Genomic DNA, 121896 nt, shown 5'->3' with positions numbered 1-121896 from the left:
TTCACCAGTTGTGTCACGTGTGTGCTGTGAAACTTGCATTGCCTAAACGGTTGCACACCAATTTAGCGCAAAGTAGTCCGTTTATATTATTAACAACATGCATGATCTGGACTACGTTTCAGAGACGGCATAAAACCCTGCTAAATATGAGCCCAGAACATATACAATTAAAGGTGGATATCATTCTACAGATGTACAACATCTCAGCTCCCAAAGCAGCCGGTTTATGTAAAGTGCTGTACATGCTATGACCATTCAAAGGAGTGAAAAAGAGGCATGCCCAGGAAAGGCGTCTTTGGGGGATTAGGTGGAAAAAAACGGCTTTTCTACTTTATTCAAATAAAGAAGCTTAATGTCTCCCACGTGAGCGCTTAGACTGTAGATAATGCCACCTGGAAGCGTTGACTTATTGTGTTCAAGGACATTCCTGGGATTTATGATTTTTCAGCTCGCGGCGACAATGGAGCCTTCATGGCGAGTAACGCAATTTCATCTTCAAGCGCATGGAAACCCCGCCGGCTTGTCCCGAATCATAGATTTTCTTTGTTTTAGTCATTCCTCGAAAACCCTCGCTATTCAGCACACCCCGATGGGCTGATTTTTTAATGCAGCACTGCACTGCATAATTTATCACCAGAACCGAAGGGTGGGGTTTTATAAAGTTGTTTATGACAGGAGACATTTTTTTCAAACCGTGATCGGTGCACAACGGATATGCTTATCTTCTGTCCAAGTGCAATTGGAGATATTGTAGATTCTTTGTGTTTCTACTATAAACCATATGATTCCCCTCATTCCAGAGCAGACCCCAGTTACACAGAAAGCATGTGACTTACAAACTACGACAGCCGTTATCCCTAGCTTTGTGTAATGTGTTTAATTAATTCCGGTGAGCCCAAATGCATGCCAGCCTGTGTTCCCTTTGCATGCTGGGTAGTGTAGAGGCTGTTGAAGAGACTCAATGCAGAACGGAACCACGGAATGCCGCAGAACACGTGATGATCATTCATTACACCCTACCCGACAGGCCACGCGGGTCAGATAAAAAACTGAATAACGCTAAGAAAATAAATGAGGCTTAATTCACAATGTGACTGAGGGGCTCAGGCAAGCTATGAGATCCTCCGTATAATTGGCCGCGATGGCGACGGCGCTCAGCACAGAGGGGCTTTAGCATAGCACGCACAACCTGCTGTTGAAAGAGCACGGGGATCACAATGCCTTGGAACGGGCTTACTTACGAAGCAACTAGCGGCAACCGCGGCGATTAGTGGCGAGCGCTCTCCGTGGTCTGGGGCTTTTGCTGGTCTCCACTGGGGTGCTGAACGGACAGCGGTTTCTGTAACTCGGAACACGGAAGAAGCCCTCTCCGCTCGCACAATGTACATTAAAAGTCGTTACACAAAGTTTAGTACAATGCGCACCACGCTGAACCGGCACCAAACACATATACAGTGAACAAAAATCGATGCTGGCTGTTGTAAAGTAAAACCATTGAACCGTTGTCCGACTCTACCTAGTATTTTTGTACCAATACGGTTAATGTCACACGTGCTCCCCACCGCATTCCTTGCGCAATTACGACACACAGTTGAGCACCATCGGATAGTCTGCAGTCAAAACAGGCAGAGTTTCAAAGTTTACTTCGAAGTTGTGCAGACTCGAAGATTTAATTTGTCATGTTATGGATGAGCTGTCTGCCATCAGACGAGGCCTACTATATAAACAAAAATAGCCGAAAACAGCTTCTCAGCGAGACATCAATAGCCGTTAATATTTAATTTGCCCCTGTGACAATGCCTTTACCATGTACTGTAACAAATCTTTAGCCATTGAGCTGAAGATAAATAGCATATAGAGAGGCCCAATAAAATGTTTCACGTATAGCCAACATTTTTTTTTTCCAATTACGGCTCCTTCCAGATCCCTAAAGATTTTTGCATTTGGGGTTTAGAGGCGACAGCAATTTGTCATAGCTTTTTCAGTTTGAGAGTGTTTCACAAAACTTCTAATTCCTTTATTCTAAGATTAATAAGGACTGCTGTGGAGTTTTGTTTGAGCAGTTTAGGATATTGTCTTCTCTTGGTGAAATGATGCAGTTTTCATTTATATAATGTACAAGGCGAGATGATATATTAACCTTTGAATAAAGGTATATTAGTTTAATTTGACGTAAGTAAAACTGTGATAGATGAAAAACACATAAACATATATTTTACTTTAACTGTCTTATGTCAGAAAGTGTGCATTCTGCACCCTCCTCTACGGATGCTGCTGTTCTTAGATTTCATTTTTTTTCACTTTTCCTCAAAAAACAGAAAATAAATAAAATCTTTCAATAAATTGTGACCAGTATACTCCTATAATGTTTTGGCACTCTTTATAAACATAATTATAATGCAATTTAAGGCATTTCAGATTTCAGAAATAAAAGGCAAGGGTCATACGGATCATTTTCAGACAAGCATTTCAAAGTTTTCAGCACAGATCATAGAGTCATAAAAAACAACAACTACAGAAATCATTTTCCTCTTTTATTCACTTACATTTTCCAGTGTTAAAGCAACAAGAAAACAATTAGAATGTCCTTTGGTGGAATCGTTTTACACTTGAGCTTATATTCATACTTATTCTCTTTGATGCCAGCTCTTTGCTAATAAGGAGGGGTCTACACAACCAAACAAGAAGCAAAATAAAACACTTCTTCATCATTCTCCATAGTTGGGTCAAATACATCAAGTGGTTGGCTTGGTTCACAAAAGGGCAATTGCCGGAAAATATGAAACGAAAAATAAACATTCATGACATATAATTAGGTATTGGAACTGATTTGTTCTTATTATAATTTGTTTTTCTTTGTCATGAAAATAATGTTTTTGTACAAAATTAAATAGAATTATCTTTAATATGTGGGCTCCTCTTATCTTTTGATGTTAGCACACGTGTCCTCAAGGACACCATGGTAACATATGCGAAAGTACTAGTGGCTTGGCTGGCTCTTCTGGGGCAATGGCTGTTACAAGTGCGTCACTGACAATGGACGAAAAAATCTTTCAACCAACGAGGGATACAGAGGAACGTTCACAAAAGCACAGGTCGGAGGGAGGGAGGAGAGGAGGGGAAGATGAGGGCAGAAAGGGAGAGGTGCGTAAAGAAGCAGTGGCAGGTCTAAGGAGGCCGGACATCCTTGTGTCGGCAGTTCGCCGACGGCACTCAGTTTTCCTGCTGTCATGCCGCGTCAGTCCAGCCGGGGCGGCAATCTAGCTCCAATGTGGCCACCGAACATGGACTCTGAAGGCCGAAGAAGTCTGTGACCTCCAGGTCCCCGACCAGGGGTTTAGTGTCCGACACCGCGAGGTTTCTGGCCCGTCAGATGGCTGACTTTGCGAAGTGTTCAGTTAATGATTTAAACCGATCAGATTGTTTATTTTTTTTCCCTTCAATGTCAACACAATGTCCACTTCCATTTCCTTGGCTCTTCCACGTACCCATCAGCCCTTGGCCCCATGTCCTGGGGTGGACCACCCATGAGTCCCGTGCTGGGGGGGGGAGAGGCTGAGGGGGCGTAATCTCCTCCCTCTCCTCAGAGCGCCCCCTGGAGGAGGGCGAGGAGAGAGGCAGTGAGCAGTGGCAGTGGGGTGGGCATGGGGACGGGGAATAGGGCATCGCCAGCTGACTTGGCGCCGGGGCAGCCGCCGGGGGCGCCCTCGCAGCGTGGCTTCTCACACAGCAGCCCGGTGAAGCCGGCGGGACACTGACAGCGCTGGTTGTTGTGGCACACGCCGCCATTCTGGCAACGCATCATCAGGCTGTCACACACTCGGGCTGCGGGAGGGTTCAGAGCAGAGAGTGAGAACCTGACCCCTTCTGGCACCGGCACATTACACCCATATTACAACCCACCATGGCACTATACAAATCCAACAATGGAACTACATTTCAATGATGCACTAATGATTCAGTATCTATGCGGCTAATGGCTTTACACTATTGAATGCACTGAGAAGTTGCTCTGGATAAATTTGCCTGCCAAAAGAAATACATTTAAAACATATTTAAATATACAATGTAGTAACCCCGTCTTCGGGCAGAATGGTAGCCATCATACGAGTATCCAGGACCCCAAAATCCATTGTTGTTGTTACAAAAACAAAAACACTTGATGACACTTGCTCGGACACTGATAAATTTTTAATACAGACTTAGCTAGCCAGATTGCTCACATGATAGTTAGACAACTGATTAAGTGGTTGAAATGGAAAAGGAATCGTGGCCAAAAAACGTGCCACTCCTATGGAAAAGAACAAGGACCCATGGCATGGCAGAGCACTGTTTGGTCACCATTACAACCAATTTGGGGTTCCAGGACATTCACATCACTGCTATGTATTACCCTCAGTAGTATGATTCATTCGGTGGCTGCTCTATAGGCCCAACAAAACACCCTGGAATTCATACTGAAATACATACACACAAACCTTTGCAAGGTTCAGTGAGACATACACATTCATTAATGACTACAGTAAAGTACTGATATTTTAATAGAACACCCCAAGGTGCCCTTAAAAAAGTGTACTAAAGGCACACACACAGCAGACTCAGTAAAAACTGAATGCTAACAGTGTTGGTGGAACAGAGGAGAGAAAAACAGCTGATGCGAAAGATGCAAATGATTACAGAGGCTGGCTGGATAAACAAGCAGATACTTTTCCCTTGTTCTGAAATCCCCAGGTGGATATGCCTATTTTATTTACTGTACCTTTACTTTGCAGAATTGCTGTGTGTGTGTGTGTGTGTGTGTGTGTGTGTGTGTGTGTGTGTGTGTGTGACCTGTCTTGAGTCAGAGCTACTGTGTTCACACCTTTAGTTCCTCCTTTGAAATCATTGCATCAGTATATGCCATTGTTTGTTTTGAGTCTGTTGTACATAGGCCATCGTCATCTTAAAACAACATTCAACAATGCAGCCATTCAGCCAGAGCTTTCTCCCACAAAATATCTTCACATCACAGGGACTGTTCACTCGATTCCAATAACTACTTTACAATAAAAAACTAGTTTGATATAGGAAATGACCCCAGACTAACCAGTCAGTGATACAAAATGGCATCATAGGTAGGCCATTGTAAATACATGAATAACAGGCAAGTGCTGACAAGCAAATGGAGCCCTATCTGCGCTGTGGATTTATTATTGCACCCTGTGGCTGATGTTCTTGGTCCTAGTGGGACGAAACTTAAAGGGAAGATGTAGAGGTATCAGAGCAAAATTAAATAAAGCCAATAAAAGAATCAATGCCATTTCTGCACTAAATGTGATGACAGCTGTCTTTGTCTCATTTTAGACTGGAGAGAGGAGAGAGGACAGGACTTGCAAGAGGAGATCTAACAGTAGATTCCTAGGCTGGGACTCAGTCTAACAAAACGGCAGCCTGACATTAGCTTAAAGTTAAATTTAAGCACATTTGACTTGTTTTTGTTAGTGCTAAAGTTGTGGAGTTGGTGGAGATTTGGGGAAATTCTCTAATCTGAAGATCAAGCTGCAATGTGGTTAAATTGAATTCTGGCCCAATGAGAGGGACAGGTAAGCGTAATACCGTGATTAAGCCCACTTTGCATCATGAGGTTGTGCAAGTCCTCTGCCAGGCGTAGCCAAAACGTACAACACGCTTGTGAATCGCTTGCCATGCGCCACAATCGTTAACGCATGGGCCGATTAATGGACAGCTCAGTCTCCCGGCAGCAGAAAGTAACAAATGGACTTATGACAACACTTCGCCAAAACAAAACTTTCCTGCAAAATGCTAAGCAATGGGCTACGTGCACTGCTGTAATTAATTTGTCTGTCTGGACCAAGCGATTGATTGCAGACTGATGCTTTCGCTGGAGGAAGTGAGATGCCTCAGCTTTCATCATTCTTTTTTTAACGTCCAAAACATTTTGGTACCATTAGTTATGCATGTCTTCCTCCGCTCGGTATAAATCATGTGGACACATTACAGCATGTGATAAATCAAGGGACCGTTCGGAAATTCCCCATACAATGGAATTTTTCTCCTGACAGATAGTTTTTTATTAGTTCACAACTGGGCCAATAAACAGTTTATTTAGTGGGACAAAGACCCCGGGCCATTGTTATTCCCCTTGGAAGCAAGCTGTTGAGCAAACTGTGGGCACACAGAATGAACTGCAAACAGGACTAATGAATCAAAGGGATATTATAAGTGTTAAAATACACACCCAAAAACAAAAACACAATCACACGATCCCACAAGCCTACATCCAGGAATAAACAGGTAGAACACATTTGTACCTAGTGGCTCAAGAAGCTTGCGTTTTGCATGTTACCCATCCATACAGCCAAACATTTAGTGAAGTGATTCACAACAGGGATACAGAAGCTGTAGCACCACCTGGGATTTGAACATGTGATCCTAACCCCTCATCCTGATCTGGTGCAGCCAATGTGCTGAGCCGTTGCCCTTGTGCAGTTTATTTGTGGAATGGGCTTGGAAATCTGGGTCTGAGCTGCCGTCAGAATCGTGCACACAACAAGTTATGAACATTTACTTATGATTGCAACCATGCAAAGACCTTGCAATGCTATTTTCAGTTTACATCGGGGTGGGGGGAGGGGAGGGGAGGGGAGGGGTGGAGGGGGGAGTTGTTGTCCGCACCCTTTCTGAGGACGTTGAACATAATTCCAGCCCCCATGGCAGCAGTTGTTTAGGAAAACAAAGCAGTGAAGCCGCACTTCCTCTGTTTGCTTCCCCTGACAAAGCACTCCCTATTGGTTGGCAGTTTCCAAATGCAAATCAGCACATGCATGCCGCTCCATTATTTGTCTAAACACACCAGGCACTCAGTCTGCCCTCAGCAGGAATATGTTAAAACCCTGGTTTGGGATGTGATTACAGGTCACCTGCCTTTTTGTTATCATGACAGTTGCTCCACAGAAAATCCAATGACTGGCATTAAAGAAACAGCCTGTGTTGAACGTGACAAAGAGGTATTCCTATTCAACAGTGGTCATTTCAATTTCATTTTAAAGATTGGACTTGTGGTGAAATCTAGCCACAGAGAAAATGGGAACATTTCAATACCCTCAGCAACCCATTTAAAACTGCTCAGTGATAGGCCAGTGAAATCAAAACTGCTCCCAGACCCATGCCGTTTATCAAATGCAAATCTCATTTGTCAGTTCTTACAACTCCACTGCTGTGCTTTTTGCAACAAAGGGATTTGCAGGAGTTTTTGTCAATGTTGCTGTGATACAAAAATTGCAAAATATGCCTCACTTGTGGCACATTCAACATTCAGAACACTGACTGACTCAACTGATAACACTGACGGGATACACAAATAGGTTGTCAGGTTATTTTTTTGCACCTTTTTGAATTTTCTTTACCCAAGGACGTTCAGGTTCCTTGGTATATTGCCCATGGTCAAATCACTTGTCAATTCAAAAAAGACCCCAATTGGGCTTAGACAAGCATTCCTGATGAGTTAAAAAGCAATTATGCACAGCACACTGCGGTGTAACATCTGAATGCAGGCATCTGAAAGCCCGCAGCCAGACAGCTCTTCCCTACGGTTCATTTTGGAACAAAACTACCAAAGGTGTTCTCCAGGACAGAACATGGTGTTTCAAAGTCCCATCTGCTGGGAATGGCTCATCTGTTTCAACTAACAAGGACAGCATCGAAAGTGAAATTAATGCAATTTTAGTACAAATGTAATAGCCACTTATCCTCTCCTGATACCAACTGAAAAGAGCTTTACTTTCAGATTATGAATACATCAGTTTCCACTCTGTCAGTTCTGAACTGTTTTTACATTTTATATCAACAAAACATCAGTATAGTATTGGTTATATCTCTTTGCCCTGTCATGGCCTTATTCTTGGGCAAAAAGGTTATGAAAGTGAAGCTGAAGTGTACACCATAACTTGAAGCCACCAAATATTGAAAGAATTGCTGAAACTGGGTTTATTGTATAGCTGGGCATTTGATTTTTATTGGGCTATCAAGGAACAATAATGGAATTTAATGTGGAATTTGATGGAATCCAATCTAACACATTCAAAACCATCAACAGCCCCTGCCACAAAAACCAATTGTGAAATCTATTAGGCTCATTTATTTATTTATTTTACAAGGAACAATATTTGTCAAGAAATGAGTAGAAATGTGGTATCTGATGAGAGATTTCACTTTTTAATTGCATTTTCCTATCTGCATACAGATTAATTTCTTTGAGCACATTGCAAAAACTAAGCACACTGCTGAACAGCAGTCAGCCCCTCTTTCTCAGTCTATAGCAAAGTGACAAGGGTGTCGCAGGAACACGTGTGACAATACTGCTAATTGTTCAACAAAACACATCTCATTTTAATCATGTAAAATAATCCGCGAGGAGAAATCCTACATTTTGCGTTTTGCAAAATGGGAATTGTCTTTCATTTCATTTGAAAATAATGTTAAAACAATTTTATGTTCGAGCAATCCATTTTGTCTTCATTTAAAAATTAAAAACAAAACAACCTTTTGAACGTTTTTTTTTTTGTTAAAAGATAGAAGGTTATTTGTGTCAACTCTTACCCCACATTTACATCCATAAAATTGGGCATGTATATCTATAACAAAAATACATAGAACATAAAACATATCCAAGGAAATGTGAGTAAAAAGTCAGGAAGTCCAACCAGGTAAGGTTGACATTTAATTATGACATCACATGTTTGGCCTTGTTTCTAATTATTATAATTTTGACCTTAAGAATTCTTGATATCAATAATTCAAGTATTACAGTGTCTTGAAATAAGACATTCCTTTCCATAATGGTAATGAGTGTGGTAACATGCATTTGTGAACAATCATATTTTTTGCTGCAGTTACGACTGCTGTCTAAATCTTCCTTTGAATCTACTCTTAGAAAGAGAACGATTGGAACAAGAAGAATGTCTCTTCCAGTCTGGACTTCCAGACACTCTCACACCATGTGCAACCCAAATGCATGGATGACTTGACTCATTACAGTGTTGTTATAGACTTGCCACCTCTTACTCCAAAGCAGGTCTCAGCCGAAACTGTTATGTCTTAAGAAAACTACACCTCATAACAAAAAAAGTATATTTTTATTAAAATTATCTTCTTGTTATGACTCCAACATATGTTGCCCATTTCCAGGGAGGAATGCATGACCTTTTCTTCACATCCATCTAAACAGTCTTTTATTTACTGAAACAATTCTTGCAAGTTTGTAGAACACATTTCCTTTCCATCTTCTACATTACACAAGGCGTTTCACAAGATCTGATATTAGATGGACATGACCAGTCTAGCCCTGCAGTTGCATCAGCTATTTTTTTTTCCTCTTTCTTCCCAAAACTCATTTTGTTTTAGTATTCCCTGCAAACCAAACCCGTCTTGTCCTGGCTCCAGTGGTGGTCGACAGAACTCCTCCTGGGCCTTTCAGCTGGATTCTGGCTACAGGGCAGTAACGCATTGTCATCGGGCAAAGCAGGAGAAAATTGAGGTTAACGGAGCTCATGAATATTTTGCCTGCGCCGTTCATTGTTAACCCCCCACCCCCCCAGCCGATGATGAGCTAGAGTAGTTTTGAAAGCAATAAATCGTCTACATGATTACAGTAGAGACGTGCGCGTTGGTTCGTCCGAGGCGTTCCTTTTACGAGAGATTGATTTGCTGTTTGAATTGACTGTGGACGGGATGCGAATGCTGAACATGGGGTGAGATCTTCAGAAAAAGTGTGAGCCAGACATCAGGTGGATTGCCTGTGTCAGCCGCCACACAAATGGTACATTATTAGGAACAGCGTTTCTTTTGTTACCATCCTGTTGTGTGCTCTTCAGATTTTTTAAATTAAATGTGTCTTCCTTGAGAATCCAGATGTTCTTCTAATCCAGCACACTAGAAATCTACACGTCAGACAGTCCAGTGGCATTAAACGAGCCTTGAACAGGCCTCAGAAGTTAACCCTCTAATTGTCATTTGTCATGCACAGCATGTCGATTTGATAAAGGGTTCTTCTTGGTGTTATATCTGCAAGTTACCATTTATTCTTTATATCTGACGGGAGTGGGGACTTTGATAGTTTTCTGGGAAAAGTAAAAAAGTTTTTGGAAAAACGAACCCCTCGGATCATATCAAGGCGGACATAATGCATGTGCAGCAAGTAAAAGGCCCTCACGAGGCAAGTTCTCACCACGCTTTGCATGGTGTTTCAGTTTCTCTGAGGGGCGCTCAGCACACCCTTTAATCCATCGGCAGCCTGCCTCAGACACACTCATGTGACCTCAGGGCTCAGAAGTGTGCTCACTACAGAGCTGCTGGCCTCCTACCTAACATCATCCCGAGCTTCTGAAACTCGGGTGTCCCTTCTGAAGCATCGGGACTTACAAAGTAAGGGGTTTTGAGGACTGTGTTTTTCAGGAGTGAATGCACTAGACCGGACTGTTACTTCCTCACCACACCCTTGATACTGCCAAGAGGCAATTCAGATCCATCCAAAAGGTCCGATGAGGAGATATGGGAGATTGGCATGGGCTTGTGGTAAGCACAGTAAGACATGGGTCTGTTCGCAGGGGAAAAAAGTCTCTGCATTCGATTCTGCTTCTGTACACGAAAAACAATGGTACAGCTTGCAGGAAACCAGCTTATAATTGGCGTGCTGTACGTCAAATTTCAGGCATCTTTATATAGATACTGAATGAAAGGGAAACACATAGGGAACATTAACAAAGGTCCATATTTAAATCCCACCACAGACACACAACAATCAACAATTAATTACAGGCAACAGGGAGTACACTGGTAAAAAAAAAACCTCCTGCAGTGATAACTGTCTGTCATAAAATTCACGCTAATGAAAACGTAAAAAAGCTTAAAAAATGCTTTTAAAAAAGCAATAAAAAAGTAAATTTCTCCAACCTTAAATATTAAAACAGCAGTTTGATGAAAAAAAATGAAAAGAGAAACAGTCAGCTAACAGATGTAGCATTTAAATGAAAAAGCTGTTTGTTTGGTGGTGGGGGTGGAGCGGAGTTAAGAATTGCTCATTCGGCAGAGGAGGAAAGGGAGAGGGAGCCACGGTAAGCTGCCAGGGAAGGGTCTACTTACATTTGCAGCCATTGTTCCACATATATCCCGGAAGACACTTATGGCACTTAGCCCCTGTCGCTCCCTCCTTACACTTACACCATCCTGTGCCGTTACAGCGATCGCTGTGTGATCCCATGGGATTACAATCACAGTCTGTAGAAACAAGACACGCGCACACACTCACACACAGCCCATACACACCGGGGACTCATTTGGAGGTTAGCCATTTAAACGGCGCTCATAAATAATGTCTGATCCTGTTTTTTTCTCTTTTAAAGAATCTTGTCTGTACAAACAAGATCTGATATTTTATTTATGCAGATGATCAAAATTAATCAAAGCACGGACATGTTTGTTTTACTGAAAACAGCTTATATTCCAAATGGACCGAGACATGCTTATCGATGTGATGTGAAAGCTGTTAATTTTTAATGAATACATTAGCGTATGGCATATTACCTAGCAATGCACAGAGAATGTTGTTTGTTTATGCTTATGACTCTCTTGTGAATAAATGCAGTCCCCTTTATTTAGTACAACAAATATTGCATGCAATGGTAACCAAATGTAATTTTCTTTTTTTTATTTTTCATTGATCCACATACATAATTTAGCTTAATTGGAGATCCGTTCTCCATTTCTGTCAGCTCTTTTTTATTGGTGACACAATAATAGACCCATCATACTAGGCTGGTAACAACTTTCTACATGCACTTTAAATGTATCATTTATCATAGTATGGACATAGAAATACAATATTTAAAAGCTGCCAGTGACTCCTATTTTATTCAACATTGCACAGCTAAAGTCATCCTTTAACCATAACTTTTGACAAAAAAATATATAAAAAAGTCAACATTAATTAATATTTATAAAACTTTTGTGCAGAATTTAGAATCAGAGATTTTCCTGCAGTATATTGTTAACAGTTAACTACCCCTCCAATGGCTATAATGCTAATTCTAATCTGTCCACAGTTACCCATCTTCTGATGTCTTTACAGAAACTTAGACTGGTTGGCAGTCAGATGGCAGCAGCATTAGTGAAGCTTTCAAGCCCCTCCTCTTCCCCTTCTCACACCCAGCTCACTAATTGGTGGATTATGTGCAATAAACCAATTGCAGATAACCATTCATATTCTGTCTTTGCATTTCTGCCATCTGCTATAGAATGTGGGAAAGCTCCTAGTATTGTAATTAGTGGTTATGTTTGGATTTAATCCCCACTGAAGCCATAAAGACCATGCATGTCAGCAGCCTTTAACATATAGTGTTTGTCATTATCAATGAAGATATATTAAAAAGACTTAACTTTTTTCCATTTGGAATGCCCAATCCTTTTTCCCTATTTTTCTTCCAGTTTTTGGAATGCCAAATTATGTCATAGAAGCCAACCAATATCTGCAACCCACACTGACAAAATGGGAGTGTTATTCTAAGTTTTAAGCACGTGCCTTCCTCCAAAACACGTAATAGCAACCTCTGCTTCTGTAGGAGTGTGCTTCATTTGTAGCTTTGTGCAGGCAGATTGCGGGCGCCCGACTATCAGGGAGCTGCTAATAAGCTACAGAACAGACATGCCCCTAGCCTGACCTACCCTCCCCTATATATAATATCAGGTGGAACAAGGATAATTTGTTCTGCCCCTATGGAGACCCGGTCTTTGTGGGCAATTGACATGACTGGGATCAAATCTGAGCCATAGGGCTCAGCCTTGTGCTTGAATATTGAGTGCCTTTACAGACTGAGCCACTCAGGAGCCTCATTTCTTGTCTTCTCTATGGCAAAAAATGTCGAGCAAAAATTACACTTGGTTACTAGATTTCATTTTTTGTTCTTCTTTTGTTACATACACACACGCACACACACACATCGGTGGCAAAAATAACACCCTAAAATTCCCAGATAGATTCTGCATTAGCTATGAGCAAAAGTGTGCATGGTTGTGTGCAATGTAATCAAGGATGACGAATGGCGATATGCTATCAGGTGCATGCACATATATTTGCATAATTAGTTAGGTCACTCTATGCCAGCCATCATGAAGTGTTCAGAATTTTTTATAAAGTAGCAATCCTATGCTTGTGAATATGTTATGCATGCTTTATAAAAGCTTCATGAAGACATGTTTAATATCAAGTATGATGTAATCAGGCAGCTGTCAAAAAATTCAGCTCACTCAAACTATCTTAATATGACCTGCAAAGTCAGAGTGTGCTCCTGTGACAGATATTCGGTAATTAATGCACTCGTGTTGCCAGGGCACCGAGACCTATGGAGGAACTTGGTGCAAGTTCTGCCTGCGGTCTGACACTTTCTTAGAGACATATGTGCAGAACAGCACCTTTGTCAGACGGTGTGATTTTAATCTCGGCACTCACGGGAACACTGTGATGGCAGATGTTTCCTCAGGCTAACAGTGGTGTCCCACAGTTCTATCTTTGTTCTCCCAAGAAAAATAGCTGGAGGATTATTTTTTTTAGCGAAAACTTTCTGAATTGTGATTAGGTTTTTTAAGATGCAGCCCAATTTGCATTAAATTTGAACTCCTGCTAAGATCTACCATTTTAATTGGTGTCTGGTGCATGTATCAGTGGTGCATATCAGTGGTGCATATCGACAGTTGCCTGCTTTATAATGAGCGTCGTCTATATATTTAGTTGAGTAAACATTTTGTTGGTTGAAAAAAATCAATGTTCATTTTTCAAGTAAAATTTATTAATCGTAGGCTAATCGTAGGATCTGTAGGCTATGAAGTGCCAACAACAATATGCAATAAAATGAGCATATTTCCATTCTCCTTTATTTATGTGTTCTGTTTCTGTTTGGCTTCCCCTGTGTTAATTCAGTTGTACTGTCCTTCAAATACAGCATTCAGTATTTGAATCTTTGGGAAAAAAAAAGTCCACTGTCACCACTACCTTACATGTCTACACTACAACTGTAATATTACTTTTCCTTGGATGAGGAATGATGACATACAACGAATGGCATGAGGTGCATGGAGATGAGGTCACAAGTGACAAAAGAAAATCAAACATGAAATGCAAAATGGGCCGGAGCGTGCCTGAGGCTGTGGAGGACTGGCTGGGTGGCATTCGGCCAGCTGGTGGGCGGGGGGTGGGCATGGGGTTTGCGGGAGTGTGACTGACCTAGGCAAACATTCTCATCATCCAGCTCTGCCGAGCTGATCCTGTAGAAGCCGAGTCTGCACAGGTGGCAGTGCTGCCCCCTGGTGTTGTGCCTGCGGCCAATGCAGACGTAGCTGCAGCGGGCCTAGTGGCCAAAGCACTCGCAGGCTTGCAAGGGAGAGCAGAGACCAGGTGTGTGTGGGGTACATGCCGGAGTGGCACAGGGTTGAGGACGAGCAAACCAGGTGAGGGGAACGAGGGAACATTGTGTGCATGGCCAAAAAGGAGGGGGTTAGAGGATCGAGTGCCAAGGGATAACTGCGGGTTGGCACATATCCAGGCAATGCTAGTAGGTGCCCAATCACTCTGGACATGTTATGTGATGTTATGCATGTTATGTAATGTTACGTAAATAAAAGGTAGCTTCAAGTGCCCACCAATGGAATGATGAGAGGAGTTCCAGAGCAAGACAAGCAGCGTTTTCTTGCAAAACAAAACAAGATCTAAACAATGAGACAATATCAATGACAACCTTGGCAGACATAAGATCAAACTGTGGTGGTTGTGGCTGGGCTGATTTGTTGATTTGAAATGGATTTAAGTAAATAAGAAGACACAGCTTATGTGGAACTGGAACTTTTACATTTAAAACACTGTGTTTGAGATATTCCATATTCCATAACCAGCCTTAACAATGACTCAGAACCCACTGACTAAGGACAGAAACTAATATGGGATACAGAAACTAATGATCATGCACGAACAAAAGTTTGTGTACCACATACGCTTGCATACAATGAAAAGTCATGATTTTTCACAAGAGACACAGGGTATACAAGTAATGTCTTTACTATTTAAATGAATCATCTCCTAGCCCCTGCAACACCTGTTGCCAGGTGTGTGAACGGCCTCCATTTTCAGATGTACCAGCTCGGAAATGAAATCCAAAAGAACCGCAGCCAGCGCCTAATGCAACATCACATGCGCTTCACATTGCCATATCATTTGTAGAGTTCTACATTCCTCAGCCCGGCACATCCCATTGTCTCTTGGAGAAGTGTTGACAGATGAGCGCACCCAACGTGCTTGGGCAGGGTCCCGCTCCATTGGATATCCGAGCAGGTGTCAGATTGAATCTCGGTTTAAGGCCTAACCAGTGTTTTCCGAAAGCGCGAGCTGCGCCTGGCAATCCCACACCACTTCGACAATTCCCACCAATACATCCTCTATAACACCAGTCACCATGTGTCACTGAGCGAGGCCCTTCATAAAGCCTACATCTCCCTCAGCTTTCAGCTCCACATGAGCCAGACCAGGAGGATTTGTGCTGCTATGTTTTGTGTGTAGATAAAGTCTATTTTTAAATACCTTCATCCCACTTCAACCTGGACTACCTACAGATGATTAATTAGGTCTGGATGGAGTCTTAAAGAGCGCTTGCTGAAAACAAGAAAGAGGCACTGGAGGTTTTTTAAGGGCAGTGTTTTGTAATTCATTGAATTTTTAGATGGTATTTCTTTTACAGATTCGCTGAATTAATCAAAACTACTTTTGACCTGAAAAAAACCAATGTTGTGAATTGACACCAACAGCCACATTCAGTAAATGCGCTTTGCATTTTTGGAAATGAATTTAAGTAATGGTTACTTAAATTCATTACAAAAAAAAGAGAGAGGGAAAAAAAAACACACAGCAACATTTGGTAGTTCGATAGTCCTGGGAATAGAGAAATTGTGCTTTGCAAGAGCAGAAAAATGCAAGACTTGCTTGAATTTGTTACTTAAAGTTTAAGGACAAAACACTCTGCTGTTAGACTCCACCTGGGCCCTGATATAATGCTGATACTGCTTAGCAGTCTTTTTCCCAGTGTGCGGACCACTTGAACATTGGCCTTGACATTTTCAAAATCAGAAAAAAGAAAGAGAGAAAAAATGATTATGAAAACCGTGAGTACAGCATAATTACAACAGGTTTAACCTTTACACTGTCCCAAAGTCCAACCTTCTCCCTGCTACTCCACACGCTGCCCCTAGGAGATAATCCCCAGCCCTTCCTCAAGTCACTCAGCAGCAGAAACTGGCAGGCTCCTGAGATTAACACAGGAAATCCAAGATGCAAGACTGTCACCAGAAGATCAACTCTGCTTTTTTCCATATAGATTTTCAGAATATCGAATAAGAGGATTGTAAAACCTCTGGTTTAAAACCTTTCCATAATAAATTCCATTGTAAAATGTTATTAATGACCTATTCATGTATGAATAAGCCCTTATTACATAAGCAGGGATATCGCAACCACAGGACGACCATGACTGTGAAGCACTTTGGGTTAAGGTGAAACTGCATGATGCAACAGAATATTATTACAAATTCATATGGATAAAGTACCAGTTTAAGGCACATGTATGTGCTCACTAACACATTCATAGATTTATAATAATAAATAATATAAATGTAAATATAACTGATTGTAGACATTTGGAAATTATCTGGTAATAATGTAGATATTTGGTAAACCATTGAGAAACTGAAAAGTCCAAGAGAATGTCTATGTTTTTGTTTTAATGTGAGTCTCAGTAGCAGCCCCCCACCTCATTTCCCCTCCTGACAATAACAGAGGCGTTATGCTGATGATACTCTACATAACATTAGTATACGTCCTTTGAAGTGGTAGTTCACTTGTGCTGAGAAGATGAAAATAGTTCACTCCATTCATTCCAAATAAAATAAAATTTATATAAATATAAAATCTATATTGCACAAAATATTCTGTGATATTTATGTGAGGGGAGTACAATTCAAAAGGAAAGATGCGTATAGTTAAGTAACATGTTACAGTATGGAACATTTCCCAGGGATTGGTTGCTGCCTCCCTCTGTTTCATTCTTAAGTATTGCTTCATTACGAAACATTCATTGATAAGCTATTTGATTAACTGTCCGACTGACAGCGAGGGCAACCTGTGGTCAAAGGTTGTACTTGTGGCAGCTTATGTCAGCTGGTGTGGTTCACCACCATTGCCCCCCCCCCCCCCGCCGTCTTTAGAGCTAGGCTGCATAAAGCCTAACAGGCTTGCTTCCTAAGTCTGTTCACAGACCCATGTGGCAGTGGTTCGGGCCCAGCGCTCGAACAATCCCGCTGTCACCCGCTGTCAACTCCCAGCGAAGTGCCCGCTTGACTGGAACTATGGAAACGCAGGGCAGCCGCACCAGGGATTATTTTAAGATTGTCTGCAATTGATCTGCATACCCTCCCCCCTCTCCCCCACTCCTTTTCCTCCGTAGCGAGAGAGTGGAATCGAAAACCCCCACGAGTGCCATGCTGCCACGGCTAATTAAAATGGAAGGGATGGCCGGGGCGGCATTGAAATTTCCGAAAGCGTTCTTGAAATCCATCTGGTTTCCCAGGGAGAGCTGTGTACCTGCAGCATTGTGCTGTTTGTTGCAAAGACACCTTTATCTGGTGCAACGAGTGGCAGTGACATGAACAAAGGTTTCTTTATTTGCTTTCGCAAGCATCAAAAGCCCCTTCTCTTCGAGGAAAACACACAGTTTTGTCTAGTTTAACATGGTTAAAAAAACTTTTTGCTTTTTTCAATATTTCATTTAACATACAAAATAAAAATCCATCTTTATATCTACCGCTGTTATGCTAAAATTCTTATTGGCATTAGCGTATTAGCAAGGTTCTTGTTCTCATTTCAAGCAGCCTACCTTGATTTCGGTTTGCGACCCCTAGAGATGAAATGTTCGGCCGGACTGCAAGCATTCAGGGGAGAGATGGCGGGTTATTAAAAAGCACTGGCTATCAGACCTTTTAATTTAATTCTGACACACAAATCCGCACGTCTCTGGCTTGAACTGGTCATCATGCTCTTGAACTTGCATGTATGACGACCAAGCCAGAGGTCAGCGACAGCTGGTGCATCCAAAGACCAGGAGAGAGCCCAAGCAGATCTCAGCTATTCGCATCCCAGTGATTGACCTTCATCCCTGCCTTAATACGTTAACCGTGGACACACTAAGTGCTCGAGTAAGGAACCAAAAATGCCCACAAATGCTTCCTTTCTGGTGAAGGAACGATATTGCCTGGCAGCTGAATCCAAAAGTGTTCCACTCTCAGTCCACTGTCACTAAATGGCAGCTCAGGATTCACTGTACTTGAGGTACTGCTAGCTGCGGTTACATCAGAGTTAAATCAATACCATTTCAACTCTCTTTTATTTTATTATTCTTTTGTATTTGATCTGAATGGCAGAAGGTCAGAGCTGAACACAACCTCATCCTCAGCTCTAACTATAACCAATAAGGGCTGAGCAACCATTACCTAAGCTGGGCAGCTAGTTTCTTCACCTTTGAAATTTACTGGCTATGCTCTTTGGTAAACTAAGAAGCCAATACTAAACGACATACACAGCTTTAAAGCTATGTTAAGCGACTCCACACACTCTATTGCACTATTGCACTATTGCAAGTGTGCCGAAAGCAGCTGTGAATCACAGTGGTTCCTTAATCAGAGCACATATCCTTGGCGTTTGTAAAGACACAGAAAAACACTCTTACAGTCACATGCATAGCTGAGATCTGTCATTGTATGTAATTTGACAATTTCATAATTTACCTCATAGTAATCTAAAATGAAATACTTGAGCCAATATGACTTCTGACATGCTTTGCAGCATGTCCAGTACTTTCAATATTAGTTACTGGCTGCCAAAGTGTTATTTGTGGATTTTTCAATATTGCACATATCTTTTTTTTCCAATATGTTAACTATTAGCTTCATCTGGTTTATATTACAGAGCTGAATGTTTCTGGATGAGGAAGAGTAATCACTTGCAACACGGTCTCATTCCCAACTCGCCAAATACTGCAGCTTGGTCAGTGGCCCTACGCTTCATATTATGACGCTCTAGGTATCCCTCTAGCATCAGTTGTGCACATGCAGGGCTGTTCAATAGATATCATCAATGGGATTCCCGAAACATCGGCAATGTAGGAAACTCATTCAAATCAGTTCGTCTGACGTGTTGATGTCATCTTCTGCGATGAGCTCGTTGCTGTGATTTGATCAGACTAATGTTACTAGGTAGGTGAAAGGTAACTTTTTGCTTAAAATTCAGCCACAAATCAAGCATATTGAAAATATAGGTCAAGTGTAACCCAATGAAACGCATTGATTAAAGGTAGTGTCCGCGATTCTGGTGAAATGTGGTTGATATTTGAACTCAACAGCCAATCAAATTCCATCCCTCCCTTCTGTGCTCCTGAAGCAATGTGTTGATTGGCTGGAATTATTTATGGCTTCTATGTTTGTTTCCCATTTACAGAGCCAGGACTTTGTAGGCCTACGAACACCGCAGAGTTTTTTTGAACGCACACACTGATTGGTCAGATAGAGGACCATGAGGAGATTAGCTGAATTTGACAAAAAGTGTATTGGATTACAACTGGATTACACTACCTTTAACTTTAGCCAACAGAATGTGTCTGTTGTCTGTGTGAGAATCTATACATAGCCTAGCTACATTACCGATGTTTCGGGAATCCCATTGATATTATCTATTGAACAGCCCTGCATGTGCAAAACTGACTAGAGGGATACCTAGAGCGTCATAATATGAAGCGTAAGGCCACTGACCAAGCTGCAGTATTTGACGAGTTGGGAATGAGACCGTGTTGTCACTTGAGCGTCCTGAATAGAGGCCATTACTGTATTGCATTATTTTATAATTACATACAATACTGTATTTCCTTTGTGGAAATAGCAGTCCCAAGAAATTGGAGGTGGAGCTTTTAAACATCAAGCCAAATGTAAGCAGCAGAAAAGTCTGCAAAATGGGGACAGCTCCGCCCCTAAGAACACCCTGCCCCAACCACCCCGGACCAACCCACCGATCCAGCCTCAAAAGCATCACTCAGTCTTTGCAGACTGCTTTGCCTTTGACTTGGTCACATGATTGGTGGACAATTTTAAGGAGCAGCAAGCAATCTCTACACTGAAAGTAAAAACATTGCCATGTATGTTTCAGCAATATCCCAAATCCATCTGCTTTATATTAGCATGCTTGCATAAATGCAGGACTACTTATCATTTGATTTTCAGCATATGTAGAAATTACTTTTGTGGAATGCATATTGACAGACATGAAATGTATTCATTCTTTGGGAAATGACTGGAATTATCAAAGTGCACACATACAGATACACACACCTACATTTAGATTCGAGTCCAAAAGCTAACAAAAGTAACATGCTGAGCACTGGTCTATGTTCACAATATATTTGCTTGACATTATTAAACATTGCATAGTAGATAGAAATAAGGGTCTTTGTGAAGGAAAACATATCCTGGATGTGTAAGTAAATATATTCTGTTTTCCCTCATGTTGCAGTATTAGTGTGTTAATTCAGTGCTTAAATTGTTCCATGACATGTACAATGACTGCAGTGCACCACCTGGTTTTTAGTTCAAGCTCCTGTAGTGACAATTTAAGGAAGTACAGCACTGAATCATGATTGAGAGGATGTTATCATAAGATACTGGCTAAGCCTGCAGTTGCCATCTTAACGGGAATCATTCCCAGTCCTTTTTAAGAAAATACAGGAAGGACACATGTCAATGTTTAAAAAGTGACAGCGAGAGGGTATTATTATAACTGAAAATCCACTGACAAAACAGCAGTGTTACTCATTTATTAAAAACAATATGCTATCCGACATCTGTGTCTCTTCCATAAATTTCCTGGAAAACCCAGCAGATGAGGTTTTTACCCAGAATCAAACGAAGCATGAAACCATAGAAGCCTGGCCATTTTCTTCAATCATTAAGTAAATCTCAGTAGCCAAGTTGAATGCGAATGTGTCCTTGGCTTTCTGATGCAATCTCATGCAGCTAGAATGGGTTGCATCAATTTGCTCTAACTGGCTACATGAGCTTCCAATAAAAACAAATAAATTCAATCAATATTTCAGTCAACACTGGATAACAGCATAGAAATCATAGTTTTTTTTCTTTTTCCACAGAATTGCACTTGTAACTGCAAGATCTCTGGACTCAAGAACATCGTTCTGCGTCCTTTTTCCATTCATTTCATCATCTTTCCATGCGTCACCCCCGAAAGTGTACGCTGCTGTGATGTTTCATGTTTTTCTGATTCCAAACTACCATACTATAACATGAGAATACAGAGGTTAAACATGCTGGATCACATGCTGGTTGCATATAGGGGATGTCCTTGACAGCTATCGGATTGCTTGCAAATTTTATAATCTGCTTAAACAGCTAGGCAGACAATGTGCAGGACAATGCATCCTTTCTGAACAAACCAAGATGGAAACAAATAAATAAAAATCTTTAAACCCCCCGATTAAGAGTTTAAAAAGCACACACCACTTAATGATAGGCACCACCTGACATGACTGTGGGATGTTTGATCGGCATTAAAAAAACAAAACAAAAACAAGAAAAAAATCCATGCGGTGTACAAACTCGGGGCAGTCTGCGCATGCAAAACAGCATCTGCAACAAACAGCACCAGGGTCTAAAGATCCAGCTTGTAGAACGCTCATTTCTGAAATCAGTGGGTGGAAGCTTTTCAGCACACAGCACAGCAAGGCTTCATATCGATTTCTGATTGGTTTCTTTCAGTCAGTGATGTCAATGTTTGTGTCTAATAATACAATTAATTAACATGACGTTACATTCTGTAATACTTATTATTTCTGTAATGCAATACTTCTCCTCTGCTACTAAGCCACCACATCTGGGTAAGATGTGTCAAAATGCTATAATTATAGCAGTTCTAAACAGCTAAACAGAAAATCTCCTTCAATGCATTTCCAATCTGACCAATTTGGCATGGATATAACATTGCAATTACAGGTTTCTGAAATGTGTTTTTTGATAATTCTTAGTAACTCATGTGGCAGCCAAATATATCCCAATTTCCATTTTATATACTTGATATGTTGTGTTATAATGTTATGCAATTATATTCTAATATATTATGGAGTTATATTGTATTTGTAAATAATAAACTTTTGTGAAATATATTGCCATGTACTTATGTAATATATTGTTCTTGCTATATTGTAATATATAGTAAGAATAAGTGCTTAACATTGGCCAGCATAATGCAGTGGTTAGTACTCTTGCCTCAATGCTCCCAGGTCATGTGCTTTTTAAAGTGTCAGCTTATTGACAGTTACAATAACCAGAGGCATCAATAATTTGATATTTGACAACTGGTTCCAAGGTAGCTGTGATTAAACTGAAAGGAGAAGATTGGGTATTTAAGACTCTTTTTTACTCTTTCAGTACCTATTTAATTAATCCTTGTCCGTAGCTGCTGTAAAAGCGCATTTCTCCATGCCCCAGGGCATGCTGGGAGGAAGTGAGTGTAGTGAGCTTTACTGTGATTTTTATATTACCGTGACCTTTCCACAACTATGAAATTACATTGCATTATTATGACCCCTTAGAATTAAATTAGATGTGATGTGTCAGTTTTACTGATTCTGGAAGAAGAATCAGAAATGAACATTCGATACAAGTGGACTTTAGAAACATTAGGGCAAAACAAAGCAGGATTTAATTTTGTTATTTTGTCTGGTCTACTTACTAACAGGACCAAGATTATTCGGGAGACCTGAAAGAGAGAGAGGAAATACTTTCAGCTGAAAGAATACACAAGAATACACATTTTACATTAATATAAAGTGATTATTACACCAAGTGAATATAAAGTCACACTGAAATTGAAACAGAATATTTGATTACTTTACTGACATGATTTGCAGAACTGGCAGTGAGTTTTATGGCTCACTATTGATGAAAATAAACTCCCAGATTGAAACAGCTTGAGTAAAAGGAGGGTTTTCTGCATTCAAAACCAGCAGCACTAAATCCAGCCACTAATTGGAAATACATAAAAACAAAGTTTGGCCTCAAAAAACATGGTGCTAGCATGTCAGAAGTCAGAATGTTACTGACAACAGCATTGACATTGTAAAGGGCATGGAAAGTGTTAGTACAATGCTCCCCTTTACTCAAGCAACATCCAGTAGCTTGAGTAAACTGCATAATGCAAACCAAACTACCTGCTGTTCATCTGCAAAGAGAAAAAACTCTGCTGATGGCTCTTTAATCAAAATCAGTATAACAAGTAAATGTTAATTAGAGGGGAACTCTTTCTTTCTAGGCTTCTCCTTACTAAGCTTCCAGCTCCAAGTTGAAGTTGAGGACCAAAGCAATTCACTGCTGCTGTGCTGTAGCTCCTATTGTTGATGACGGGGGCCGAAGTGACCTTTCACCCTCCCAAACTCCAAGTTCCACAATGAGCTCAATCTCCACCCTCCAGTCAATAATACCAGGCAAGAGCATTGTCTCCCGCCAGATGGTGTACATAGACAGTTACCCCTCTCTGTCTGTGAGTTCATGAAACTCACACATGAAATCATATCTTTTCCTACTTCCGCTGAGAAGTAGGAAAATTCTGTGTGTGTGAAATCCGGCATTCGTAATGCCATACGCAAATCATTGGGTTCAACTCACAGAATATCACCTTCTTAGAAGTTGAATGTACAATGACCATTTAGGCTGAACTACTACTTCTTCCTGTGAATACTGTGCAAACTCAGAGACAGATCATTGTAAGGTTGTGCACTATTTGTGGAAATGCCATGTGGAGAGTGTGGATAGAATGATAGTGCAGTCACCCCCCGCTGATCTCTGAAACCATGACCACTGAATGATTGAGCATCCATTGCAATATGCACTACAACATGTTGGAACAAAAAGAGTCAGGATGGAAAAAAGCTTCTTCACTGTGGTGTTGTATGTCTTTGTTAATAGTATAAGCACATTAACCTATGAGTGCAGTGGTGTTACGATGGCATTGTAAGAAATGACACATTTTCAAAACTTACAATTATACGGTGCATGTCAAATTCAAGAAAAAAATAGTACTATACAATGTATTTATTCTAGATGAACTAGCTTAAATACCACTGATAACAAAAGTGTCTTTAACACAGATCCCTTGAGCACAGTCAAATAATAGTCAGTAACAACTCAATTATATAGCAAACAACAAGGAGTGATTTTAATTTTCCAGAGCAATGAAGCTGGTAACAATGAGGTTGCAGAGCTTTCCTCTCTTCTGTATTTAATGCTGCTATCACTGTTTACAAAACTGGAAATAGTGAGTGCAAATCCACAGAAGACAGAGAATATTAATATCATAGATGAAATTCACAGAATCATAATGTATAGGTGCATTTTACACTCGAAAACATATTTCCCAAGTGATTCCCTTCAGCCGCAACTAAGCTGAGCCTGTTTTCTACTACAGATTGCCGGAAAAAAGGAAGAAAATGAATCACTTGGTGTTATTATCAGTGCACCTCTATCCAAATACAATACAGTCATCAGCTCTAAGCCCCTTGATCCATGACAGCGATCGGTTCCCGATTAACAATGATGTACTGTGTGTGTCTAGCTGTGAAGGGATTTTCTGCATGGCTCTGAAAAGAGCCGGAAAGGCGTGGTCTTTGGGCAGGGTCTCAGTGAAGCGCATCAGAGGCTTTCTGAGGGTGAAGGATTCTTGTCATACCCAACCGAGTCTTCTAAGCTCTAAGCGTCAAACAGTGTGATACAGTATTTAAAACTTGGTCACAGTTCAACGTTGACTGATACATGAAAGTGAGAGGGTATCAGCTGACTGAAAAAACAGTCCCACTACTGGATAGTTCGCTTAAGTGATTCACAGGTTTGGAAGTAAAAGCACGAAAGACAGGACGACACTGTGATCCACTCAGTTGGCTGGAAGCCACCCGCTTGACGTTAAAATGCTTTGGCTCGTATTTTTCAAAAATACCAAACTGAACACTTGAGCAGTGTCAAGATTGATCAGGGTACGATTCCCAGGCAGTGGGTTTTAATGCCATTATCCTCCTGGCATGTACTATGTGGCCGGGGCAGCTGCTGGAGATCGCATTTCACTTCATTAGATACAATTGGACTCACTGCCACTTTTGGTTCCCTTCACCTGCCAGTTATCTTCATTAAAGCCCATTAAGGAAATCTAATTATGTGGAATGATATGGGAACTCAGTCCTCTGTTCCTGTTTATCAGGTAATTTGTCGACTTTCTCATTACAATATTATTCATTTCTTTAGCATACCCATTTATCAGTGGTAATTTATATAGTACACTTATAGTAGGCCTATATAACCATAGTATATAGTATATAGTACATTTTTCATTTTTCACATTTTTCATATCATCCAAACATGCTTGAGGGTGCAAGACCAAAGCCCTTCATTGGATTTGAACCTGCAAATCTCTAGCTGTAATTTAGTTTCCAGTTTCCTAAACCGTTCCCTCAACTGCTGCCAGCATAGTTACCTTTGCATAATAATAGAAGGTTTAAGAAGAAATTTATGCAGTTTGGATTTGTTTTAGGTTTAAGTCCAATACTTATAAGTCGTAAGATTTAAACTGATGGAAAAGAGTGAAGCCTGGACTATCTAAACAGCTTGCTTCCATGTGGTTATACTACTGATCCTTTAAATCAAATTAATATTAGGAAACAGCAATTTCACATTACATTACAGTTGTTTATCCAAAGTAACATAACTCTGGATAAGTAGCATAGCTTACAGTATTTCCACATTATCCATTTATGGAGCTGAATATTTACTGAACCAATTATAATTAAGTTGCTCGCCCAAGGCTACATCAGCGGTGTCCCAGGAGGAAATCGAACTTGCAATTGTTGGGGTACAAGTGCTGCTCCCGACCACTACGGCACACTGCTGCCCGCTGTTACCTTCTGCTACCCAATGTTATCATTTCATGGTTTCAGACCACATTTTAACATGCCTTTATTATATTCTGCCAGACATGAAGGCACAGTTTCCTTTCAATTAATATAAAATGAGTATTTTGTGTTGAGGATGTGTGCACGAACCTGAAACTACCAGTTGTGAGTCCCTAAGTGGGACCTCCCAGTGGTTGACAAAAAATGCGATTAACCCCACCTCAGCTGGGGGAAGAAGGACCCTTGTGTGTGAGAGTGGGTGGAATGCGGTTTGTTGCTATTGGCGTCCTAGTTCTTGTCATGCCCTTGTCATCTGTCGTTGGCGTTGCAGGCTATGTGGCCCTTTTGTTTCGGTCACAATTACTGGGAACACCTGGCAGCCTCGTTCTTAGCCCTTATCCAAGTGCAGCGTGACCTTCACAAGGTCACTTAGCGGCTCTGCTCGCATCTAGCCCTGCTGTCCACAAAACTGCCTATAACACCGCGTCTGCACCTCGGGCAAAGTTGGCGATTACATCGCTGGCTTTTCCCCATCCTTAAGCTACCCATTATCCCATTTCACACAGAGACAGTGACAACTGCCAGCAACAAGATTTGGGAAGATTTGGAGGAGTCTGTGATCCCACGGTGGCGACGCGCATTATAAATAGCATTTGACGCAACGTGGGCCCCGCAACGCTCACCTTAACCTGAATACTAACTGGCTTCCATCAGCTGCCTGGAGCTGGGATGAGCGGATGGGGCTGGGAACAGATTAGCGCCGTTCAGTAGGTGTTCAAGTGGGAACGCTTGCATCAGATACACAGCAAAGCCTCCCAGATTGCAACTGACGCAGAGTGGAAACATCCAGAGATGTGGGAAAAAAACAAATATTTGAGAGAGAGATTACTGTAGAAAACAGACAGCTGTGAGAGCAGAAAAGAAAACTAGAAGATCGGTGTATGTGTGTGTGTGTGCATGCATATGTGCACGTGTGTGCGTGCGTGCGCGCATAGTTGTGTGTGTGCCAGGGGTGGGGATAAGGTGTGGCTACAGAATCAATGTGATAAGAGCAAAAATGTGTGGGTGTAAATAACAGGGGGTACAGGTGCGTCTATAAATAGTGCAGCAAATAATTAGAGCCTTTGAAAAACAGGCAGTAAAAGAGAATGAGAAAGTCAACACTTTTCTTCACGCTAGAGCAAGACGGCCCCTTGGCCCTCCTGTTAGCACTAATTATGCCATTCTGTGTCCACTCCAAAGACGGCAACTGAAGACGCTCTTAATTACAGTTCAACATTACCCTATGCTCAAAAGGATGTTGACTCTTAGTGTTTGCGGCAAAAATCATTAACTCCCCTGTCACAGAGTCAGGGATTTTGTAGAGAGGACTTATTGCAAGGACCCGATAATATGCTGTCAGCACTTAGCACCCCTTAGCATAACCACTGCATTTCTGCTAGGGCAGGGCTTTTCTTCTTGTGTGGATCATGAACCTCTGTTGAAAGGGGAGTGGCAGAGTTAATCAAGATTTGCTCAATGGATTTAATGTGTACTCTGATTTTTCAGTTTTCGATATTCACAGTCTAGCAAGCTAAGACCTGGATGAAGAGAACAGTGCACCTTATTTTGAAGCACAGGATGACACCATTTGATTGTGGAAAAAACACTGATGCCAGTAAAAGGTATGCTGACTGTGTGCTAAGCAAAAGTAAGTAATGAACAACAACTTTAACATGAAGGTGCTTTCATTGGTATGGGTGAAGAGTGGACCTCAAGCAGAGTCTTACGGGACTGACTGCATCCTGTTTCTGGACCTGGGTTTCCTGGGTTTGTGGTCCCTGGTTTGCCCCCCAACTACAACAATCTCTGGTTTTTGTAAACATTACATTCACACATCCTGCTTAGGTTGTCATAGGAAAGCTGCCATGGAGGGTACCAGAAAATGCATTAACATGAACATCAAGAAGTCAAACGAGCCTGTTTCATTTTCGTGTCTATCCCAAACAGAAGACTATAGTAGGCCATGGGATGACTGTCATGACTGTGGACCATTTAGGAATTCAGTCCCATTTGAGACATTGGGTTGCAGAACCTTCCATCCCTGCTCTTCTTGCCATTCAGTACCTGAAATGTTATTGAAGTTTCCAGAAGATTACAAGAGGCCATTGAGGGACAAATGGCTTCACTCATACGTGAGGAGAGTCAGAATATTGAAAAGGGAACAGGTTACAGAGTGAAAAGGGGAATGTGACTACCTCTATGTGACTAGCTCTACATGTTCCGCTATTATATTGTACTTGAACTCAGAGTTTCCAGCCTCCACAGCACCCCCAGAGGGCAGGGAGGGGTTTGGCTCTGCCGCTCTATTTGCCATCGCAGGCCATGATGCGGTCTTTCAAAGCGACTCCAGCACCGATCCCTCTCGCTCTCCCTCTTCAGTGTCCAGAGATATTTCCCAGAACACAGGAGGAAATCGTCACTCTGACAGAGAGCAATTTCCAATTCCCTGCTTACATGTCTGTCACTGTGGCCCACTTGGTGAGACAGAAATTTAATTTCCCTCTGAATTATTAGATATGATTTTTTCCATCTGAGATGCCATCTCTGTTCTGCTTCTCTCCCCCTTTCTCTCTGTCTTATCTGTATGATACACATATTCATATAAATACATATACAATGCCTGCAGTATTTCTTTTAACTGGATTAAATTGTTCAGTCTGAATTAAAAAAAAAATCCTTCAAAAATGTAAGAAATGTTATACTTTAATCTCACTTACATTGAGCAAAGTTGTAGTTCATAAATAATGATTCATTCTTCCAAATCTCCAAAGAAATGGTTTCTGGTATATCATGTTTTTTCATATGTAGTCGAGGTTATGAATAAATGTTGAGTGCACTGTATATATATATACATATATAGGTTTTTTGCCTTTATAAAAGCAGACTTGCTGACAGTTGACAGATTGACAATAATAAGCTATGAAAGCGTTTTAGCGTAATCAGTCTTTATTTGAGGGCCATATGTTTAATATCTTTTGGGGAATGTAACAAATGTTGCTAAAGAGGCTGTGATTTGTTCCGAAATGACAGATCGCATTTTTCTCAACAAACACTTGCATTAGCTTTATTCCCGGATGTGTGAATTACATCAAATATCTTCTTTGCGACATTACTGCATTATATGTTTCTTCAAAACAAGTAAGAATATTGCACTGCATAGGGTTCAACTGAGCTCCATCCACTGAGTGCAAAATAGGCCTATTGCTGGTTCTTTAATAACAGGCTGTCAATCAAAGCCCTAACCTCCATTCTGGGACCTCAAAGAGACATTCATAAATACCATTCTGCTGCTCGGAAGGAAAACAAGTCATTTTCCGTCAAAACAGAGCTGAATCACACAGAAAATATATATTCTTCGGAGCAGCTGATGTTGAGGTTCATAAAAAACACCAGTAATTTCAATCTAGTTTTATTACTTTTGATGACTGCATGCATCCATTGTGAAGGTCATGCTTGGCCACATTTCTATGACATTTTCTTAGGGCGCAAGGGTTACATCACTTTACATTTGTCTCTCGTCCCAGAACTGAAAGCGCCCCAGTAATATCTGCCTCAACGGCTTATGGCCTGTGCTCAATATCCAGGACTCACTTCTGGGCATACACTGCACTCGGTGGGCCAAAGTTCCAGTCTCCCACCATCTGGATATAACTAGGTTTTCTGAAAGAAGGCCCCGAGCTAGAATTACAGGCGGGGTTAGATTTCTAAAGACAATGAGCCCCCTGCATGAGTGGAAGGGATTAGGCAGATGTGCCCCTGCTCTTCACTGTGGATTAGGGCTAAAAGCAGAAGCCTCCCAATTTCCAAGTGGTGTGAAATACAACAAAATGCTGCCCCCTGGAATCCATATGCCTTGAGCATTCTCAGTCTCCTTCAGGTTTTGATGTGCACATCATTTATTCATTGCCTTATTTTTTATTAGTTTCTTGTGAAGAGTTTGTGATAAAATAAAAGGACAACTGGGTCCTGACTTAGTAAACCCGGCTTTGTTAAGTGCACTTCTGCACCTTTGCATTGTAATTGGCTAAGAGCGTAATCTAATGAAATGTGCACATAACCCCTCCCCACCGTGTCAGATTTAAGGGCGCACTGAGGTGGAGCTCTAAAGCGGTACTCACATATGTTCGCTGTTCCCTTCGGGATTGGCAGGTAGGAGCCGGCGCTCCATGCGCGGCCCTGGTAGTTCTTCTTGCACCTCCCGCAGTCTGGGCCGGTCGCATTGTGCTCGCACTCACAGCTGAGCCTGTCTTTGTCGAAGACGCAGCTGTTGGCGTGAAGGTTGCACTTGCACCTGTCCACGAGGAAAAACAAACACACAAACAGGAAAAAAAAAGAAAAAACAAAACAAAAATGTCAACGCTTGTGATTTTTCAATTGTGATACCCTGTTCGGTGTCAGGTGGGACGGCTGGTGGTGGAGAGGAGACACAAAGGTGTGAAATGCCCTTGGAGGCTTGAGCGACCTTGACTGTTTACTGTATTTGTATCTCAGGGCAACAAACAATCATTTTTTGCCAGCGATGCATCCATCTGCCCACATTTGACTTAAACTAAGACATGAGCTGAAGAAAAAAAGAAAAAAAAAATTGCCTGCTTATTTTTTCTCCTTAGAAAAAGAGCTCATCTGCAGTTTTCCCTGTGGAGAAAAGATAATTGCAAAAAAGGTCACATTTGTGTTGAAAGAAAGGGGCTTGGTAACATTGTTAGAAAGAGGAAACTGAGAAGTCCAAAGACAATCACAGTCTTTATACACGGTTTCCGCATTGCCAGTTAGGGAAACTGTTGGCAGAGAGCTTAGCCAGTTGTGATATGCATAACGATAAATTAAAACAGAATGTGATGCGTGAAAAAGAGCTTAGAGACCTTTAGTCTGTGTTTAGTCATTTTAAAAAGAACATTTTCTTGTTAACTACCAACATGCGTGTAAACAAAGCATGCATATTTATGTGTAAGACCTTCAGAGACATTGCATTGCAACTAATGCAGCTGGCATGGTTTCGGAAACCCTGGAAACCGCATGGGCACAGCTGCCATGCAAGATACACAATCACTTCGCTGAGCAAAAGACCCGGGTCCCTTGTGTGGGGGATGAATCAACATCTCATGTTGGTTATGTCATTGCCCATGGTGGGCTCATTAATGCTAAGAAAGCCATGCTTTCAAACACATTCCCTCTGACTCTCCTCTTCTTCCTGTTTCTATAATAGAGGAGAGAAAATGCAGCCTCTGGATTAAGTTATCTCTCCACAACGAGGCAAGACAGACACGTCTCAATTTCAGCGCTTTTACTCCCTTTATGTGAAGCACGGCCATCGATTTTGTGGCACGGAGACACGAGATTACCATTGTGCGGCATAAAACTGGATTCCGCTCTCACGAGGAGGGGATGTGGAGTTGTGTGACTGCTGACGCTAGGACTCCAGCGGGCAGTGCTCTCTCCTGTGGGGCTTTGCGAGCAGCTTAACATCGCGTGTGTGTTCCTGTTCCTGAAATGCTGCTGGCGGTTCTGTGAAGGTCTCCCACCGGACCTCTAGCTCATTGCGGACACGCTGGCAAATGATCGCTACAGACACGAGGCCCTGCAAAAACGGTCAGAAACAGAGATTGCTGGGATTGACTTCTTGCTTTATTCCCCACATGTTTGTTGCTGTATTTCTGCAAAGCTAGACATAACGGGGGTCCCAAGTTAGCTGGTCAATTGAAATGCTTGCTCTGAGTGCAGGCCAAGCCCCACAGTCCCAGCTCAAAACCCACCATGCCACCCACCAATGATGGCTGACCAGGGTCACTCCGTCGCACTGTGTGCTGTGAATGCATTTTATAGAACCACGCCCCACACCTCTGTTCAGGGCCACCAAAGTGAGACAAGCCCAAAGTACTGACTATTACTATTACTAATATTACTATAACTGGCTATAACTGGCTTTTTCATTGGATGACAAAAGGAGAAAAACATGAAGGAAAAATGTAAAAAAAACATAATACATAACGACACCATATGGTTTCATTGAGCTCCTTCTATAGAGTGCTGATATTGCTGGGTTTTTAACAGTTAAGTGCAATGAACAGGAGCAAGCACATGACACAAAAGTCTCTAAGACATTTGGATTGGATCAACGCCTCTGTGAGGAAATGAAACATATGTGTGACACAACTAACACCTACAGCAGGACTAAAATCACAGCTATGTTATTTCTGAACTACAGAACCAAATATTTATTCAAAGACAGTGTGCTGCCATATGAAAAAAGCTTCTTTAAATTTTCATGCATGTGCCAGGAAGGAATAATTTATTACTGCCACCAGCACAAAACAAAAGCAAAAAACATAAGGTACATAAGTAAGTAGACCTATTTTTCTGTTCTCAGGTGGAGGTCTCCTTGGTTAATAGGCCCACTATTTGTCACTTCATTCTGATGGGACAATTTCTATGGTTTTTAGAATAGAGGAACCACAGCTTCAGCCTACACCCCACCTCCTTCCAGCTCCCATTCAGTCTTTCACTCTCAAACTGTCAAATTACTCCAAAGGGGTATGCTTTAGGGGAATGAGCTATGAGAACCAGTAAGTGCTGTGTGGAGAATTGACATGGGAGAAGCAACCTAAGAAAATACCATCAGGGACAAAATTTTACTATTTAAGGCAAATAACATCCAGCCATCTACAGACCTCTGGTAGGGACCCATGTAGGAAATCTTAAAGTGCACCTACTTAAGTTCTACAGGAAAATAAAACCCAGGGAATGTGTTTGGTTGAACATAGTAAGCATTCCTTCATAAAGCTCACAGGGACCACAGGATGTGCCATGTGCTTGGTCTTTATGGGCCTGAAACTGAAACCCAAGCCTGACCTGAGCCACACACTTCAACACCCAAACTAAACCCTGCCCTGAAGATGGAAGCTTTATCTGTTACCTGACCTGGCCTGAACATTAGTAATTGCTAAACTGACTACTGGTAATAATAAAATGAAATCAAAATCCCATTCAACAGCTTACATATATCAACCTTATCTTGTAAAAATGTGAAACATAGTGCTCTCAGTAAAGAAAAGTGCATACAGACAAATGAATAAATCCCACAGTATGTAGTGTTAACAAATGCACACAACAATGTACTCAATTGTACACAATACAACCTGCCCATGTAGGGAAAACAGTTCACTATGCAGTGGATACAGTCTGTACAAGTCAACCAATGTAAATGTGAAAATTCTGTTCACCAGTTCAACAAAACAAACTGTCCTATTCAGGAAAACGGAGAGGACTTAGGGGAAAATAAGCTCTTCCTGTCAGTAAGTAAGTCCAGTAAGTAAATAAATTAATCCTCCATTCAGGCGTGATATGTTTGGTGGCTTTAAAAACATTCATTCCCTTTGTGTATATGCCATTCATTCAGAATGAGATTTTAGCCTAGATTTTAGACAGCAGTGCTTTCAAAACCTTATATCCTGAAACACTTAGCCTGACCTGACCTGAAACTGTATGTTATAATGAAATAATAAGCCTGAACCAGCCCAAACCCAACATGTTTCTTCAGGTTACATCAGGGCAGGTTGAAGGGCTTTACTTGGTACTACCCTCCTCTGTCTCTGCTTTCTCTGAGGGCTCTTTGAAAATACTCATTGAATTATGTCCAGGAGATGACTGACATCCAGATAAAAATCTGTATGACTACAGGTAAAGCTGGATGAACAGTGTGACATGCTTTTCATAGGCAGTCGGTTTGAAGGCCACAGGGGACCAGCGGGACACCTGACATTCTCGAACAGTGGCGGTTTTTGCATTTCGCTTCAGCCGAGAGGCACGACGTCCCTGGTTTTGCCAACACTGTCTCTCCCCACTGCCCACACCGAACCCTGGCGAAATTTCACCACTATCAGTCGAAAATTACGCGGCGGCCAGGGCTCTTAGCATACAGAGGGGACACCGTGGGGACGGCGGGTTCTTGCCGCCGGCGCTGTTAAATTGAAATAAGAAATCAGCGGCTCTCGTTCCGCTCCTATCACCCAGGGAGGCTCTGCTGGAGGAGAGCTTGAACTGGTAATGCTGTAAAATTCTTTTCAATAAAGCCTTAATGGCGATGTCCTCGAGGGTTTTCCCACAATGCACGTCTGTCCTTGTCCAGTGTGCGCCATCTCCAGCGCGAGCCGCATTCAAATTAACACCCTGGCTTTGGAATTAATATTTATTGTAGGTCTAAACGCTTTGTTTCTGTTTGATGCTTTCTAAAGACATAGCTCCAAGCACTGTACACAGTGTCAATAGAGGTCAGAGAACATGTGAGATTCCCCCCTTAGGGGCGTTGCTGTTCACATTCAGATGTTGCAATAATGAAAAAAAAAACAAAAAAAAAAACTGTTTTTCTTTACAGAAGTGTCCTGTATGACCCTGTGCGCCCTTTGGTCACAACTGCCAAAAGTTCACACTCTTTTCGGTAACAAAGAATAGAAAAAGAATACTTGTTTTTAGCAAAGGATTCATTTCCGTATTTTCAATATTTAGCTATGCAGGCTCCCGCACCTAGAATGGGGTCGTGACCTCTCAAGTAATGGGTTTCTGTTTGGCAGTGTGGAGCGCAGACAGGGTTCTGCCGCTCCTCCTCACTCCCCACAAAATAAAATCCAGACAAAACAAGAACAAACAAACAAAATATTTGAGTCCTGTTTTGGATACCATTTTCTTTATGTTGATGGGACAGCCCATTTAATTTGCCCATTTCCTTGTCCTGTGGATTTTTTTTCCCAGACATTTTTAACAATGCAGCTCTGTCTGTGGAAACTTTTCTCTCACTTGGCACGCCAAGCATGTCCGAACTCTCTCCCAGCCCCAGCTTTTAGTCTCACACAGGGAACACAAACTTGATCCTGTTTTACTGGGAACATCATTTTAGCAAAGCTGTCTTTCAAACAATTGAAAGCGTAAACTTTTCCTCCACAGGAGGAGGGCTTGTATGGGTGTTCTGTTGTAATCTCCCATGAAAATATCCGCCGGGTTTGGGCTTGTGTCCTTTGAAGTCTTTGCTAAGTTTGTTTTGCGGACAACTAAAATATTTTTTCCACAGGTCAGCCAGTGCCCACATAAGGTCAATTCTGAAAGGCTGAATTAATTTATCTCTAAAGCCAGCTACCATTGTTTTATGCAACCAGATACATGAGAGAATATAGGGAAATCTATTTTAGGCAGCATTTTAATGAGATTGCTGCTACTTCAATCCAGCCCTGATGGTGTGTTTACTTTAAGAGTTGAGGGTGTTAAGCATTCCTCTTGAATTTTTTTGCCTCCAAGGAGTACACCTGGTCTGGACTCCTTGAAAGTAGTTTTTCGAGTATGTGACTAAAGCAATATGATGGCCCATCTTCACACACACACAGTGCTTGGTACACTACATTATTTTTTCACTTAGCAGACATCCTTATCCACAATGACATTTTCATTTTAAAACTGCATTCATGCAGATGGGTGTTTGCCGAAGCAATTCATGTGCTCACGCTGCTCAGGGGTATAATGGCAAAGGTTCATCTAGTATTCAGACCCAAAATCTTGTGGTAACTATTTCACATCCATAACCACTATGACACATCTATGATTGACTTGTGGTGGGGAGAGATGGGAGCAATGATTTTTGATGCCAAAATGATCACATCTCTGTAAATAATCACAATTTATTTCCATTTCAGTGGGAAGGAAAGACTGTTGCATATTAGAATAAAGAAATGCCTCTGAGCATAACATTGTCACAGTGTACCTGTGATGTTGCAGCAGAACCCCAGTGTTATTGCAACGCTGTGTCAATGTGGTGCTAATGCTTTGCGTTCACTGGTTAGGCAAGTTGAGGCTTGAACTGAACTGAAAAAAAAAAAAAAACAAGTTACGGGATGTACTTAAGCTAAGAAGCTGGAAATTTATTCTAATCACAAGAATTGCAATTACATAAGCAGATGTCACAGTAATCAGGCCTGCTGCACTACATTACTGTTGGTCTACTTTTCGACAGCTAAATGGTCGATGCCACCATTTATATCACCATCCTGCTAATTGAAAAAAAAGGACTGAGTTCCAGTAGGCAACATTTAAATACTATTATGAAACCAAATGTCAATGAGCCTTAGCAGCAGTCCGTGACACGCCTGCCTGATAGGTTCCATGGCTGTTGGGGCATGTCCAGGGTGCCTCATAACAGCTGCGATGTCATAATAACATCCTGGTGCATAACAGCCATTTTCCTTGGCTGAGTGGGCTGTCGACGTGTGCTGTATCCAGGGTCAATGCAGTGGGACTCCACTTCAAACCATATTTACGATAAACAAATCTCCCCCATCTCCCCGGTGACCGTTAACTGCTTCCCAAGACCCTTCGACGGGCGCCTGGGCCTCAGAAGCCAGGATCTGACACACCGGTGTTAATCTTTCATCGTGACAATGGAACTCTGGCACGAGATTAATAGACACTACCCAAGTCATGGCACAGAACATTTGTTTTATTTTTCCTGTGACTGAATTTGAGCGGTAGCAAGGCACCCAGGGAGCATGCCATCAACTTCGCAAGGCGCGATGATAACAACATTAGATGTACTTGGTTAAGAATTTGACTAGATTAGGCAACTGAGAGCTCATGTGCAATAACGACCCTGCAGTTTAAACAGCTGACACTTTGGTCAAGTGGTTGCACTCCTTTAAATACAGCTAAGGGAACAGAGACGTATGACCACATGTGTATTGCTCCTATGCCTCAAGTTGTAGCAAAGCATTTCAAAAGCATTTACATGATGAATGATAATGAAGGATTATCTGCTTGTAATCTAAAATAAACTAATGTGCAGACCTTGATTAACTTCTAAAGGGTCGTCCAAAGCACTTTTTTTTACAGTATGAAAATTCTCATGCTCATGCATAGCATCTAATATGTAAGATGACATGTTTGCAAGAGACAGTCAATCAGACTGTATTTATACTCGGTCCTGCAAAGTCGTTGAGCCATAATCCCATCAGAACTGTCACATCTGGAGTGTATTCAACAGAGAAAGTGACATAAGAAGTAGATGCTACAACACAGAAAATACATCTGAATGTAGACCTGTGTTCTTTAGGTATTCTAGCGAGTATTTTAATGGAATGACACTAACAAGATGCAGGAGTTTCCACTCACAAAGAACTCCAAAATGGCTCTAAATGAAATGGTGAAATGGCAAAGATCCAGTTCTGCCACTCAGAGGAGAGGGGTGGCAGGTACATTTTACAACTTTTGCAGATCAACTGATGACTCTCACCCTAAGGTGACGATGACATGATGTTTTTAAAATGAACAGAGGTACAGAGTAGGGCATACATTTGAAGTTATAATACAGCATTCACCCTAGAAGATGTATGGAATGTTTGCATGCCGTTTCTTAACTTCATACTAGTTGGAGAGGTCATGTTCTCTGCTTTGACTTTTGCTCAGTTTTTCTCTCAAGCTGCTACATGTTGCAGGCACTGTACCCAGGATCCTGCATACTTCCTAAACAAGAGCCTTGGGGTGATGTAACATACTCCATTCTTACTGTACTCTGATCCTGGGTCAGCGTATATTCACTCCTTGCCTTCTTCAGGAGTGCAAATCAAATGTCAGAGCAAAACCTCTGTGTTCAAAACTGGCCTTTCATGCCCTCAGACAGAGCTTGACCAATCCGGTGGTGAGGGCGTTGGCTGAAGTGAAGATGAGGCCAATGGGATGATTTGTCACAAAGAGGCAACAAGGAAGAGCATTGTGGGGTCTGCAGCAGGCCCCCCTGGAGCACTGTGCATCAGAAAAGGGGACTGCCCATTAATCTAACGAGTCACCCCATGAATGTTGAATGGGGGGCTAAAAAAAGATTCCCAGGTTCTGAATATAGACCAATCCTCATTTGTACTAAACGGAGCACAGTGGAAATCTCACCCCTGCCTACAGGGTGTTGCATAAATTGCACCGTAAATGATGGATTTCTTGTGATGTCACTCCTCAAACTGCCTGCAGAAATCCAGGCAGTGAGTTTTAGACTAGTTTTTCAAAGCTGAAGTGCTTCAATGTCTCAGTTTCTTTGGCGGTCTGGAGAAATCATGCAATTGGCCTGATGGTTTGCTTTACCTTTGGTTTGCTTTAGAGTTTCAGAAAATCTCAGTGGCATGTAAGACATTGTGTCCTTTCTAATTCTGAGTTAACGTGTGTGCATGGAGGTTCCTTCTTGGGAGCAAACCACCCCACCCCCCATCCGTCCAAGCCCAGACTCAAAACAAGACATAAGAATTTAATTACGCTGGCTTTGCCGTATGTGCCGCTAATATCACAGCGCCACAAAATCAAAATTGATGTTGAACATCGTGGCTGCCTTACCCATTCTCATCTCCTCGGATGAGCTGGTTAGCCATACGTGAGAGTGGGCTAACTGTAACCCTCTTTTTTCTCAGATGGGGCCGCGCAAGCTTACCTGAGATATGCAGCATGCAAGATTTAACAGAGGGAGTGAGAAAGTCACACGAATAAGAGTGACGAACGCAGTCTAGATCCCCCCCCCCACCCGACACGCTTTTCACAGTGCTGCTATCCAATGTCACAGGGCTGTGATCCCACCCTAATCTGCCACCTGAGAAACTGATCTCTGGTGGCTCTAGAACGCCACGTATCCAAGGTAACGTTCAGCGGTAATAAAGGCAGCCTTGTACAAACCCGCACACACCCCACCACATCACACGTTTTCATTGGCTCTCCCATTTGAAGTGCGTTTATGAAGCCTTGCTTTCCCACCATGATTACATGGAGAGACACAGTGATATCTTCTAATGATGAAGACATATATCTCAACAGGGGTATGTGTAAACTAAATATAAACATACAAAAACAACTACACACAGATTAAATAATGTATTGCATTTAACACAAAGCAGTGCCACTTTCATAAACACATCTGAATCAGTGTTTCCATAATTTTAGCTGAGATTTCCAAAGGCAGTCTCTGGGCATGCATCTGGCTGTCCGTAGTGCCACTTACATGGGGTATGCTTCTGTAAGGCACAGGCCTGATTAAAGGAAATTGCTGTATTATGCCTCCATCTCAAAGGCAAATTGCACGAATTTCAAGGCAAACTTAAAATCAGAGCAACTTCTTCCTTTCCTGTCTTCTGTGATCAAGTGGGAGGAAATATCACTTTTAAAAAATTACACCCAAGTCAATGCTGCATTAAAAAATTACACGGAACTGAGGCGCCCTAGTGAGTTTTTCTTTATTCCGTTCCAGTGTTGTAGGCAATTTTCTGATCCATTTGAACGCGATGTAATGCTTCTTGGCAAAATATTTGTATCCCACTTTGAAATAAAGTCAACCCTGTAGGGCTCCCGAAATTACCCAGGAAATGCTAGAAATGCATCACAGCTTAATTCCCTCCGCTCCTATTTCCCACGGAGAGGAGATGGAAATTTGAATTTGCATTTGCTCGGGCAGGGATCACTGGAAGCAACGCCCGCGATAAGCCTCGGTGATAGGAATTATTATTGGAGGCTCGCATTGATCTCGGCGCACGATATGGTAATGAGCATCAACCCATGTTTAAAAACACAAGCGAGACGGCCACGGTACAGTAGCCCAGAAATAAAAAGCAGCCAACAGAAGACTACAAGAATGATAAATATGTTAATTCTCGGGGTGGTTGTTTTTCGACGGCCGGATTCGAGGGGTGGTAATGGAAACTTTAACCCAACCGTAAAACGCGTTTTATTTCCGTGACACCTTTTCATATGTAATGGTACGTTTATGTTAAATGAAACGGGGGTACTGATGTGCACTGAAATGATTTATGATCCATTTAACGAATACATATTTCTCCCGTTCTATCTGCCCTGTGCATTGGAGCAATAGTTTTATTCTGAGGGGGTAGTGGGAAAATTGGCAAGCGTAACACTGACCCGGGGACAAACAGTTAAGAAGCGATAGCACAGATTACCACATCGTCCTATACTTTCTTTAAAATGCGCTTTTTATCATTGAACAAAAACCCTGATGAACAATCCCTGTCAAAAATACCGTCGTCACAATAGGTCCCATTGACAGTCGCGCTGGCCGGCTTACCTGCGGGATGGTTTATGTTTATGTATCTCCCGTCACTCATTTGTTATTTACTGAAAGCAAAGCCTCTAATGAGCGCTAATTAAACATCTGAGACGAGGGATGATTGGCACGGAACATGCCGGCGTATGACACGCATCTGGTCGAACAAGCAGAAGCGAAACTGCCCCCTCCAGTCATAGATATGAAAGAATAATAACGGAGCAGCGCTGTCAGGACACCTTTGCACACCAGCTGGTAGTTTGCGCGCTCCAGAGCTGTCAATCAAATGGCCTGGGATTTTACCGTGCTTTTTTCCTCCTACCTTCCGGGTTCACATGAGCAGTGGCTGAGGAAGTTCTGGGTTTTTTTTTTCAGTACTGGGAGTACCCAATTAAGCTCCTCGCTGTTGTTCCAACGACCTAACCCCCTGCTTATGCTCCAAAGCGCGTCCGTTTTGGCCGAGCGCCCGCGAAGGCTGCGGTTGTCAGATTCGCGGGTGCCAGGGTATGTTGTTAAATGCGTTGCGCGTGAAATCTAATTGTTGTGGAAGGCGAAAGAGAGAGAGAGAGAGAGAGAGAGAGAGAGAGCAAGAGAGCACGGATGATGCGAAGTTTAACCTGTCGGCTGCCGCAAATGTAACAGGCTCGCCTCTCTGATAACGAGCCTCGCCCCACGGGATGCCGGTCAAGGGCGATTGGCAGCCACGGCTCCCGCACTTTCGTTCCTCAAGATCTGATCGCGCATGACGTCCGCAGCTACTCGTGAGAGCTACGATAAACTCGTCGTGCTTTCTTTGTGTGTGTGTGTGTGTGTGTGTGTGTGTGTGTGCGCGCGCCCACGCTCGTGTTTTGAAATTTTATGCAGAGCAACAAACCTACCCCCTACCCCCATAGGGCGGATACTGTATCAAATAATATGAGGTATTCATTTCCATCCTATCCGCTTAGCCAATATTCTAAACAGGTCCATTGATTATTTACTGTTTAAAATGCACCTGCAATCTGCGGGGCCCTCACCTTAGTCTAAGGGATATTGTCAGGCTTTGATTCGTTTTTAGTGGAGTCGAGCACAGAGGGCTTGGCGTGTGGAGATCAAAGCAGAACTCATGAAGGGGATTGTGTCGCGACGACTGCGATGGAGTCAAGGCCTGTGCTGTGGATACGTGCGAACAGACGGATACACGGAAAGATGCACAAAGCCTCCCGGAGATTGGCGGCGTCTGAGAGGGAACGCGTTGACCTGTTCAAGCCGTCAATCAAACCGGGGAGAACACAGGTGTAAATCCTAAAGGTGGCTCTCCCAGGGAATTATGGGTAACCCTGTCAGCGAGGCTCCATAAGACATTCAGAATCTTTTCACGTACCCTTTGAAGGGTTTGAAAGGGCTGCTTTAGATACGCCCCCTCCCGCAGAGCTGGGGGTTTAGGGATGAACCTAACCAGTTGACATGGGGCAGATTTTTTTTAGCCTTGAGGTATTGACTTTTACGGGACGAGTGGATTTTTTTTTGCATGTTTTAGTGCTTCTCCAGGCTGCCAAAAGAAAATAATGCTCGGCCATGAAAAGACGACAGGCTGATAAATTGGATGTCGGAATCAATTGTGCACGTAATTACCGGTACATATAATCTCGGCCGCATTCGAATGCTAAGGTCTTATTTCCCGGAAAACCACGCGATTGCCCAAGTCTCGGTCGGCAACGTGTAGTGGTGAACAGTAACCTTTAATTAGTCTGCATTTAGCGGAGGTCATTTCGGACATGATGAAAACGCAAATGTACGCCGCAAGTCCCCGGCGTCTTATTCAGAGGACCCGCGTTTGCATTTAAATCGGAGCCCTTTGCACAAACATAACAAGCAAATACAAATTGAGGGAGGCGTATTATCAGCGGCACTGCTTGTACTATTTTAATGAATATTGCATTATAGGGACGCCGGTGCACACAACACCATTAGCAGGTTCTCGTCTGGTTTATGATTTTTTGTTGTTGAGCTGGAGGGAAATGTGCAAACTGCAGCACAGCGCATGTCAGAGTTTTCTTTTTTTTTGCGGCGACGGGCTGCAGTTGAGACGAGAAGGCACGTGGAATTAAGAAAGGAAAACGTTTAGAAAGAGCGTTAATGGATTATCTGTCATCCCCCTCCCCGGCTTCAGTGCAACCCCAGCAAATAAAGCCATTTCACCGCGCCGTCAGGAGGGAATGGTAATTGAACAATTAATCATTCCATTGCCAATCAATAGGCAAAGCGGACGTCTTTAAGGCGAAGCGACAGGGGCGGGGAAAAGTCACGTCGTAAGCAATAGCAGTGGCATTCCACCGCAGAATACAAGGAGAGGCTGTGCAGGGAGCAACGTAGTAGATGCTGATATTTCCAATTCCATGGGCCTTCCTATAATTGAACTTGGAAGGGATCTGCTACAGATAGTCCATTTCCTTCACAGTCGGGACCAGGAAGGCTGTTGACTTACTGGCTGCCTTTCTTAATCTGTGTCTGAGTAACGTGGACCTAGAACACATTTTACAGACCATGGCAAACTTACATTTACATGTACTTTATTGTTATTTAGGAGACACCCTTATCCAGAGCGACTTGCATAGGCTACAATTTTATCCAATTATACAGCTGGATATTTACTGAGGCAATTATGGGTTAAGTACCAACAGCAGTGCCCCAGCAGGGAACTAAACCAGCAACCTTTCGGTGACAAGTTTTCTCCTTACCACAGTGCCACACAGTGTCCACACACTGCCCGCAACTTTGGTCATAAGAAATGTCTTCAGTATAGTCTGAGTTTACGTTGGTCACATGACCAGTGCAACTATTATTATAATACATGTGAATCCATCATCTATATGGATCTGTTGGTAGGAGGATGGAGATGTACTGAGTCGCTGTCTATTTTTACTGACATTTGCTAAACAGGATACTACCACATGCACTCGGAAAGTGAGGGAGAATTTGATTGCAACAAAATGGATGTTGTGTTTGCTAATAACCACATCTATGTAGCAAGCTCACTCTGTACATCTATAAACTCATACCTTGCACGATATTGCTCTGTCTTAGAGATTGGAAATCTGCCCATTTAGAAGAGATACCACTATATGGGCATGAACACCTAAGCACAAACTAGCATGATAGATCCTTAATTCTGTACAGCACTTTTGTTAACATGTAGAAGGGAACACAAGATGTCGGCAACTAGAATTGAATCCTTTTTCTAACTTGTATGCATTCTCCAATGTCGAATAAAACACTTCTTTCAGATAAAGTATTCAAATATGTGTGTGTGTGTGTGTGTGCGCATGCTAAATACACACTAAGTGCATCTCCCTGTAAAATATGGTTGATGTTGTGTAGTCTGGGCCAAACCGCAGCTGAAAGGACAGGGTTAGACAGACACATTCCCTCTCATGTATAGTCTCATGCCTTCCACAGCTTACTATAGGCTGCAAGCGCTGATCAGGTGGGCCTTCATGCATGCAAATCACTGGTCCACCTCCAGTAAGAAATCCAAAATGTTGACTTTGGTTTTTCTCCTCATAACAAACTTTTTGAGTTTAAAATTGAATTGGATTCCCAGGGGCGGGTGAGAAAATGGGGGAAAACAGCCTATTTTTTTCCAATTGGCCTTTTCTACACCCTTTGATGAATGGCAAACTGAGATATCAGCTGGGGAATATCTGAGCGGGGCATTGCACGCCCTATGAGTTTGAATCCATCAATCTTTGTCTCGTTGATTAATTGTGAGTTAAGATATTCCATCTGTTTTTTTTCATAAATAACAAAGTGGAGGCTTGTAAGTTTCACACTACTGTGTGGTTCCTGAGAAATATGCTGACAAGATGCTCTTCTGACTTTAATATTTATTCTGATCATAGTCTTGATAGTTGTGTGTTCAAGAAAAATACCATATTCATTCTTGAGGTGAAACACTGGTCAGCTAAGGGTCTGGGTTTTTAATAAGTTTTAAAAATAATTACACATCTATAAATTACATATAATACATACATTGTTTTTAATAAACATGGGGTTGTCACAGGTGATGCTTTCCTTCTGTTGAAATGAGGGAATAAAAAGACCGTGCTCTTCTGCTGCAGTTCTCTGCTTGTTTATCTGGGTTCTGGGAATTCCTGAGGGAGAAGCAGTGGGAATTTTCCATGTATAATTCAGGGTAGTGTCTGTGTCAGAGGAGTCCTGTTACTGCAAGCGAGATCCTCCAGGAGCCGGCATCATTCCCTCTTTAATTACTCGCTATCGATCGGATCGCGGGGAACGAAGGTGAAAAAGCAAGAGAGCAAACTCCAGAAGCGTGCAGATCCACACACAGAAAAAAAAAGTGCTCCGGTTTATTCTTTCTCTTTGTCACTCTGTTCAGACTCTGATGTGTGTGTGTGTTTGGGGGGGGGGGGGGGGGGGGTTGTTAAAATGGGACAAGTTAATGTGTATCAAACGGCCATATGTATTATTCATCCATTGTTGCGCAAACACCGCACGTTCTGTTAGCCCGTGTCTGAAATGCGGTGGATTGATCCAAGCCCTCCATTTTGCGCGGGGGCCGGTTGACTGGGCGAGGGAGAGTCGTAAACGCAGCGGAGTTGGTGTAAATTATGGATGCCAGTTTCGTGAGAAAGAGTTTTGGCCTGCTGTTGCAGAGAGAGGCCTTCTGCGCTTGTCTTTTTTTTTTCTGCCTACCTTTTCGTGCTGACCTACTTTTCTGTCTGAAATATTGCTGTAGCGTTTTACTTTGAGTTGTGCTTCCGTGAGCCCGGTTTTAGAATTCTCACTACCAGATAGGATATAGAAGTCCGCCGGATTATGCTAGATTTCCTCCCCAAGGGAAATCGCTCTTTTGGTGTCTTGCAGAATTGCGTTTTGGGGCCAAGAAGCTTATATGCCTTGTGTGCATTGCATGAGACATGGTGTCCACCCAGTGAATTGCCTCAGAAAGAAAACTGCAAGTATCGTTATGGTGCACATATAACAACATTAACCCTGCTGGCTTATGTCGTGCTTTACCTTGCCTATACAGCGCACTGCAGTGAACAGATTAACTTTGCTCCAAATTGAATTGTTTAGCTCTAGCGGTGTGGCAGACAGGTAAATGAGCCATACTCATAATGCTAAGGTTGGCAGCTCGATTCAGTGGGTAGGCTGTTCGCTGTTGTGCCCTTGGACTAGACACTTAACCCAAATTGCTTCAGTAAATATCCAGCTCTTTAAATCAATACTTAAACATTGTAAACTATGTAATTCTCTGGATAAGAGAATCTGTGAGGCAAACATAATGTGAAACTTAAAAGGCATATTAGTTTAGTGTAAACTGTCAACTGTCAAGTCACTCTGGATAAGAGCATCTGCTAAATGCCGATAATGTAATGTCAAGACAAAATAATGTATCCAAAAGTACCAGCATAGATTGGTGGTGTCATTTCAAGAACAAGGAGACAGATAAATTCAGCTAGTCAATAAACAAAAAAGGATTTTGACACATTGTCAGTGAAACCACATCTACTTGCAGAACCAGGTGAAGTTCTACATGATGAACCAACACTGTTCCCAGGCTACTGAACCCCACCTTCCAGGTCAGGGCATTGGCTCAGTCGTCGTTATTAACCCTCTGATTGCTAAACTGTACATGGAATTGCCAGTTAGCTGTGAATCAATAATGTGAATTAGAGTGAATGAAGTGAATTAGAGGTTTTGACATGCTATGGAAAACCCCCAGTCTCTCTGGTATGGGGGTTTGTCCCCACCTGCAAATCCTATGGCAAATATGTTTAACCATAAAATCAGTCTGATTAAGGTGAAGACTGTACTAATCCACCCCCTAACTCCCCTGAAGTCTAATCTGGAGTTGCATGTTAAGGTTCACAGAGGAACCATCAAAGGCTGCAAGTGTTCATCCCGGCATATACTGACAGTAGGCCTTTAGTTCAATTGTAGAAATTGCCGTGGCATCATTGTAATTATGGGACTACTGCGATGATATAAAAATTAAAATGGAATTTTTTATTTTCCTTGAAATTTAATTTTGGAGGCAAGGCTGGATGTAAATATACTTCCATTTTCTGATTTATAGGACTTGCTTTAAGACTCAGTGTGATGTCATTTTATGCAAGAGTATTCTGGGTCAGACTGGGAGAAGAGTTAAAGATTATGATCTGGCATTTCTTGGGGCTTTTTTTCATGTCATCATCTAACCTATTGTGAGTCTCAAAGATACGATGTATATGATACGATGTATATGATACGACTTTGACCAATATACGATGTATATTGGTCAAAGTCTATGTGGAAAAACAAGGCTGAAAGGACATATTGGGAGTTTATATTCTTAGTTGGCACAAAATGTTAGCTGGAACTGTATTAAGACTCCTGTCCTGTCATAGTTCTGACTTGGAACACCCTCTGCTTGGAATACAGATATTTTCCCCAACAGTGACATGCTCCATGAAAAATGATGACTTTCATTTGAAAGCGCTATTTTCCCTGTTTCTAATCCCACAGCCATGTGCATGCTCATTGAAGTGCTCTCAAGTGAACCTGGACAGAATTAATTCTCCAATATAATATCAGAGGCGAGGCTATTGCAGCAGCAGCTTCCCTTGAATGCACAATTCATAATGAGGTCTCAGACATGGGGGAAGAAGAAAATAGACACTCTAGCCTTCTGCCTTTGCCATTTTACCTCACACCTTTACGTCATGCTATTGTTGGATGTCTTTTATGCTATTCAAGAGCATTTTTTGTAGTTACCAGGAGAGATGACATTCAGACCTTGTTAGTCACATTACCATGTCAAAGAAGGGCCCGTTCTTGTGCAGGCAGCTGTTTGATTCTCTGAGACCCGAATAGAAGCTTGTTCCATTCGGGCCTCAGAGAATCAAACAGCTGCCTGCCTTGTTTACAGTTGCTAGGCCTGTGGCCGTCACAGCATTGCCCATTTTCGTGTGAGTGGCAATCTCACAAAGAAAATCATGAAAAGAGTGGAATATTCAGCACATATGTTACAGACCAGTTATTGCAATTTGATGAACACCACTTATTAGAGGCTCCAAGTGTCCTTAACACTGAGCAATAAAATTAACAGCTTTCCAACTATGCCTTCACGTCTACATTTTTTTTGTTAATGTCATGTAATGGAGTGTTAATCTCAGCACGTGACATTGATAATGGGCGGAAAAATCACTCTTGCTGCATTTAGGAAGGCAAAGCTAAGGACAAAGCACACCAACGACTGACTGTACATGCATCTTAATCTGAAATAAGCCACTATGATGGTCTCAGCCAGTTGTCCTTTGCACTGTTTTGGTTTTCAGTGTTATTTGTGGTGGGGAATATTAAAAGAATTTCTGGCAAAGATGCAATTGCTCACTTGTGGCAATTTGAGGTTTTGTGATGTGGAAATGACAGTGTCGAGGAGACGTGTGACGGTGGCTCACCTTCCCTGCACCTTGACATCGGATATGGCATAGAAGTAGCGTGACAGGTTGTACTCGTCCACCATGGTGGTGCCGGTGGCTGGCCGGAGGAGCCGTATTCTGAGGTCAGTGATGGTGAAGAAGTCCCTCAGGTTCTTGGTGGTGTCCAGCTGGCCGTAGAGGGATGCCATGTTGTGCAGCCGGGGCCCGGCGAACAGGGCGAAGCGGTCTTTGATCTCAAAGCGGACCGTCTTGTCGTACTTCCACACGTAGCCGCGCGAGTAGTCCTCAGTGCAGATGATATCGAGCAGGGTCTGCTGTGTGAGCTCGTGCACCGTCTTGGGCTCCATGGTGAAGGCATCCAGGCAGTCGGTGGCGTAGAACTGGTACGGCTGCCAGGTGCGCCCGTAGTCCAGTGACTTCTCCAGCACCATCTGCTCAGGGCGGCCCGACTCGAACGTGATCACAATGTCGTCCGTCAGCTCGATGGTCTTGTTCCAGGACAGGGTGATGTTCACCTGCAGCGGCCGTGGGTACTTCTTCCAGGAGGTTGACTGCCAGAACGTGGTGGGGTTGCGGCCCTCGAAGTCAAACATCAACTCGGGGGGGTGGGCCAGCTCCTCCGTGGTGGCGTCGCATTCGTTGTTGCACATGTACGGATTTTCCTAAACAGGCGAAAAGAGGGGGCGAGAGAGGGGAGCGGGAATGAGTCATCGATAACAAAGCCTTTCCCCTTTTCAAGAGCTTTGAGCTATTTCTTTACACGCAGGTTAAAGAGATTAACTTGACTTGAACTTCCTGTACCGTAATAGCAATGGATGTAAGTTCACAGCAGGGCTCAACTACATGATACTCATGTCAATGTTACTTATGTGGTGGGTGATCTTGTGCTCCCTTTCAGATAGATAAGAATCTAGATGAGAAGGTATTATAGAGTACCTACAATAGAGCATCATACATTTTTCATAAACTTGTTTGAGCTGAGAACTGCTTAGCTCCAGCAGCTCAAGACATTGGACATGGCCTGGCATATTCATGGACTGGTGCATAAATATACAGTAATACAGTGCACACAGTAGCATAAATGACACAGCATTGTCATTAAATTCACTACTTGATAAATCCATTCATATCTGATATATGAATGAGTCCCCTTTAAAAAGCATACATAAAATATGCTATTCAAAATTAAAAGAATAAATGTCAAGCAGCAGAAAGAGCATAAATACATAATTGTAACCTTTCTGTTTGTGCTTTAATGCGCATTGCAGAATATACTGAAAAATGACCCAGAAATACATCCTGCCAAGATTTGATATATTCAGTACTATATTGCATATATTTTGGCATCTGTCAAAACGTGTATCTCTTTTTATGTCTCAGACATATCCGCTAGTCTAGTGCATCTCAGTTTCGAGCAATGTTCACACTTCCCCTGCTTTATGGAAGCAGCTCAATTAGGGTCCAGTAACTGTCACTAGTAAAGGAGAGAGCTGGTTGGTGAGCACAATTAATAAATAATAGGTGTTAGAGTATGAAAGGCAATGACACCTAACAGGACATAGCCATGCAGTTTAGTCACTTAGAACGTGGTATTGATACTGTATGTAGCGCAGATATATAAAGGTGACGTTTATCTGCACTGACACTACTCCGCTATTGACCCATGAAAAAGGTGGGCCGAGAGCAGAAGTCAACGCTTGGTGTCAATTGCAGGGAGCAATCACAGGCGTCAGTGGCAATCTAAAAGATCACGTCCACTGTGATGGATGCTGGAATGATTTACCAGTCAACCGCCCAAAAATCACTCCCCTTCCACATCTGAACTAAAGAGCCTTTTATGGTTCAGTTTTTCTTTTTTGATAAAATCTTGGATAACAGTTTTTTTTGTGAGGGAGTATAATTTTTACTGTAGCCGCGGAGCCTGGATAACAAAAGCTCTGCTCTCTGGTGTCATTGTGAGGACATCTTCAAGTCAAGCAAACTTCCACAGGCTTTCAACCGTCATTCCTTATGCACAAAGACCGGCTGGGTTTGAGTTTCACCGAATGCGAACGCTCTGACACGCTTTTGTCAAAGCAGCCGCAGAGAGCGTAACTGACACAGCCGCAGCTCAAAGCCCCTCTGAAATGCAACGCGAACATGGAAAAAAAAAAAAAAAAAAAAAAGATCTCTTCCCCTTGCAAAGGAGAGAGGGGTTCAGGCGACAGCTGTGATGCGTGCCTGTCCTTGACATCCGCCAGACCGATCAAGCCCCAGCCTTGAATTGTCCTCTTTAAAAAAATTTGTACCGTTCATTATGTGAGTGTGTGCCGCGATCTCCAGGGTCTTGCTCTGACACCTGCTGTCCCTGTTAGCTCAGAGGCAGGCTTCCTCCAGTAAGGCCTCCTATAAAACACTACCTGCAAATTTCAGAGATGAGATGATCCTGGCCATACCAGCCACTCTGCATGGCTCTCTGTAGAGGTGACTGGAGCGAGATACACACAAATATTAGACATAGATACACATAGATATTCTATTTATTATAACAAATTATCCAGCTCCTGTACAACCTCCAACCTCTATCAAGGAGGTTTCCGTCTGGTAACAAGGTTCCAGTGCTGTGTGCGTTCTAATGCTGACTATTGATGTTCTGTTCTTTCCCCTTCAAGACTGTTGATGACCAGCCTGCAAATCACAACACTGTGGTTTTTGACAATGGCTGGGACAATATGGCGCGAACCAAGCAAAGTATGTGGTCAGTATGCAAAAGATATTTGTACGGATGTTCTGTTTTCAACCATGCCCCTTGAAGAATGCCCAAAACAGATCAGGAAACACACAGGTTCAGCAGTGGGGAGTGCAGAGTGAGGAGCGCAGAGCCAAACATCTGGCCATAATACATGGACTATCCGTGACTGAGCCGTGACTCACAGAGGTAGGAGGAAGGAGACAGAGAGAGAGAGAGAGAGAAAAAAAGTTTAGACTCAATAAGCCCCTCCAAGGCTCTGAGGACAAAATGCGGCAGTGTCAGCCGTTTAGCCTGAGAAGCGCTGAGTCACCCCCGTCTTTTTCCCCATTTCCCCCACGGCCCTTTCGCGTGACAGGGCTCTGGGTCCGCAAACGAGCTGCGTCGGCAGGCGCAATTTTTCACCCGCGCGCCGTGTTCCGTTTGATGTTGCACTCAGATGGGTGGGGTGGTGGGGGTGCTGCTTGGCTTAGCGGCGAGGGGGGAAATGATATAGGAGACACAAACAGGGGCAGTTTAGCAGTGTGCCATGATGCTTGTATCGGCATTCTGAGCTTCTGACCAGAATGCTATGGGATTGACCCCTGCAGTTGTACCTTGGAGCATAGCACTTACACTGAATGTCCTTAGCAAATCCCTGTATATAATGACAATGTACAATGTAAGGCATGTAAGTCTGGACAAGACTGTCTGCTTAACCTGTAAAGAAACCATGCAATCCATGTTGGGGTTACTGCAAAAACCACAAACCCACATTGACAAGCATGATGGAACCAAGGCAAAGTGATCTCACTAGTAAACACATGTCCATTCTTCTGTAGTCATAACCGAAGGAGAAATTATACTTTTAGAATTTCCGATGAACCCACTGATACCTATTCATTAAGATTCTCTTATACATTTAAGTAGTTACCAAATAGTGGCCAGCTAATCTGGCAGTAAACTTCTCACTTAAGGGTGTTGTGACTTTAAAATATACCTCTTGTGTGTTCAGATTTTTCACTTTGTATGAATATTACATTTTAACATTGACATTTGTGGTTAAATAACAGCTGAATAATGTGTGGTCAAACTAGTGCACCAACAACCAGACTGGAAACCCTATTACCGATCTGCTTCATGTTTATTATAGGTTTATTGACACATTCAAAAATATATTTCATACTTAGTTCATTAGCACTGATGTATTTATTAAATCATTTAGCATTTGCAGTCTGGCATAGTGCAAAAGTTACAAGGAATGCAACCAGACGAGTGCAAGTTTAATTCCTGGGACAGGGCACCACGGCTGCACCCTCCATAAACTGAACTACACCCAGGGTAAACTGAACTGCATCTGTAAATATCCAGCCGTATAAATGGATAAAAGGATAGGGGCTTTTGCCAAGCATGTAAACAATGTCTACCAAGTGACAGCCAACAGTGGATCATTCCCAGCCGTGCGCACAGCTTGCAGATAATTATCACCTAGACAAATGTCCTGTCCTATGAAGATCAATACTGTAGCCAGACCCTTCAATCTAATACCTATGGGAAGGGCTTTAATGTGGCTACTAAATGTCAGTGGGTTGACCCTTTTTTTTTTTTAATTCTTATTTCACAGCTCCAACTGGAACCTAACGGTCTGGTGTGCTTAAAAAAGAGGATATCTCTACTTCCACGGAGCAGACCTGTAATTACAATGACCATTTCGTTTAATCCCTTTCTGATCTGGGCAGACAGGGGAATCGCACAGAGCGCCGTGTGTTACAGATGAAAGAGTCACTTGAACGTAAAGGTCACGATAAATTGCCGCCACCGATGGCTTCCCCGCGAATAAAAAGTGACACGAGGTTAATACAGCAGTGTGTCACACTGGCGTAGAGAGGAGGACGCTCCGCAATGGGATGGCACCCCAGTTTAAAAAAAGAAATGGTCTGGGTAATTTCATGAGATGACCATAAATGTCACAAGATGAATCCTGCCTAAAAACTGATGTCATCAGGAATCAAACAACAGCGGTTGGTCTTCCCAGGCTTGATACAAGACATACAGCGTTTTTATGGTATTTTGGTGCATGATGACGCCAAAAATACTGCATTTTCATGGCATTTTGGTGAGCGTGACTAAAAGTGCTTTGCCTTTTGCTCATTCATTCAATGATAGACAGTTTTTAATGCTGTTTTTAATCATCTAATGTTCATGTTACTCATGTTGAAGACTTAAAATTCCCTGCTACTTTCAGTTACCCTCAGTGACAATGAGTGCTCTTCACTGTCATTTGCTGTGTCATTTTGCATTGCACATTAGTTTCAAGTGTAGTTAGTTTCAAGACAGTATACTTAAGACTATCTGAGGAAATACCATTCGTGGACATTCAAATCGCATGGGAGTAATGTCTGAATTCAAATATTCAAATACAAATATTTTGAAACGCAGCCTTTTCACAGGTAGGACACCTGTCCCCACCTGTGTGCCAGGCTTAAAGCTTATAATGCGGAACATATGGCTTTTAAGACTGACAGCCTGAAATTGCAGATTATGTGATCTCTGACAGAGGGGACCAGGAAGCACATAAATCTGCTGTCCTCTGACAAGAGTGGATGATGTATGGATCTGGCCGATCAAACCGAGCACGTGACAGATGCTTCCAACCCCCAACCTACATCGTCTAGTACTTCGCTGTAAAATCCTGTAAAAGCACAGGGAAGAAAAGACATGCTTGAACTCTCTCTTTTCCTTAAACTTTCTCTATTCCTTTTTCTGTGTACAGTTTTTCCCCCTGGAATATAACCATTTCACCATTCAATGCTTCATTGCTGAATACAATGATATACTAGCATTTTCAAGTGACCCCCAAATGAAATGGAGGGGAATTATTATGTATTCAGTATACAGGGTATGTATATATCCCAGTGGAAAAGGTTGAGATGAGTCCATAATTCATATTTGAGGACTGCTGATACAGAGGTGGCTTCTGGGAATGTGACAACGCGTGTCTTTGATTAATACGTTTCATCCATCTTCCCTTTTCTGGGGGAAGACAATGAGGTTACTCGCACCGGCACGGCGCCCGTCCACAGGGTCTTCTCCTGCACTTGCAAACAGTTGCAGGTGCCATCCCGCCAGAGGGGAATGTGCGTAAATCTTCCCTCTGCTCTGCAGGTGTCTCCGGATGCTGGAGATTGTGTGCATCTCCCGCCCCGGAGCTTGTGAGCCGTGGAGCTAATCCCAGCCCTCTCCAGCACCTCCCCGACTGTCTAGATCCTCCAGGTCTTCCCCGGTTGCCAGGTGTGATTGAGCCCGTGGTCAGGTTTTCCATCTCCTGCCTTGCGGACTTCGTCGGCGGAGAGGCAGAGGATTAACCTCTCTGTGAGGCGAGTGGTGGGAAGGGAGTTCCGCCTGCGGTCGACGCCCTGGCAAATCCCTTGGAGGATTAGGGCGAAATTCTCAATCTAGCCACAACATGGAAGAGATTGGCCAGTGGCGGCTGGTGGTGGCGGCTACCGTAATGCTGCCCGGGACCTTCATTAACGCTTGGATATTGGGCCTTGTTACCGGCTCGGCATGCTTGTGGCAGACAAAGCTCGGGGAGCAGGGGGTGAAAGGCCGGGGCTGTCGGGGAGTTTGGCTGAAACTCAGCAGAGCTCTAATGATCCGTTGTACATACAGAAGCTTCATGGCAGTGTGGGGCTGCCCCCTGGCAAACTCGGAATTTACGCCATGTGATGGTGCTCCATTCCACGATTCGCGGAGCTTGGAACCAGCTAGCGGGTAAGTTGGCGGAATCGCCTTAATGCGCCTGTAAAAGGAAATGTTATGATATTACACTGCCCTGTAAAAGCAGCAGCGGATCCCATCAAGCCAAACAGCAAGACGGAGCATATTTCCTCCCACAAACCCTTCAACCTGATGTCACTCCACACCCCCCAGCCTCCCGCGGTCTGGATCACATTACATTAACCTCAACTGTGTAAGTACAACAGAGGATGTGGTGTGTTCTTATATAGCTATATATACCCCCTGCTCCTCAGAAACACAAAGAACAGCAGCATTCATTTCAGAAGCAGTACCAGTCATGAGAGGGATATTTATTCAATTTATGGCTGCCTGTGATTACAGCCCCCCTCTAATTAACCCCACAATCTGCTCATTACCAAACACCACCCCCAAAGGCCCAGCACCCTCTGTTAAGAGATGCAGTGCTTTCCATTAGAATAAATGTACTCTGTGCTATGAAGAAGAAGTTAAGATGCATGCTTGTGTACCATCAGTGTGTCAGCAGCAAGTACTCATGGTTAGAATCACAGGGGAGCACGGAGGTGGAAGCACAGCATTTCAAGGGGTGACGCTTAGCTCTGACGACGCTTTTAAACTAGTCTGGATTTACCTGTGCCTCAGCGTCACCAGGTTTTGTCAGATTTTCAGCACTGCTTGCTTCACCTTTAGCTGAGCAAGGACTTGGCTTTCAGTCTCTAAAATTTCTGATATGCCATAAAGTGGCCAAATAGATGTAGGCGTGTTTACTGTAACACTTTGTGGAATGAGAAACGGGGATGTTTCCATGTGAAGACTGACACGTGCCTACGAGGCAGCGCAGCCTGGTCTGCAGCGATCAGACAAACAGCGCAGCGGGGAAAGGCCATTGTGTTTTAGGACACTGCAAATGGGGGGATAAGCATTAAAAAACACATTTTGTAACTGGTCCTTTTGTAAAAAAAAAAAAGACATTTCCTAGCCATGCAAGGATGCAATGAGCTTGACTTTCAAGATGCTGTTGTGCACCCATTTCACCTAATTACCAAACATTAAAACCCAAGACTTCCTGAAACTGGGGACACATTTCAAATAAACCTATTTTTGTTGAACGACGTTCGTTGAAATGCTAATTATGCGTAACTTCACTGCTGCCATCTCAAGCAGAATTAAGCAGAATTTGTGCACCGCAGCAGTAAGTAATGAGGGCAAAGGCCAGAACTGTCTTGAGTATAAAATAATAAGAACAACTAGTGGTATAATCACTTTCTTCTTAAGTTTCCATGTGGCTTTACCTTGCAAGCTAGCATCCATATATTACTGGGTTACTGCCTTTTTCTCTTTGTTCTTTTCTGAACAGATCATCCCAGAATTATAGTCTGTGTTCCAGGCATTGTTATCTTTTACGGTTCCATGGGTCAGAACAGTGATGAGAAAGCAGTTCTTTACTTGTACACCTTGTAACCTAATGCACTTTTCTGCTGACTTTCCTGCATTTGTTTTCTCTCAAAAAAGATAGTCTTCCTGCTTTAATAAAGGTTAAGTAAAATAAATTAAATAGCTGTTATAATACTAATAATATATAAATGCACAATCAACAAGCATTCTTTTTCTCATTGTATAGAAAGAAACAGGGATTATGAGGTGGAGGGGGGAGGTTGCACTGGAATGAAGCCAGAAGCAGCAGCAAATGTGTAAACCCAATGAAAATGCAAGTGGCCATTTTGAGTGGCTTGGGGCTGACCTGGTATGGGCCAGCAATGTTTGAATGCAGCCAGAGATAACACAACAGGAAGCCACAAGTTTGTGTTATCTCAACAGCAGGGAGTGGGAATGCCCCACCTGGAATTCAAAGCTGAAAATGTCTGATTATAAGCTAAGTTCCTTAATGTCTACGCTACAAAATTAGTAAGTGAGAACATGGATATTCAGTTGTGAGGTTTATTCCACCACATAATCTTGGAAATTTGAAATTCATTCACTCTACTCTAAGTGCAGTCATGGAAGAGGAAAATCATGAAAACACATTCGCAGGAAATATAACTGATAATAAAACGAGAGTCACTGCGTTCCCCAAAGATGGCTCCTCACAGCTGGTCATCGCAGCGGCCACCGCAAGGCCTCACGTGAGCGGCTCGGTTGAGGAGACGGCACGGCCTGTTCTGCAGCGATCTGACAAGTTACGAGATTCCCCCTCTTTCTCTCGCCTGGGACGAACATAATTGCACAGTTGCTAAGAGACTTGTGGTCAATCTGACAGGTAGTGAAACCTGGAGGTCCATGACAGCTGGCAGCTGCCTCCCAGCTCCAGCTCCTGAGCTTACTGCGGCACTAGTGTACCACCGCTGCTCCTTTCAGTTAGAGGGCTGGGGAATAGTGGCAGTTTAATGATGTGGAATTTAATTAGTGCTACATCGACCCTTGACCGGGGCAATCTGGTTCAACTGCTTGATCTAACAGCTCTTCAAAGACACCTAGGGCTGTCCTCTGAGAAATGATCACTTGTGTAACTTAGTGTCATTCAACACGTATACATGTACTATAATTGGGAATTGAAAGTAATATGAAGTGTTCTGGGAAAAGGATCTAATTATTTGGAGATCAAACACGCTGAAGTGTTACACTGAAGCAACCACATGGGTAAACTGTCAATCGAGAGTGGATTAATTAGTAATTGGCATGTCCAACTAAATACTTCCCCTGTGTTTATATTCTTGTGAAATCCAACCAGGTACCTGTGGACCAGTGGAAAATTAGACAGCCTCCACTACTGTCTCAAACATGTTTGATTTTGGCTACATACTGAAGCCAAGCAAAGCAGCAAAGACCTGAACAGCAAGTATACTTTTTATTGTTTACACTGTGAAAGGCAAATTAATGAAAACACCAGTGTTAAAAATACCCCAAGTTCAAAGCTGCGTTTTCAAAATTGTTTGTTTTTCCTCGATAATAGGTATTTCTATTCAGATCATATTTTTTTCCCATTTTCAACATCATCCAGGGTTCACATTCTCCCTGGTTTAACTATGTCTGCCTTGGCTTTAACAATAAATGAAAGTCACATTAAAATTGTGAATAAGAAATTAAATATGCATATATTTACATGTTTGTGACTGACATGTACATTTTCCTTTGGTGTGAAAACACTGACAAACCAGGTCCCTTATGCAACATGAGACCAATCAGAGCTTTGACAAATGTACAGTAGCAATGTGCTACATTGCTACAGCTTAATTAGGATTCGCTGGACAAATGCAGATGCAGAGAAAACTTTAATTAACAGCTGGCTTCATTATTTTTCCCACATGGTTGTGTGCGTGTGTGTGTGCGTGTCCAGTTTGGGTAGGTTTCAAATCATGTCAGTACCTCCAGGGTTGGAATGGGACCAGAGAAGGAAGAGGTGTCAGAAGAAGGCAATCAACAACCCACAGTAACAGCTCACAACAGTTTTTTTTCCCTCCCTGTCAGTTTTGCCAAGGTGTTGTCTTCAACAGCAGAATCAAGCTGTCTCTGGTGTTTAGCGGTAAACTGGTAAATTTTGAGTATGCCCAAATTAATTTCTGCTTTTTTTTACACCAGTGAAGTCATTACCGTGTTATATCTGGGCATCCCCAGTATTGCATTTGTTGGTGCACTTTGTATTCTGGTCAGGATTAAACGGTCTGGTGACAAAATGTCCCCTGAGGAACGTGTGCTGGGGGGACTGTGTTTGAAACTGAAATGTGATTGGCATATAAATCTGGGAAACAGACTGACCCCCCACCCCCCATGAACCCCCACCAACCTCACACCTTTGGCCTTTAATCATAGAGGGATGTGCAATATACTCTCCGTGCATGGTTCCCAGAAGAGTTAAGCCAGACCTTCTACATTCTCAATGCAGAACTCAATACACATACTGGCTGGGGCTTGAATTGAAATGGGTCTATTTTTCCTCTCTCTCTCTCAGGGACAGTTAAATCATTTGCAATTTAAGGCTCATTTTGTCTGTTTAAACAACCAGCAACCAGTGCTGCTCCCTGACAACACACAAGCAGCTTACTTTATAGTCATCATTTAACCTTGGTGATAATTTGAGTTTGAAATCATTCAAACCTTCTCAGGCTAGACCAGTTGTACTGAACTCATCTGATCTTTTCTGGAGCTAGTATTTTGAAAACATTCAGCAGGGTATATGGTATTAAACGCCCACTGAATTTGATTTATAAATGTTCTGCCCATCGAGCTAAACACTTTCTTTGGGTTCTACTGTTCACAGTACCACTCCAGGCACCTTCTAAAATATAGCGGATAGAATATAGGATAGAAAGGGTGTCATTATGTGTTTCGCAAGGCTAATCAAATGGGACTGAGTTTGCTGTTTACCCAAGTGCTACTGGTGTTTATAAAGTCAGGGGGACGGGAACGATCTCCAAACATCTGTTTCTCCGAAGGCATGGCTGGGTAGCCGTCGACAAGAATGTTGACCCTCCCACTTAGCAATCAGACTCCTAATGAAGTATCAAGAGCGCTGCGACACTGCCCTCATCTCTCCTGATGAAGTGACATCAAAAAAATCTTGCCAAGGCGACGGGTAACTGCTCCCCTAATCAGCTCCACTCCACTTCAAATACAACACAAATTAAGCGCTTTGATGCTGATGGAGTCAAGCATTTCGGAATAATGAGACTGAGGGAGATGCGGATCGCGCTGGAGTCGCTCGCAAAACACTCAGCTATTAGGACGTTGTCACCGTCTCTGAAAAGCACTTGTAGAAAAGTAGTGCCGTAATTGTATGTTGCAAGAGTGAGCCCCTTTAGAGATAAACCGGCTCTGGGAGTCTGCCACTGCAACGTTCACACAAAAGACGAGGGTTAATGCTGTAAGGGGATTCTGTCAAGGTCTCTTTTGAAACCGCACTAATTTGTCAGCCCCGTCTCACGTCGCTCTAATGCTCTGTGTTGTAGGATAAGGCATGGAAGCAACTCAGATTCGTTCCCCAGTGTTTGATATTTTGCCTTCTCAGTTAGAATACAGCTAGAATAAGAAGGTTCTCTGAATTCTATGCAATGTACAGTAGTGACTGGGTCACATTGCTCATGTTTTTACAGAAACAAGCTAAAAGGTACAGGACCTGATAAACATACCATTGGCATTGGCTCTGATGCAGGCCATTTTGCCCTATAGCGCCTCCAGTGGTGCCACCCACTCGGTCAGTGAGGGAGTGAGTGAGAGACACAGTCACTTCCAGGGCTCCCTCCTCCAATCACAGCCTAATGTTCTGACATGTTAATGATGAAGAATAAATTTCAACTGTTTATGCCTTCATGCCTTCTCCCAAACAACAAATTACCACCAGGCACTGTTATTATGTATTTGATTCCCATATACCCACACTATAAAATACTCTACATTTTCACATGTAATAATTCACCTTTGGGGAGAGTTTTCTCCTCTGCACTTTGCTATATTTGTCTATGCTCCATCTGTCCATGGGGATTGCCATGGAATCAGTCTCAATGTGAAAACATTGATCTAACTCAACAGCGAAAACACAAATTTTCCACCTCCACAAAGCAAATCCCCATGGCACCTCTCTGCAGTAGAAGGAGGGGTGGAGGACGATTCACAGCATGAAGGTTTCCTTGTCTTTCTTGAGTGACACACAACCCGAAATGGATAGAGGCACACAACTCAGAATTCATCACAAAGCAAGCAGACAACCAACCAAGACAATTAAGGCAGATGAGGAAAACATGGCTCTTCATGACAGACATTTTGACCGGCTACTGGTGTCATTTCACATGTTCCAAGGGTCAGTTTTTCATTCTGAAAAAAAAAAAAAACCTCTGGTTGATTGCTATGTACCCCACACCACCCGCTTGAGTCCTTATCTCCTCATCCCTCTGTATTTTTTTTAGCGTGTAACAACTACAGTACAAAACATTATCGTCATTTAGCAGGCACTCTTATCCAGAGCGACTTCCACAATGCATTCTAATAAAGAGGAATGAAAAGTTTCAAAAACAGGACACCGCTAACCACACATGAAATGAGTGCATCCTCCATATTCATTCATACCCCTGATTAAACAGGAACAAAACCCCTTTGGAATGAAATTCATTAGCGGCGAAAAATATGGAATTGCTTTCTGCAATGCCGCCAAGGTTAAAGCAGCACATCTGAGGCATTTTGAGCAGAAAATGCATCCGCCACAAAAATTTTATCCCTGTCATATCAGGTTTTTTTGTTCCTATTTAGCTGTGTTAACAAATGGAGAGGTCACTGGATGTCTTTAACCCCAGGAAACGCCCTCACGGCCTGATCAGTTAGCAGTGCTTTCCCGCAGAATGACAGCACGGTGCGCGGGAAAGCGGCTGAGACTCCAACTCACAGCACCAGAGCTGAATACCCCCTCAGGCTGGCCAGGCTACACTGAGTCACCCACAACTCACAGCTCATTACTCTGAATACACAAGAGGTGGTGCCGTCTTTCATCTCCCATCTACAAAATTTCACAGTTGGTTCCCTTACACAGTGAATAAAAAACAACAGAAAATGTAATGAGCTCCAGTGAATGACATAGACGTAATCTATTTACAAATATTGTCATTAGATAATATACCGTAGCTAATAATGCTTTGCATTAAGTTGCACTTCAATCAGTGTATTTACGCTATAATTAATTTGGTAATCTGGTAATGAGAGTGTTACTAGATACAGATTTTTGGTTACACTGTAACTACATTATATTGCCTTTCATTATATTGACATTCATTTAGCAGACACTCTTATCCAGAGTGACTTCCAGCACAAGAGAACAGAAGTTTATCTATCAGAGTTATAAAAACAAAAGTGTCAGACTGGGCTAACAACACTCCCAGAGCAGTGAGTGCATGCACTACACCATTCAAGTATTGCCACAAGTTAATTTAGCAATCTGAAACTAGACAGCCTAGAGAACTATGGGATGTCGTTGAGTACACAACCATATATCTCAATGTCACTAAAGGTGGCGGTCACTGAAGGTAAACTAAATGGCCACTAAAGGTAAACTACAACATTGTAACTGGTATACTAAAACTGAATGTGTAATCTAAATTCGCATGGATTGTGATGATGCAGCATCCCATAATGACTAACCTGGTTGCTTTTGCTTTCCTGGTGGTCGGTGATTAGGCCTCATTCCCATTTAGATAAAAGGAAAACAGTTAGGAAGCGATTCAAAAAAAGAAAGGAAAAGGCAGCATTCCAGGAAAACCCAAACTGATAACATGTGTGGATTGCTCCCATCACTACAGTGGTGGCTGCATTTTTCTGCACTGGTAAATTCACCATCAGGCATGTGCGAATGTCAAATTAGCAATGAATTAATCGGCTTTGTCTAGCCTCAGAAGTTGTTAAACCCCAGTCTAATCTAATCCCAGAATCTATACATATTTCCTTTACAGTTCAAGAGCTGCATACAGCATTTTTTTTTAACTGAGAGAAAAGCATTATAATAGACAATATGTGCAATATAAACTGACCTTGTTGCTCTGAGATGGGCCACAATGGACTAGACTTTCAAAGATATTTCTGCTGTCTCTTTCATCTGAGCTCTTACTAATATAATGCTTTCTACACTGAATCAATGTAGGTGATTCAGCTTCACTGGTGAAATGCAGAGTGCCTCGAGCACATGGTCACCTATATTCATTTGGTGTAACAATAGATCCAATTACGTGATTAAGAGCGTGGATGGAACAAAACCCAGGTACATCACTCCTGGGCCTACTTCTGCTGGGGACCCTCATCACTGCAAGGATGTGACATGAACAGTCCTGATATGATCGATTAATGTTTTGAGTAGCCTGGTGGAGAAGTGGGGGGTGGTGGATGGAGTCTTTAGCTGAGTCCTGCCAAAGACTTTAACAGTGGTACCCACGGTCCACGTGCATTAACATTGATGGATTATGGGTAACAGTTCTGCAACAGACCGCCATCCTACACACAGAGGTTGAGCTCATACATCACCGTGTTTGACAACGCGGAAGTTGGGATGATCTCCGAACCTAATGGAGGCCACCCAGGGCCCACACCTCTTCCATTGTACTAACATTGTATTATATCAATATCAAGCGGGGGCAGTCAGCTTTCCATTGCTGTTGGAAGCTCTTGTGTGCTTGCGGTTATGCTGTATGGAACTCGCCTCTCCCATTTCTTGTCTTCATTCCTTCTCCTAGGGCGATTCCTGCCTCGTCTGATAGAATTTGGGAGATGGGGGGGGGGGGGGGGGGGGGCTGACAGGGAGCAGGGAGCACGGGCGACCACCGGGCCCCTCTCTAGCCGGCTTCCCTCAGGACCCCCAGGTGGTGGTGGGGAGGCTTTTTGTCAAGAACAGGAAAAAGGCTCAATTTTTTTTAGTAAAATGAGGATGCAAACACAAGAACCAAACATCACTGAACTGCTTAACAGCTGATAATTAGAGCTGGAGCATACCGCTGCCAAAATATTTGGACGTATTTGCGTTTAACATCCATTTAGCCAGCTCAAATAGATTCGGGCACAGTGCCAAGTCTCCGCATGCATCTCGCGGAAGTCTGGAACGATTTTATTTATGGCATTGTTCAAATATCCATTTCATTTAAAAAGGGCTTGAACATTTTTCTTAACTATTACCCCAGTAATTGTCAAGAATTAATATAGGTTATAAAAGTAACTTATTTATGTAAGCCTTTATTAGTCCCATTACATGCACTGTTAAATAACGCGCACATCTTGTAATGTTTCACTGTTATTGCCACCAGTTTCGGGGGATTTGTTGTGTCTTATTGCCGGAGCCAGTCATTTCCTTGAGCTCAAATAGATTAGCATGGACATTGGATATGGACACTAATAAAACAGTATCCTAATGAAAACTGTCTTTACCTGATCAACATGTGTAATTAGGGGAGAGACTGAGAAATGCTGGCTTTCGGTGATTCAGCACTGCAATGCAGCATGCTTCAGGTGATTGACAGACAATGCAGACGAGCTCTTCCTCTAAGGAGAGCAGGCCTCAGGAAGCGGAGGAGTCGGAAAAGAGATGTCACCCCAGCTGTCATTCAGCTGAGCATGTCACTGTCCATCTCAGAGCTGTGAAAGGATGTGTGCTCTGCGGAGGATAAATATGTGTGGCTCGCCTTAAAACTATTCAGTGAACATTAACTGAAACTTGAAATTATGGTTTTCCAACAAAAATGGAACAGGCTCTTGCACTTAAATCCTCAGGGAGAGAGAGGGGGGCCTTGAAAACGGACACATGGTACACTGGAAGCGCTTGGAGTGTCCAACCAAACACTTCCCCTGGATTTTATTATCTCATAGAACCACCACAAGTGTAAAAACATACAATAATGTTCCATAACCTGCCTGTGGAGACCTCTGTGGTTTTTCAATATGTATTTCGATATGTCAGGCTGTTGGCAAGAAGCCATAACAACACTGAAGATGACACCTCCCACCACCCCCTCTCACGTACAGCATTTAAATGAAAAATCAGCCCTCAAAACACATTCACTTATGTTTGACGTTCACGGTAGCTCTAGTTTTTTAACCGCCTTCTCCACGTTCACCTCCACCTACCTATAGGAGCGCAAATTTCAGAGATCAAACCAGATGTATTCATTGAAGGGGAGGGGAGGGTTGGTGTAATGTGCAGCTTCTCCAAACATGAATGACAATGACTATATTTAAAGGCTCGGTTCACCTGAGTGCTAAGATAAACAGCCTCCCCCTTACGGAGCTGTGGACCCCAGCGGATTTTCACTGAACGAGAGGCAAGAGTGCTATTTCCACTGCAGCCCGCAGAGCGATCAGCATTCCACAAAGCGAACACAGCATGCAAATGTGTGAAGAGGCCTCTGTAGATATGCAACGCTTTGAGAACTCTGAGTCGTTTTTTTCCCTGACGTGTGCATCCCGACCAAAAGATAAACACACATATATAATTCTCTATGGAAAAAAAGCAGAGATTAAGTATTCTCTGCATTGTATGTATGTGCCAGCAGTCATATCACGCTGCGGCATTCTCCTGCCAAACAACAGAGGCTAAAACCAGCCTTTTTTTGGTTTATTTTCTCCCAGGAAAGCCAGGTTGCTGCTGGAAGTCGTGGTGCCCTACCAGCAGTAGGTGCGCTTCTCTCCGGATCAAGCTGGAACCAATGCCCCAGGGCAGTGATGGGGACACTGAAATATAGGATATGCTGTTCAGGTGATATGTTAAACTAAGGTCCTGACTCACTGTGGTCAATGGATATCCCCTGGCACTTACTGCAAAGAGCTACATTGTGCCCTGCTATCCTGGCCAAATTCTCTATCTGGCTCACTCAATACTGCCATCTAATTATCCCCAGATAAAACTCTGCAGCTTCCAATTCCAATGACACGTGCTGAGCATTCCGTTGTGAAATGGCTTCAGTTCAGGTCTTATCTCCTTCTCATTGTAAAGCACTTGAAGACTCTTGAAGTTCTCTGATAAATAAATGCCAGGTATTCCAGGATCACATATTTTTTTTGCAAATAAACCAGTACATCAGCTCAGGCTAGGAAAGTACAATGCTTAACCTTACTGATCAACAAGTAAGGTTGATCAGTAAGGTTAGTTGCACTACATGTCTTCTGTTATGGTCACACTGAATTGTGTAAATGGTTCTTCCTATTGATATATGTAGTGAAGGAACAGTAGAGGAAAAATATCACAGTATGGAAAACATAACCATGCCTGTGCAAAGTGAATAATCTATGTTCCTGTTATATGATTCTACCAGTCACAATAGTAAATTTGCTCCTGCAATGTGTCTATTAGATATCCCTCCTGTTATAGTAGTGTTCTGTGACTTTGCTTGTATTTTCAATGCGATGCAAGCAATTGTGCTATTAAAGATTAGGATCAGCCTTTGCCTTGTGCCTATGACATCAATATGTTATCCCTACCTGCCTCTACAAACTGATTTGAATGCCCCTACATGCTTCCAATAATTAGACTTGCTTGCTGTTTTCTGAGTTGATAATGAGCAATAAAGGGCAATCATCCACTATTGGATAACAATTTTAACCACTTAACTGTGAACTCTTTTTGAGATATGAAGCGATTAAGTGGCATAACAATTGCACAGTACCTTATATCTAGTTGACGTGTGGTTATTCGTAAAAAAAATTTTAAATCTCAGAATGGTTACACATCTCTGGCCCCCGAGGCCCAAGCTTACAATGAAGTAAAGAATGTTCATATTCACATATTCTCCACCGGCCTGTCACACGAAGCTGAATTATTCCTTTAAATGAGCTCACACTTCTGGGGAGACCCTTTCTGAGCAGCATTATGTGTTCTGCATTTGCAAGTAGCATAGAAGAAAAAAATCAACAAAAACTGAAAAAAAGGGAATAGGTTCATGCCTTAGTCAGTGGATGAACTCTGATGTAGACAGGCTTAATGGCCACCTGAGAGCCTGTATATCTAGCCATCCATCCATTAGTCTATTAGCAATCCATTGATGCATTCATTATCATTTGCAAAGTGTGTTTGTAACACATTGTGAAGCAGTGGACTCCTGGATTGTCCAACTAGCTCTATAAGGTTTCTCTTAAAAGACAGGGCCTCCTGTCAGCTGTCAGAGATTCATTGTTTTGTGCTCTTGGGGTTCCATGCAGACAACGCGCCGGTGTGATAGGGAGAGACAGAGACCAGAGATGTATGACCTTGGGGCAACGTGGGATCTTCTGCTGCCCTGAGCCTTCATCAGGGGAGGAGGCCCTAATCACACATGTCAGGGTCTACAGTGGACTCCGCTCTCCCAAGAAACCCGCCCTTTGCCAAGATTCCCCCGATAGGTACTGTGGCAGGTCTCCATTCAGCCAGACAGTAGCAGCCTTGTCATTCCCATCAGGCCGCCCACCCCCATAAGCCCTTTAGAGTGTGGCAGAGTATAAAAAAGGTTGGGCCCTCAGTCTGCTCTCCTTTTGAACCAGACTCATTCAACCAAGAGTCCTCCGGCCTCACACTGGAATCATTTCCGCACTCAAGCTGTACTAAGTCGTACACTGATTAATCAATGGGCACAATGGGCCGGCCTTGAGTCACTCTTAAGCTGTAGTGTCGAGCCCGTTTTTTTTTCAAGGTGATGGTGATGTCATGTTCACACCTCAAATAACAAGGCTACATCTGTTGCACCTAAATTTTGAGTGGCTTTGTGTGCGGAATTACACATGTAGGTACAGCTTGAGCACTATATAAGAACACATAATTACTGTCAGTGCTCACTGTCAGTTATTCAATATAGTTTCCTATATTGAATAGAGAGGGGTATTTAGCGCATGGGACATATATATTGTAATTATAAACATGTGACATCAGTGCAATTGATCACTATGCAACCTTCCCTGTTGATGGAGTTTATATTTTGATATCCTCAAACCTAAGATACAGGGTTCAATATAAACAGCTATGCAGGGCATTTAAAACTGGCCAGTGACTTGCCGAATTGGGCAGGTAACAATTCAGAGCAAATTTAGCATTTCAGTTCACCCAATCCACGATTTCTTTGTGCCCGCCATCAGACAAGCACACCAGCAATTTTATGAGTTTTTGTGTGAAAAAGGAATGAGGTGGGTCACACTGGGTCCCATGACCATTCATACCTTAGCTCTTGACCAATAACTAGACACCTGTGACAGTGGGAGCAGATTAAATTAACTGCCTAGTGTTACAGTGCTTTTTCTCTGCCTCGTGAGACTTTCACAGCTGCTTGCAGAGCTGGCTTCACAGTCCCTCCAAACCCAAAATCAAAATGGTGACCCAAAATCGACTGCAGTTGCTCTACTGGGTCATACGTGAAAACTCCCCCGATAATATTTGCAAAGTAGCAATAAGTGAAAGTTTCAGAAGTGTTACAATCATTTGAAGCAACCAATCAGCAGTTTGGTTGTACTGTTGCAGCATTGCAATTGGACTATTTTTGGCATTGAGGTTGATTGACGTACAGGGAGTTACGTTTTAGTTTACGTTTAGTTTTTTTTTAGCTAGCTCCTCAATTATAACTGTCTTGCTATAATTGTCTCGTTTGGCTACTAAAGCCAACTGGCTAGCTATGTATTATAGCAAGCTATTTTCTGTGTCAGAAGATAACTTTGTGTGAGAAAAGCTTAACCGACTTGGTAAGCTAACATTACTTTTTTCTTGCATTTGTACCATGTTTATATTTCTCTCACTTGCTGAAGCAGTGCAATGCAGGCAGATTGGACAGTGACTGAGCCTCAGCATGGCTCCTGATGTGAGATTTAAGGACACCATTTGGGAAACAGACATCCCCTCTCTCACATTTCATCAACTGGGTGGATGAGGTAAGCACAGAGACAGTTATTCAGGCACTTTCTAAAGAAAACAACCTAGAAAGCTACCAATACCCTGGCAGCGGTACAAAGAATTGCTACATGGGGAGAATAAATTATGAAGCAGACACACAGGTGATCAAAATTACGACTACTAAACTATGCAATGTTCAGACAAATAGATTTCTGACCAACTTGCCCAATCAGGCAAGTGAGGAAAAACCTTAATGTCAAACCCTGCTATACTTAACAAGTATAAGCAATACATTTTCAGTATAATAATGAACTCTGAATGATACAAACATTTTTAGTGTTGTTAATTCTGTGGATATAATCAAGTTCCCAACCAAAATAGTGCACATATACACATAAATCACTAATTATTATTCAGAAACTCATGTTTCATAAACACAGCTATACTTGGATTTTGTATGAATCTAATCATATTATATATGAAATATATATATATATATATATATATATATATATATATATATATATATATATATATATCTGAACATACTTAAACTTTAGATTTAGATATAATTATTCCTTACTACATCTGACAAAGGACATAGATGCCTGGTTGTGTATCAAAACCATTGGCTGATGCCAAAACTTCCAAGAAAGCTGTGATCTGCGTTTCCCAAAAGACAAAAAGAAAAAACCCTCAAAGCTGGATCAACATTCATCTTAATTAAAAAAGGGGCTGACTCAGTGACAGCTGTCACGACAGACAACATCACTGTCTGGTGGGTTTTTTAATCGCTGTGCCGGAGGCTTCCGGACATCCTCATGGAGTTTTACTGAAGACGTTTCTGGAGCTGCCAGTCACCATCAAGTGTCTTATGGGCATGGAGTGCGGCACATTAAATATTCATTAGCTGAGTTAACAGCAAAGAGGAAAGCATGCCGTGGGCTGTTGTAATAGCTGGGTCATGCACACACACACATTAGCGGCTGTTCGCAATTCCCTGCAATGAGATCTTTAAACCTTGTGTGTTCTCACGTGCGGGAAGCCGACTGTGTTTCTGGTTGGAAAACAAGCTACAAACAAATGACAGCTCAGCTTGGTGCTGATGGGAGCTTAGGGGGCTGGGGGGTGGGGGGGGGGGTGGGAGTGTTCCTCTGTGTGACATTTGTGTTAAATTTTGAAGGACTTTGAGACGAAAACAAAATTAGCAGAGTAAACACCTGCCTTGTGGCCTGCGTCTGGGTTGGATGCGCTCAACGGGTCTCAGGCGCGGCGAAATTCGGAGACGCAGGCACATGCGAGATGAACAAATCTAAGCAGGGAAAATGGCAACAGCACTGCCTTTCATGAATAATGAGCACCTTTTTTGTTGTGCATTTTGAGTGGCCTGTCACATTTGAATGCCATCTGCGTGGCGACGGCCATAATTATCATCCATTCCCTCACCTCCGCTGAGATTGGATTCGTTACCTGGGCTGGTTCAGTTTTTTTTTTTTTTTTTCAAAGTCTGATTCTGGAGTCAAACATAATCACCTCCATTCCTAAAAACAACATAACCCCTCTCCCCCCGTTTTCCTTTAGGAGGCTGTAAATGCCATTTCAAAACCAGTGCAACTTATTAAGTGTGACTTGTTTTATTTTATAGTCAGGAAATGCATTGTCAGTTTCTTTTTGACCATTTAATATTTATATGATTTACCCTTCAAGACCAACACTGACACTATATTATCTAGTTGTTTAATATCCATTTACAGAATGCCTACTATCAGTTTTATGATATTTTAAGTGATACCTGTATATACCTGTAAGTATTCATCTATTAATGGTTTTCTGTGATAGGAAAAAACTGTTTAATGATATACTAGAGTATTGAATATATTGAATATGCTCTGAATAACATCAATAATAACACACGATTGCCTTTAATCACATCATAAGGTACAATGTACAATGCAATACCGTACAATCATGAAACTGTTGCCTGTTCATGCTTATTGTGGCAATTCAAAAAGGTTAAAAAGGACAGGAATACATTCAAATGGTTTGCATTGCAAGTCTACTGTGGGGTTTGGTCTTCACACCTCAGTAATGTGCTACATTATTCAGAGTGACACATGGTATGCCTGTAGGTATGAACATCTCAAACTGTAGTACACATTAAAAACACACACGCACCTTTCTGCTGGGAAAATTCAGAGTCAGTGGACAAATGAAACACATAAAATATCAGGCTCCTTTCAGACATGCTGCAACAAGCCTGTGCCCATTCCTTACATGCACATGGAAAATGGACTATGAACCCCCCCATCCCAGATTCGAAACTTTTGACACTATTATTCATGTCTGAATCTATTCATTTCCCCTGAAAAATTGGCCTCTAACTTTTGCAGCTTCAGAAACAAGTGAATCCTTACATCTTCATCCGTCAAACCCTGTCACTCAAATTTATTCTGTGACTAAAAGTTAAAAAAAATGAATGGAAATTTGCATCGCCAGCCCATTCACACACACAAACCAAAATAAGGAGAAAGGGGGGGAAAAAAAGAAGAAAGCACGAAAAATAAAGCACCTGTCATCTCAAGTTACCCTCTCCCACTCCAGAGCACCAGTTGTTGACGGTTTCTGACTGCTGAGTCCCCAGGTGGGACAATGTGACGACAAAGTGTGGGGCGCTTAAAAGCACCAACAGCAGCATGGTGGTTGAGGACTCCTTCCTCGGGGGGCCTAAAAACAACTCTTTTCATTAGCTTTGCACCCTGGGGGATGAGTTAACCATAGAGGACACAACAGGGTTCCCTCGAACTAGAGGTGTTTATCCTGATGTCCAGAGGGTCGTGTGTACAAATCCTTGGTGGGGCATTGCAGTTGTACCCTTGACCAAGGTACTTTACCTAGATCGCTTCAGTCAACATCCAGGTGTGCGAACGGATGGCATGCATGTTATACATGTCGCTGTACGCACAGCTGTAAAACCAGCAAACATGTAACATAATGGATGTAGAGCAATGATGCTTCAGACTGAGATTTGAGGTGTCCAGGGAGTGCATGGTGTGACCTGTATGCCTATGATGCTCTGTGCAGCCCAGCTGACCAACAGTGGACACACCCTCTTTCTGGGTCTGCCACTCATTGGTCCCAGAGAGAATCCTGCCATCCAATCCAAATGTAAGTTTATAGCACACTGAAGCTGTGTTATTCTTGACAATGAATTCAGAAGTTGCTTGCGAAGGAGGAGCCTTAACTTTTCCCCAACACTGCCTGTTGATTGTTAGTCGTGTTTTGTTTCTGAGGATTCTCTATCTTCTACTTTCCATCTGACACAATAACGGATGTGCATTCAATTAATCACATTGCAAACAGCTTGCAATTGTTTAACTGCCATTGTCTTTGTCTAATTGTGTAATCAAATTATGCTAGCTATTAATTGTCACCACCTGCCTAACTAATAGTTAAAGACAGGTGTGTGCGGCTGGAGAGCAGATTGAATTTTGTTTGAATAGTTTGGCTGTCTGCTTAAGGCTGGTATGGTTTTTAAAATGTTATTTGTTTTGTAAGTTTTTGTACGTTTTATCCCTTCCTTTTTTCTTTTTGAGAGAAGCACCATCCAGTTTACTCACCTTGCGTAAATATAAAGGGAGGTATGGATCAGGGAGGACCTTTGATTGGGGTGGTATCACCAAACTACATGTAATCACAACAGCTTCCCGTTGCCAATGGAACGTCTAAGCACCCTTTTCTAATTCAAATAAAGATGTGCAAAAAACAACAACTGTCACCGCTGAGAGGCTGTAGCAAAATGGCACAGACTTGGGTTTTTTACTGCATCCAATTAATCAGCAGCACTAAATATTCTCAGCTACCAAATGTTGCTGCACACCATTAACTTGTAATTGCAGTGTCTACAGAAAACCCTCCAATAATAATGTGCCCATTTTGTCTGCGCTGTAGCTACAGTTCATTTAATTTGGCTGCTAAATCATCTGATTTATGCAGCATTTGGCAAATATTCTGTGCTTACTTTGACAGTTGCGTATTTGAGAGCAGGGCGTGTGCTCTCTGCAGTTCAATGGAGGACAACCAAAGAGCCTTTATTTAAAAAAGATTGTTTTCTCCCTCTTGTTTGTTATCTAAAAATGATTATGTTGTGATATTAGTTATTCCCCTGAAGTCTCGCTGATTTGCAGTGATAAAGAATATCTAAAAATACACCTTCTCAGAATGACGTTGCTGTAAGGTCAGCAATGTATACTTTTTCACCCTCTCCAACAAAGACACATCGGAGCTCAAACATCTGTCAATATTACGGTGATTTCTATGCAGCCTAGAAGGAGTACTTATTTCCGTCTTTACTGAGCTGTGCTGATGCCACAAGGTGCTCTGGTGCTCTGGTGCTCCAGTTAGCTTTCATCCATTCTCCGAAAGCAGAACAAAGTTAAAAGGAATTACAACAACAACTCGGCGCATTACAGCTTCCAAAGTGGCGGCAGAAAGAGACAGTTTTTACTGTAGCTCAGAGGCTGTTCCTCTGTGGTGCTCTGTGATTCTGGGAAAGTAAAGCTGGCCTACCGAAATACGGAGACTCTAAATCAAACACTTAAATCGTAGCGTGTCTCCTCCTTACCTTGATGGCATCGAGTGGTCAGTATCATTTCTCTCCCCTCTCGTGCATCATCATTCCGGAGGTGTATCCAAAAAACAGCAGTTAGTGACAATAAAAAAATAATAGGCCTGCTTGAGTTATTGTACTCAACACCACTGACAAAGCAGCACTTGTAACAAAGCACGAGATGAATGATATTCATTCTGTGATTAAATAAATAGTAATAATAATAATAATAAAAAACACTAAAAATGTTCCCATTTCAGTACCAACCTCCCAGTGTTCCTGGGCAATGCCATGTCCTTGGTTATTCTTATCACAAAAAACAACACAGCACTAATGAGGACTCTTCAGCTTGGATATCATTCGTAATATCCAGGGCACATTCCACAACCAGTAATTTATCCAAATATTTATCTCAGGAGCGATTAAGTCTGACAGCCGCTCATTAAATGTCTCTGGAGTACTGACAAACAAATGATTTTCTTTTTATTTCTTTGCCGGGCGATGGCTGTTTCCACTGTGACACAGAAAACCCATGTTTTTATGTGTTACATAATCTAATGTCTATGCTGTTTAAACCAATGACTGTTTGCGGTAGCAGTTCAGGTTAAGTGCCTTGACCTTAAAATGGCAGTAACCCATCTGGGATACATACCCGCAACCCTCTGCTTTCAGGCCCGGGACCACAACACCGCAGATGATATCTACATTAAAATGAGAGGCAAGGGCTTCCTTTCATCTTGGTGATGGACATCATTAAAAGCTAGATTCCGGAACGAAAGCTTTTGTCGTCCCGGATGGCGGGCACTTTAGTTCGAGTGCAGAACTTTAGAGGAAGAGAGCTTGCCCTGGCCGACGCAGTGTGTTTCTTCTGAGGATGAAAGGAAAATCCCCCCCCCCCCCCCCATTCTCTTGTATCTTTAACGAAGGAACCTCATTTACATTTGAAATATCTCCTCTGTCTGGGTGTTATTTGCCTAATTAGATGAAAGCAATAGCACTTCACTGCAAGGGCCCCTAAATCAGGCTTTTGAAAATCTGGCCTCTTTGAAAAGACAACCTCACAAGTATCGTTATGATGCATTTGGGTACTGGACACCCTTCAGCCTCAGTGACTTACATATCTTACATATCATCCATTTATACAGCTGGTCACTCAAGCAATACAAGCTAAGCACCTTACTAAAAGCTGTACTAGCAGTGGTCCACCTGAAATCAAACCACATACCCACAGCACATACCCACATAACTACTGATTCTGATCATCAGTGTGACACCAGCGGTCTGGTTAAAGTCAGTCTGAATGAAATCCAGTTGTCAGTTGTCATAATTGCAGAAGCATTCCAGTTGTTCTCATGGCAGGTTAGAATGTCATCAAAAAGAGGTGTTGTTAATTAAATATTTATTTAAGTACTTCATTAAAAAAATGATTTAAATTTTTGATTTCACTTTTACATAAAAACTTTGGTGGTTCATTTGGTAAGTAGTGCCTTCCCAGCTTCATATTCCCACTTCCAAGTGATAAGCTTTAGATTAGTTATAAATTTACTCTCTGATGGGAATCCTAAGAGCAACCCCATGCGGGTAAACCCTCTTAATGTATGAAATAAACGGAGTGATTATTTTACAGTTGATGTGAAAAAATGTGCACAAAAACACATTCCAGTTCATAGGGAGTATTTTGTTCAAAGCCTGTATGGGCAGGACCAATTGGGATTGTTATTAGTGTGTGATTTATTCAACTGAGAGTAAAACAAAGGGCTTCACAGCTTTCAAAAGCTGGAAAAAAAGATTATACACGCCACGGTCTGAAACTGGGTTCTCATTCTGAACAGGGGCTTTGTATGAGGAACATTTACTCTGCACTAAACTACAATTCTACCTGTCTGCTAATCAAATGTTGCAAGACCCCCCACGACCCCCCCACCTCTTTCCTAACATGATATGACAGGGTATTTTGTCTAACGAAGAAAGAGTAATCTGAGACATGCACATTTGCCATTGTGTTAATTAGACACAAGGCCTGGCATGTGTGAGGAGAGATTAATATTTAGTGAGAAAATGTGTGGCACCTCCATTAATAATAAATATAAATAAAACAAAATGAAAATGGCTTCACGTATGCATTCCTGAGCAGGAAGCAGAAACACATGTTACCATTGTTAATCATGGCATAAAATGAGGGCTCCATCCTTATATTTATGTGACATTTACACTAGTTCTAGGGCGTGATTTGATCTGGTGTCAGTTCTTCTTGACCTACAGGAAAGTAAGAAATCACAAAACTGTAAATTGATTTAGAATTCATATTCTCAGTGAACCCGCAAGGTCAGTACAGAGGTAATATTGAAAATGACAAATACGTGACTTCTGTATATGGTCATCTTCTGCTCCCTTTGTATTTATTAGACATTGAGTCTGTATGAAATCTGTTCATAGGGAAAAACACTAAAGAGACAAAGTCTCTTTCAAAGTCAACAGATTATGTGACTGAAAATTACTCGGCTTTTGTGCCATACAGCATTGACTTTTTGCTTTGTATTAACCCAGAATGCTCCACAAAAAGCACTCTAAAAGAAGGTTGAACATTTTAAATGGCTGTGAAGACTGCCCAATTTCTTACTTCATCAAGCACTTGTCGCAACCTTGGACATTCAAACAAGAAAGTGAAAAATGTTGTCTCTTGTCTGACTGAAGAAGAACTTGTTTTGTACAAGTTAAACCTGCCAGCAACACTGTTAGTGGCAATTATTCCATGAAGGCTCCTCCACAGGAGGTATCCACGTTGTTTGGGGGGGGGGAGTGGGGGTTTGTAAAAACAACCTCAGGGATGGCCAATATAGATCATTTGAGTTTAATTGAGACAGAGAGAGAGAGAGAGAGAGAGAGAGAGAGAGACAGAGAGAGAGAGAGCCGGAGGACAGGAGGGATAGAGAGAGAGAAGCTACATTTTGTGAGAAGAGAGACCATTTCATGTTTTAGGAAGAATACTCCATGCTCAATGGGGGGGGGGGGGGGTCAGCCATTTGGAGGTCCAACACTGCACAGACCAGGACCCCCACAGGTGTGATTAGCCCTTTCACGCATATGATCAAACCGGTGTGATTGGAACACTAAATTCTAGCTAATGTTAGTTTTGAGAAAACAGTGATTTAATGTTACAAAGAATAGCAAATGTGGTGGTGAAAAGAAAGAAGTAGAAGAATAACGCTAATGAATGCATAACTTACCATGTAATGTAACACGCGCGCTACTTTGCATAGAGTAAGTCACATGCAAAAGGGTTAAGGACTCTGCACACTTTCCCCAGCCACCCCAGTTTTTCAGAGGGTTTCCTGACTAAGATGGTGTGACTGAAATGAATGGGAGTGACATAACAGCACACAGAGGCGCATGTGCTTTTCTGATTACTTTAATGTGCTGTTTCCCAGCTGCTTCACTGTTTAAAGGTGCTGTGTTCAGACAGGATTCGAGCTGCAATGCCTCCGTTCCTTCATATGGTGTAACCCTCTGCATGTCTGTTCTGTGCCAACAGCGACTAATTAAGAAACACAGCCTGTTTTTCCAAATGAAACACGAAGGCTTATGTAGTCTTTCTGGGGGCTTAAAAAGCCATTTATGCTGTACTAGTTGGAAGATTCATAGTGTTTGTTGGGAATCAAAAGGCAAATTATTATCAATACCAATTTATACTTTTTATTTTTGTTTGCCTCCACCTGCACACTTCAGCAGTTGGCTGAAATGAATCTGCTGAATTGGTAGGCTGTCTGTAGAGCAAGGGCCAGCTTTCGGTGTCTCGCTTGCAGTGTATCGCTTTCAGTGCACTGCTTTGGGTGGGCTGACGTACTCTGCCCTTGCTTATTGACGTTCCTCAGTGCAAGGCACTGCATCTCTGTGCTGAGGAGGCGAGAGTTAACTCCGTGGCAAGGCCCACTCGGAGTTTCCGTCAATAAAACCTCATTAGCGATTCGTCCAGGGAGCAAATGTCACCGTGCACAGGAAGTCTGGGAAATTATTTTGCATTTGATTTCCAGTTCCGACAGGCATGCGTTATTGATTCAACTTTCCCCCACAATGTGTGGGCCAGACGTGTTGCACTTTGAGCTGTCCATCACTGTAGGCTGGGTCTCACTGTAGTCTGTAGACAGTCAACAGCAGGCAGACTCATCCGTTCCCGCAGTAGAAGGTGCTTAAAACAGGCCCTTTGGCAAGGAAAGGGGAAGAATTCCTCTTGCCATTTTTTTGAAGCATGGCTCCCACATAGAGGTATGCTACATTTTGTTTTTCTCATAAAGCAATCGACTTACACACTCTGCCGTCTGCAAAAGGAGAAATATATCCCTCGATTGCAGCAGCTTCCACCTGCAGAGTTGTAGGGTCTTCACAACTTAATTGGAGCCTCTGATTAGATGGGAACTCAACAGCCTGTTTTTCTGGGTGTTAGCAGCTTAGGAGTATTGTCCATCTGGGCTGTAGATAGGACTAGGAGTTAAAACCATTGGTGGTGTCATGTTCGTTAGATCTACTTTTTTCAGTCAAGCATGGGAGAAAACTGGTATTAATTGCCCAATTTTTTAGACTTATTCACCTTTTCTTCTACCTGCTCCTCCCTTCACCTGCATCCCTGTCAGCGTATACCTGCATTAGTTTAGTAAATGCGTCTGTCTTGAGGTCTAATGACCACATGCTATCGTATACTTCCCCTCCTGTATAGTAGCTCTGATGGATAGCTCATTTGACAGGGATGGAATGGTTGGTTTGCGGAATGTGAAGAAGGTACCTGTCCATCTTGTTACCAGCAGTTCCTCCTAATATTGCCATAGGGACATGTGGATCCAAATATAAGATGTGATCAATGACTTTTTAAAGGCAACCGCTGTCCTGATAAAATGAAATTCATGGAAAGTGTTTGTATTGAGGCTAATACGATATACTGCATAATTGCTTCAAGACAACTGTAATGCACAGCTCTTAAGTTTTTTTTTTCCAGAAAACAGTCCCCAGTGCACTTAAAGTCCATTAAAAATGATTATGGGGTGAAAGTAAGATAGCACTGAACACTCAGTGGCCAATGGTCGTGACCAAACAGAGCACAATAATAAAATCTTTACGAGAGCCCATTTTTACACTGTCTGCAGACAAACTCTTTCATGCGTGATACTCTCAGTATTCCAACACTGCATCATTCCAAATAGAAAGCATTGCAGGATTCTGGAATGGAACATCCATTGTGAATGGATGGCACTGTATGGTACTGTATTCCCAAAGGAAAGTAAAACAGAAAAGGTGTGAGAAGATAATGAAAGGTTGCGATGCTTGCTTCCACTATCCCCCATCTCTTTTTCAGCAAAAAACGATAACCCCAACAAAAACACCCTGCAAGACAACATGGTACACATAGTGGAGGGACCATGTTCTTATCTTACTGGAGCAGAGGGTACAGTGACCATCCATCTGTATCAGAGCAGGGGATCTGTCAGAGAATTCACACTTCCTGAACCTTGAAGTTCTCAGGCTGTCATTTCAACACTGAGTTCCACGGGGAACTTGGGAGGGGGAAAAAAATAATAGAAAACGATGCGGCATTCCTTACCTTGAAAACAGCCAACATTCTTATTTCATGTCTCGACCCTCATTATTCTTTACTCCCATTATTCTGGAACTGAGTGACATCTATGACATGTCTGCATCTCCCGGAGACAACTCCTTGGAGGGACATTTATGCAATCTGGATGGCCAGTCCAATGCTCTGTGCCTGCCTTTAGCCCATCCGGATACAACGAGGACCGGTGGAACCGCGCGGTGCCCCTGCATGTGCTTTGTCTCCGGGTGGCACAGACACTTTGAGCATGCACCTTGCTTACAGTTTGACAGGGCCAGCAGCCTGGGGTCATGGCAGGCAAGGACACGCAAAAGATGTCCCATCACCTATTTAATGGGCTTCACTGCCACTGCCAGAGATGACAGGCCGAGTGGCAGCAGGCCAGTGGGTGAGTAGATATAGTTTCCAGCCATCATGCATGTTGTTTGTCTAAATGGACAGAGTGCCTTTATTCCAAGAAAACGGGCTCCTTTCCACCAGCAACAAAAAGGAAAGCATTTCTGTTCACTCTTCACCTTCCGCTCTTAGAGGAAACGACCATAAAGGAGGGAAGAAAATGTTCATTTTCAATTAAATGCATTTATTTTGGTCTGACATTAAACAGCTCCATTTAATGAAAAATGAGCCACTGAATGCTGTCCATAGATGGTGGCAGTTTTGAAACACTTTGCTGCTTGCATTTATGTTTAGTCTTTTGTAGATCTTAGAAGTGACTATTTAACCTGAATGAAATGTCACCGTAAGACAAAAATAATCTCTTTCAGCAAAAAAAAATGTCCTTTATGGCTTTCTTCACAAGCTCAAGATAATTGTTGCAGACGGTACACTAATTTCACTCAAACGCCAGGAATTGCTTGAATATCATAACTGGCCTAAAAAGGCAATTTTATAACACATTGACACAAAATATGTCAAATATATCTTCACAGAAGAAATGGAGGTGAGCTGTCAAAAGAATGCATCAAATGTCAAAAGTACATATTTATAATGTAAAAATGTATTTTGACTTCATTCCTTTTTGCCTTCAGAAAAGGGTTCTAGAGGCTTAAAGAGCTCTAAAGCTGGACCTAAACCAGATTTTACAGCTGTCACTGTTGTTCAAATTCTTATGTAGAAAACCCTTAACTTTAGATTATCTACCAAATTGTACATCGCATCATTTTAGAGAAGGCATAAAAACAAACATCTCCTTCGACCAAAAAAATCCAAACACATTCTGTCCAATAAATTTTCCCTCTAACAAAATGCCCATATGATTCTCCAGTCAATATCATATTTCCCTTCTTTGGACATTTTTCTGTTAAACGGTATTCCTTATAGAGGAAATATATTCCTAGTGTCCACACTGCAAGATACATGATATGCCTCAACATTATAAGATGAACCTCAGCTGTTGGGTAGGTATAATAGCTCCAAGCAGCATATTCCAGCTGAAAACGTGGGGCAACACACTAGGAACCACCAGAGCCCCCATGGTGAGAATTAATTGCTGTTTTCACACACCCAGTGCCTCACAAGGGCTTAGAGAGAAAGGCAGCTAATGAATTGAGAAGAATGTACGATCTGTAGGAGAGCCTCCGTGTCAAAGCGAATGAGGACTGCCAGCAGTGCGGGGTCAAAGTTCACCCTGCACACAGCAGACCCGAGGGAAGTCTGACAGCTTATTTTCCTATAAACTCACTGAAGACAAAGTGTCCAAGGAGCCAAAATGGATTTCATCCTTGGCCTAACATGATCTAACACAACGGTGCCCAAAGACGTGCCCGCAGGTGCTTTCTCGCCTGCAAGATGTGTCCGTCGTACCCGCGAAGTGCATTCTAAAAAAGGCTTCTCGGCTAAAATCGCCCATAAGGTGTAAGTGCTAACAAACATCACTTTTCCCCGATGTTAATGCATTAACATTTTGTAAATGAACTCATTCCTGGTAAATGGCCTAATGAATAATTGTTTCCCCACTACCTATAAATTGGTATCATAATGTTTAATGTCCTTTGCATTGTGTGAAAACGTGCCATTTGCCATGGCTGCCATCTAGATCATTCAGTCATTGGCAGCTGATAGCCCATTACCTCCAGAGTTTGTGCCTGTGGATAAATGCTGATCCTGTCTCTCAGTATGCTGTGTTACTAACTTGGGTAGTTCTGTTATGATGTAAAACCCAGGCAAAGTATTTAGGTAGACACATCGCACACACATAAACTAGTGGGCCATTGATTTGGGGATGTTCTTGGTGCATCCAGTAAAGCACCAGTGCTCTGGGTGTACTTTCAATCACTTCTTTCTGAGAGTTCAACGTTGACTTAAAGCACCCGTTAGAGATACACAAAGAATTTTGTTTTATTTTCCGACATTTTCTTGGTTCCCTTAAATCTCTTTTCATGCAGAGACTACAAAAACAGCTTATTGCATAAAGAACAAGGATGAATAAAATCCTCTTAAAAATACAGGCAAGTTGGACCAGTCTGATATGACGTGCTACACTGCTAGGATCAGACAGCACAGTGTGCCTGGACGTTCCGGCTCTCTCCCTTTGCATTTTCTCCTTAGGCCGTGGTTTGTATCAAAGAAAGTGAGCATGCTCAAAAGTACTTTCGAGATGTAGGTTTTGAACAATGCTCCTTTATGCATAAAACATGGGAGCTGCACACATGCTGAAAAATTCACTGATCAAAGATCATGCACACAGAACGCGGGGTCTTCTCCCTTGCGATATTTTTCATCCCTTCCGAATCTCCACCAATAACAGCCATTTGTACCTGTTATTCGAGTAGCTGCTCTCAAGGAATCCCGTCACTTTATGTAAAGGGGTTGAAAGCCCTCAGGCATGTTTCTTACTGATCTCTCATGTGATAGGGCACATGCAGGAATCATGCATACACTCAGAGTTTGCGTTTAGGTATTGCTGAATGTTATCTGCCAGCTTTGGTTAACAACCTTCTCTGGAAGGTTGAGGCTCTTGATCCAGTGGAGGTTCTTTTTGAATTGAAAGGCACCTAGACTGATTCTATGATTCTACGAGGTGGATTTTGTGAGATGCTCCAAGTGTTTGTTTGCTTTTTTTACACCCTGGTGTGTGCTGACTGCCCGTCCAGCTAAGTGCTTTCCCAGGGGGTTTATATTCGATATTCAAGTAGGCATTTTAGCAGAAAACATAAACCCAATTTCAGATTGATAATCAGAAATACATATTTAAAGAGGACTGCCTTGGTGGAATGCTTATATTTTCTGTTCCTTCATGATACAGCCTGAGGTACCCTTTAAAAAATGTACCTTGCACACAACTTGTGAAAAAGCGAGCATAACCTCAAGTGTTTTCTTTGTTTCTGAATATTGTAATTATACAAATGATTATACTAATAATTATGTTTATGCCGGTTGCCAGTTCCATGAGATTTAAACACATCCCTGATGAGTTCCTTGATATCAGAGAGTACAAACAAATATTCTCACAGGTTTCATCCAAAATGACATCCTCTGGTCTCCAGCGAGAGAAGTTAGGGTTTTGCATAAGCACGTACAGGAATACCCTACAGCATATAAAATGTGACTTCAAGAACATGCAAAAAAAAAACCTTGGGCACTTCTCTTTGTGCATACTGAATAAGCTTGAAGCAGTATGTATATCATAGCAACCTGCCAACCTAGAGCATATGAATTTATCACAAGCTTTTTTCTCGGGAAGTAATAAATAAAAACAAATCCCTTGCACATAAAATCCATTAATTGGGGTGTAAACATTACTCATTAAATTAAAAGTTCAATGTTCATTGACCATGAAGATAAATCGTGTACTGTATGTACTTGTTTGTGTGTATGTGTGTGTGGGTCTGTGTGTGTGTGTGTGTGTGTGTGTGCATATGTGTATGGGTGTGTTGAAGTAGCAAGGAGGTGGGATGGGGAATCCAATTACAATAAGAACTTGCAATTATAGAGCATTTTATATACAAGTGTCTGGCAGAGAGGAAAACCCCAGACTGATTGGGAGCAAAGCCGCCTGGCTCGAACTCACCAAAGCGCAGTAAGTCTCAGGCGGGTCACCGCAGGTGATGTTGGGGGGGTCAAGGGTCACCCTCAAATACTTTGTCATGTCGGTGGCCTCCGGCTGGCAGGCCATGTAATCCCAGATCAGGCCTTCATCGGTGTAGACCTGTGACTTGCAGACGTCGTAGTGGCCCCAGACGGAGGGGTAGTGCTGCATGGCCTGGCTGAGGGAAGCCAGCGCGGCCTGCAGCGTCAGCAGCACCGGCCAGCGCATGTCTGATGCTGCCCCCCTTTCCCTTTCCTCTGCTCTGAAACGGCTGCTCTTCTGATGCTGTCCGAAATGAGAAGTGGGGCCCCACGCACGCACGCCTCACAGCATGATCCACCTCCTGCTGAGTGGGGGGCCTTGGAAGGGAGCCGGCATGCCGCCGTTGACCCCGGGCTACTTCGGGGCGTCTATTCTCCTGCCTGACTCGTGGCTTGCCTCTCTCCCTTGTCTCTCCTTAAGCCCAGTCCGGCTGTATGTGGGCGGGTCTCGTCAGGGGTGGGGTCCTGGACCTCGCGGGCGGGGCGGGGGCAGGGACCGGGGCCGGTGGGGGCAGGGCTTGAGAGACCGCCTCTGACACAGTGATGAATGGCTCCCCTCTGAATGAGCGATGAGCTCCTGCCACCTCAGGTTTGCCTCGCGTCGATCATCGTCTCCGCCCCCCGGCCAGGTGCTGTAGGAAACAATGCAGAGGGGACGTTAACAACCGGCAGGGGGATAAGCTCTGACAGTGAGCAAGAATTAGTGGAGGAGCTAGCACGGGACAATTTCTAGGTTGGCGCCAGGTAAGCCTCCAGCATAAAAAGCTTTGATCAGTGGCATAGTGGCTATGGAGCTGGACCTGCATTACGAAGGGTGCTGGTTCAATTCCCAGATGAGGCACTGCTGTTGTACCCTTGAGCAAGACACTTAACCTAAGCAAATATCGAGCTGTATAAAGGGATAACACCACTCATACTGCAATGCAAGCTATGTAAGCCATCCCAGAACCTGCCATCAGCTAAGGAAACTCATAGAAAAAGAACAGTCTTCCCTCTCCCCACAGCAGCATCAGCAAGCGCAGAGGAATCCCAATAAGAACACCAATTCACACTCCCGGTGCAAGAATTACTCATTTCCAGCACACACGTGCAAGAGAGAGGGAGCCTGCCCACATAAACCCAGCTATTGTGTGCTATTGTGTGTCATTTCAAGAAAGAAATCCACGGGAGAGAAATATGCAAATCCTAAACAGCTGGCTGTGAGTTTGACACGACAGATTCTTGAACTGACAGTGGCTTTGGGAAAATTATGCATTGATGTGTTCACTTCTTTTCATTTGTATAAGTTGTCTCTGTGTCTCTGCAAGACCAAAGTTAAGTAAAAACTGGTCCTTTAATGTGGCCTGGCTGTAAGCTACACAGCAGTTGTAATTTAGCCCCAGCATCCAGTATCTGAACTCTGAAAATGCACCACATCGTAATTCACTAAACTGCCTCATCATTTGTGTACTCTATTAATAATTAGCCCAAACGAAATGCAGCACTGTAGCTATTCACTAGAGATAGCTGGCATTTATGATAAAAAGTTCGAACATCTGAGAGTCTCGGTTCCGGCTACTTGTATGCAAGAATTATGAAACATCCAGTCCCTAACTCTACAATTTCAGCTACAGCATAAAACCATTTCCTTTATAAGGTTCCTTCACATCAGCTGGGCAACTAATATACTTGACATTTTCACATTATCTACTTATAGAGGTGGTTATTAACAGCAGCAAATCATGCCAAATACCTTGCTGAAGGCTGCATTTTGGGATTTTAACCTTTGACCTTCTGAGTCCAGTCTTTTAAATGTTTTATCAGCTTCCTTACAAAGTTATCCTATCAGACATTCTAAGATTAGGATTCAGCCATGAATTTAATGGTCGTAGGAGACAGGGGCAGGCAATCCTGTTCCTAAACAGCCAGGTACGGTTTGGGTTTTGTTTCATACAAACCCTTAAATGACACAGATTCATCAGTTGCAAGGCTAAACAAAAGCAGGTGACTGGAATCCTCGAAATGCTCTGCATGTCACCATTCACAGACACCATAAATGACACGGAGTGGATAAGGCACTCTAGGAACAAGGCTGCCCTACCTCAGATCTAGGACATGCTGAAAAGATGCGTGTCTAATGCTTCACGTTCCGGATCCTTCAAATGGCGCACACATGCTGTTAAGCTTTTAACTGAGCAACAAATAGAGCAGAAATACAATAGACGCATTGGCCGTTTGGGGGACCACGCATTTGTTCTGCAGGGGTCGTCAGACGGCACCGCCCATTCCCTTGTGTTCGAGCCTTGGCGGTGAAGAGGAGCGTTTTTGTTTCTTTCTTCCAAATCTGTCATCGGACTCTCTTTTTAGCACTGCTCCCAGATCATTAGAGAAATAAGTCTGTTCTCGGAGTAGTGTCTGAGTGCACATTACCCATATGCCCGAGGGGAAAACCAAGACTGGTGAATAGAAACAAGGAATGTAAAATATTCTGTTTGGTTCCGTTTGGAGGATTGCATGCCTCTATTAGCTGGCCTCTGTAAAAGAAATCAGCCGACCGCTTCTCCACACAAGGGACCTTTTTTGCAAAGCAAGATGCTTGGCAGGCAGTGCTGATACTTAGCCCAGTTCTAGCCCAGATTTAACTCCTTTAATTGCCATTACAAGTTTGCTTTGAGTTTGCCTTGATCTGTGCTAAAATCTAGCGAAAGCATGGCCAAATACTTCCTTACTTTAGATTGTTTAGTGTGTACTAAAAAGAGACTCTACATTTTTGCTTAAAAGATGCTCTTATCCAGAGTGGCTTATATAGCTTACATTTTTTACAGTGTCCATTTGTACTGCTGGATATTTACCAGTGCAGTTTGGGTTAGGTATCTTGCTAATGAGTACAACAGCAGTGCCCCACTTGGGAATCGGACCAACCCAAACAAGTCCTCCAAAAGGCCTGATTTTTTTCTAATAAAATTACATATGCATTTTTGATCAACTGGGCACATTAGCTAACACTACAGTCTGAAAGCACTTGATTTGACTGTGAACCTTACTGTCCATTAACTGTCCAACTGTCCAATCGTGACACGACTTATTAGCTAGCTACTGAGGCAGCACACAACTGCAACAAACGAGGGGCGGACAGATTGCTCAGTTGCTTGTCGGAAATACCAGCCATAGACTGTAAGTGGGTTCATACGGTTTGGGATCTAGCTTCAGCTTCACAGTTCATTTTGATTCAACTATGTTCTTTTAAAAGCTGATTTGGCAATCAATACAGAGCTGACTGCAGATTGTGGAAATCAAGCAAACACCTGTTTCTATGACACTAGTCAGTTTCCCTGTGCCCCATCTGAAGAGCCTGTCACACAGGTCATTGTGATAGGAATGCTTGTTGGTATTTGATAATGTGCTGTTGAAATGATGATGTTTTGCTGTCACAAAGTACATATTTGGAAAGTGTGCACTGCACTGTGTGATTGGGGCAACCTCTGCCAACCCCCCCACCCTGCCCCTGTCTAGCCCAGCTCAGCCCAGCCCACCCCAGTTCTGCCCAGCTCAGCTCAGCCCAGCTGAGCCCTGCCCAGCTCAGCCCAGCCCAGCCCAGCCCAGCCCAGCCCTGCCCTGCCCTGCCCAGCCATGCTCACCCAGAATCCCATGGGAAATACAACACATGCTTGCGCTACAAATTTCAACTGTCTTCAGCACTCCTGCAAAGCATTGTTCAGCGTTTGCCAGCAGAACTCTCTCCTGGCAAAATGAATGTCACCACATGCTACAAAGAGCAAAGGGTTTAATACATTTCAAGGGGAAAGATTTGTTTCAGGATTAATTTGCTTGAGTCTTCTGGATGACACGTTTGCACTTTAGAAAGGCACAAAAGAGAAAATATCGTCTGCGTTTGGCTGTTACTCATATTGGGGGGGGGGGGGGGGGGGGGGGACAAAACAAAAAACACTCCTCTCCTGAAGGTGAAAGCCCTGTGGAAATAAAGCTGTGCTTCGCTGGTGCTCTGATGATGATGAACTGTCTGTAAAGCACTCTCACACATTGCAGCTATTTATAGCCAACAATATATGTGCTGCATATTTTATGAACCTTAATGGAATTCCCTCCAACACCAGACTTCCAGGGTTCGAGGAGCTGTTTTGACTTCAGATACCTTCTCAGTGCATGCCGCCTTTACTCTTCTGCAATCTTCTGTGTGGGCCAACTGACTTATTTAAACTACTCAAGAGCACTCCTGGAAAGGTAAGACTGATATTATGACAAACTGAACATTCTGCTCTGTCCATCAGTCGTATTGCTTTGGACGAAGACCCTGATTAGGTCTAGTGCAATGGACAAAAGAAGATGCCAAGGCAGCTAGTGGCCCCATCTGCGTTCTAATGCAGCCACTTTGTTAGCAGTTAACCTTGTAGCTGGATAACTGGCATGCACTCGCTTGTCATGTCAATTTAGCACACATGCAGAATGAAGCTTTAGGACCACGAGTTAATACACAAACATGGTTATGAGTCATGACTCCAGAGACACAGATAACAGGATGGGAAGTTTAGAATCAATCCATATTCTAGGCAAACGCAGTATGTCAGGCCCATACATTCACAATTCCACAGCATTTCCACACAACTGACAATCATATATTGGCCACGATATGAAACGTTCATAGGATTACAACCCAGTCCTGCGTGATACCTTATGCCAACTAAAATACCAACCAAAGGACAAATATGTACACAGAAGATAAGTACAGTCAAAACACTGTATTGCTCCAAGGTGGCTACAGACTCACTTAGCTTGTTTCACACATACATGACACTGTTAACTAATTGCCAACAAAATTTAGGCTACAGAACATCCAGGTTGTGCTGACATGTCAAAATAAAGGTGTAAGTTGATCAGACAGGCTATGCAATAAACAATTCTTATCATGCAAACATATATCCACTAAATATGGAAAGAAGTACAAGTGTTAAATGATAATTTACATTGCAAGTTAAATATCTTTCAAAATAAAAATAAGAAAGCACGGAATGGATCCACAATGATGAGGTTGAAAGGATGTTTTCTTAATGTGCTCTGTGTTACAGAGGGGTGTCAGAGCGGCGTCATGACGTAACTATATGTGAGTAATGGGTCTCCATTACCTCATAGACATTATATTCATGTGTTAAAATGTCATGCTGGGTACTGCTCTGGTAGGACCACGATGGCGAGTGCTGTGTGTGTGTGTGTGTGTGTATGTGTGTGTATGTGTGTGTGTGTGTGTGTGTGTGGGGGGGGGGTTGTAGATAAGTGGAATGAGCTGACACAGATACAGGGGCAGATAAGGCCTGGGCCACATTAAAGATCACATGCGCCGAGGCTGTTATCGCCCGTCTACAATTTAGATAAGGCCTCGCTCTCATTATTCTGTGCTCTGGCTCCGTCGTCACTGCAACAAGGGCCTAGCGCACCGCAACGCATGTTAAGCACTGGGACGCTCGTCTCCTGCCGTCGGTCCACTTCGTGGTTACGAGAGGGGAACGAGACGGGAACGCAGACTAAAGCCTGAGGACAGCATTAGGGCTGACACGTAGTAATAACCCGAAAGAATGCACGAGGAGAGTGCTAATCAGCAGCATTCGCCGCTTCTGAATGAAATAACATCTTTCAAGGGTAGCTGAGGCTGTTGATAGGGGTGGCAGTGTAGCATAGTGGAAAGGAGCAGGGCTAGAAACCAAAGGGTTGCTGGTTCAGTTCCCCACTGGGGCACTGTTGCTGTACCCTTGGGCAAGGTACTTAACCCACAAATTCCTTGGTAAATATCCAGCTGCATAAATAAATAAACGGGAAAAACTATGAATCTATGTATCTATCTATAAAGCATAAAACGTAGTCTGCCAGATGCCTGATTGTGGTGGTCAGTGCACACAACCTGGACAGACGTAAGTCTGTTTCCAGGTTAGGGGTCCACGAGAGGAGGCCTGATTTGATTCCAAAATTCATATTTCCACTGGATCTGCAGCGAGTGACGCAGATCCAGGGAAGAGCAGTGCAAGATTTCTCTCAATTTTTAAAGCCCCGGAATGCTCCCTTGCGCCCACTTGCATTTCCGACCCGTGGGCCGCTCCGGCTCGGCTGGCTGTTTAAAGCTCTGCCGATAGACATGCCCGGCTTGTATTGGTTACAACCACTCAAGTGTTTTCTGAAAACAGCCGAGTGTACACTCCATTTATTTCATGCTCTCCAACCCCCACCCCTGAGCCTCTCTCACTCTCTCACTCTAGACCTCTCAAAAGGTTTCAAAGATTCAAGGGGATCATACCTATTTATACATGCTATGATTCATACTTACTCATACATATTATCACAGCAGCAGGTATCCATTTTACACAGTACGAGTATGATATGACCATGTAATGTATGAGCAGCCCTCAAACCTCCACTCCTGTCTCTCTCTCCTCTCTATCTGCTCACTCAATGTACACTCTGCCTCTCTCTCTCCCTCTCTCTCTCACCTGTTCCAGCTCTCTGAGGTGCCGTCCAGGTACTGACGTACTGCATCTGTCTGTTTTCCCGAATCTGAGAGGAGGCAGAGAGCGAGGAGGGCGGGGGCCGTGCTCCACTGCTCGGCGTCAGGCCATGACACCTGAATCACTGGCTGAATCACTTCAACAGGCTGAATCATTGCTCTCCATATTAGCGAGCTGCCACAGTGGCCCTCCTCATGAATAGGCACTACACAGTCTTGCACAGGCTTGAGGCACACATTCTATGAGCTATTTCTTTAGATTACTATAGAGTTCTTTCTTTGCTGTTCAGAAACCCTTATGCAATGCTGTCAAGCTTATTCTGTGAATCGGGTAAGAAGCTGGACTTTGTCAAGTAAACTCTTCAGTTAAACACGCTGCTCAAGTGTACAACAGCAACACTCCAGCTGGGATTTGAATGGAAAAACTGCAACCTGGTCAAAAACTGACAAAATATGTAACCCGCCTTGCGTCAGTAAATATCCAGGGGTATAAATGGAAAATATATGGAGAAAACTAAGCTGTTGAAAGTGTGTTTCCCAAGTGAGACCTGCCAAGCAAATATTTAACGTGAGTAACAGCAAAGCAAAGTGTGGCAAATGAGGGGAGGGGGCTTACTGCTCCAGCCACCAACCAGACGAGTTGTCCCTCCAGGCGGAAGGACCGCATACATTATTAAAATCAATCATCCTAAAAGGCTACCGTGTAGCTCATCTTCCACTGCCGATGCTGAGGAGAATGCTCTCCTAGGACACCCACAGGACACATAAAGACAGAAACGAAAAAAGGCAGACGAATGGATGAGCAACAACAGACACGAGCGTCCGCAGTGGCGAAAACCGTTAAAAAAGAAGAGGTGGACACAGATGTGCAAGGTCAAGAAGTAAAATATCGAACACCGCCAATGCATTGGCTCTCGCAAACATTTACGTCTTGCCGCGAGCAGCGGTGCGCATGTTCTCCGGGTCTTTTTTTCTTCTTCTTTTTAGCAACATTTCCTTTGAACATTCATAGAAAAGCAAGTATGCCCAGTTAAACCATGACATGGTGGCCTGCAGTTGCTCTGATATATAACGAACACTTGATTGCGTAAAAGTCAAGTTAGAGCTGGGTGTCGGTTTAGCCATAAGCTTGGCGCTACAGCTGTCTAGCACTTAATTACGCAGGTGTTCACGTTCGGGTGGTTGAAATAGACTGTGAAGAAGGGTAACCTCCTGCATCGTTCGTCAATTATTTGCAAGAGTGTACACCTTCCGAATACATTTTCAGCAAGCATGAGTTGGACGCAACAAGTCAGCATTTATTGTTATATATTAAGCATACACATCTATCTGTATACACATGCAGAGGCTCCCTACCATTCTATAAAACGCAGCGGACAATTTATTGAGTAAAACACGTGGGAACAACTGAAATGCAACAATGGGACCAAAGAGGAATATGTACGTCAGGCTAAATATACCACCTTACAAACACACAGAACCTTAGCTGTACATCCCAATTTACAACAGATGGCAACGGAACCCGAAGTGCTTCTTTCAGTGCGCGCGTATGCCCGTGCGCGTGAGCGCATCATTGTCATTTGTTGTGAATTTCTAACTAGTTCCATACATTGATTTTACAATCTATTTCTCTGGTTTTCAAAGATACATGGATATCACTTTTTAATCTCCACTTAGGAGGTACTGAAATAGGCTTTAATACCCCCACCAGAGGGCGACACATTTCCTGCAATCATATCTACCCTGCCCTAATAACTGCTCAACTCCTCTACAACGTGGACGTATTTACAATGCAGACCAGAAATGGTGTACTTAAAACAAACACTACTGTCGCTCCAATTGTTCACATACTCATTGCCGCCCCTCACCGACAGTCAAAGAGAGGGAGGTTTATAACAAACTTGAAAACGCGGATAAAGGTAAAGGTACTAAAGGTACTGTAAAGGTACTGCATACGCTGAAATTGGGGAAAACAATAATAATAAAAAAAACAAAGTAAGAACATCAACATTAACAACACCAATAATAACGATACGTTTTCATTACCCACGTTTTCATGAAATAATATTTATTCCAACTAGATTGGGAGGGGATGCTTCAATACCAATCAAGCTGAGAGAACTTCACAGAGAGGCATACTTACAATTTCTCAGAATCCCTCGAAACTCACGGTACAATGATTCACCCTTAATGACTGTTCAACAAGTACTGCCTGATCCTCTTTATGATGCGCGTGTTAATCTAAATTTGATGAGCTCGGGGGATAGAGTTGCGAAAAAAGTTGATGATGCGAGTGCTTTAATGAGCGGACTAAATGAAGAGATTTGTGGTCTTTTCAACGCACGTCAGCCTTCGTGGAAAAGCCGTGGCACCTTCCGCTAGGTTGCAGGGTCGGAGCAGAGATTGCTACGACATCGGAAAAGGAGTAGTAACGGTCATGAACGGAGTGTCAGAAATTGCAAAGGGTAGTGAAAAGGAATAACGATACTTCCACACAATGCAATATTTTCACTGGTTCTTAATCCAATGCACTACTTTCAGTATTGGACATCTACCCACTTAAAACAGGTTATCGGCAAACTTTGTTTCGCGTTTTATCTCTCCCTTTTTTTCCAGACAACCTCCTTATGTCGCTCTCCGTGGTGCAATATTCAACTCAGGGCAATGGAAATATCGGTCTCCGTGGAGGTTCTGTACATGCACGGTATCAGATACAAAAAGCGGGCATAACTCACTTCAGTTAGCCCCGGTGCCGAAAATATCTTCCGCTGTTTTCTGGACACGCTTCCTTCGCACACCCCGCTACTCAGTTCTCAGTGTTGGGCGCAGATGATTTCACAAATAACGCACTGGAGCAGTCCATTTGATGAGATATACAGTGTCCAACGATTCTTCTAATTGTCAAGTATCAAGTACATCATCTCCGCTCACATTGATCGGCTTATTTTTTCTATGGGACACTTGGAGGACAAATGTAACAGTATAGAAGGCACGGAAGCTTCCGCTTGCCACCACCTAACATTACTGTGAGAGATAAGCAATCTTCTCCAAATGCGAGCTAATATAGCGATTGCTAACCCTCTTTGGGCGCAATGCTTGCACGCGCCGCTGGGTCCTAAAGGTAGCCCACGAGGATATAAATTAGGATTACCTGTCACTGTGTTCTTAACAGAACTTGAATTATATATTATGAAATCTAAATGCAGAAACCCTTGTAAATAAGCGGAAAGCTTTATTTACGTATCTTTGAGTGAAGTTACACCACAAACTGAGAGCACAGACTTTCCCTCTGGGAAAAAAAGAATGATGCATTTGGATTGTTGTATTATTTAAATAACTTTGGAATTAAGATATGATAATAGTTGGTTGTGAAAATGTCCACTTGTAAAAGCTCTTTGAAATTCCGTTTTTTTATTCCGTTGCTTTGGTTTCAACAGTCACAAGAGAGCTACACTTGGTCCTTGAATACGTACCAAAAGGGGAAATAGTCATATGTAGTGATGAATGCTCAGGTAAGTATTCCCTATGCCGTGTAAACGGTACAGTGCATTGTAAAGATAATTAATTTCAAGATGTAGATTACTGCCACGAAAAAAAAAATATGGAACTGCTGATTTATTATCCTAATGAATGTTTCATTGCTGCTGAGATGATGGAATTGGAATAAGCATAAATCAATACGGTAAGTGACCGCGTTCTCCATGTCAAAGAAAAAAAAATATCCTTGACATTAGGTCAGCGTCGGTTTCAGTCGTTGTTTCAGATCACATGTAGTCTATAATCAGTGCGCATAATGGAAATCCGAATCAATTTAAAATATAAATTATACACACAAATTAAACAAAAAGCAACAGCAGCGCGCACAGATCCAAACGCAACTGATTGTTGAAAGATACACCATGAGCCACGAGACTGACATGCCAGTAACAGCCTACGATTTGATTCAATCCACACAGTAAAAGCCGAGTCCCTTCATTAAAGAAAGAATCAATCCTTACGTCCTCTGAGAAAACACATCGTAGCCTTTGGACAACATTGCCTGGTCTTTTACTTGAATATGAACGCTTCGAGTTCGCTCAGAACAGATGTAATCGTTCAGAAGTCCTTACAGGAATTCCTAGAAAGTTTCTCTTTGATGATGACATAATGTTGGTGAGTGACTGACAAAATTGGCAGGTCTTGAAATTAACGTAGAGAAAAATTGATCACCTGCTGTATGAGCGAAGTGTGAGCCTGTTTACCCGGCCTGCTTCACTCATTATTATGAAGTCTGAGCTGGCATAACGGCAAAGAAAAGAAAAGAACCCAAGTAATTGTGAATGCACACACAGCACCGTTTAGACCAGCTTCATTCATGTATTTAAACACAATTACACACACATTTTCTCAGTCATACTAAATTCGTTTTATTTCTCTCAAACCGTTTACTCATACCATGCATGCACATAGAACAATTAAGCGATAAGGAAAACCAACTGATTAGTGTACATAGTTAAAGAACAAAATATGCCTTAAACAATCGAATCTGTAGCGACACAGGATAAGGCGTTTAAAATATCTACAGGGTGACAGTTCCGGTGCTTCAACTCTCCCTCTAAAGCACTCCTTTCAGATTATCATAGGCAGAATGCAATTTAGCAAGGATATTATCAATGCAGCAGTCAGAACTGAACAACCTCCCCATACAGGTGTGATGGAGATTTGCGTTGAGTGCGCATATCAGAGCACATACCAGCAAACATTGCGTGACAAAAATCAATTCACAGAAAGTTACCTCCTTTAAAGAAAACTTTAAGAACATTTTGTTGCTCCGAAAATCGATAAGTCGTCTGCTTTATGAAGCAAACTTTGTCATTTTTACACAGCAGAATTCACGGCACCTCCATATCGGAATATCGGTGGTAGTTCGTCATTTATCCAGAGGTTTTAAAAGAAACAGACAACCGCATTGGATATTTTTCTGAACATTAAGTATGAACATTAAGTTCTGCATAACATATTGCAGTACAGTTTAAACGTGGCGGGCATGACGCTTTAGACAGTTTGCAGATGTTAAAAAAGCAGTGCGCCTGTAGCAACGTATCGGCAAAATCGGTATAGCGGAGCCAATTACTTTCAATTTATCATACTACACAAAACCCCAGACACAATAGCCAAACACACAAATCACAGCGATGTCTGATTCTCTAACTCTCACCACGTGAAATTAGTAATCATTTCCGTCATTTACCTGTGTTTATACGTATGCATTTACATATCATCTTTCAAAGATCCCCTGCTCCATGGGAAGTCGTTTTATACCTTAAGCATACGGCACAGAACTTTGCATAAAGGAAATATGTCACCTTATCGGCACCGTGGCTCTTACCTTTTTCATTACAGCTTCATTTCAATGAAATGTGAAGGAAATGTGAAGGAAAGCTGTCGCGGCTGCTTATTGGTTCTTGACTTTAGCCTGTGAATCCCGCGGACCGCAGCCAGGGAGGCGCTCTCCAGAATGACTTCTCCCGACGACTTCCACGGTGCGGAGTCAATGAAGCCACAAATGCCACTCCCGTGCGCGGAACCACGGGGAGGATAGGTGCAGGGACAAGTTGGCGCGGCCAAACTTTTTAATTTCGATGTAAATTCCGCGCCGGAGGATAGCATGATAGTCGTCGACCTGATCGCTTATGATCAAACATAAATATGTACACGCTCCGAGATGCAATCATTTCATGCTTTTGGAGGGGCGTGACCACACACAAGGAGTGAGCGGTCATAATTTAAGATGCGCGCGTTTACGAGGAGACTGCTCCATACTGTATATCACTGTGCTCCTGAGATCATTAGAACTTCTAAAAAAAGGGGAGGAGAATGCGAGAACGTAGTAAGCAAATAAATAAATAACATAATCTAATGGCTCTTTAGCGCTCCCACGTCACCAGCATTTCTAAACTATGTGATTTCCCTGGCGCTGGATTCAAAGCTGGAGAGGCAGGCTATTTCGATTCAGCACCTGGACAGCTCCCGGCTTTCTCTCTCTATTTTTATGCATTATAGCCTACGCTCTGATCGCGCGCTTGACGCTACATTTCGCAAAGATGTAGCAACTCAGGAACAGAGATGTAATAATCTTAGTTGAAAGAAAATGACTTCAACAACTAATGACTATTAAAATGGCGGTCTATGTCTCAGGGCAGCACTTGGTGTAGTGGTTGAAGCTGTGGACGCCAGACCTGAATTCTGTTCCCCTTAGTATAGCGCTTGATGGGTTAGAGAAAAAAAAATGCAATTGTAAATATGCAATCATTTTATGTTGAGATGGACAGTGTCTTTTTGCTACGACAACAGGGCGAAAGTTAATGAAAGAAAATTAAGCAGCATTGTCTGACTACATGTTGAAAAATGAGATCTTCAAAAGAAAAAATCAAAAGAAAATTTAAAAGATGTATACAAATAAATAAATACACCCTTGATTTGACTTCCTTTCTTAGAGAAACCTGAAGGAATATTGAAAAGTTAAAGATGGATTTGATTTCCTTTACACATTACCAACATGTTTAGGTTTTGGAGCCAGATGAAAACTTGCTGAACAAATACTGCCATTTATTGTGCAATTATAATGTTACAGAATCCAAGTGTACCCCTCCTGAAAAAAAGAGAAAAAAAACAGAAACACAATTAGTGTCTCTGTTTTTTTTTTTGTTTTTTTTTAAATTAGTGCTATGTCCTTATAACTGCTTGTTGAGCGCCTTTTAGAAAATGAATGCTATGACTGTTAATTGAGACATGTATTATTGAACACTGCAAAGACGTGGTCAGAACAGCCGTAGCTCACCACAAATTAGTATGAACTCTTCTTCCCCCTTTGTGTAGTTTCACCAAAGACTACGTTTAAGTTGTACTGTATGGTATATTGAGGCTTTCTAATAGGTATGATACAGACTTACTATTGGGTATCCCATTGCACCTATGTATCAAAGCAGCTGTGCTACGTAGGTACAGTCTTTCACATAGTTTTATTCATTGCACTTTGTAGCCTCTCTTTTCAAGTCCCTCTGGATAACAGCGTCTGCTAAAAGACAAAATGCAAATATGATGTAAATGTATGTCTCCGCTAAAGATCGGAGAACTGCACTTTTGGCGGCTAAACCTGTCGAATTTGAAGGACTTCATAAGCTATTAAACAGACCACACATGACTGGAGAGACAACAGGATGCATTATCTGGTAAGCGATGCTCTCTGATTAGATGGAACTTGCCTCCGTATTTTCCGACCACATGCTGTGGGCACGCGTTGGCACCACGCCTCATGGCTTCGACTCATGGCATTCTGTGGCGTGTTGAGTCTGAGATGTGTTCACCGCGAGGATACAGATTTAATTATACGCATGCTATTGTGCTGAGTGTCTGTTCGTGGAATTCAACTCTATTCAACCCGTATATGAATGCGAATGCGAATTTCTCCCAGTGCATAATGCGGTGGAGCGCATTGGCCGTTCAGTGACGCTAAACATATTTATGACAGCTCTCCATTGGACCACAGATATGCCTCTCAGATGGAAATACTGTCAGCTGTCAGGCGTGAATTCTTCCTCCTGCCCTTGAAAACCATCCAGTTGCTGAGCCAATTCACATTCAGTGAATTGGCTCAGCAACTGCTTAAATATATATATATATATATATATATATATATATATATATATATATATATATATATATATATATATAATATATCAGTATATATAATATATCAGTAAGGTTAATAGCTGGCAGTGCTGCTTGATGTGTCCCCCATAGTCGGTAATATTGCAGCTTGTTTACCTTGTGCCCATAATTATTTATGTACATTATACATTGCACAATATTGTATATAATTACACAAGACATAATTACATACAACAAACCCAGTACTCAAAGATCACCCTTTTTTTTCTTAGTGACCTATTATTTATCCTCCAATGGCAAATACCTGCTGTTTTGTTTGAGAATGCCTTTTGTGTGAACAATGTGGTTGGTCTGGGTATGGACAAAATCCAGACATCACACGACTTTACATTCTTTCCAAACCTGGTGATGGTGTATTACTGTAAAAGTTCACACCTCAGAATGCAGAGATGAGTGATGCTAAAATATATATTGCAATACAATAAGCATTTTTTAATATCAGAAGGCTGAGGTCCAGTCCAGCTGCGAAGTGATTTGTCCTTAGCTTTTAAGTAACACCATTAAACAGGTGCTACTTTATCTTTCTGTTAAAAAGCACAGTGAATTTGGCACTCTCAGAACTTAATGGCAAATATGTGAGAATTGAAAAAGTACCACCTGCTTATTTTTTCCTTTATGCAACGTCCCCCCCCCCCCACACACACACACGCACACACATGCACACACACTCCACACTCTCCCATATTTGAGGAGGTTCACCAGTCAATCAACAGTGACAGACACCATGATTCATGAGCAGACAGATACCAGTGCATTGAATAGATGAATGATTAAGCGAACCACAGCCTCTCATGTTATGTCATTAGCTAGCTATGTCTTTTTTATCATCTTTAATTATGTGCTGTAGCCTAGACATATACACATTTGTAGCTGTAGGAACAAACACCAAACAGAGCCTTACACTTTTAATTGATCAGTAACGTGCATGCCACTGGCTGCATATAATTGCAGATAATTATGGAAGGTATATTTGCAGTAAAATATTAATCAGTTGCCTTTAAAGGATCATTCACACACACTAATGATGACTGACTGTTCATCATGCACAGTGTTGCTTGAGAATATACCACAAACTAAACATTTGGTTTGTGTCTGTTTGAAAAGTTTTACATTATTTTTTCTCTACAAGTCCCCCTTTCCTAAGCTTGCCGAGAACTTCACATTCATTTGTTTGTCAAGAGATCCTAAGCAAGCACCATTCTCCACAGCGTGTAAGATTTTGGTGACTACCAACACTATTACTGTCAACAGTGACAGCTTTGAATCAATGTTGGAACAAATGGCTATATTCTAAACTGGATTTATTTGAGTTCTGTCTGACCCAGATCGGCAGTATTACAGAATTCAGGAAGAACAGCTGAGACCTGACATATTTTGCCTTCCCATACTCTATTGCCTTGAGATAGCTCACGTCGAGAGACAACTGTTATGACAGCATTAAAGGGCTTTAAGTGCCTCCATTGACCCTCACTGAACATCTGCTCAGAGAGAACCGTTAGCCTCCGCTCTAATCCTAATGAGCGAGGAGAATATGAACAAACCAGCAAAGCAAATAAAGCCAAAAACTGACATTCTAATTAAGCAGCCAGAGTTATGGGAAATGCATACAAATGGAGGTTGGGCTTCACTCCTTTGGGCATGAATTCAATCTGACTGCAACACACCTTCTTCTTAACTTTAAGTGGCTAATTTAGGCAAACAATATGTTTTATTAGGCCCCTGAGCATGTGAACTTAATGTCAGTGAAACAATGTGCAGCCATGAAATTAGCAACAGTTGCTTAAGCTTTGTTTTCAAGTTATCGCTGGCTGGACACAATCTAAGCCTCTTTCCTTTCTTTCTTAGAGGTAATGCAGATTCCTTATCCGGTAACACTTCACTTGAATAGCTCAATTGACTTGCACAGCATCATCATAAGAATGACATAAGAGTGGCATAATATCTGCAGTGTCAGACATAGAACTGTCATAAAACCTGCCATTCATTCAGCATGTTAAAAAAGGACACAACCATGTCCAAGAAATCCAAGAATAAAAACCGTGAAGGAGATGAGGAGCATGAAGGTTCACAAGCATGCCCACCTCTGGCTGACAGGATTTCTTTTGTCTAGCTTCAGCTATTATGTCACTGTGACACAGGTTTTTTTGTGTCAGGTTTTATGACAGGCTTATGTCCAATGCTGCAGGTATCTTGTCAGTAGAAATAATGCAGGCTGCCACGAGATGCTATGCCTTGTTCGACATAAGTGTTATGGCAGTGTTATGTAGGCATTATGATGTACAATTCAAGTAAAGTAATAGTAGAAAAAAAACAAAACAATGAATGAGGTATGTTGAAGAAGAAACTGCACAACTCTGCCCCTGAATAGGATGCCCCCCCCCAAGTTTTTATCTTTCAGCCAAACATTCATGTTTTTCCCAGATGTGTCATGACTCTATAATAAACATTGTATGCTAGAAGAGATGTCCAGTGGTATGGATTTTATTTATTTATTTATTTATTTTTGCACTGTTACTCTGCGATGCGAGACAAATAATCCAATTTAAAGGCTGTAATGCAATTTCTGTTCTTTTTAAAGGAATTTTAGACCGGTGAATTCCTGAATGACAACCACTTTAACATATGACAAGGGTGAGTGAGTCCAGATGAGGAATTCGAATACATAATGTTTGGCACTCGCTTACAGCTAATATTGCACTTGACATTTCTATTAAATCTTTGATCTCTCAATCTCGCCGACATCTTACACAACATACCCAAACTCCACTGGGCACCGGTAGCAACATATTTATGCTTTATCAATGGAATGTTTGATTATAAACTAAAACCCTGGACTGAACTGGTAATTCTCTTTAATTTGCTCATTGGACATTGGACATTTCTGTGCCCTTACGTTTATTTTAACAGGATAAGCTCTGAATTGGCGGGAGGTATTGGAAGTGGGAAGTGTTTCCTTTGCCTTGGGTGGTTGACAAACCGAGTCTATCTGACCAATTAGCCGACCAGTTTCCTTCTACGTTCCCAGCCTGTGTGGTGACGCGTGCCCAGGCGCGTAAGTTTGGCAAGGACGTGGACCTTGCAGACACATTTATGAATGTGTCCAGTGTGTCCTCAGAGGCTAATGTGTCTCAAGTTTTCATGTCCCTGACTAAGCTGCAGTTTTCTGTGGTTGAGGATGATAAAGCGCGGCCTTTAAAAGTCGGAAGGAGCAGCTCCTAGCAGCTTAAAAAGCTGACCCTTTGTGTTGTGACCTGTTGACATGTTTTTCTGCTGTTGTTCCCTACATTGAGCTGAAAACCAAAAAGGCAGCCTACTTTTTTGATCAGGGAATTTTAATGCAAAAATGGACACCGATCATACAAGATGATATGTGTTGGAATACGATTTATCAGCTTGTTGTTCCTGTTGGGTATTGGCCACAAGTTCTGGCTTTAGCACATGATCATGCCTTGGCTGGTCATTTAGGGGTCCGGAAAACGTGTCATCCGGTCTCCCGATACTTCTTTTGGCCCAGGTTGAAGTCGGATGTGTCAAAACATTGCCGTTCGTGTCACACTTGTCACTTGGCAGAGAAGCCTAATGGTGATTCCCCAGGCTCCGCTTCACCCTATCCCGGTTATCAGTAGGGCGTTTGTGAGGCTTATTATTGATTGCGTGGGTCCCCTGCCTAAAACTAAAACAGGACATCAGAAACTCTTGACCTTGCTGTATGCTACCACACGCTACCCCGAAGCTGTGTGCTACGCACGCCCAAGGCAAAGGCAGTTGTGAAGGCACTGGTGAAATTCTGTTCTACCTTTATTTAATCTAAGGTCTTTTAAATGGACTAAGGTACAAATATCACCTCTAAACTATTCGCTCAAATTTTACAACAGTTGTCCATGAAACACAAGGTGTCTAGTGCCTATCACCTGGAATCCCAAGGTGCGCTAGTGCACTTCCATCAGACTGTCAAGTCTATGTGGCGGACCTATTGCCTGAGTTCGGGTAATGAGTGGGACAATGGACTTCCCCTTGTTTTATTTACCGTGCGGGAGACCGTGAGGGAGTCCCTTGGTTTCAGTCCTGCTGAACTGGTATTTGGCCATATGGTCCCTAGACCGCTGAAACTGCTACATAAGTCCATGGTGTCTAGTGGAAATTGTGTTGAGTATAATATGCTGGACTATGTGAGTTCTTTTTGTGAGTGGCTTCACAGTGCTTGCGCTGCCGCGAAACAATCTCTGGGACTGACCCAGTCAAAAATGAAAATGCATTTTGACAAAAAGACGAGGCAGCGAGACTTCTCACCTGGTGACCAAGTCCTGGTTTTGCTTCCCATCCCTGGCTCTGCTCTGCAAGCCTGATTCGCTGGCCCTTACATCATCGAGTCAAAACTTAGTGAGCCCAGCTATGTGGTTAAAAACCCGGATAGGAAGTGAAAAAGTGGTGTCTGCCATGTGAACATATCTTGCAGTGTGGATAACGAAAATGTGTCTTCTGTGTCATCTCCGACTGAATCGGTTGGTTCAATTTCCTTGTTGTCCACTTATTGCCTGGAGGAGGATGGGTTGGTGATGTGCTCCATTCTGGTGTCATGTGCTCGGTTGCAAAATTCAGAGATTTTGGGTGACTTGGAGTCTCATCTATCCCATCCGTCTCTGCCTGCCCGTGTTGAAGTAATTCAGTTAATTCAGAGTCATCCCACCATTTTTTCCAATGTTCCCACGCAGACCGATGTTCTGTCTCATGACATTGATGTAGGTGATCATTCACCAATCAAGCAACACGCTTATCGTGTGAACCCCACTAAAAATGGCCTAAATCAGAAGGAGGTAGAGTACTTAGTCCATAATGGTTTTGCCATCCCCAGTGTTTGCTCCTGCAGCCTTGTATTCTGGTGCCGAAGCCTGACAGCACAGTCCGTTTCGGCACAGATTAACAAAGGGTAAATGCAGTAACCAAACCCGACTCTTTCCCTCTACCTCATATGGAGAATTGCATAGGTAAGGTTGGTTCTGCTAACTAACCAAGCTAGACCTATTAAAAGGTTACTGGCAAGTGCCGTTAACTGCCCGTGCTTCGGAGATCTCTGCTTTTGTAACCCCGGATTGCTTCCTGCAGTACACGGTCTTGCCATTTGGTCTACAAAACGCTCCAGCAACTAATGACTAACAGAAAGTAATGAGTATAGTATGTGGTGATGTTCCCAACTCCGAAGCCTACTCAATGATGTTGTAGTGTACACGTCCACCTGAGCAGGCTGAGTATCCGAAATGTCTGTCACTTGCATTTGGTCGGTTGCGAAATGCATCTCTCACTCTTAACCTGGCCAAATGTCAATTTGGGAAGGCTATTATTATCTACTTGGGGAAACAGGTGGGTCAGGGCAAGGTACGCCCAGTGGAGGCCAAAGTCAAGGGCATCTTAAATTTCCCGGTGCCTACTTCTCAACGGGAGTTACAGCGATTCCTCAGCATGGCTGGCTATTATCGTGCCTTCTGCCGAAACTTCTCCACTATTGTCTCGCCAGTCACTGACCTACCCCGTAAGGATAGCGAGATTGTATGGCCAGTGGAGAGCCAGCGTTAGTTTGAGTCCATGAAAACCCTGCTTTGCAGTACCCCCATGCTTGCTACTCCCAACTTTGCACTGCCTTTTAAATTAGAGGTAGATGCAAGTGCTATCGGAGCTGGCGCTGTACTGCTGCAAGAGAACTCCAAAAGCATTGATCATCCCATCAGTTTTTTTTTTTTCAAAAACATTCACCAAACACCAGCTCAATTACAGCACAACTGAAAAGGAGACGTTAGCTCTACTGCTGGCTCTCCAACACTTCGAGGTGTACCTTGGGTCCAGCGCTCTTCCTATAGCGGTGTACACAGATGACAACCCTCTTGTGTTTTTAAGTCGTATGTGTAACTCACACCAGCACGTAATGAAATGGGCGTTGCTGGAGCAGTCGTCTCCCCTGGAAATACGTCACAAAAAGGGATCAGACAATGTAGTGGCAGATGCCCTATCTAGGGCATAAGCTTATTGGGCTGCTTGTGTGTGTGCACTACGGTATCCTCGGACAAACCCCTCTTAAAAGAAAAAAATTGGGATGTTTTATTTTGTGTGTGGGGGCGTTAACAGAGTTAATGGGGTCGTAACAGTGTCTCACTGTATGGTGTTTAAAATTCTATCCATTTTAGCAGTTTGCTACCCTCATGATAGCTGGTAAGGATGCAGCCACCACATTTAGTGGAAGATAGATAAGCTGGAATTTGGTAAAAGGTGGAAAACGAAACCCTGTGCTCTGTAACTTCTTCTCTTCCTTTATCTTTCTCCTTTCTTTCTTTCTGATGGTAGATTTAGGAGTGAGGAAGGAAATTTGGAATTTGGAAATACATTTGTGGGGTTGTGGTTTTGTGGTGGGTATTACTTTTAGTGATAGATAACCTTGCTTGAATTTGGCAAGGTGGAAAATGGAACTCTCTCTATAATGGTGCTCTCTCTATTTCCCTTCTCTTCTTTTGTCATCAATGCCCTTGGGCTGTTAGCTGAATATGTCTTTGTTATATGCCTAGAAGCTCCTTCAGGGCTGTTTGGTGCTTTTTACTACATTTAGCAGGACAGAGAGTTTGACCAGATCAAAATGAGAATGGAACCATGCTGTAGTAAGTTACAGTCTCCGTCTTCAGCGATGCACCTGAACTAATAAACCTTTTTAGCATTTTCAAACTGCAAGGAACTAACAATCACAGCAAATCACAGCTTACACTGATAAATTCCTCAAACCATCAGTCTCATTGCCTAGGATCTAACCCGACTCTGGGAAGGATCAGTAATGTGTGATTTGTATGCATCCTAGATTTTTTTCCCCATGCTTTCCCTTGCATGCCTGTTTAGTGGCAATGTGAGGGATGTTAAGAAAATAGCTTCTCTCTGTCACAGACTGAAATAAGAACCAGGCTTCCCAGCCCACTCTAACTGAAAAAGGCATTGATATTCAGATGCGATAGCGATGCGCGTCAAACGACTGCCGAGGCGGCCCGCGCTTGAGATGAGGCTCTCCGCTGCTGCAGTGCAGACGCCCGTTCAGCGGGGCCCGCGTGCTGCTTCTGGTTGTTTGATTCTCGTCTCAGGGGTCTATTGATAGCTTCAAAGTGCAGACCACCTGCTATGGCTTTCATCAGTCAGGACCCCGTTCGTTCACACAACCTGCAGCTGTAGCAGCTGCACCAATGCGCAGGCAAGGTATCTTAAAAGAAGAAAAAAAAATGTGGAAAAGCTCGGCTCCCGCAGAGTAGCAAAGGTCCCCTTGTTTCATTCCTTCCTTGAACACAGTCTGGTTTTACCGGGTTCGTGGCTTTATTTGCATAAGACATTTCCCATAATCAAAAAACCTGGGAGGCAAAAAACCCCTTCTATTCCGCGTTTATCCCTTTTCAGCTAACTGCTGAACAAACTTTCTTCATCTGTATGCTGCACAACTATCTGGAAATCAAATTAATTCAATATATTCCCCAAATCCTCTTTTTATGCCAAGACTGTAATTATGGCAGGTAATTATGCATACTATTAGTATTAGATTATATTCATGAATCGTGATTTGTTTTCCGTGAAAGTGAAAATACAGGAGTTATTTCCAGACACTTCCAAAAAAAGTTTTGTTGAATTCTTTGGTCTTTTAGTGCACCATTTAAGTACGAAATGGCAAATCAGACTTTAATTTGTCGATCGACTTTCTCAGCATGTGTGAGTACTTTTCGCAGCATCTGGTGCATGCAGTGACACAAAAAACAGGATGGTTTCAGTAAGACACATTGCCAGAATGATCCTGTATAACAATGCCCAGGATCGAGCATTGCAATGTCTACCAGGGTAGATGAGTAGATGAGCACAGTGAACACTTACAACGCATTCAACCTAAGATTCAAGATACTCCATTAAGTAACATTGCAAGCCATGGTCATGCACTGGTAAAGGCAAAATAGGCATGGCTTAACCCAGTGTTTCTCAGTCCTACTCCTGGAGGCCCACTGTCCTGTATATCTTCTACTTATACTTGCTCCAGACACACCTGATTGAAATGAATGTGCCTGCTCTTGGTTAAATCAGGTGTGCTCAGCTAATCAAAAGTGCCACTGATGAGTTCAGTCAGGTAAGTAAAGCAGGGAAAGATGGAAAACATACGGAGCAGGGGGCCGGATTGAGAATCAGTGGTTTAACCTCACAAATTTTCAAAACAGCCAGTCAAATTCTGTGAAATCAGTGAAATCATCAAGAGATTGCGTGTCGATTCATTTTAATATCTTATTTGTAAGAGAATGGGTGGCACCAATAGCGACTGGCCTGAGTTCAGTCCAGGCTTTAGCAGGGGTTACCATGACAAAACACAATGCATAAAATGTTTTTCCACTGTGCGATCTAGGCACCAAGGTTTAGCTATCTGTCTGCTGTAGAGACATACATCTGCTGCTTTAATCGTAATTGATTGAGACAAATGAAGCACATTGCTTTCAATTTTATTTGATTTCGCTGGCTGATGGCTCCTTAGGAGTGTTAGTTTTCAAAAAATGATAGATTGTTTGTCAAGCTCACTTTCAGTGGTTTCTAAATGAAATCATTCCTCTAAAAAATTTTTGTTTTGCCCTATGAGAAAAGTATTCTAAAAGCTTCCATTTCCAAATGGACATCTGTTAAAGTCTGCTTGTAAGACATTGGCTACTGGCATATGGATCCAACCAGCCTTCTGGATGTAGTTCTCTGTAAAACAGGCATCATACATGCAGACACATTCAGTGAAAGTTTTCCACAGGTATGGTTCCTAGTTGTAAATTTCCCAAATACTCAAACTGTGAAAATTCCACTCACTTGGCTATTACCAAAACTGTATAATTTACATTACTGTTTGATTTCTTTATGGGAGTCATTTCCAGCCCCCACTCCCTGTCCTTTTCAAAGAAGAGCATTTTCAAAGACTCCAAAAATACAGTGTATCAAAAAAGACTGTCCTCTTTGGGAATGACTCATGAAAGATACAAACTAGAGAGGCATAATCTAGCTCCTCACTGAAACTGTGTGCTGTGTGTCAACTACTGAGCTATCCTCTGTTAAATACCAATAGGTTATTATCTCTCTAGTTGGTGAGCTGTCTTTTTGATGTTATTAGATTTAAAATGCTATTTTTGCATTTAAAAGATCAATAATCAATTAAAACACAACAATGTCTTATCTTTGTTTTTGATTATCCGTGCTATGGCTCCTCTGCATTTGTTTGTTAGGAGTTGTATATCTTTGTTTTTTTTTTTTGAAGATTGCTGTGGGATTCACAATGTATCGCACCAATTTCTTAAAATGAAGCTTTCAGAAGAGATTTAAGGATGATACAGTATTTATTGAATTATCCCCAGAGTAATCAGAGGATTCAAGTGTCAGGCTGTTTGTTTTTCTTTGTGTAGCTGTGTTTCAGAGTACATCAGAATTAATTTCTGAAAGCATTACACTTGTGAGATAAGTCTGGACTCATAAATAAATATCATTGCAATGTGCTAAGCACAGCAGTCTCCATCAGCGAAGTTCATCACGCAATGTCTTGACTGCATAGGCATGTAACTTATTTCGGCTGTCAATCAGAAACCAAAACAGACTCTCTATTTTCTAAAGAAAGACTCTTCGGGAAACAGGTACTGACAACACAGGCTAAATTTACAATAATCTCAGTGCGTGTGAGGATGTATGGGCATTAAACTCTGCCAGCTGCATTGGCACAGAGGAATTAGCTGTGTTAAAATTTATGCATTGCTGGTTACACACCATATTAGCAGAAATCCACAGATCACAATCAATGCTCATCAATTTGTATGGATCTCTTAGCAAGATCTTGAGAGAAATTATGGCGGCAGTGTTACAGAATGTATCTCTGATGAAAGTACTGCACCAATTAACCAATTAAATGGCCACGACATTTTATTCCAGGTCATGAGATGGCACTTGAAACTCTGGCAAGGGACATGAATGAGTTAATCATTTTCTGGGCGGTGGTGGTGGTGGTGGTGGGCAGGTAGTGTGAATGAGACACGGGCACTTCACCTCTCTGGAAGTCACTCCAGTACAGTGGGTTGAGCTGACTGTTTCCAGCTGGTGGGAGGAGGGAGCCGACCGCCAGGGTCTTGTGGAGCTGAGCTGCATTCTTCATCGTGACGGACTGTGTGATTCATCATTAACCTTAACAGAATAGCAACGCATCAGCAATGTCCCCTCAATTCAACAGAGAGGCTCTCTGACAAAGTGGCTCCTTGTGAATGTTTTTTTCTTTGTTGTGTTCTTTTGTGAAAGCATTATGATGAATGTTGAAAACTCATACTCCAGTTGTTTCTAGTAGCATACAGAGACACCGTTTGTGTTTCCTTTCTGAATTCAGTTGCATTCATACAGTTTTTATTTCTGTTTCTATGCTTTGAGGGATCCTTGGTTAGATTTTTGAGAATTCGTGTGACCCAGGGAAAGTGTTTGGTTGGACCTTTGCTATGAAGCCTTATAAAGCTACATGGCAAGGGGTCTTAGTGTGTGAGTCGTTTTATCAATTAAAGCTATATTTTCCAAGTAATTCGCTGAAAAAAAAAAAATAATAAAGAAATCCATTCAAAGTCTAATCTGATAGACTGTCATAGAAATGACGACTGTCATTTCTTTTTTACAGAAAAAAGCTCCCTTTAATAACATAATTCACGTTATCCACTTGAAAAGAGATACTGTGCATTCAACAGCAGACAATTTACATGGCAAAAGAAGATGACCTTGAGCGCAAGGGGGCATGAATAAAAGAAGACGCGCTCCTGGGACGATACGGGCATTTTAATGGAGAGAATTAAACGAGCGTCACGAAAGTAAATAACGGATAGAAGAGCGGCGGGGTCAAGCGATGGGGAGCCGCGTCGCGGGGAGAGAGCATGTCGCCAACCTCCTTTCAATACGACCCATCTCCCCGACCACTGCTGTGTCCTGAAATCATGAACGATGTCTCAATGTGTGCTCCAGAGAGCTTACCGTGAAACGGATTTTGGATTGGGTTGGGTTCGTTGCAGTCTTAATGGAACGCGTCGTTGAAATGGATCGCAAGAGTATTGCGAATTGGTTTGGGTGGCATATAAAGAAAACCTCGGACGGGGTCAGAAGGGGGTGAAATCCGAAGAGAGGGATTGTGATCCGAATTTTCATTTTGTGGGTGTCCATGTTGCAATTCAATTCGATTTGCTAACGTATTTATTTATTGTCTTCATAATGATTCAGCATAGTTTGAAAACAACCTGGGGTTCATCTTAAATTACCAAAAACATATCACTCAATAAGGCCTCTGTTTATATCTTACTACAACGAACTTTGCCCTAATCACTTTGTCCTACCATAACAAATAGCTCTCTCTCTCTCTCTCTCTCTCTCTCTCTCACACACACACACACACACAAGCATGCACACACCCACCTTTTTCATTGACTTTGGCAAAAATCAGACTCATAAAGTTATGCAACAAAATACATCAACTTCAAAAATCCAATCCTCCAATTTAAGGGCAAATCACATCCTGGATAGTCATAATGAAATCTGAGACAAAAAATACCCAAATTGAAAGCTGGCATTGGGTTATGGACACAAGGGAATATATTCCTGGAGTCTTTACAGTAGTTATGTCTGAATCATCAAGTACTGTTACTCGGCTCATTCATGGTGCCCGTTTTGTTATTCAATCAATATTTGTCCTTAACTGCCACTGAAGTTATAATTATAGTGTTGTATATTAATTAATTTTACCAATGTGAATGAAAAAAGTGTATTTACATAATGTATTACTTGCATTTATTTTAAAGTTAATGTCAAATGTTGACTGAATACTGGTGAGTGTGTGCTGAAAATAGCTTTTGTTTACACACAGCAGTATAACATTGAGACAGAAGCCCAGCACCTTTAAATGGAGAGGGAGAAGGGTCAGGGTGAACTTGGTGCTGCATTTTGTTTTCTCATTGGTAGATGGGCTCGCAAAGGTGTCCGTTTTCGTTAGATTGTGTTGAGCCAGACCTGCAGCAGTGGTTCCAGCTTGCCCAGGAGATGCATGGGGGAAATGAGGTAGCTGTGAACTGGGTCTCACAAACTGGTTCAAAGGCTCTCCCGGAAGACGCAATGCTTTTTAGGCTGAGGACTGGCTGTATCTTGCCACTGTGAGAATAATGGTTTATAAATTCCCGCATGCCTTAAAAATACCTCAGTTAAAAATAATAATAACTGTTTTGTGAGAATTTATAGTATATGCCTCTATGTAGAGGTTCTTTCACAGAATGCAAAATGACGCTGTAGAAATCTTACATAGACTTCCTGGATTGTTCATTGATCTCTGTTCTATTGAACACATTGAACACTATTGTTTACATCTCTCCCAGTTAATGCAGACATCTTACAGAGATCTCCATACATACAAGCAGGCAGATATAGATACAGGTAGATACAGACAAAAATACAGATATAGTATAAATAAATAAATTCATAGAGTGTTCGATAAATGACAGACAGACACATACACAGTCAAAGCAATAGGCAGATATGCTGATATTGATAGATGACAGGCAGACAGACAAAGTGATAGACTTTCTGATATGGAGAGATGGATCAATAGATAAATAACAGACAGTCAGCATAGGTAGATAGATAGGTTGACATTCTGATATCAGTAAGTAAATGACAGACAGACATTGTTATCAATAAATACATGATAGACCAGCAAACAGACAGGCAAAATGATAAGTAGACATTCTGACATCAACAGATCAGTATTATTAAGAATGTGATTTGGCTGCAAGAAAGGAAGCCAAAGCCCCTGTCCGTGCGCTCAAGAATAAGCACTTGTCCCCACACTTGAATGTTTGCCGTCTGTCACCTCCTGCCCTTGGGACAGGTCCGCAGGCACAAAATCCTCTCCAGAAAAGGGCCTGAAAAGCTGCTTCCATTAGCAGGGGAAGAGTGGGTGGGGTCGGTGTCAATCAAGGAAAAAAAACTGCAGTTGAAAAGAAGAGGGAGAGGATGGGGGCAAAAGCAGTCTGACGGAGAGCTACAGAGACATTCTGTGACACTTATTGATCGCTTTAACACCTCCATAACAGCAGTATCTACATGACTAGATCTTTGCTTATTTCTCTACTCTTTGTGTGCAGCACTGTACACTGTGTTGCGTTTTCACTCTCACCATGAAAGCACTGTGCCTGTTCACATGCATTTGTCTGTGTCCGTCCCTATAACCGCACCAAAAGGGGCGCAGTAATAGAATCTCACCACTAGGGGGTAGATGTTGAATCAGAAGGTCTGCCTCTCCAGTTGCACTTGTTGATTTAGCATTGATTCCCCTGTATCTTCCTGAAATAGTAGTCAGTGTCAATATTGATCAACATGATCCAGACAGTTATCATCGAGGATCAGAATTCATTGCTATTAGATTAGCCCCAACATGCTGCAAGATACTATTGCAGTGATCCCCATTGCCTTTGGCTTGTTTGAGCCTACAATGTTTTATTAAAATAATAAAAAAATGTGTGGGACACTATGGTTGTACACTTATGCAAGACATCTGAATTACTCTAATGAATATTCAGTTGTATAAATGGTTTATAAGTAAAAATGAAAGATGTGTAAGTTGCTCTACATAAAGGCAGCTATTAAACAAATAAGTAATAACAACATAATAGTAATAACAACAACAACTACCATTGTAAATAATGATAATAATGATAAAAGTTTTAAAAAATAGGACTACTGCTGCTACAACTTATAATAATAATAATAATAATAATAATAACAATCCAATATTATTGCATCACTAGATATGAAGTAGTTAGCGAACAGCTATTTGAAGTCACATTTACATTTGAAGAAAAGAATATTACTGAAGCGTTTCTTGTATCTCTGTGTACTGCTGACCATAAGCCAGGATCTTGGCTTGTGACTCCCAAACCCATTAACCAATTCAATAATTATAGGCCTTTTTCCAGAGGACCCACTTACCAGCCAGCACAGGATCAATTGCACAATTAGATTAAATTACAACCTGCAAATATGACAACCAACAATGCGGTAAAACCAGAAAAAATTAACAACATCAAAAATCCAATAATACATGCAATGGATTTAATTAAAAAATAACAATGCTCTTTCTCTGGGGGAGGGCAGATGGGGTGTTTGGGAGGTTAGGGATTAAATATCTGTTTTTTTCTCCAGATAAGATTTTGCAGACGCTGTGATTCAATATCCAGGAAGTTGGTCTGAAGTGTCACTGGGCTGGTGTTGCTCTCTGAAACGGACCCACGTTTCTTAGTCTCAGTCCATTTCATCCCACACTCCGCCTCATTAAGTCACCAACGAGCAAAAGAGGACACTTTCAATGGTGACCACAAATCAAGCGGGGCCAGCACAGGAAAGGCTCCGTCTGCAGTGCTGTGGGAGATCGAACATGTGGAGTTGTTTTGGGGGGGCTGTTGTTATAGCAGCTGTCCAGATGACTGTATAACAATGCTGGCTGCATTTATATTTTACTAGAGAGGCTCTTGAGGTTTAAACTGCAAAAACATAACTATGTATATTAAAACCTTCTTACTAACAGTTTGGCTCATCGGCTGAACTGGTAATTCATTGTTAGATTGTTTAACTTGTTGATCATTTTTCTTAAAAAAAAAGGTACATAGAGTATTACATAAATATGAAATCATATGTACGATTCTTTATGTTTTTAAACTTTATTTCTGAACCAGATTTTACACAGCCCAACTTTTCTCCATGGTCCTTTTGGGTATACATTTGCTTATTACTTACAGCAGCAAAAAGCCCTTGCAATCAGTATAAACTAGACATACACCACATATACAAATACTAATTTCTGGTCTGTCACAAAATCATAAACATCTTCATAGTGGAGTGCCTTTTATATCCTTTATTAGCTATTCACCACCAAATGGTCATCCTGCCCCTCTTTTTTCCATATGCTCGTTCATTGAACGTGTCTACAGACAGCTAAAAACATACGCTTTGTAGCATTGCAGTCAGATCACTATTCACCTCCCTTTGCATGTTATCATAACCTGATTTCATAATCAGCCACGGATTTAATTGGCCTTTGGTGACCAATTAAACCCCAAATGTGTTATGTATGTTAATCTTTTTTATGTTGAAATGCTAGCCTTCAGCAGTCTTATCAGCACTTATCAGCCATCTTAGGATGACAAATGTACACCCATGACGACCATCTAAAAATCCTCCACTATCTCTGACACGCCTCAGTTGGAGCAGGGTTACAGACCTGTCACAGACCTGCCTATGTTGTGACACTGCCAGTTGAAACTTCCCCTGAGCTCTAAGATGCAATGCACAGCTTTTTAATGCCGAGGAAGAACTCAGAGATGTTACAGGCGAGGCAGGGGCAGACGCAGGGGCATCGCCAGATGTCAGTTTTCCAAAATTCTAATTTGCACCTATTGTGTGAGACAAGGTTCTTCTCTTTGTTCTGGGACTTTTTTATAACACGTTGATTTTTGAAAAGGACAATGTCCTTGAACAGAGGGCTTTCAGTGGGAGATTCATTGTTGCCTGCTCCTTCCTGAGCTCAGATCCCCTCCGAAATGCAAGCAGCTTCCACCCCGTTTTCAAGTTGTGAATTTACACCAAGACAGCGACTGTCCTCTCACAGTGTGACTTCTGGGGACAAATCTGATTTTCTGAGCTTCATATACATCACTTGTGAGTGCAGCGCCTGACATGATTCAAAACAAAGCAGAACGTTAAAGTTTTCCAAAAACTTTTCCTGGCATATGTTTAGCACAGTAATACTAAAAATATTATTATGCGGTGTTCATGCATCAGCTCGGATAAATATCCAGCAGAACACTACAGCCCAGGATGCATCAGTATAACGACTTATCAGCTCAGTTAGGGAGGCTCCATCACGCAGCATTGCAGTCCATTATCTGTATTTGAGTGCACACATTGGCTGCTAATGCACCATCAGATCCAACCAGAACACTCTAGTGCACTTTTAAAAGGAGTACAGTACTTGTAAATAGTTCTATACCTGTCTGAAGACTGAGATCTCAATGCAATAAAATTTAAATGATCGAGCTGAGAAAATGGGCAATGAGGATTTTATGCAAACTGAGTGTAGACTGGACTGTGCTGCCTTGGATAATATTTACATTTACATGTCACCGTTGGACAAGAAGCTTATTTATAATCATATACAATGCAGACTATGTGAATAACAATACAGATAACTTGGGGCATTTACTCAACATACAGGTAAGTGTGATGCATGAAAACTATTCAACAAAAAAGTAAGTTAGGCCCTGCAAGAAATGGACTGGCTGGTTTCTACATGTTTAATTTTGATCTCATCTTACATGGCATTTGGATAAAAGCTAAATTAGGGCAGTACAGGGTTTTAAAGTTGTTCTGATTAAAGATTGTGCGAATTGTGCAGTGGATGGCCTAATTGTTAGAATCTGAGCACTGGTACATTTCACCAGCTGAAAATAGGTAGATTTCTACTCTTACTAATGGTGACCTTAAGCTAGCACATAACTGTTAAGTGTTAGATGAATGGGTTCGATGCCTTATTTTCCCAGGATAATGGCGGACATTCACGTCTAATGAGCTCTGATTAGTTTGTTACGGATAGTCAATCCCCTGTCTGCTACAGGTTAATTGTCTTGCCTGGCATGCATCAAGTAATGTATGTGTACTCATGGAAATTTCTCATTGCAACAAATTATATGGTAATGGGAAAATCAATTAACACATCGATGGAAACTTTTTTCCATTTTAAAAGAAAAATCAGGCTATGCTACACACTATACATCGGCTGTAAGAGCGCAGATCTCACTGCAAGTACACAAGTCATTGTTTTGGTCTGGGCCATCAGAAAAAAACCATGAAAGAACTCAGTCACACTAAAATCTTTAAAGACTGTATAAATGGCATATAAAAGTAATTTTACACCGTATGGAAAAAGTAACAATTGCTCAGAGCAACAGATGATGTTTTGTACAAACTGTTTTTAATTTCTTTTAACATACACAACCAAGGATCTGTTCAAGTTGTAGAAATGGTTGTACTTTGTGCCAATCAGGTTCACTGTGCAGTGGATGTGGGACCAGCAAGCATTGGCTATTACTGAGGAGAGTGCATTCTTGCTGGAGAAATACATTTGTCAAAAGGTGGATTAGGAAGAAAAACAAAACCAACAAACATCAATTTGCGGACCTATTTATGATAGTAAACAGTTCATAAATAATTTGTAAACTATTAATTAAGTATGCTTTACTTTTTCAAGGATTTAAGGAAATGGAGTTAGGGATAGTGTGTAGTGAACATTCCTGAGTAAGTCGCTTCTGGAATGTTCTCTGTGGCTGTTCTGTTTGGCAGTTTCATTTTAACAAAATACAGGAAGGAAGCATAAGTCAAGTCAGAAATGATAGGAACTGCACTCAAAGAAGCAGATCTACCTCTCTCTGCCGCAAAGGAATAGCCGTTGTTTGATGTTTTTGGCTGTGACAGCTATGGTGTGGTTTTCTGATGCTTCCTCATCGAAAGACCATTGGAAAATTGCAGCTCCCTCCTGAACCAGAGCGCTCGGTAAGAGATGCGATTTAGCCACTCGAATGCAATGGCTTGGAGCGTTCACTCTTTAACAATATCCACTTAGAAGCTGTGTTTTTTTCTTATCCTGTTACCATGTCAAGGGCTGTCTGAACATCTGCACTCGCCGGGAGAAGGGGCCCCAGCCATTCACCGGCCGTTCCCGGAAAATGGAAGTGTCTGTCATTCGCTGACGGGCCTCCACAGTCGACTCTGAAGACAGGGCCAGCGCAAAACCACTTAGGGGTTGCCCTCATCTCCATTTTCATTTCAGGTGAAATGCTCATTCATACTTGCTCTCTGTTGTCTCACAGAGTACCAATAAGAGGCTGTCAAGCCATTTTGGAATACAGCCACTGTAAAGAATGGCTTCCCTGTGAGACAGCTCCATATGTACCAAAGTGCTAAGAATGCTGTCGTTCCCACCTCCTGTCACCTCAAATCATTTCAGAGAGTCTAGACATCTGCTCGTGCTTTCTCTCCCTACCTTCCCTCTCTCTCTCTCTCTCTCTGTCTGTCTCTGTCTCTCCCCCGCTCTCTTCAAAAAAGAATCCCGTTACATCAGCCCAGCATTTAATTGGTAGGCATACAAAGTTTTGCGTCTAATTGCATTAAATGATCTGCCCATCATTGCACACTGGTGGAGTCTAATTAAGAAATCAGGGATAATTTCATACGGGGGGATTGATCGCCACAGAGGGAAATTTTGCCTCTGTGTAGAAGCAGCGGATGCGAAGGCTCATTTGGTGTGAGGCTGTACCGAGACCCACCAATGTGCATACAAACACACACACACACACACACACACACACACCCACACGCACGTGCACACACACACACACACACACACACACACACACACCCACACGCATGTGCACACACACACACACACACACACACACACACACACACACACACACACACACACACACACACCCAGGAACGCACAGTCCTCTCAGTTCCCTTATATCTTCTCCTGCTGATATTCATTCCCTGCCTTCTCCTTGAGGTAACCTTACTCATTGCAGGGAATTTACACAGTGAGGGAGAGGAAATTGAGAGCAATGGCTCTCTTCATTTAGGATTGTGATAGCGGGGAGGGGTGCAGGCGTGGGAGGGAATTGTATTATTTGTTATGAGACAACGAGCAGCCTCTGACAGGCGGCGACAGACGCAGGGCAACCGCTTCTGAGAGGCTGAGCCAATCATCTGAGAGTGCCCATTATATCCTGTTACGCTTCTTAACCCTGCGCTTCAGCATAGATGGCGAAAGCATGACCACGCTCAGATTCACGATGAATCGGCTTAATCCAATCTGTCTTAGTGGAGGAAGGAGGGTTTCTGTCCCAAGTCTGGTGTTGAAAGTGTTGTTTTTTTCCACATGGACATGGTTGTGCTGGGGAAATTCTGATTTTTTGGCCCTGCACACTACTGAAAAAACTTATGTTGGCATGAGCCATTTCGCAAAATTGAGCAGATGTAATTATTATTAGCATTCAAAATGAATACTTAGATTTATAACCAGCAAATTAAAGGAGCCCACAGTTTGAGAAGTCCCTGGAGTGCAATAACTGTTTTCTGATTGAACAATTTCTTTGAAAATTTTGACCCCCCAGGGGAATGTTGGGTCTGACGCACTAACCACACTCCAAGCCATTGGCTCTTAATGGACCATTTATCCATGCAAGCAGTTTTACAGAGATAAGAATGTTGTACCTGAATCATTTTTGGATTGAGATTGTTTATATAGCTAGATGTTTCAATCATTTGATTTTGTCAAACGGAATGCTAAAAGATACTTGTTTTTCATTTCTGCTCCTGTCTTTAAGAAGAGAAAAAAACACACATTTGAATGGCAGAATTTTCTTTCAGGGAGCTTTACTGTTGAGTACAGTACAAACAACAACAAAAAATATGTCAAATCAGAAAAGAAGTGCTAGTTCTCTATCAGTCCAGTTGCTTTGTTTCAATGCCTTCATCACCATTTACAGTTTTTTACAACTGTTTTCACATGCCCACTTTTTCAAAACTCTTAACACAGTGTGCTTAACAACCATGCATATGAGCACATGAGTAAATCTTTTGTGCAAAATGCACTACAACCATCAAAACACTTCATAATTCACCCAAGTGACTCGTGCTGCCATGACTACTTTGTCACTCAGAATACAGAAACAACAAACAAAAAACAAAAACAGAAACAACCTGAAGCGTTGCAAAATGCATATGTTATGTGTTGCTGTATCCTCTGTTTTTGCATAGATTAGTGCTGCATTGCAAAAAAAGTAAAGTTAAGTTTACAGTACCTGTCATAATACCAAACAAATAAATATGCCTAATGACAGCTCTGTGCTACAATTTCTGAGGTATACTATAGTACAACAAAATTTCTGCAGATACTTTTCATTTCTAGTACAGTAAGTGAAACAACAACACATGATACTACCACTAGAAGTCTGCTATAGCCCTAATGCTGATCCATGGTGTCCTCTGTATTTTGGGTCAAATTTTTATGAATTTCACATTTACTGCAACATTCTCCCTTGCCTTGAACCTTTAGGAAAAAATCTTTAGCATATCTTATCCACCCCTACAATGCCCCGCGCCCTGTAAATATTTGAAGGCAAGCAGCTATCATGACACCAAGAACAAACTTTTTTATCTGTTGTTTTGCCTGTCACAATACTGTAGATACCACTATTAAGTGTGGTAAATTTACTGTAGTTACATTCTTGGGTCACTTTCTCTCACCTGACTTACATATACAGCAGTAATAGTGGAAAAATCTCTTCAGTGACAACTACATCTATATTTTGCCTATATACATGCACATTTCAATGCAAATATGATCACTTTTGTATAGATTTTATAGATTTGAATAAACTTTCTGCTAAAATCAGAATAATCTGTCTTATTTCAATCTTATAGTTTCAACTGTCTGTCAAAATGCAGCATATTTCCATCTATAGTGATCTAAATTTTGTTAGGTTTTGAACTGAAAGCTAACTGTTTTGAACAGAGTATCTAAATGTCTGCAAAATTTGCTGTAGTTGTACAGAATTTTGTGAACATTGACTGAGAGAGGTATTTCATGGATTTAGGAAGAAGTGGTGATTGAATGCATTTTGTATCAAAGCAATGCAAAAGTATACACAATTTAGTTCACATAGTCTACTGATATGGTGAATATGTTAAGTGTTTTGAAAAAGTGGACATGGTATTGAGACACACGTGAAAATGATTGTAAAAAACTGTAAAAAGATAAATGACTGCGAAAGAGCCGCAATTTTGCCGGGAAGCTTATTTAGAGGCACGCGGGCGAAGCGCTTCCTGGAAGGAAAATGATTATGGGCAGAGGCAGGAGTTATCAATATGACACAAGCAGTGCCTCATACCGGTTTCAGAATCCATCCTTCACTAAGGCCCTCCGCTGGAGTGTGGCTCATCCATCTCGGGGTTGGCCAACGGATTCGACGATCGAACAGAACACGATGAGCAGTTATCGGCAATGACTGTAATAATCAGCATCTGTGTAATAATTTATATAATCTTTTTAATTGCGACCACTTTTTTACCTTCTCTGTTATGGGAGTTTTCTGCTGTATCCCCTAAGCGATATGCAGTGTTTTGCCCCAAACACAGGCAAGCAAATTGGCAGCCGTGTAAAACGCACACAATCCCAAAGAGAAAAGGAATGATCTATTTCAACCTGTTCAGGCTGCTCGGCCAAAGGAAAAAAAAACCCTTGACATAAAAACTGCACAAAACCTTTGTAAATACCATTTTGGTGGGGAAATATTGGAAGCTTTTCATTTTTCCTTTTTTGAGGGGCGTGGGGGTGGGGGTGAGGAAGGGGTCAGGGCTTCGAAGCTAAGAGTCTGCAGAGGCAGTCACTTGAGAATTTATGCCTTCCTTTAGGTATGCAAGGCAGGTCTTGGGCTCCTACAGACCTCTTAAATATTAAAGAATCCCACCTGCAGTTTTTTCTCCTCTTTTAATAATACAAGACAGTCACAAATCTGGGCGCTCACAGTCTGTTCACATTCATTTATATATGGGCCTATATCGATCTATGTCTGTCTGTCTATCTGTCTGTCTGTATATGCACACATATATACATGTAATTCTTTCTTCACAGTAATATTTTATTGCCATTATCAAATATATTTGATACATATTTTATAGCAGTAATGATATCTGATTTTTTCATATAATGTGTTACATAAACATTAGTGGCATGTCTTCCAAGGTGCTTTTTAAAATCCATCTCAAAATGTATGACTAATATAAGATCTGTCTTGATTACCAGAATCATATAACAATTTTAAGGTTATTTTTCATCTAGAAATTACATAGAGCAAATGGTATAATGGCATGCTATATTACTGTACTGTGACATTTAACAACAGGATATCCGTATATAAAAAGCCCACTTATCAATGCCAGACTACATTATTATTCTCCAGTGCAACGCTCAGATCACTGGGGACTCTCATATAATTCTGCACTGGAAAACATCTGAAAATGTTGAAAGATCACTCAATAATGTAATATGACTTTCAGTGTGAGATTTACACAGAAAGAAAAAAACAAAAACTGATTGATGAAATTTAATATATTAGACATACTGTTAATAAAACAGTTGTAAAAACATTATAATATTGATTGATTCAGTGATTTACTGTTAGTTTTTCACTTGGCTTCTTGAATGAATTGTTTCTCAATTGGCTTCTTCTCTCAATTATCAATTTTTCCCAATATGATTCAGAATAATAAAAATAACATTACTCATCTTAATCTGTTGATTGAACCAAAGCTGCCATTTGAAATTGACTGTTACTGTACAACAGCAGCATTCTGTGTGAATAATTACCTCATCAGTGAAAAATACCTAACTTCAGTTATGACTGAACTAATCCCACATGTCTGCAGTTATGTGACACAAACAATGTCTATCATATTAGCAGAAGAATTAAAAGTAGCTTGTGAGCTATGTGATGCTAATGTAAAGCGCGACAGGTTGCTTATCAGTAGTTTGCTCTCATTAAATGCCCTGTGGGCATCTGCCTCATAAGCAGAATCCCTGAATGGATCACGCTGGTTAATGAAGGGTGCTTAAAGTGAAGCGCTACCTGAGCAAATTACACTGCAAATGGAACGCAGCATTACCGCTGTGGGCAGCTGTAGCGTTTGATTATCGAGGCAGCTTGCGTGCATTACACGAATGGAAGTAAAAGTCCTGTCACTGTCTGCATACGGAAGGAAGATGGAGGCTTTAAATGGGACACAGGGAAGGGGTTTTGGGTTTCAAAATGATGGCAATCTGTGACGGGACCCCACCTTTATCTAGACAGACTTGCATAGTGCATGCATTATATGATTAGATGCACAAAAGCAGAAGTCCTTTATAGTGCACTTGACTGCTCAAACAAGTGCCAATGAAAAAGAAGTTGGATCATTTCTCACCCCTATAACAACACATTCCTGCTTACCTTAATCCTGCAAAGGCTGGGCGAGGAATGGGGGATGTGTGGGATCCTATAGGATTTTCTTTAGATCCAGAGGACTTTTTTGTGTATTTATATAAGAAGCAACTTTAAAAATTAGACTGGATGGCAGCTGAACATGTCATATCTGAAAAGTGTGAACGAACTCACTGAAAAGCTACTGAGGGTCTTTGTGCCTTCTTTGTGTCACGACATGTGAGCCTGTACTGTTGTTGATATTTTTATGTTCTGTTCCTAGTAGGGGCTGAACGTTTACTTGTTTATTGTTGTTGCCTTTCCAGACACAGTGGCATGGTAGCTATGAAAAACACAGTGCTCCTGGATGACGATAATCAGTCTGTGACCTGACCGGAGTGACCTTTGAGCGTATCTCTGAGTTGTAGAAGAATGATTGCAGTAGTAATTCGTATACTGCAATAATCTTATTGTTAGATAATTATAATATTGATGTCTATGTGATGATTAGGTCCATGATCATCAGGTCCATGTAGTGATGGGCAGGTGGTCATGTTGGGGCATAAAATGCTAACCTTTTATAATATCTGCTCAGTTTTCTCTGTACTGCTCTTTTTGAGCTGTAGACCACTTGACTTAGAATAAGTTGTTCGTGACTCAATTAATTTAAATAAATAGCAATTTAATTGGTTAAATAAGTCCCTCCCTATCCACTTCAGATGATATATGGTGAGTACTCAGCTTCAAATTGGCTGCTGTGCATCACCCAGGTGGGTGCTACACATTCATGCTGGTAATCTGTTTGTTTTATTTAAACACACACACACACACACACACACACACACACACACACACACACACACACAAAACCTGTGATGAAAGGATATAGTGGATGCACTGCAAAAGTTACACATAAGACTGTAAACAGCACTTGGTTTACCTTGAAAATGCATGCAATTGAGCTGTTACTGCAATATGTAGTCTCCATCTATGAAGAAGCAAAGCAAAGAGGTTTCACAGAAAGAAATAATCAGGATGGATGAATACATTTAATCAAACTAGACTATTTAACCATTACATCTTTTGGAGTACATCAACTTAATTAAAAACAATCCATTTTGTAGTGTGCAAACCAGGTCACAGGAGTCGTATTATTTGAACTAATATGTGGCATTTATGGGTTAATACTTTTGACCGAATAAATAGGTCCCACTGTAAAGCTGTGTCAGTCTGCCCATGGTAATCCATAGCTCCTGCTTCCTTAGTAGTTATAGTCCATCACAGTAATGTTCCAATAGTTACAGTCACTTCTGGTCCTTTTCAGCTCTAATTGTGAATGGGCATTTACCCTGGGCCACTGGGTCTACGGCCTGAGCTTGTTTATCCAAGGAAGTGTGAGAAACAATGAAGCATAAGAAAGCATCCAATTTACCCAAGCAACTCTCCCTCCTCAGCCTATATAATTCTATTGGGATCATGTTAATTTATCAACACACAAATCCACCAAAAGCATGGTTGAGACACACATTTCGAGAGGAGGGTGTTTGTAATGACACTGAATCCATTCATGTGTTCCTGAAAGATATTTCAACCTACATGGTCAATGCATTTGTATTAATGATGACTGCATATCAGAAGCCTCCCGCTGTGTGCGCTTTGTTAGCACTGTTTAGCATTTAGCGTTTGAGTCACGTTTGCAGCCGGTTCGATCTGAGAGCTGAAATGGCAACACAACACAAAAGCGTCCTTTGAATAAAGAGATGCAGCGAAATGAAATATGTTTTCATCATTAAAGAGGAGGCCTCAGACAAGCTGCCTTCCTCTAATCAGGGAGATGAGCCAAGGCCTCAAACAAATCTGGGATTACATCCGTAGCTGTGAAGGGTCCACTTAACCCAATTACATGCGCCCGGCCGCCTGGGGCTCCTCGCCGTCTCCTTGCCTTTTAACAAGAGTGACATCTTATTCTTTCCACGCAGGGTACCACCCACTAGCACTGGGGGGTATGGGCGGATGGCGATTTGGGGCGTTCAGGGCTTTGATGTCACCCATTTTTTTTGGCTGTGGAGTTGTCTTATGTTATGTTCCATGCTCACTGATCTGCAGGGTTTGTCTGTCTTGATATATGCATGGATAATTTAAAAATGAGTTCCTGAGCTAATGTTAACTTACTTTTATATATACACATACGTTTGATACGTTTTTTTTGAAAACTTACACGATAAGTTTTTTTTTATCATTAACATTTCCAAACTGCGCTCAAATTCCATCTCCGAGGCCCCAGTTAGCCATTTCAAAGCTACAATCTCAATTCAAATTCAAATTCTCCATTAAACAGGCCCCACGCTAATCACCTTAACGACAGACCAAGACCATAAAAAAAAAAAACAAAAAAAAGAATACATGAATTTAGAAAAAAAAATCCTTACAGTGCTGAGAGAGGGCACTGTCCCTGCTTTCTCTGGAGCGTGGCCATGTTTCCATTCAAGGTGACTGATTTAATTTTCCATTAAGGTGACCTTTGCCAGAAATGTTTTGACTGTAATGATTTCCTGTCCCTTCCACTCAGCACCCTGGGCGAAACATCTGGCAGAGGCCCGCTTAATGCGGCCGGTGCTAAAACCTGGTGTGAGGCGAGCCGTGAAGAGCTTCTTGTGTGATGGCGGAGGGAGCAGTGGCACGGGGGGGGTGGGAATGGGGGGCTCCTTGCGCATCTCTCTCTTTCGCCCACTCCTGTGTCAACGCATGCTCTCATGCTCTCTCATATTGACATTCCTTTGGCTGGGGCCGGGGTCGGGGTGACATGGAGTGTGGCCCCCATCCTGTTCTCCTTTTAACAGTGAGGTGCTCTCGGGGACGGAGGGCGGACGGCCTACAAATGTACCTGGCGAGGGTGAGGTCTGGCAACATGTTTTTACAGTGATGGAATGTGATGTGAATTCCTCAGTCATGCTTCTGAGGTTT

The 121896-nt window shown here is 42.2% G+C and overlaps 1 protein-coding gene across 2 annotated transcripts; it reads right to left on the bottom strand.

The window, feature by feature from the left end:
* Positions 1-3565: 3565 nt before the first annotated feature.
* LOC118795651 (netrin-G1) lies at positions 3566-81988 on the bottom strand. Of its 2 annotated transcripts, XM_036554286.1 has the most exons (6): positions 81584-81988; positions 47622-48265; positions 30236-30408; positions 22874-22900; positions 17964-18008; positions 3566-3825 (listed from the first exon to the last, which is right to left on the bottom strand). In XM_036554286.1, the coding sequence occupies exons 1-6, from the start codon at positions 81827-81829 to the stop codon at positions 3584-3586; spliced, it is 1377 nt and encodes a 458-aa protein (XP_036410179.1). In that variant the 5' UTR covers positions 81830-81988; the 3' UTR covers positions 3566-3583. The 2 variants fall into 2 exon arrangements, with proteins under 2 accessions (XP_036410179.1, XP_036410180.1); XM_036554287.1 differs by lacking the exon at positions 17964-18008.
* Between the last annotated feature and the right edge of the window lie 39908 nt (positions 81989-121896).

This window comes from Megalops cyprinoides, chromosome 20 (assembly GCF_013368585.1).
Source record: "Megalops cyprinoides isolate fMegCyp1 chromosome 20, fMegCyp1.pri, whole genome shotgun sequence".
Classification (NCBI taxonomy): Eukaryota; Metazoa; Chordata; class Actinopteri; order Elopiformes; family Megalopidae; genus Megalops; species Megalops cyprinoides.
This window is presented reverse-complemented; position numbering and strand designations above follow the sequence as displayed.

What these genes read in the sequence shown, in the direction of transcription:
- LOC118795651 (XM_036554286.1), bottom strand. Translation starts at nt 81,829, where the DNA reads ATGCGCTGGCCGGTGCTGCTGACGCTGCAGGCCGCGCTGGCTTCCCTC. An exon ending in CTGAGACTTACTGCGCTTTG is followed by an intron (nt 48,266 to 81,583) that starts GTGAGTTCGAGC and finishes TCGCCTGTTTAG; the next exon opens with GAAAATCCGTACATGTGCAA. An exon ending in GAAGGGAACAGCGAACATAT is followed by an intron (nt 22,901 to 30,235) that starts GTGAGTACCGCT and finishes TCTCTCTTTCAG; the next exon opens with GTCTCCCGAATAATCTTGGT.